This window comes from Leptidea sinapis, chromosome 2, assembly GCF_905404315.1.
Source record: "Leptidea sinapis chromosome 2, ilLepSina1.1, whole genome shotgun sequence".
NCBI lineage: Eukaryota > Metazoa > Arthropoda > Insecta > Lepidoptera > Pieridae > Leptidea > Leptidea sinapis.
Window position 1 is genome coordinate 20944142 of NC_066266.1, and position 144179 is coordinate 21088320.

General features: G+C 35.7%; 3 protein-coding genes across 3 annotated transcripts; 2 read left to right on the top strand and 1 right to left on the bottom strand.

The window, feature by feature from the left end:
* Window positions 1–37056: 37056 nt before the first annotated feature.
* LOC126974927 (monocarboxylate transporter 12-like) lies at window positions 37057–39427 on the top strand. Its single transcript, XM_050822675.1, has one exon. The coding sequence runs from the start codon at window positions 37092–37094 to the stop codon at window positions 38268–38270; it is 1179 nt and encodes a 392-aa protein (XP_050678632.1). The 5' UTR covers window positions 37057–37091; the 3' UTR covers window positions 38271–39427.
* A 12565-nt stretch (window positions 39428–51992) lies between these two features.
* On the bottom strand, window positions 51993–74866 carry LOC126973576 (uncharacterized). The gene is made up of 12 exons (XM_050820902.1): window positions 74751–74866; window positions 74155–74384; window positions 71901–72071; window positions 69954–70673; window positions 68644–69234; window positions 67500–67625; window positions 65540–65628; window positions 61254–61398; window positions 60590–60722; window positions 60004–60076; window positions 58310–58437; window positions 51993–56935 (listed from the first exon to the last, which is right to left on the bottom strand). Exons 1-12 carry the CDS (start codon window positions 74859–74861, stop codon window positions 56804–56806), a joined length of 2649 nt encoding a protein of 882 aa, XP_050676859.1. The 5' UTR covers window positions 74862–74866; the 3' UTR covers window positions 51993–56803.
* An 8336-nt stretch (window positions 74867–83202) lies between these two features.
* Window positions 83203–106062, top strand: LOC126973582 (ruvB-like 2). Its single transcript, XM_050820907.1, has 8 exons — window positions 83203–83208; window positions 83363–83549; window positions 84409–84525; window positions 87423–87504; window positions 88130–88242; window positions 101010–101058; window positions 102855–102993; window positions 105913–106062. Exons 1-8 carry the CDS (start codon window positions 83203–83205, stop codon window positions 106060–106062), a joined length of 843 nt encoding a protein of 280 aa, XP_050676864.1.
* The last annotated feature ends 38117 nt before the right edge of the window (window positions 106063–144179 follow it).

The window sequence follows — 144179 nt, forward strand, 5'->3', positions numbered from 1 at the left end:
CACGGAGAATGTTCAAAATACTATCTTCGCACATCAATAAGGCTACTGGAAACACAAGCGCTGGCAGCTATCTCGGTCAACGGATCAGCCTAGCTATCCAACATGGAAATGCTGCCAATATTCTTGGTACGCTTCCACGTAATGATAGTTTTAATTTTATGTAGTCATAGTATTGTAAATATAGTTATAAGATTTGTTTTGTTTCAATAAATAGCCAAATAGTTCAAAAATTGATGGCTACAATATCTATATTAATCATATAATTGTTTTATCCACCTACCGGGATTCTAATCCGGGTCCTCTAGGTCTGTAGGCAGGGCCACTAACCACTGGGCTATAGGGGTCGTCAAATACAGGTTGTGTTATATTATTGTGTATTGCGGTCAATTCTTTTTTAAGTCAACTTATTGGTAATACATTGCATACTCCATAAACGTTCATTTAAAATTAGTTTTATATAAAAAAACACATACAGAGCGTTGGAGTCTTGTACTTATTTTCAACGCAATTTACAAATCATTTCAATTAAGATAAGTGATGTAACAAAGATACTAAAACGCCATATAAGTACTAAATGCCTCACAGAATTTAAAAAAAAGTGAAATAATATTTCTTATTAAATATTTTCAATATTAACTGTTGGCAACCCTAACTAGAAAGAAAAAAATATTTAGTTTACTTTAAACTTATACTAGGTAGGTACCAGTGGGAGGCTCCTTTGCACAGGAAGCCGTAATGTGTAAGCATTACTGTGTTTCGGTCTGAACTCTGAAGGGCGCCGTAGCTAGTGAAATTACTGGGCAAATGAGACTTAACATCTTATGTCTCAAGGAGACGAGCGCAATCGTTGTGCCGCTCAGAATTTTTGGGTTTTTCAACAATCCTGAGCGGTACTGCATTGTAATGGGCAGGGCGTATCAATTACCATCAGCTGAACGTCCTGCTCGTATCGTCCCTTATTTTCATAACGAGAGCTATAGTACATACTTAATTAAATAATTTAGATATTTTTCACATACAGGAGAAAAGATATATCATGATTAGATGATGATCTCTCACTATATAGTTCATATAGGCGTTTTCTGCCCCTATATATACCAGCTTTTGCCCAGTCATTAAATGACAACAGACCACCTGAGATGGCTGTCTTTGAAGTTAATATAGAAGCAAACTCTGTCTAAATTATCTTAAACTAGCTGTCCCGACAGACGTTGTTCTGTATATAATAAATAAAATAATGTTTTTATATGAATTTGTCAATAATATATCATAACATCAAAAATTACTTCGTAAAATATGCACCCTGCTGTCATAATGACATTGTTTCACAGCAAAACTGTCAAACCGTGCGTCAATAAATTCTCTCATAGAAATGATGTATACACATCAAAGGAAAAACACTTTCTTGCTTTTATTTAATTCCGAGCATTTTCCAATTTATTCACCTTTTAAACCTCTCCTGTACATCCACATGTAATTCAAGATCAAAATTAGACAAATCGGTCCAGCCGTTCTCGAGTTTTAGCGAGACTAACGAACAGCATTTTTATATATATAGATAACATACCGTACATTTCATTTGGAGTACAGTTATAATTATAAACAAAGTTTTTCCCAAATATTATAAATCACAACATCAATAGGAACCCTAATTGTCCTACATAAGTAGATTAAAATATAATAATCGACGCTCACTAACGTACAGCCTGGCTGTATATCGTAGCGCCTTTGCCTCTATCGCCATCTTAAAAATAACAATCAATACATTAGCAAAGAGTATGTAAATACTACGTAATAAGTGCAGTGATTCGATATTAGTTTGAGATAATAATTCCAATATGGCGACGAAGTATAATCCGGCTAAGTTTGAAAGCGAACAGTTGCATAAAACGTAGTGTACTTCGGCTATCTCCGTTTTTTACAACATTATAGCCGTCATCTGTCAATCTGTCAATGAATCCACGTTTTATACAATCGAGTGAATCGCTTTTTAGAGTTTCGCTAGGCTAATACACTTGTAGGTAGTTTAAAATAACTGCGCTGCAAAAAGTTTTAATATTCATTCAGACGTTCAGCTGTGATTTTGCAAGTACTGTTACAGAAAGTAGGCTAAATATATTATATTAAATTTTAAGAAGATCGATATGGGAAATAAGTACAAAAGGATTAAAAGGGGTAAGTAATTGTTGAGTTAAAATAGAATTGTCTTTATTGGATCATGTACCTACATAGATTTTAACCTTAACCTTTACGTACCTAAAATACTTTTCGTTTGATGTTTGCTATCAGTTCGACAGTTTGAAAAGGTGATATTAATTTTACTTTTTATCTATATTTTAATATGTACCATTTCATGCCACCTACGCAGGACACGCCACAAGTTAGGTTATCATCCCCACCATGTGGATGTGTGGCGGTCCTCCACAGTGCGGTTTTCAAGGAGCTTTCATCCGCGTGCTACAAAACTGTGGAATGAGCTTCCTCGCGCGGTGTTTCCGGGACGATACGACGTGGGTACCTTCAAAATAAGCGCCTACACCTTCCTTAAAGGCCGACGACGCTCTTATGATTCCTCTGGTGTTGCAAGAGAATGTGGGCGGCGGTGATCACTTAACACCAGGTGACCCGTACGCTCGCTTGTCCTCCTATTCCATAAAAAGAAAAATGAACGCCCTGCTTGATAATTTGCATTTAACTTTAACCATTGCGTACATAAAATACATTAGATGTTTGATATCAGTTCGACAGTTTGAAAAGGAGCTATTTAATTTTGCTTTTAATACCTACGTTCGCTTTTATCTATGTCAGGCCTGCCTTACTCCACGTGTAGGTATCGAAATCGTAAGTACACGTGGCGGCCTCTATAGAGTGGTACATCCAGTAGGGACTCACGAGCGAGCTTTGTTTTAACCTACTCCACAGATCTAACCGATATTTAAAAAATAGAGAAATAAATGAAGCAAAGCCTGTTAATGGTCATTGCGATCCAAATTTAAATATTTTAAGCTTCTTAAAGTCGCTGAGACAATCTTATTTAAATTATTATTATAATGAAATTACCATTCATGATAGCTACCTATTTATTTCATATACTAAGTAGGTTTGACAACGAAAGAATATTGATTTAAAATTACGATTACATACCTATTTATATTATAGAAAAAGTTAAGCTATTTTTATAAGATGATCTTATACTAGGTAGGTACCTGCCTTTTATATAAAGACGTAAAAGTCACGCGATAGAAAGAGAGGCAAATTCTAGGTGAATAAAATTGTAGGTTAGATAATTAGGCCTTTTATATAAAGACGTAAAAGTCACGCGATAGAAAGAGAGGCAAATTCTAGGTGAATAAAATTGTAGGTTAGATAATTAGTTATTGATATATACCCCCTTATTCATAATAGTCTGCTAACTTAAAGCATTGCTAATTCTCACTCTTTCTTCTTCTATTGACTTAAGTCAGAATGAGAAAATACTCTCCTAAGCGGCTGTTTAAAGTTACCGGACCATTATGAATAAGGGGGTAAATGTATAACTTTATGATCAAACTAGCTGACCCGGCAAACGTTGTTTTGCCATATAAAGTATAATTCACGCGATAGTTTTATAAGTAATAAAATATTGCCTATATTATAGCCTGTACATCATTTTGTTCTATTGTCAATAGTTTTTGCAGCGCACGCAAAAATAGGTTTTCGATTTTACACCCTGTGTTACAAAATAGCAATTTTATTACGGGTCCCTAATTTTGAAAAAAAAAAAAAAACATAGCCTATAGCCTTCCTCGATAAATGGACTACCTAACACTGAAAGAATCATTCAAATCGGACCAGTAGTACCATAGATTAGCGCGTCCAAACAAACAAACACTGCAGCTTTATAATATTAGTATAGATTAACTTGTTTGAGCTGGAATGAATACGCAAAATTAAATTAAATATGTCTTTTCATTGTACTTTAACATATTTTTCCATTGAATGTTACGATGAAAAGTCACATTTGGTTAATTATGCCTTTTATACGTAATACGTAGCGTTTGTACTCATTTTTTTTTGTTATTATTCAATAAATGCTATTAAAATAAAAACTTTTAATTGTTAATTCTTATAAAAATCATGTAGTTGCTGATAGTTTCATTCAGATATCTTTGAAAAATAAAATATTATCGTTTTTATTCGCCAAAAACTAAGAAATATTTTAAACTCGATTTTCTCCAAATTAGCAAATTTTAGCTGTGCCCTTTTACGTTATGACGGCAGAGTAGCGCTGTGCGATCTGAATTACACCTTATTGTGTGAGCGCACGTTTTGCTTGTAAAATCGCACATATGACCGACAGACCAATGACGCCTAGGTAGTGTTTTGCTGTTAGACAACTGATGCAAAACAGGCCAGGAATATTAGTTTGACACACCAATGACGAAATAATATTTATTAATTATATAATTCATACGCCTAGGTAGTGTCTTGCTGTTAGACATCTGATGCAAAACAGGCCAGGAATATTAGTTTGACACACCAATGACGAAATAATATTTATTACTTATATAATTCATACGCCTAGGTAGTGTCTTGCTGTTAGACATCTGATGCAAAACAGGCCAGGAATATTAGTTTGACACACCAATGACGAAATAATATTTATTACTTATATAATTCATACGCCTAGGTAGTGTCTTGCTGTTAGACATCTGATGCAAAACAGGCCAGGAATATTAGTTTGACACACCAATGACGAAATAATATTTATTAATTATATAATTCATACGCCTAGGTAGTGTCTTCTGTTAGACAACTGATGCAAAACAGGCCAGGAATATTAGTTTGACACACCAATGACGAAATAATATTTATTACTTATATAATTCATACGCCTAGGTAGTGTCTTGCTGTTAGACATCTGATGCAAAACAGGCCAGGAATATTAGTTTGACACACCAATGACGAAATAATATTTATTACTTATATAATTCATACGCCTAGGTAGTGTCTTGCTGTTAGACAACTGATGCAAAACAGGCCAGGAATATTAGTTTAGTGTGCGTGACAATCTAAGTCTTACACGCCCGATTTGTATTTCATATTTTCGATGTTTTCGTAGCTCTCTTTGGCTATCTAGATTCTAAACGTATAACTGCTGTTCTCAATATTCAGTCTATCTCTTACTTGAGATAAAAATTGTAACTATCTTTGACTTTTCTGTCCCAATAAACTTATCGACGGTAACTCACCTTATCTGTACACGCTGTCTGACAATGGGACGACGTATAGCTTACCAGCTATAGAAGTTTGTATGGAAATTGCAATTCACGCGTCCCCAATATAAGGCGATAAGAATGACTTATCGGGTGTATTGGGACAGCTTCAGATTATTTACATCTAATTACTGACAGTAGAAGGTAGTTATTTATCTCTAGCTACAAGATAGTATATTGGGAATGTTAAGTTTATTGCTTAGATAATTTATACGTAAATAGCGGCGAAATGTTAACCTCTGTTTTCAGTAACGCACGCACACTAAACTACATTGATAAACCTCACCTGATTGCCGAATTCCATCTTCGCACGACACGCCACAAGTTAGGATATCATCCCCACCCTCTGGTTTGTGGCGGTCCTCCACAGTACGGTTTTCAAGGAGCTTTCTTCCACGTACTACAAAGCTGTGGAATGAGCTTCCTTGTGCGTTGTTTCCGGGACGATACGACATGGGTACCTTCAATAAAAGCGCGGACACCTTCCTTAAAGGCCGGCAACACTCTTGTGATTCCTCTGGTGTTGCAAGAGAATGTGGGCGCCGGTGATCACTTAACACCAGGTGACCCGAACGCTAGTTTATCCTCCTTTTCCATAAAATGGCTATGGTTAAGAGGTACCATTTAATTGATGTGAGGTGATTTTTGTGAGATTTTATAAAACTTTTCAAAAGCTGCACGTAGCCAATTTTCCGGTCTCAGTCATTTTCATATTCGCAGATCATTGAAGCTATTATTAATCTCGACTGAAAATGATTGATAATATTATTATTGGCCGATATCCAAATACTGGAAAATTGGACGCTCCCAAAATATGGCAAATTAATACGATTGGTATTATTATCTTATATCTCTAAACGAGCAATTCTTGTAATTATATATATATATATATAAATTACGTGACACGTTGTTTGTCCGCGATGGACTCCTAAACTAATGAACGAATTTTAATGGGGATTACTTCATGGAGTGCAGTTTAGCCCAACTTGAGAGATAGGATAGTTTTTATTTCGATTTGGGACCCATGATTATTTTTATTTTCAATATTTGTTTTGTATGGACATTTTATCTGTGAGAGAATTTAGTGACGCAAGGTTTGACAGTTCCGCTGTGAAACCATTTCATTATAACAGCAGGGAGCATTTTTTTACGAAATAATTCTTGATGTTTTGAAATATTATTAGCAAATTCCTATAAAACAGTTTTTTTTAATAATCTACAGAACAACGTCTGTCGGGTCAGCTAGTATATATATATAATCTGAATCTCGGAAACGGCTCCAACGATTTTCATAAAATTTAGTATACAGGGGATTTCGAGGGCGATAAATCGATCTAGCTATGTTACGATTAAATCAAATGTAGTTTTATCCATTTCGCTTGTATATACAAGACTACTGTTTAAAGAATTACGTATTCTTCCATTTCCCTGTATGTATATATACGAAATATGTATCTTTGTCAAACAACATAACCATTTATTTACAAAAGCAAGAGATATTTATCCGAGAAATACAAGAAACGGTGACAGACTGGTGATTGCACACAAATTTCATAATGCATCCTACGGAAAATGTAGCTATGTCATGTGTATAAAAATATTTAATAAACTCCCTCCAAGCTTACGCGTATTACCCGTCCAACGATTTGAAAAGGATCTTTTTACATGGCTTATAGATAAATGTTTTTATTCCATAAATGAAATGTTGACACATTAGGTTAAATTAAATTGATTTTAAAATATATATTAATTCTAGTCTTTAAATAATGACATTTAAAAATAATAATTATAATTTAAATTAACCTAAGTGCTTAAAATATAGAGTTTGTTAATGTTAAATCAATTATAATAATAACTAGAATTTTGTTAATAATAATTTTGCATGCCAGAAATGGCCGATAACATTGATACATTAAAACTATTTACACCCATTGTTACATGTTTTCTAGCAAAATAAAGAATTTATTTATTTATTTACAATAGCTCAGATGGGACATTGGGTGATCCGGAAAGCAGAAGACTCCGGTTCGATTCCAGATGTCCAATTATTTGTCTTTTTTGTTCAAATTTTGTACATTCTTAGAAATCCGAACAAGGCTAGGTCGTCTGGATATTGTATGTATAAAAGCCATCAAATTCAAATATTTTTATTCAAAATCACTTATTGAACGCCAAAAACTACCACCCATTCAAAAGGGCTTTGCCTCAGACCTGCGAAGAACGGGCGCAATAAAATTCGGCGGGCTTTTTTTTATATAAAAATATGGATAACAATGTGATATCGTACAATAAACATTTATAATTAAAGAGCCTGAGGGTGTTCGCTTTATTCCCAGTCCGTGGCGTCATTAAGAAAATCGTTTATGCTATAGTAACCTTTCCCACACAAACGCATTTTACAATTCTATTAAATTTCGTAACGCATTTGTTTTGTACATTTTCTGGGATCATATTGTAGAAGCATATACATAATATTGACACAATAATAATATTGATACACTTTTTACCCAAATTAAGCATATATAGCCTCTGTTACGGGTTGCAAGACAACGATATATTTAATACAATATACTTAAACATACATAAATACATTTAAACATCCATGACTCGGAAACAAACATCCATATTCATCATATAAATGCTTGCACCTACCGGGATTCGAACCCGGGACCTCTGGCTTAGTAAGTAGGATCGCTAACCACTCGGCTATACATCGCCCAACAAACGACTTACTAACTCGACCCAACCGAGTAGTAGGCATAACAAGTTTATGTTTGTTCCTCGTGTTAAAATTATGAATGTCACAGTTTCTAGAAAATTACTCAATGTGCTTATGAACATACAGCTCATTAACAATCTGTTATATTTTTAAAGTGATAAACCTCACTTCTAGGATTAATACACAAATAAAATTTGATGATGAAGAATATGAAGCCACAACCTGAGAGTTGAACAAAGCAAACAGAATTTTATAACGAGGCGGTACTCGAACGGTTAGCTCAGTGTTTATAGAATTTTGTTTATTGAATTAGGCGTAACTCCGCGGAAAACCATAATTATACAAATGATTTAAGTCTTCTTTAGTGTTAATTCCGCCAATATTTGTTTCCAAAACAATTCGACACGTGTTTCGCCTCTACACGAGGCATCCCCAGGACGTGTCGTCTCGCCAAAGTCTCGTGCCAGATTTTGGCGAGACGACACGTCCTGGGGATGCCTCAATTGTGAATCATTTGTATAAAATTTTGTTTTTCAAATTTTATTTGTGTATACAGATCATTATCAAAACGTAAACCTCAACCATTCAAAGTCGAGGTGTATAACCTAAAGTCTAATAATATATTTTTTTCTTGACAGTCAAACTTCCTGAAGATGAGGAGCCCAAAGTGGGGAAATTTACGATTGGCCCGGCGCCGGTACGAGACTGGGAAATGGTGCCGCCGGACGGCAAGTGGGGATGGTGTATCCTCGTAGGTAAATCTATGATCATTTTTCGCTTTCTTTCATTTTCGCGGGAACGAATTTGCTCTCGCTTTGAAACCAATCTGTCAAGCTCCTTTGCACAGAATGCCGGCTAGATTATGGGTACCACTACGGCGCCTATTTCTGCCGTGAAGCAGTAATGTGTAAACATTAATTATGGGATATAGACGAAAATTAACTATTGTATTTTTAACTGGCGGTACAACTATGCGTTCTAGCCTTTTTAATCTAAAAATTATTGTTGATGATGCCGGCTAGTCTGTCTCAGACTATTTTTACGTTTCATTTAACTGGTTTTCATTAACTATTAAACAGTTTTTAGCGTATTATTTACGTTATTTACTGTATGTGTTATGTGTTAAGTATTATTGTGTTTCGGTCTGAAGGGCGCCGATCTTATGTTTCAAGGTGACGAGCACAATTGTGGCGCCGCTCAGATATTTTTGGGTTTTTCAAGAATCCTGAGCGGCACTGCGTTGTAATCAGCATCAATTACCATAAGCTGAATGTCCTGCCCACATTATCTTGCCAAACCAGAGGAATCACAGGAGCGTTGCCGACCTTTAAGGAAGGTGTACACATTCAGATGGTGTGGGTTAACGTAATTTGTGGCGTGTCGGATACGGTGGACAACCCTATTTGAATATTATTAATATTACTATTTCAATGCGCTTTCACAGATGTAATACGGTAGTATATAGTATACTTATTCCCACGGCATGGGTGTTCTTTTTTTCATTACAATGTGTTGACAAACAAAGGAGTCAAGCCAATTGGTCTTAATTGGTTCTGGAATTTTCACTGACAATAGCTTGTGTTAGACTACTTATAACTCACTAGTGACGACTCTCGCGTCCCTCGCGTGTTTTATTGAAGTTTTTCTTTTTTGATTTAGGGGCTTTTATACGTATGTACATGTCAGCCCCATTATAATCTAAGTACATTAAAAAGACAAAAGAAAAACAAAATTCTTAGCTTAACAAACTAAAAAAAAAAGTTAGTAAACGAAAAGCAAGTTATATCTATAGTGTTCAACAAATAAGAGGTACTTATGGATTCAAACAGACTTATGGCATCCTTAGATGCAGGGCGGGCAAGTATATTTACAAACATGCCCGTATCAAATCTGTTCAAACCCATAAGTCCTACAATTTTGTCTCTACTAGACTGAAATCGGACACATTCCTTTAACAAGTGCTCGACATCCTCAATTGTTCCACATGACTCACATAGAGGTGATTCCGCAATTTTCATCAAAAATTTAAACTTATTCAAAGGCATGTGTCTTGATCTCAGTCTGTGAGCAAATAACAATCAACCTCCTTTTAATCTTTACTTTATTGAAGTTGAACTTATTTAGAATCGTTGTGATTTAAAACTCGATGAAACGAAATAGCGAGACGATTGAGACACAAACAGGTAAATGTATAGGATTCTGCCGGCGAGAGACTGAGATAGGAAGCATTTTATAGTGTTTTGGTACCAGGCGATCATAGTTGAAAAAGAGATTGTCTTATATAAGACGCCAGTATACCTTAATATATTCTGAGGTCATGATCACGACGTATTATTACGTCTTTCATAGCGGCTGAAATCATGTGTCATCCTAGCAACATGTACCAGGACTTCATATGCAGTTTAGAGGTTTAATGTACATTTAGCATCGGATACAGCGATTCCGTTGACTGAGTTATTGGACGTCAAATTAAAATAGAATGTCGATCCTTGTATTAAAATTGGGCTATTCTTGCGTCGACGTTAATTATCGATTATTAGAAATATTCGGAAGATTATGTAAAAAAAATCAGTCAGATATATACAGGGAATTTGTAGTAAATTGAAACTTGTTGTTAATTCTAACGAAGGATTTCTGGACTAACTAATCACCGGCCAGAAAAATAAGTTAATCCAATATATATCAAATGAAATTCTATTTTACAAATTTAACCATTTTAAACTTATGTCAAACTAGCTGACCCGGCAAACGTTGTTTTGCCATATGAATCATATTTAGAGTTAAACCTTTTCTTGAACATTGCAACATTACTATATTTTTCGAAAATAAACGCAGCCTTAGTTACTCCTTATTACATCAGGTACATGCCAATTAAAGTCCCGTCAAAACCGGTCTATACGAGATTAGCCGGAACAAACAGACAGTCAGACAAAAATTGTAAAAAATGTTATTTTTTTGTATGTACCGTATATATATTTATATACATGTAGTAAAAAATTATTATGATTATTTCAATATTACAAACAGACACTCCAATTTTATTTATATGTATAGACTAGCTGACCCGGCAAACGTTGTTTTGCCATATAAATTATTTTTAGAGTTAGACCGTTTCTTGGCAATTGCTTCATTTTTCTAAAATAAACGTAGCCTAAGTTACTCCTTATTACATCAGCTACCTGCCAATAAAAGTCGCCGGATTAGCCGGAACAAACAGACAGACAGACAAAAATTGTAAAAAATGTTATTTTGGTGTACGTACCATATATATATATATATACATATATATATATATATATATATATATATGTATATATGGTACGTAAATATATATATATATATATGCATAATATACATTTAGTAAAAAACGGTTATTTCAATATTACAAACAGACACTCCAATTTTATTTAAATGTATAGAAAATTCACACAATATTTTTATAAATTATAGCCTATATGTTATTCTGGTGTGTAAGCTATACTATTGCAATGTTTCATCAAAATCCATTCAGTAGTTCCATTATTAATAGGATGTATAGATGACTGCACGTTTCATACTAAACTTAATTTCATTATTTACTTAGGCACTCCCGCCTCTTACGACGTAGTGTTCATATCCTCTTTGCATTGCCGGGTTATGCTTCGTCAGCATATTGTAATTACTATTTCAAACTTAAGTTAAATCACTGCATGTTTCATACGACTACTAAATTTAAATTTTTACTACTACTTTTAACATCTTGACTGTTGCTTCTCAATATATTCTTGACTAGCTGACCCGCAGACGTTGTTCTGTTTTATAATTTAAAAAAAAAATCTTGCGGGTGGAATTAAAATAACCTCTACTCGGCGAAAGGAGTATTCCTACCAAATTTCAAGTTTCTACGGCTTATGGCTCCAGTGATATCGTGATGAGTGACTATATACGTGGAAATCTCTTATATATATAGATAATGTAATGTATGTTCATAGGCACATAAGTGAATTTGCTAGAAACTGTCATAACCATAATGCTAACACCAGGAACACACATAAGCTTATAATGCCTACTACTCGGCTAGGTCGAGTTAGTAAGTCTTTTGTGGGGCGATGTATATGCTTTTACAACATGATCCCAGAAAATGATCAAAACAAAAGTATTACGTTATTCAAAAGAATTGTTAAAAAACTTTTGTGTGGTAAAGGTTAGTATAACATAAATGACTTTCTTAATGATATTATAAATTGGGAATGGAGCGGCCGCCCTCAGGCTATTAAATAATAAGTTTAATTGTACAATGTTACTTTGTAAACATATTTTTTGATGAAAAAAAAAGCCCTCTGAGTTTGTTGCGCCCGTTCTTCTCAGGCATTCAGTTTGGAATGGGTGGTAGTTTTTTGACTTTCAATAAGTGATGTCACATCCTATTTTGAATAAAATTATTTGAATTTCAACGAAAGGCATGTATTCACTTTGATTAGTGCGAGTGCAAGTGTAGTAGGCTTCATAAGATACATAATAGCTTTAAGGGTAAATGTATACACTTCTATAATAAAGTCCCAGCCACTGTTCAGGCATTATCTAAAAATAACTTTATATGTTTTATAAAAAAAATGGCTCTGTCGTAAATCCTATTACTCCACAGCTGAATATCTAAATGATCGGACAGCCTGGGACTAGATTGTGATTATTTTATAGCGATAGAAATGACTGTACAATATTGTATATTTTTATTGAAAAGAGCGCAATAAAAGAATGCTGGGAGAGTTTCTTGCGCCGCTTCTTCTCTCTCAGAGCGCCATTTGTTTCCGAAGCGGTAGTAGTATCTTGTAGTTATTAGAAATGACATCAAAAAGAATTCTAAAGGAATCAATTTTGAGAAAATAAATGCCTTTTATGCCTTTTATTGAGGATGATTGGTGCAGGTGTATAGTGCAAGTAGTGTCCAATTATTGTTTAGTGGCTCTGTTTAATAAATACAGTTGTTAGGTGTCGATCAGCAAGTATGGACGAGCATACAGAAGCACGCTTGCAATTGCAAGAAGTACTTAAAGAAGTATTAAACGCGGTGGTATCTGAAACCGAAAAATATGGGTTCGAAAATGGATTAATAGAAGACCCATTCATGGCGCAAGCTACAAACTCTTTAGGGAATTGTCTGCTGAAGATACGACGGAATATTACTTTGCTCTCGTGTTTAGTGGCAGTCACGTTGCGAGTGAGGGCGAAGGGAGCACTCGCAAAAAAATAGAACACGTTTCTAATCACGTTACTACGCAGCCAACTAATCACGTGCACTAATCACTAATCAAAGTGAATCCAGGCCTTTAGGCAGTCCCGCTTCTTGCAACGCAGTATTCGCATCTTTTATGTATCTATCTATCTATATATATAAAAATGAATTGCTGTTCTTTAGTCTCGCTAAATCTCGAGAACGGCTGGACCGATTTGGCTAATTTTGGTCTTGAATTATTTGTGGAAATCCAGAGGTTTAAAAAAAATAGGAAAATGCTGCTAAATTAAATAAAAGCAACAAATTTGTTTTTCTATTGATGTGTCCATACATAATTTCTATGAGAGAATTTATTGACGCACGGTTTGACAGTTCTGCTGTGAAATAATTTCATTACGACAGCAGGGTGCATATTTTACGAAGTAATTTTTGATGTTATGATATATTATTGACAAATTCATATAAAAACATTATTTTATTTATTATATACAGAACAACGTCTGTCGGATCAGCTCGTAACTTATAAATAAATGCCTTATCTCTTTCATTAGTGTTTTAAACGTTTGTTTTCGTGGACAATTGGTTACAAACGAATGGCGTGACGTCATGCCAATTGAAGTAATAACGCTTGGCCTAAATAAGACGCACTCCGTCCAATTTACGAGATGACGAGTGACGTCATCGATACGAAAGAGTTCTTATAGCCGAAACACATGTTCGAATCAAATAAAGTTTGAAATGAAATGAAATTATTTATTTTGTGCTCTTTGTATTATGTGTCCTCAATTTTAATTTCTTGTAATTCCATAAATACAGTTCTTAAATATAACATTTGTAGTTAGTCAAAGTCAAAAAATCTTTATTCACTGTAAAACTGTATAAGTTATTTAGTGCAAGTCAAATGAGTATAACAATATTCATTAACAAAATTTAGAACATATTTAGATACATTTAAATTTTTTGATAGGTAATATTTTAATTTCATTTTGGAGTTTATTATAAAATATAACACAATCCACTTTAAAAGATTTAGCAATTTTACGGGGCCTAGTAAATGGAATTGCGAGTTTTATGTTTGTTTCGAGTATTGACACTGTGTACATCACTATTCTTTTTAAATTGGCTACTATTTTTATGAGCGTATAGGAGGTTCTCGTATATGTACTGGCAGTGTACTGTCATAATATTTATTTCACTAAACTTTTCTCTCAATGAATCCCTTGAACGCATTTTATAGACTGCTCGAATTGCTCTTTTCTGCAGCACAAATATGTTTTCAATATCTGCAGCCCTACCCCACAATATAATTCCGTAACACATGACACTATGAAAGTAGCTGAAATATACAAGTCTAGCCGTTTCAACATCTGTCAGCTGCCTAATTCTTTTTATCGCAAATACTGCAGAGTTAAGTCGATTATATAAGTTTTTTATATGAGCTCCCCATTGTAGCTTAAAGTCTAATGTAATGCCTAGGAATGTTGTCGTTTCTACTACATCAAGTTAATACTATAATTATTATACACGGCAGTATTATGGATACCCATTTTGGGTGTCGGTATGGTCTGAACAGCAGACCGTAGTAGGAAGACCCATATTTTTATTTATTTTAGTTTGGCTCGTTTAGGAAATCATTTACGGCATAGTAGCATTTTTCTAATAAAAAGTTTTCCAGTATTCTATTTTGGTTTTTGATTGGCAGATTATTATATATTTTTATAGACATTACATAAGAACTCGATGTATGTAGTACTAAATTTGATTGTGGGAGGTTTAATTTATTTATATATACCTTTCGGGAAATCGACGGGGCTTATTTTCTTTCTTTGTGCAGTTGTGTAGATTTCTTTTAACAAATTTGCATATTTCGAAGATATGGATTGTAGGGTGAGAATATTAAATTTTTTGAAATGGGGTAGACATGAGTCTGTTATTTTTATGTTGGCCAGTATTCGTATGCACTTTTTATTTGTTTATTTATTTATTTATTTATTAAGGAAACAAACAGATACATCACTATAGTATAAAATTAAGTTAAATAAATATACAAATTACATTATTGGATATATCCTAGAATAGTTTCACTGATAACACAAAAGAATAGAATTTTACAGACATGACAACAGAACGATAAGTAAACAATAGAATATTTAGGCGAATACACAGTATTATATAAATCAAGACACAGACAGGGATATAATAATGAATAAAGATACAAGGTTTAAGGTAAGAACAGTAATTGTTGTGTTAACTTAGTCTTAAATGCAGCAGTAGAGGAGTGCGAAAACAAGTCGACATTAATGTGAGAATCCAATGATGAACACATTCTGTGAAGAGGCACGCGAAACCCAATATTCGTTCTAGGAGTCGATAGGTTGAAAGTTCTGTGCGTGCGTAAAGATTTGGGGGCCTACTCTTAAAATCGATATTCGATAAATCGTGGCAGTAGTCGTGTCGAATCCTACTCTTAGTTACATCGTTATCAATGTCGAAACGATGATTGAACGAACAAAACATTATTCGATATTATCGGTCCTAACCCTACTCTTAGTTGAAAATGTCAGAGACGAATATTCGAATTTCACAAATAATTAAACGTCACTTTTACGATAATCTCAACGACACCATCTAGGCTGTCGATGCTATTATCGTTTCAAGTTGTATAGATATATTTGCCATACAATATACATACTTAATAAATATTATTGAAATAATTATATGTAATTTACTATTCTACAGGATTTTTTTACTACTAAGTCATTTTGTTGATCATTTATGCGTAGGTATGATAGATTGTTTATGCGTATGAAGTAATGCAAATGGCCGCCTGAGAAATAGGAAGTCGACGAGAAGGGTTGAGTTACTTTTTTTTACATTTTATTATCCGCAAGCTTTGTATTATTTATTCAATTTTAAATGGTCATATTATATTCATTATATATTTTTTTAACATTTACATTATGTGTTAATGATACCAAATTGGTGGTGCAGAGTCTGGCATGGTCCTTAGCGCCTAAACTATGTTTTGACTTTTGACACTTAACAGCGACATAGCACAGATAATGTTTAGGTTTGAACATATTTCATTCACACTAACATCGAAAAAAAAATCAAAATATTAGACTATTGTAACGATGAACGATAAGGAGTTCGAACATTTGTTAGAGTAAGATAGTTGCGATATATTCGGAGTATTATCGTATCGTTCCGAATGTATCTTTGTCGATTTTGCGAGTAGACCTCCTGGCAGGAACAGTGAATGGCAAAAGCTCTTTTTGTAATATAAAGAGATCCTTGGCATTTGTGCTGTTTCCCCAGAGAATAACTCCGTACCTCAAAAATGCTCCTGTATCCAGTTTAAATTAAAAGCATACAAAAACTTAACACCTATTTAAATATTCATTAATACTATAAAAAATATTTTCAACCAGCCATTTGAAAAGTCTTGGTATAAACATTTTTTTGACAGTATTTTCAATTGGAAATTCAAAGGAAATTTGTTATATAATTTTATACACATGTTATGGCTATTTTTAAAGAAATAGTGTTGTTTTAGGACAATGTTTCAAAACCAGTATATACGGCTGTCTTGTAACTCAATCATTCACCTCAACAGCTGACGTGAAAAGATATCTGTGGTTACGCACAAATTTGCAAGCATCGAAAATGTACACACATGGTGCATTTATTTTTATTCTTTTGAATTGTCACTATAAATATTTGTTTTAAATTACTGAACCTATGATAAGTCCGGAAAAAGTCGAGCTCGTGAGAAGAACATACAAGAGAAATTTCAATCAAATAGAGTATTTTACAATGGCTGTAATACACAATACCAATTAGTTTGTACGATGCTGCATCCGATATATTATGAATCATCTATTTATAGGGCTTCCAATCCCGCGGCCTGTATTCAATCTCGGCATTTGCGGGACTACGAATTTTCAATCCTGCGGGATCTCGGTATTTGCGGGATCCCGCATATTGAAAATATGCACATTTTAAAACAATTAATTTATCAACTCCACAGTTATTTACGTACATATTACTATTAAAATGAGATCAATCAAACTATACAGTTAACAATAACAAATTCTGAATAAAATGCAAAACAAAACAAATCGTTTTCAAAAAATACACAATGCAAAATTACAAAATCAACCAAAAAAAAAACACATCTTAAACTGATAAATTATTACTTAATTATTAAGTTTTTCAGCTTTTAATATTAACTGAAAATGTTTGCGAAGGAAATACAACATTTCCAAACTGTCTGCCAAACTAATGCGTATTTTACTCCATTGCCTGGCCAGAAAATGCCCTTTCTGCTTCCACACGGTAGTCCTTTTAAGGGCTTGTACGTGAATGAATCTTTCATTCATGTACACACCCTTAAACTTTTATTCTATTCTAAAAGGATGTATCAATAACCATCTGAAAATACGAAACAGTTAATAACTTGAGTTATTAAGAATAATCATTCACTATTATATATATATTATATTATATTCCTATTTTGCATCGCATGCACGTTTCTTTTCAGTCCCGCAAATCCCGCGGATCCCGCGCCCGTAATCACGCATCTCGCGGGATTGGAAAATAGTGCGGGATCCCGCGATACCGAGAGAATATATATATATATATATATATATATTATTTATTATTATAAGAGATTTCCACGTATATAGTCACTCATCATGATATCTCTGGAACCACTAGAGCTAAAGACTTGAAATTTGGTAGGAATATTCTTTTCACCGAGTAGATGTCAGCTAAGAAGGGATTTTCCAAAATTCCATCCGTAACAGTACAGTATTATGGACAGAACAACGTCTGTCGAGTCAGCTAGTGTTTAAATAAAGAATAAAGTATATACCTAAATATAAATTATCGTATATTGGATGCATCAACCTTTAGAGCTTGAATTCATTGTTTGTGTAAGCATGCTTCGTGAACATGATGGTAACTATATCAGGTCCACCTGGCGCCACTAGCAGCATACGTTCACGAGTTGACGTATCGGGTATGATCGGGTTTGGTGCGGCCAAACCATCGGACTTGGTCCGGTAGAGGACCGATGGTATGTAACATTGACCATGGTACAAAATTTATTCAAATTCAAAAACACTTTATTCATGGTAGGTCACGGAAATGACGCTGCTGAATTTGAATGTCAAAAAAATAAAATAAAAATATTGTTTCTTATTGAATTTACTGCTACTTCGTAAGGGTTACCAGTGGGAGGCTCCTTTGCACAGGATGCCGGCTAGATTATGGGTACCATAACGGCGCCTATTTCTGCCGTGAAGCAGTAATGTGTAAACATTACTGTGTTTCGGTCTGAAGGGCGCCGTAGCTATTGAAATTACTGGGCAAACGAGGCTTAATATCTTATGTCTCAAGGTGACGAGCGCAATTGTAGTGCCGCTCAAAATTTTTGAGCTTTCCAAGAATCCTGAGCGGCACTGCAATATAATGGGCAGGGCGTATCAATTACCATCATCTGAACGTCCTACGCGTCTAGTCCCGTATTTTCATAAAAAAAGGGGTTGAGCTAATGAGAAGAAGTAGCAAGAAACTCATTGCCACTCTTTTAAGTCAAGATTTACATTTTAATTGTTTTACAAATCATTTCAATTAAAATATATATGCAAAGTGACGCAACAAAAATACTCAAATGTCAAAAACTGAAAGGCTTACACGAGTAAGTCAAAAAAGTAAATTAATACTTATAAACACAAGAGTTATTGAGTATAGTAGATGCATCAATCCACACATACTGTAAATAAATAGAGTCATATAAATATAAATAGAGGCATATTATTATTATTACCTCCCGGACCGTACAGAGTACGACGCCGGACCAACTGCCCACCGGACCGTCCGATGATCCGGCCGTACCAAATCCGACCATGTGTTTAGGCTTTAAGAATTCTTGACGAGACTAGCAGGACGTTCAGCTGATGCTAATTGATATTCCCACTGGTAAGTCTTCAATTTTATCCGCAACGAAGTTATTGTGGTCACAAAATGGTCTGAACTGCTTCGAATTAAAAAACAAACCACTTGTTTGGGGACACTGCTGCGCTTTTTGTTATCTCTTTCTTTTTAACCGACTTAAAAAAAGGAGGAGGTTCTCAATTCGTCGGCATGTTTTGTTTAATGTGTGTTAAGATAAAATAAGATAATTTATTTGTAGTCATGGGTATACATAGATGTTACAAATCACAATAAAAGTTCTCCATTCCTTGCCCGCATGCTGTGGCGTACAAATAGTAATTAATAACAAAATATATATATATATATATATATATATATATATATATATATATATATATATATATATATATATACACACAATGACAGTTAATTGATATACATACCAATAATTGAATATTTTGAAATAACATATAATAATTGAAATTGGTAAAAAGTAATTAAATTAAGTAAAATGATATTTAAAAAAATGTTAACTGAGTGTTGTATCTGAAAAGAAGTCTTTTATTGAATAGTACGATTTTATCAGTAGGAGATTAAATAGTTTCTTTTTAAAACCCGTCAACTTAAGTTCTGTGATATGTGTAGGTATACCTCAGAACTTACGACTGGGTGAACCGATTATGATAATTCCTTTTTATTTGTTATCTGGGGTTTCCGGTGTGGTCCCTTTGCGATAGGCTATAGGTGAGATGTGCTTGAGTCGCACGCGTGACGCGAGGTTTCCAAAGGCGAGAGCGGTGCCGCTCGGGAGGACACCGATACCAAAAATAACAATTATCGTAACTAGAATTAGATTAATTAATAAGATTGTATCAAAATTCTTAGTGCATATTATATCTATGGTTTTTGAAGTCGGTTGTTTTTTTTTAAATTTTAACTTAATGATTAATTATTGCCTTTTTTCAGGGGCGACCTTGGTAAATATATTAATACCGGGCACCATCAAATCGTTTGGAGTACTCCTGGTCGAGTTCAACGATGTCTTTGAGTCCAGTGCCTCCGCATCTTCAGGGATAGTGGCCCTGTGCTACTTTCTGTACAGTAGTCTGGGTAAGTGCTCTAATAATCACTGGGATTTTTTTTTATGAAATAGGAGGACAAACGAGCGACAAACACCTGGTGTTAAGATCACTGCCACCCAAATTTCTCTTGCATCACCAGAGGAATCACAAGAGCGTTGCCGACCTTTAAGGAAAGTGTATCGTCCCGGAAACACCGCACAAGGAGGTTCATTCCACAGCTTTGTAGTACGTGGAAGAAAGCTCCTTGAATACCGCACTGTGGAGGACCGCCACACATGCAGATGGTGGGGATAGGGGTTCATAGTATCCAATCAAAATGAAGGAAGTTATCTTTGTGGCCTTGATAATTTTATGTACGTTGATAGGTATATTAGTAAGTTTTCTACAATCTGTGATAATCTTAGTCTTAAAGAAAAGTCCAGTGGGAGGCTGCTTTGCACAGGAAGCCGGCTAGATTATTGGTACTACAACGGCGCCTATTTCTACCGTGAAGCACTAATGTTCAAGCATTATTGTGTTTCGGTCTGAAGGGTGCCGTAGCTAGTGAAATTACTGGGCAAATGAGACTTAACATCTTATGTCTCAAGGTAATGAGCGCAGTAATTGTAGTGCCGCTCAGAATTTTTGGGTTTTTCATTAATCCTGAGTGGCACTGCATTGTAATGGGCAGGGCGTATCAATTACTATCAGCTGAACGTGCTGCTCGTCTCGCCCCTTATTAGCATTAAAAACCTGAGTCTTAACACCAGGAACAAATTATTGGGCGATCTGCACAACATGATCCCAGAAAATGTATAAAACAAAATTTAAAAGAATAGCCTGGAAACTTTTAATTTACTAGTATGAGGATCCTTTGCACAGGATTCCGGCTATAATATGGGGACCACAACGGCGCCATATATACCCAGAAATATACATGGCAGAAAAACTACTGAACCTATTATTGCATTCCTTTTTTTAATATCATTTAGGGACTTGACGAGCAGTACGTTCAGCTGATAGTAGTTGATACGCCCTGCCCATTGTAATGTAGTGCCGCTCAGGATTATTGAAAAACCCAGAAACTCTGAGCGGCACTACAATTGCGTTCGTCACCTTGAGACATAAGACGTTAAGTCTGATTTGCCCAGTAATTTCACTAGCTGCGGCGCCCTTTGGACCGAAACACAATAATGCTTGAACATTACTGCTTCACAGTAGAAAAAGGCGCCGTTGTGCTTCCCATAATCAATGTGCCAAGAAGACTCCCACTGGACTTCTCTTTTCATGCCCCTGGAAGCACAGGTTTTCATTTTTAAAATATCTTCCTTAAAAGCTTTTGAACTGGTTTTCCAGGACCGCTGTCGTCGATACTGTCCGTGAAGTGGTCATACCGTACGGTCACGCTTATTGGAGGTAGTTTCGCAGCGTTCGGTATGATCTTCAGCAGTTGGGCATTCTCGATAGGCTATTTGTACGTAAGGTAAGTCTTTAAAGCTAAACTTGTTACTTTATCATTGACTTTCTATAAGCAACTAGGCTCATTTCAGTCGGAAGACGTCCACTGCTGGACTAAGGCCTCCCCCAAAGATCGTCATGACCATCGGTCCTGCGCTGCCCTCATCCAACGTATTCCGGCAATCTTGACAAGATCGTCGGTCCTTCTTGTGGGGGCCTACTACGTCTTCCGGCACGTGGTCGTCATTCGAGGACCTTACTGCCCCAACGGCCATCTGTCCGTCATACTATGTGCCCTGCCCACTGTCACTTCAGTTTCGCAATCATTTGCGCTATGTCGGTGACTTTGGTTCTGCTACGGATCTCCTCATTTCTGATTTCATCTCTCAGGGAAACTCCGAGCATAGTCCTCTACATTGCTCTCTGAGCAACAATGTGTTTCCTCATTAGGCCCATAGATAGCGACCACGTCTGCATTCCGTACGTCATCACTGGCAACACACATTGGTTAAAAACCTTCGTCTTCAGACACTGTGGTATTTTTATACTTATACAGATAACATTACAATATTCATTCTAATTAACACCTTAATTCGTGTCAGTAAGAGACGGACATCTCTTTCGCACATTTCGTCGGTGATGCAATTTGTTTTAACAATTGAAATGTAATTATTTAGCAAAATGATTAAAAACGTTACTTACACAATTGTTAATTTAAAATTGCACTTACCTGCATCGTTTTTAAGCTTTGATAATATGGTGTTATTTGAACATTATTTCACTGAACTCTTTGTGATTGCGTGGCGTTGTATTCAAAGCGCGGTCGTTACACAACTGTATGAAAACTCTGCCTAATAGACGCGTACGCAATATTTTGATTCAGACAATTTTTGAGTGTGATTGTGAGTGTAGTTGTTTATTGTACGTCAGTGTTCTTTGTTGATATTTATTACACCTATGGATACACGCAAACGTGGTCGCTAACCATAGACAGTATGTAACCAGAGTAGAACGGCCCATAGGTCGAATGAAAAAGCTCAAGGTCTCTCAGGGGGCAATGAAGGGTTCAAGGCACGGAGTTTCGAATCAGAAATGACGAGATCCGTAGGAGAACCAAAGTCACCGATATAGCCCAAATGGTTGCGAAACTGAAGTGGCAGTGGGCAGGGAACTATTGACTGAGATATATATGCACTATATATGAGATATATAGGCTATGAGAGGACGATAGAAAGAAAATGTGTGCTCGCACCACTCTCTCTCTTGCCCTTACAGTAATAAACGAAACGTTACTCTCTCTTTTTCTCTCATCACTTACTTATATCTCCCTCTAAACTTCCGTTCGCCTCGCCATATCACACTTTTCGTAACTCTGTCGTCCCGCATTTGTCAGCTTTCTCCCCAAGTCAAGAGATCACCGTTCGCGTAACGCTAGCGTTAGTTCGTAACGCTCTCGTCACGCGTTCACCAGCTTACTCCTCGAGTCAATAAATCACCGTTCGCGTAACGCTAGCGTTGGTTCGTAACGCTCTCGTCCCGCATTCACCAGCCTACTCCCCAAATCAAGAGATCACCGTTCGCGTAACGCTAGCGTTAGTTCGTAACGCTCTCGTCCCGCATTCACCAGCTTACTCCCCAAGTCAAGAGATCACCGTTCGCGTAACGCTAGCGTTAGTTCGTAACGCTCTCGTCACGCATTCACCAGCTTACTCCCCGGGTCAATAAATCACCGTTCGCGTAACGCTAGCGTTACTTCGTAACGTTCTCGTCCCGCATTCACCAGCCTACTCCCCAAATCAAGAGATCACCGTTCGCGTAACGCTAGCGTTAGTTCGTAACGCTCTCGTCGCGCATTCACCACCACTGGGCAGTAACCCCAGTTCAAGAAATCATTGTATTGTTTTATTTGCCTTCCAGTTTCGGCGCTATGGTGGGCACAGGTGCGGGGTTGGCATTCCCCCCCACTGTGTACATAGTGACGTCATACTTTGTGCGGCTGCGCGGTCTCGCCAACGGGATATGTATGTCTGGATCAGCGTTCGGCAGCATTATACTACCACCCGTGTTGAGATACCTGCTGGAGACGTACGGCTACAAGTAAGTATGTCAGTACCAGTTATGGGTACCACAACGGCGCCTATTTCAGCCGTGAAGCAGTAATGTGTAAACATTACTGTGTTTCGGTCTGAAGGGCGCTGTTGCTAGTGAAATTATTAAGCAAATTTGACTTAATATCTTATGTCTCAGGGTGACGAGCGCAGTTGTGGTGCTGCTCAGAAGTTTTGGGTTGTTCAAGAATCCTGAGCGGCACCGCGTTGTAATGGGTAGGCCGTATCAATTACCATCAGCTTGAACGTCCTGCTCGTCTCGTCCCTTATTTCAATAAAAAATAAAATAATAAAAAAGTTTATTTGGGCACAGCAAAACTGGGGACTTGAGCTTTTTTTTGGAACGATACGACATGGGTTCCTTAAAACTCCACGTTTTTGTGCCAACGATATGTAAATGGCAGGATAATGCAATAAAAGCCTTCGACAATTCGAAAACAGGCGTTCCAATTAAAAAAAGGATTTAAAATGACCATTGAAAATCAAAAACCACCACCAGTTAATTCAGTTATAATATTTATTTTTCCTTTATTTTCAATTCTTTGAATATTTTTAGAGGCGCAGTCTTAATACTAGGCGGGATCATGCTGAATGTCTGGGCAGCGGCGTTGCTCTTCCAGCCGGTTGAGGAGCATATGGTGAAGAAATATAAGGAAGTCGAGGAAGATGAGGTGCCACAGGTGGGTCACCTGGTGTTTTACTTGCTTATTATACGTGTGTCACTATTTATTTCTGATAATTGTGTCATAAGGGGCCATCCATAAATTAGGTCACACCGCACACGTTTAGGGGGAGGAAGTGTGACATAGTGTGACAACCCTCCCCAGCGGGGAGGGTTCCCAAATTTTGCGATATCACATTTTTGTAAAATTTAATATGTAATTTATAATACTTGCAAACATACTATTCATGTTATGTGATTTATTTCTCATGGTTTTTTTTTTGTATTTAATGTTGATGTTATTGAAATATAATGGAAATAAAAATAATTACGAATTGTAGTCGCGGCGGAACTTCGGAGGCGGCAAAAATTCTTGACACATTGACACTTGACACTAATAGTACATCAATCTGTCTACTTCTTCTCTCTTCGATTCCCTAATTACCATCAGATGAACGACCTGCTCGTCTCGTCCCTTATTTTCATAAAAAAAAAATATTTAAAAACATACACTACATACTGTTTTTAATTTAATAAATTTCTAAATGTGATATTGCGAAATATATGACATCACACTAGGTAATGGTCTCACAAATTTGTGTGACCAGCTGTGACAAGGACGGAGGGGGGGTCACAAAACATAAAATTCGTGTGACGTAATTTGTGGATGGCCCCTAATGTTGCGTTTTACGATGAAAGTGTCAAAGGTGATGTTTTTGTCAGACTGACGGTTTCTATGGCGGTGTTTTGTCGTGTGTATTACATTTGATAGCGTGACAGTTGTAATTGGTTTTTTTCTCGGTAAATGTCAATTCGTCAAAATTTTTTGAAGATCAGTCATGACATACCTATCTATGTGGATTGGTTAAATAAAGAACGCATGCGTCTCGGGATGCCCGACAGAAGTCAAAACTTTAATATTGAAATTGTATAACTTGAAAGAAGCTTAGGTTATTACTTAAATTTTATGTATTACTAGCTAACCCGGCAAACGTTGTTCTGTTCATAATAAAAAAAATCTTGGAATTTCGTAAATTCCGTTCTTAGCTGACCTCTACTCGGTGAAAAGAATATTCCTACCAAATTTCAAGTCTTTAGCTCTAATGGTTCCAGAGATATCGTGATGAGTGACTATATACGTGGAAATCTCTTGAATATATATAGATTTTTAGAGTTGGGCCGTTTCTTGGACGTTGCAGCATTACTTTTAGGTAAAAGGTAAACAAATTAATCATAAAAATGACTTAACTTTGCACACTGTCACGCTATTAAATAATCATTCGTATTCGGATTGCTGTGTCACGCCATCATTACCTGACTTATGATGACGTTGTCACATTAGCCGTGACTGACACTGATGACAGATGTCATGGCCCGTCATCGGACAGTATTCGAATGTCCGATTTGTTTTTTCTTCTTGACTTCGGGGTATTTTTACAGATTTTTTAATCGATTGAGTGAAATATGATTTCTTTAAAGTGCGCTGTGTTTTTTTTGGTGCGATTTTGTGAGTGTTTTTGAAAATGAAACGTCGATTATGTTATTCAAAGTAAGATCGTTTTTCTTATACTTTTGATGGCATATATGAAGTTTATTTGTGAGCTGGTAGCGATACGTTTGGGGATAGATATTTGAGAATATTTACAGGATTTTTCATGGTTTTGGAGGATTTGGGACTTTAGTGTTTTGTTAGAACAATATTAGCCCTAATAATGTTTTTTATGAAAAAGGAGGACAAAAGAGCGTATGGGTCATCTGGTGTTAAGTGATCACTTCTGCCAGCATTCTCTTGCAACACCAGAGGAATCTTTGAAAGTGCCCATGACGTATCGTCCCGGTAACACCGCATAGGGAAGCTCATTCCACAGCTTTGTAGTACGTGGAAGGAAGCTCCTTGAAAACCGCACTGCGGAGGACCGCCACACATCCAGATAGTGGGGATGATATCCTAATTTGTGGCGTGTCGTGCAAAGGTGAAATTCGGCGGCAGGCATAAGTCTATGAGGTGCAAATATATAATATTTAAGTTAAAAAGCATTAGAGTTTCATAACTATATACATAGAAGTGATTCAATATTCATCCAATTAAAACTCAAAACTACACATGCTAAAAAGTAAAAAATGATAGCACTGTCAGTCATTTTGTCCATCACCTCCGAGGCAATAATAAATGGCGTTAAACTATGCAATAATAACAATGACAATTGCTTTTTTAACTCCTCATCGCTTTCCTGGGACGCCGTAGCTAGTGAAAATGAGACTTAACATCTTATGTCTCAAGGTCACGTGCGCAATTCTAGTGCCGCTTAGAATTTTTGGGCGTTTCAAGAATCCGGAGCGGCGCTGCATTGTAATGGGCATGGTGTATCAATTACCATCAGCTGAACGTCATGCTCGTCTCGTCCCAAATTGTCATAAAGACACGCTTCTGTGACTTAGGGTGTTCATAAGGTGACCATTCCGCTCGTTTGTCTACCGAAGAGGTAGAAAAACGTCACTTCTAGTCTTACTTAGGCGCCAATTAAGACGACGGTGATTATCTCGCTTTAGATACCTATTGCAACATATAGCAGAGTCAATCAGCTAACGGATGAGAAAACATGTTACAAATCCACAGTTTTATAAGTACCCTCAAACTTGACAAAAATGCCAGCACCACTTGAAGGTCCTGTGGTGTTGGAAACCCATTTTTACTTACCGCTAGATGACCCGTAAACTGCACATCCTCCTGTCATGAAAATTCCCTACTTTTTTAAAAGTACCCTCAAATTTAACAAACTTGTCAAACTTCCTATTTCGCGCTATTATCCTCGTGAATGAACTTCATATATATTTAAGTTTATGTGCTTTTTCGCTATGTTTGTGGTTGATTAGTTCCTGGTGGTAGTGTACTAACAAAAAGGGGGGAGGTCGTTGAATTGTCTGGTTTTATTGTGCTACTAACATTGACTACTAACAGTGCTGACTGAAAAATACTTCTGAAGCGTGTATCTACGTGACTTACAAATTCTGTAATGAGCTAATTCTTTGATACCTACAAAATAATCTTTTCCAGTAGAGCTAGTCTAAGCCTGGTGACGTCACACGTTCCTTTGTTTATAATATATCCGTCTTAAGACAGATCTCGAACACTCATCCATTGAACAGAATCATGTTGACAATATAGCTATATAAGAATAAACAATAAATCGAAGCTTCCATGTCACCGTTGCAATACAGTCCAGAACAGTCAGTGGAGAGAATTCTCTCGATCTTCCACATATGTTTATTGAATATTGTCTGACTATAAGTTATTAAACTGACGCACTTCAATAGCTGAATAAGAAAGAAAAAATTGTCAGCTTCAAATATTTGCTTGATATATATAGAATAACAGTTCACTAGATGTATTTTAGAGTGCAGATATGTGACAAACTCGTGTGTACAAAACATATACCTGTATTAAATAAATAATAATAAACCCTACGACTTAGGAACAATAGTAATTCATTTATTACGCAAATATAATATTAGAAATGACACACAATATTGGTTACTATTATCGACTTAGCAGACTTTTGTAGAATTCGACACTGACATATATTTAATTATTTACCTTGTTTATCAGAGCTTGGTAGCAGCATTGAAACCGGATATAATTTGATTATGACAGATATTTTTGATAATTTATGTCAGGGAATAGAAAATACAAGTACCCGCAGTTATCGCTCTTGTGTCACAGTTATGCGGTGTTCCGCAACATTGGCTCAGTCGCGATTAGCTACTCACTGTGAGATGACGTCCCGATTATAACTAAGAATATTATTATAATCGGAGATGTTATAAAACTCTCTAAAATCTGCTATATTTCTTGGCATTACACTGGATTCCAATTTACAACGGGGATATATTGAAGGATTGGCGAGCAGACTTACTTCTGCAGCATACGCGCTTAAAAAGATTAGATAATTAACTGACATAGATGCGGCGCGACTTGTTAACTTTTTTTATTTCCATAGTATTATTTTCTATGATATATTGCTATGGGGCAACGCTGCCGATATTAATACAATATTTGTGCTGCAGAAAAGGGCTATTCGCGCTATTTATAACCTAGGTCCTAAAGAATCATTGAGAGCAAAATTTAAAGAAATTACAATATTAAAAACATGTTGAATTTTGCTTCTCAATATATTCTTGATAATTTAATGTATGTACATATATATATATATGTTAGCACCAGGATCAGACATAAACTTATAATGCCTACTACTTGGCTAAGTCGAGTTAGTAAGTCTTTTCTGAGGCGATGCTTTGCGATTTGGCGATTGCTTTTACAACAAGAACCCAGAAAATATTCAAAACAAAAGTATTACGATATTCAATAGAATTGTCAAAAACTCTTGTGTGGTTAAGGTCATTATAAAATAAATGACTTTCTTAATGATACCACAGATTGGGAATGGAGCGACCGCTCTCAGGCTATTAAATCATAAGTTTCATTGTACGATATTATTTTGTAACAATATTTTTTATAAAAAAAATAAGCCCGCTAAGTTTGTTGCGCCCGTTCTTCTCAGGTCTGAGGCATTCTTTTTGAAATGGGTGATAGTTTTTGACTTTCAATAAATGATGTCACATCCTATTTTGAATAGTCAAATTAGTTGTCTACTGCTCGAGAAAGTGATAAGTATACAGTACCGCATCTAGTAAATAGGCAAATAAGTTGTTTACTGCTCAAGAAAGTGATAACAGTGGCATGCGAATGTGACATCTATTTCAAAGAAATAGGGTGCTAAATAAAGAATCAGTACTGAACTTGTTGCTTTGCGAATTTAATCATTGTTTACTCTGTATTGTAAATACATTTTAATTTGAAAATGTCTGATTTTGGTGGCACTTGTTTCGAATAGTAATAGGATTTAGGGGTACTTCCACTTGAATTTTCTATTCTGTGATTTACCGCGAAGTCTCAGACCTTGGTAGAATTTGTCGTCTTGTCTTGACATCTTGTCCACTAATTCGTGAAAGATAGTTATTTAAAAAAAAACAAATATAATATATACCTGGATTATTAGGGCTTGATAGAGTTTGACTATGACAAATGTATTAAATTATTTACCGTGATTTATCAGGATCTGACTGGCAGAAATATTTTTTATTTTTTTTTAATTTTTCCCAGTTATATCTGGTGTCATAAATTATTACACAATATGTCCGATATGTCCGCCTTTTTGACAAGGAGACACATGAATATTAACCTCGATTTAACAGACTTTACTAGAAAGTGAAATGTGATTATTTAACAGACGGAGCTCTTGCATGAGTTCCTTACAATATTGTTTACATATAGTACTAATTCCTGCAATTTATTTCTTCTTTAAATGCCTTGCGAGAAGCTCGCGGATCATGCTATTGCAATTTATTGCGGTTATGTTTACACATGAGAACTTACGTGTGTCGCGATATCGCAATTTATTCTATCCTATACTGCGAAATCATGCCGCCAAGACGCGCACGTGTAGCAGCTACAAGATGGAAGATGGTCAACAATATTCAATTTTATTCATATGACCGCCAATTTCATTCTCAGTTATAGATAATTCTTTTACGATGGAATTATGCACAGAGCTTTTTTTAATTCGGTTTTTATAATCCGCTTGCCTGTTATCCCACAAACAAAGATTGCAGTCATAAAATCCTATTAACTTGATAGTTTCTTCACGAGTTTTGAGACTTTGCCGTTGACTCTTGCTGCGAGATACACGAAACTAGACCGATAAGCAGCGAGATCTGTCGCGAGTCGATGCAGACATGTTTAGACATGCTTTCGCAACTACTTGCGGGAAGCGCTTGACAAACTGTCGCGACAACACTTGCAACTGTTGTTGTTCGGCTTTTCTCGCGGAAGTTGTCTTGCAGGTGCAAACTCTGTCTTACTGAATATGAAATCATCTATGACAAAGTCATTAATCATTATTGGAGTAATTTGGTTACCGCATCCATGAAATAGTCAAATTAGTTGTCTAGTACTCGAGAAAGTGATAATAGTTGCATGCGAATGTAACATCTATTTCAATGATAATATAGCGTTTATATGAATTAGTACTGAACTTGTTGCTTTGCGAATTTAATCATTGTTGTCACCGTATTGTAAGATATTTTAGATTTTGGTGGCACTTGTTTCGAATAGTAAGAGGGTTCAGGGTACTTCCACTTGTATTTTCTATTCTGTAATTTACCTCGATGTCTCAGGCCTTGGTAGAATTTGTCATCTTGTCCACAAAATTGTTAAAGATAATTTACTTTATTAGAAGGAGGCACATGAATATTTGCTTCAATTTAACAGACTTTGATAGAAGGCGATATATGAATATTTACCTCCATTTAACAGACTTTTATAGAAGGAGGCACATTAATATTGACGTCAATTTAACAGACTTTGATAGAAGGCGACATATTTACCTACATTTAACAGACTTTGATAGAAGGAGGCACATTAATATTGACGTCAATTTAACAAACTTTGATAGAAGGCGATATATGAATATTTACCTCCATTTAACAAACTTTTATAGAAGGACGCACATTAATATTGACGTCAATTTAACAGACTTTGATAGAAGGCGATATATGAATATTTACCTTCATTTAACAGACTTTTATAGAAGGAGGCACATTAATATTGACGTCAATTTAACAGACTTTGATAGAAGGCGATATATGAATATTTACCTTCATTTAACAGACTTTTATAGAAGGAGGCACATTAATATTGACGTCAATTTAACAGACTTTGATAGAAGGCGAAATATTTACCTACATTTAACAGACTTTAATAGAGGTAGGCACATTCATACTTACCTCCATTTAACAGACTAATAGAAGGAGGCACATGAATATTTGCTTCAATTTAACAGACATTGATAGAAGGCGATATATTTACCTACATTTAACAGACTTTAATAGAAGGAGGCACATTAATACTTACGTCAATTTAACAGAATTTGATAGAAGGCGATATATGAATATTTACCTCCATTTAACAGACTAATAGAAAGAGGCACATGAATATTAACGTCAATTTAACAGACTTTGACAGTAGTCGATATATTTACCTACATTTAACAGACTTTTATAGAAGGAGGGACATTAATACTTACGTCAATTTAACAGAATTTGATAGAAGGCGATATATGAATATTTACCTCCATTTAACAGACTTTGACAGAAGATGAGACGTGATTATTTACCCCGATTTGTTGGACTTTGATAGGTGACACATGAATATTTACCTCGATGTAACACGACTTTGATTTCTCTCAATTATTATACTCTCTGGTGACACATGATTATTACTCACTGCTAAGAAATGTTTTCATCAGAATGATTTACTTCTGAATACTTTTTGGGGATATTTTTAACACGGTATTGCCATATCTAAGCTTTGCACTCACAATAAAATAATCACTTTCCTTAATTGTATGTTTCATTTTCAAACAGCACTCTAGTTTTATGTAGATTGTTTTTATTATTTAAATATTTTTTTTATAATGAAAGTGATTATGTTGCGGTATTGCTTCTTTATCAGACGTACATTTGCTTTTTTAAATAGCTTATATGTTTTTTTCTTGGAGGGATATTATTGAATGGATATAATTAACCCATTTTACAAGTTATATCTTTTGATAATGCTAAAATTTGTTTTATTTAAGGCAAATTTCATATTTCAATAAAAATATGAACTTAAGTAAAACGAAACTTGTTAGAGGCGCAAAATAAAGTGATGGCTTAGTTGTCAGTTGAATAACTTTTAAATAATAATTTACGACAGGAAACGATCCACCGGTCATTGTTAGGTTATTGCATGAAAAATGTTAAAATGAAACCGACTGTACGTAACGGCCTATTTTTTTGAATCTACCCACATCCGGGACAGTTCTGACAATAAATATAGGGTTGAAAGGCATATTAGGCGTTCCATCTTTAAGTATTGGGAGTCGGATCGCGGTACGCTGCGCCGAAGTGGTTTTGTGATGCGTTAGGGCTCGAATCATAATGACACTGTTAGGCTTTCCTCACGAACAATCCCGATCTTCCAAGTAATTAAGGGCGCGCAGGCTTTATAAATGTGAAATTCAACAGAAAACCCCTCCACCGCTCGTGGCCTTTGACCCACTCCACTAAATGTCAAATTCAATATAAAACAGCACCGCCACTCGTGTCCTTGGCTCACTCAATTGTCATTTGTCAGTATTACAACGACGACAAATGAGTATCAATGTCAAATTCAGTATAAAACAGCTCCACCACTCGTGTTCTTGGGCCATCGAACTGTCATTTGTCAGTATTGAACAAAATCTGTGTTGGCATTTGTGACAAATGAGTATAAATGTCAAATTCAGTATAAAACAGCACCGCCACTCGTGGTCTTTGCTCACCCAATAGGTATTTGACAATATTAAACAAAAGCGGTGTTGACATTTGTGACAAATGAGTATAAATGTCAAATTCAGTATAAAACAGCACCGCCACTCGTGGTCTTTGCTCACCCAATAGGTATTTGACAGTATTAAACAAAAGCGGTGTTGACATTTGTGACAAATGAGTATAAATGTCAAATTCAGTATAAAACAGCACCGCCACTCGTGGTCTTTGCTCACCCAATAGGTATTTGACAGTATTAAACAAAAGCGGTGTTGACATTTGTGACAAATGAGTATAAATGTCAAATTCAGTATAAAACAGCACCGCCACTCGTGGTCTTTGCTCACCCAATAGGTATTTGACAGTATTAAACAAAAGCGGTGTTGACATTTGTGACAAATGAGTATAAATGTCAAATTCAGTATAAAACAGCACCGCCACTCGTGGTCTTTGCTCACCCAATAGGTATTTGACAATATTAAACAAAAGCGGTGTTGACATTTGTGACAAATGAGTATAAATGTCAAATTCAGTATAAAACAGCACCGCCACTCGTGGTCTTTGCTCACCTAATAGGTATTTGACAGTATTAAACAAAAGCGGTGTTGACATTTGTGACAAATGAGTATAAATGTCAAATTCAGTATAAAACAGCACCGCCACTCGTGGTCTTTGCTCACCCAATAGGTATTTGACAGTATTAAACAAAAGCGGTGTTGACATTTGTGACAAATGAGTATAAATGTCAAATTCAGTATAAAACAGCACCGCCACTCGTGGTCTTTGCTCACCCAATAGGTATTTGACAGTATTAAACAAAAGCGGTGTTGACATTTGTGACAAATGAGTATAAATGTCAAATTCAGTATAAAACAGCACCGCCACTCGTGGTCTTGGCTCACCCAATAGTCATTTGACAGTATTAAACAAAAGCGGTGTTGACATTTGTGACAAATGAGAATAAATGTCAAATTCAGTATAAAACAGCACCGCCACTCGTGGTCTTGGCTCACCCAATAGTCATTTGACAGTATTAAACAAAAGCGGTGTTGACATTTGTGACAAATGAGTATAAATGTCAAATTCAGTATAAAACAGCACCGCCACTCGTGGTCTTTGCTCACCCAATAGGTATTTGACAGTATTAAACAAAAGCGGTGTTGACATTTGTGACAAATGAGTATAAATGTCAAATTCAGTATAAAACAGCACCGCCACTCGTGGTCTTGGCTCACCCAATAGTCATTTGACAGTATTAAACAAAAGCGGTGTTGACATTTGTGACAAATGAGTATAAATGTCAAATTCAGTATAAAACAGCACCGCCACTCGTGGTCTTGGCTCACCCAATAGGTATTTGACAGTATTAAACAAAAGCGGTGTTGACATTTGTGACAAATGAGTATAAATGTCAAATTCAGTATAAAACAGCACCGCCACTCGTGGTCTTGGCTCACCCAATAGTCATTTGACAGTATTAAACAAAAGCGGTGTTGACATTTGTGACAAATGAGTATAAATGTCAAATTCAGTATAAAACAGCACCGCCACTCGTGGTCTTGGCTCACCCAATAGGTATTTGACAGTATTAAACAAAAGCGGTGTTGACATTTGTGACAAATGAGTATAAATGTCAAAAGCAATGTAAAATAGCTCCGCCTCTCGTGGCCTTGCCACACTCGACTGTCATTTGTCAGTTTTTTACAAAAGCTGTGTTGATTTTTGTGACAAATGAGTATAAATGTCAAAATCAATATAGAACCGCTCCGCCTCTCGTGGCCTTTGGCCATTTACCTTTTGTTTATTTAAATGACTGCCATATAATAAATATTAAAATGTCTCCTAAGCAACATTTTTTTAAATGTTTTTCAAGAAATTATATTTTCTTTTATTGTTGCAAAATACTACTAAAATAACACTGCATGAACATTGTTTAGTCCATTTTTTCTCAATGTCATCTATTCTACAAAAAGATAAAAATTATCGCGGTTTGATTGCGTATTGCAGCCAAAAAAGCGTATTATTCGGCCAGTAAAAATGAATAGTTATTAATTACAAAATCCAAAGGGGCTATAAACCATAGTTAACGTATAGGTAGAATACTACTGCCTTAAAGGCAGTGTAAAGTTAAAATAAAAATAATAAAAAAAGCCTTTAGTGCCTTCCGACAAAGGCCTCCTCTAAAGATCTCCATTGTGTCCTGTCTTTTGCTGTACGAGTCCATAGTTGCTCCGCGATTTTCTTGATGTCGTCCTCCCATCTCATAGGTAGCATAAAGTTACTCTAAGCTTAAAATTACTTCTCCCTGTCATGTAATTCTTTGTGACAAAGGTAAGATAAAGACGAAAAGTCTTAAACTTGGAGTAACATTACTTCGCGTTTATAAATAACATTGTCAGAGACTGGATATAGTTTAGGTTATGTCTTATTTTGCAATAAGTATCATATCGAAAGTGGCAACACTTTACTTTTGTTATTAGTTATCTAACATGGCGGTATTGGTTGGGATGAGAATGTAGAAACCATAGATCTTATAACCCAGTAGAGTCATGGCTACACACTGATTGTTCATTGGTCAGGCAACGATTGGAACAATTGCCCTATACAGGATGTAATCTTTAAGTGAGACCAGGCGATAATTCTAGTATAACGAAAGCCGGCCAAAAACGGATGTCCCAATATACTCTTACTGTCGGTAATTAGCTGTCAATAATCTGAAGCTGTTCCAATATACCCGATAAGTCATTATTATCGCCTTATATTGGGACGCGTGAATTGCAATTTCCATACAAACTTCTATCGCTGATAAGCTATACGTCTTCCCATTGGCAGACAGCGTGTACGCATAAGGTGATTATCGTCGATAAGTTTATTGGGACAGAAAAGTCAACCATAGTTATGATTTTTATCTCAAGTGGGCCACAATCGGAGATAGACTGAATATTGGGAACGGCCGTTAATCAGTTAAATAACATCAATAACTTTTTTTTAAATCTAACGAGAAGTATCCAAAATTTTTATATAAAACATCCATAGATTTAGTATGACATTAGTGGATAGGTTTTAGTTTTCTTATTTTAAGTTAGTACTTTATTTTAGGTTAGTGCTGATATTAAAGGAAACCGTTTATTAATCTATCAAATTTAATAAAACTATCTTTAAATTGAATAATATTAATTAGTGCGGTCTTCCCGAACAGATACGACTTAGGGACCTTCAAGAAAAAAGCATACTCCCATTTTAAAGGCCGGCAACGCATTTTTTGCACACCTGTTGATGTCCATGGGCAGTTGCCTCACCTTTCCCAATCCCGTGAGCCTCTTGCCCGTTTGCCCCCTCTCTAATAAAAAAATATATATTAATTTCTTAGTAAGTAAATAATTTTGTATTCAAAGCAGATGTTGGAAGTGACATCTCGTACTAAATGTATTGGAGTGTTTAATATCAAAGGAGGTGGAATGCATGTGTTTTGGGACCCACTGAAAGAAGTGGCGTACATCATGGAAACTTATTAATAATTGTAGAACTTAAAAAAACTAAGAAAAAAGCAAATCGTAAGTAAGTCTTTAAAAGTGGGAAAAAAAAGATACTTATACCTAAAAGTTAAATATGACCTAAAATTATTAATCAATATCTATTGTTCAATCAATAATTTGTATCTTATGTCTATGCCTAATTACTTACTGCTAAAAGATAATATAATTTAAATGTGGAAGGTTGGCCAGCATCTAATAATTTAAGATTCCTAATTCAAGCAGGTATCCAATCTTTTAAAGATACTTACCTACTGATTTTAGTATCAAAAACGATAATAATCTTATTGAATCTTATTGTGTATAAGTAATGAATTACTGATTTGAGTAGGTATATATAGTTTGATGGTGTCGGAACATCCATATTAAAATGACTGTCATGTCAAAAAAAGGTAGTATGTCAAAACGTTAGTGCAAGATGACTTATTTTTTAATAAAATATAATAATTTCTTTCTTTTGACTCCCATAACTTACCGCCTCAATATTTTTTGTATAAACATCGTATAAACTTATGTTTATAATTAATATAAACTTGTCCTTGTACGACGCTTCCTTAATTTTTTAATTATGTGGGTCCATTCTCGCCATCTTCCTTTTTTCGTTTATTCTCGTTTGTTTTTCAAAATGTTATTGATGTAATTTTATTGATTATGTAACGTACTTTCGACAGTAATTTAAAGTGTTTTGAAATCTCTAATATTAATCGCCTTAATGATCACACCCTGTATTGGGCGTTTATGGGTTATAGGATTGATATAGCAGTCTATTTTTTTAATTTATTATCTTTTGTTTTTTATTTACAGGATGATATTCTTTTCGAGGAAGAAGAACCCATAGAATCGTTCAACATGATAGAACCGGAGAAACAAAACGGCCAACCAGATGCCGGCAAGCAAATGTCTACGCGAAATCTGTCGCAAGCGCTCATACATAACAGCCAAAGTTGCATGCACTCATCGCAGAACTTGCGCCATAACGCATCTAAACGAAAACTGTCTACTGCTAGGCCGGTGACTAAAGCGACGCTTAGTTCTGCGTCAATGGCTTTGGATGGTATTCCGGATGGGCGGCGATTAGGGTCGCAGGAGACATTTGGGCGACGCCTGAGTACGACTAAGAGAAATCTTTCTACGACAAGTTTCGCTTACGTTTCGACGCCATTCCATGGATCAACTTTGTCAGCGTTCGAGCAGCCGAATGAATTCGCCTCGCAATTCTCATTGAAATCAATCACTGACAGCGTTGCCGACGTTGCTTATTGCTGCTTCTGCTGCAAGAAGAAGCAACGAAAACCTAATAAATTCTTCGATGTATCACTACTTACCGATCCGGCGTATTTAATTATAATGCTCGGTGGCAGTTCAGTTGCAATCTCTGTTACGAATTTTATTATATTACTACCCTCATTCGCGCAGAATATAGGCATCGATAAGTCGCAAGGCGCTCTGTTACTCAGTACAGTGTCAGCGCTCGACCTGGTCGGACGTATCGGCGGCTCGACGCTTTGCGATTTAAACATAATGCCGAAATCGTTTTATTTCGTTGGCGGTTTATTATTCTCTGGCATAATTCTAGCATTTATACCAACGATGCAAACTTATACAATGATAAGTATTGCTTGCGCACTATTTGGGCTGTTTTCGGGGATTAATAATGGCGTAACGACTTTAGTTTTGGCGGAAATTCTCGGTGTCGAACGACTTATGTCTACGTACGGCGTCAGTTTATTTGTGAACGGGTTTTTGCAGTTAATTGGGCCGCCGATCTGTGGATTTTGGTTTGAGCACGATAAGAATTATACAAATATGTTTGTCACATTCGGTTTTATTCTCATTGCTGGCGCTTCGTTGTGGCTTTTTATGCCCTTGATTCTGAGAAGAAAAAGAAAGAAGTTAACTGCCGGAGTGAGAATTTAGTATTTTATTATGTTTTGATCCGAATTTAAAGTATTTTTTGAAGCGATCGACAATTGTCACTTTTCGAATGTGGCTTGTTTGGGCGTACTTAAGACGCTTTATTAAAGAAAGGAATTGACTTAAGTCAAAATATATACAGTTATTTTTAATATTAGACGCGTATCCGTTATACCTATTTTTTATTTACTCAAATATACATTGATATATGATTTTTATTACTTCAGATGCACAAATTAAATATTTTTTTACGATAAATAGTTTTAATGTCGCCGATCATAGATTTTCGGTTCTTGTAAATGTGTGTGAGCTGAGACTTTTTTATCATAGTTGCTCGTAATGTTTTACTTATACCGGGTCTACATATAACGAATGATGCTAAACAATGTTAACGTGTGAAAATTAAGTGTCTGTGTTCATTTTTTTTTATGATTTTTATGAAAATAACGGACAAGACGAGCATAACGTTCAGCTGATGGTAATTGATACGCCCTGCCCATTACAATGCAGTGCCGCTCAGGATTCTTGAAAAACCAAAAAAATTCTGAGTGGCACTACAATTGCGCTCGTCACCTTGAGATATAAGATGTTAAGTCTCATTCGCCCGTTTTTATGTTATAACGAAGATACTATTAATTCCATCAAATTGTTCACATTACAAATAGCGTTATATGAAATTTGCGTATGTTGATCTTTACACTCTTGGCATACTTGTAGCGCTCGCTTGCGTCGCGTCTCATCTATAAACTCGCACATTTCATGTCACAATGACAACACCAGTTTTACCAGTGGGAGGATCCTTTGCATAGGATTCCGGCTAGATTATGGGTACCACGACGGCGTCTATCTCTGCCGTGAAGCAGTAATGCGTAAGCATTATTGTGTTTCGGTCAGAAGGCGCCGTAGCTTGTGGAATTACTGGGCAAATAAGGCTTAACATCGTATGTCTCAAGGTGACGAGCGCAATTGTAGTGCCGCTCAGAATTATTGGGGTTTTCAAGAATAAGGTGGTATCAATTACCATCAGCTAAACGTCCTGCTCGTCTCGTCCCTAAGTGTCGTAAAAAAACATTGAAATAGTAATTTTAAATTCTGGTTATCATGTTTACAGAATTTGAAACAAAACGCACAATATATGTCTATGTATCGCTGCATAAAAAGACAATTTACGCTAGTATATTAAAAAAAATATGTTTAAAATAGCCTGTCCTTTTGGCAAGCTTGGTTGTTTTGCATAATGAGTAATGACGTCATAGTTCATGTAAAAATGGCGGCGATTTTAAAATATTTAAACTTCCGAGAGTTATTATTACCCAGATGAAGATAAAAATAAATATATTTGACACTTTTTTTATAGTAGTTTATGTGACTGTACATAATGACGGGCATCAAACACGCGTGTGGGTTTAAAATAATAACATCACACGAGTGTTTTAATCTTATATCTTTAAAGGAGCAACTCTTGTATATAAATATATATATATATATGAAAATGGTCATTGTTTGAGGCTCTTTCACGCCTAAACCACTGATCGTATCGACATGAAACTACCACCATTCGATGCGAAATTTATCCTAGATGGTTTAATTTTCTGATTCCAAAGTTCCTTCATTAATTTATTTCCTTTTAAAATTCGTCCAGAGAAGCGGGAACGGCTAGTCTTTATATATATAATTCTTCTGTACGTGTCTTGCCAGTGAACTCCTCCTAAACGTCTTAACCGATTTGAATGAATTTTTCTGTGTGTATTCAAGTGGATTCGAGGATGGCTTAGATTCATAATTGAACTACCTCCTACATGGCTGGATCGATTTTAATTATTTTTAGATTCTCAATACAGTCCATACATAATTCCCCTGCGTATGTTAGTGATCTCCTAACGTCTGGTGCGATTTTTCAAATTTAACACGTATGTATAGGACAACGTCTGTTGGATCCTCTAGTATGTGTAAAAATTATTGTGTTTCAGTCTAAAGGGCGTCGTAGCTAGAGAAATTACTGGGCAAATGAGACTTAACATCTTATGTCTCAAGGTGACGATCGCAATTGTGGTGTTGATCAGAATTTTTTGAGTTTTTCAAGAATCCGGAGCGGCACTGCATTGTAATGGGTAGGGCGTATCAATTACCATCAGCTGAACGTCCTGCTCGTCTCGTCCCTTATTTTCATAAAGAAAAACATAGTATATATATCATCTGAATCTCGGAAACGGCTCCATACATTTTAATGAAATTTAGTATACAAAATTAGTTTCGGGGGCGTTTTATCCTTTTTTAATGAGAAACAGCTACAATAATATTAGAATACAAAGGTAAATTTCGCCACTATATACAAGACTACAATAGCTCAGATGGGATATTGGGATATCCGGAAAGCAAAACACCTCGGTTCGAATCCAGCTGTCCTATAAGTTTTTTTTTGTTCAAGATTTGTACATTCTTAAAATCCGAACAAGGCTCGGTCGTCTGGATATTGCCTAATTATGTACAGTTACATACACCATATATCTACCCACATATAACCCTCTATGTTGCATTCAGTAGCCGCATATTATGACTAACATACATATTAACCAGTTATGAAATGTTTTCTGGCAGCTGTCATAGTTTTTATTAATTCAGAGACTCATTGACCTCTACTATATATATCACTGGACTGGCGGCTGTCAAAGTGCTTTTGTGCCTGTTTGATATTCGCCATGTTGGAGCTGTTGGTCATGTAGCGAGAGTCTGCGGTACTCAAACTAAAACAACCTCAGCAAACATCGATAGATGGTGGGAAACTAATTACAAAAATAAATGTGTAATTTATAACGTTGATTCTTGAAGTATAAATGAAAACGAACGAAATTAATTAAATATGCAAAAATACTTCAGAGTATTGTACGTTCCTTTGCAGCCATTTGCATTATACGTCAAAATTAGTTCTCTGGACGCTCGCGGGTGGCGCTTCAAATAGGCACAAAAAATTTGCTGTCAAACATATGGAACAGCCTGTCCAGTGGTATTTATACAGTTCAGTGGACAGATTAGAGTCGACCCCAACTCTCATATCGTGCGAGATTTTTCAAATTTGTTAGCAAATTGACATTTCATTTCGAACTAAACGTAATCTCGACTGATATTAGAATAGAGGTTTGCAGAGATGTTCGAAATCGTGTTATTATTTAGCAAAATTAACATTTTGACTGGTTCTGATATTTAAGTATATCAATGATCTAAATTTATAAAATGTAACTATTTACTTCAACTGTTTTAAAAAAAGCCCGCTGAGTTTCTTGCGCCCATTCTTCTCAGGTCTGAGGCAGTCTCTTTTGAATGGGTGGTAGATTTTGACGTTCAATAAGTGATTATAAATCCTATTTTGAATGAAAATATTTGAATTTGAATTTCAAATCGCCATATACATATCGTTAGTGTGATATTAATAAAAAAAAAGTGTGTGTGTGTACTTATGTATGCACGCAAGAAGTTATACTTCTTTGGGCTAACAAAGCAAAAATCCTAAAAATTATTTATTCCTCGTGCTATTCTACGTTTGTAGAAATAACAATATTGTAAAAACCTTGCAACGAAAAAAAAGCGCGTACACCTTCCTTAAAGGCCGGCAACGCTCCTGTGATTCCTCTGGTGTTGCGGGAGATTGTGGGGGGCGGTGATCACTTAACAACAGGTGACCCGTACGCTCGTTTGTCCTCCTATTCCATAAAAAAAACGATGGTTTTGACAACTAATTATTTAATAACGATTACGGCTGTACGGGCTTGAACCTTTGCCTATCCTAATAATGGACGAAGAAACAAAAAAAAAATAACGAATATCGCAAACGTCAGAAAATTTTTAGGAACCAACTTCACCCTGTTACAGTATGTGATGCGCGCGCATCTTAAAATTTCATTTTCAAAATCATATTTTCATAACGCGCCTAAAGAAGTATAACTTCAAAATATAACGTTTATAGACAAATATACAAAGACGTGCTTTTAAAATGTCCCTCTATGTAGTTATGAAATAGTGAATTTTAAAATAAAATCCATCTTATAGTACATTCATTTAATTTATTAAAAGATTGAGTATAACTTAGAGATTTTTTTTATACACAGGTTATTAATTACCGAAAAAGAAATCGGGCAATTAAGATCGCAAATATAAGTTATTGTTTTGTACTGAAAAAAAAATATTCTAGTGTGTATAGTGATTCATTAATAGCATTGTGAATTGAGCGAACGTAAACAATAGTAATTAAATATTTTGTCAATGACTTGTAACTTTTTTGAGATAATTAATTATTAGATTTTTTATTTTATTTTTATATAATTTGTTTCATTATCTATATTGTACTTTTTCGTAAATGTGTTGATAATTTTGTATGACACAGCAATCGTAAATAACTATATTCTTTAGGGCCCATCCATAAATAACGTTATACGCTAAGGGGAAGTCAGGGAGTCGATGTGGTGTGGCATTTGTGAAATGGCCTCCCCATTTCACAAATTTTGTGACATGACATTTTTTTGAATATAAATTTTTATAACAAAATATTACAACACCATATTTAAACTACGTATCTGCTAAAACTGTAAAAATAGTATTTTTTTTGTGTTTTGTTAATTTTCATGCCTTGGGTTTAATGTTGATTTTATTGATAAATAATTTAAATGGAAATAAAAAATAATTTCGGTTCTAATTTCATAAATATACCAGCTGATCCAGTAAACGTTGTATTGTGTTGATATAAAGTAATAAAAAAAAATCAATAATTAAAATATTTGGGGTATGAAAAATTGATGACGACCGATTTTCAGACCTACCAAATATATCGTACATAAAAATTAATATGCTCGGTTGCCATCATCCTATTTCGGATCTGTGGATATAACAGAATAATATAAAAATCGCGATACAAAAATAGGTGTTGATCGTAGACGGGTGAAAATTTGAAGTTGTGTGTATTTTTTAATGCTGAATCATAAATTAAAAAACAATTGTCAAAAAATTATTTAAGGTGGGTCACCCTTAATTTAGGGATATGAAAAGTAGATGTTGGCCGATTCTCAGACCTGGCCGATATGCACATAATAAAAATCGGTTAGGCGGTTCGGAGGAGTTTGTTAACAAACACCGGGACACGGGAATTTTATATATAAGATAAATGTAAATTGCGAAATAATGTGTGATTTCACACTAGATAGGCTGTCTCTCAAATGAACAGCTGTGACTTGGATGGGGAGGGGTCACAAAATCATGAAAATTCGTTTGATGTAATTTATGGATGGAACCTGACTGTAGTTGTATATATAATTATTGTACCCTTATTTCAGACGATAATAACCAAACGTTTATATAACAAAAAAAACTGTTGTTAAGTTGCGTACCACGTATACCAGTGGGAAGCTCCTTTGCACAGGATGCTGGCGAGTTTATGGGTACCACAACTGTGCCTATTTCTGCCGCGAAGCAGTAATGTGAAAAGATTACTGTGTTTCGGTCTAAGGACGCCGTAGCTAGTGAAACTACTGGGCAAATGAGGCTTAACATCTTATGTCTCAAGGTGACTAGCCGTGAGTGCCGCTCAGAATTTTTGGGCTTTCCAAGAATCCTGAGCGTATCATAATTGATAGCAGCTCATGGTAGTCCACGAGCTGAACGTCCTGCTCGTCTCGTCCCTTATTTTCATAACAAAAAAAAAGACATAACATTAATGTTGTGGAAAAGAAAGTTTTGCAAAAGATATGTTTTTGTTTCACGCGTCGGCCATTTTGATTTTATTATTTCTCTTGGCTTTATTGTTGTCTATTTGAAAAGATCTATTGAATGGGGCGTTTTTTTTTCTAACATAAAAGTTTGAAGAAAGTATTATTTAGGTATCTATATGAACGTAACGGTGCCAAATTTTTTAGATTTTTATTTTATTTAACACTAGATTTAAAACGTATCTTAACATCTACCCTCATTTAAACGTATCAAGTCCGTTTAAATGAGGGTAGATGAAATTTTTTATATTTTTTTACAATTATGTCTTAGCATTGTAATGCTTTTATGTTTTTTTTATTCGTATTAATATAATGTTATTTTTATTACTTTTACTGACTTATGTTAAAAATTTAAACGGATATATACGAATTAAGTTGTATTTTATTTTGTAGTAAAATTTTTAGATTAAAATTATATTCACTGCAAATACTATGAGTTTAAATCCGATTTAAGTCCACTATTATTATTATTACTTATTTTTTTTTGGAGATATTTTGAAAAGAGGGAAGTTTGTCGATTTCTAGGAACGGTCACATTTTAAATCAAATTGCTTCAATCCTTTACGACATAAATAACACGTTCATACTTTCAAAGTTATAATACATTTAATCATCTAGGAACACTTAAAAAAAAATTAGGCTTCAATGAGAAAATCTGTCAATAAACTATTGCATATGTCTATAAGACAACGATATATTTAATATAATATACTTACTTAAACAAACATAAATACATATAAACATCCATGCCTGGGAAACAAACATCCATATCTATATATATAAAAATGAATTGCTGTTCGTTAGTCTCGCTAAAACTCGAACGGCTGGACCGATTTGGCTAATTTTGGTCTTGAATTATTTGTGGAAGTCCAGGGAAGGTTTAAAAGGTGAATAAATAGGAAAATGCTGCTAAATTAAATAAAAACAACAAATTTGTTTTTCCTTTGATGTGTCCATACATAATTTCTATGAGAGAATTTATTGACTCACGGTTTAACAGTTCTGCTGTGAAACAATTTCATTACGACAGCAGGGTGCATATTTTACGAAGTAATTTTTGATGTTATATTAAGTACATATGTATATGTACTTCCCAGTGGGAGGCTCCTTTGCACCGGATTCCGGCTATATTATGGGTACTACAACGGCGCCTATTTCTGCCGTGAACCAGTAATGTGTAAGCATTACTGTGTTTCGGTCTGAAGGGCGCCGTAGCCAGTGAAATTACTGGGCAAATGAGACTTGAAATCTTATGTCTCAATGTAACGAGTGCAGTTGTAGTTTCGAATTTTTGGGGTTTTCAAGAATCCTGAGCGGCACTGCATTGTAATGGGCAGGGCGTATCAATTACCATCAGCTGAACGTCTTGCTCGTCTCGTCCCTTATTGTCATTAAAAAAAAGACTGAATACTCTGGGAGAAACAAACACAGTTACCCTTCGATGGGTTCCAGGTAATGCAGGGATCTAGGCAATAAATGCGCTGACGAACTTGCAAGAATTGGACCTAAAAGCAATTTGGTCCTGAACCCTTCTGCGGTTTCCCAAGGAGTCTTGTTACATTAACCCTTGATACATCATGTTCACAAGAGTGTAATAATCTCTGGAGTAACACTCCAGGTTCCTCCATTCCAAAACCCTAATCCAAGCCTTCCAAAAGAAGACTGCGCACGAGGCACTAATTGCCTTTCCCAATATTAAGTCTATCTCTTACTTGAGATAAAAATCGTAACTATCGTTGACTTTTGTATCCCAATAATCTTATCAACGTTAACTCACCTTATCCGTACACGCTGTCTGTCAATGGGAGGACGTATAGCTTACCAGCGATAGAAGTTTGTATAGAACTTGCAATTCATGCGTCCCAATATAAGGCGATAAGAATGACTTATCGGGTATATTGGGACAGCTTCGGATTAATGACAGTAGAAGGTAGTTATTTAACTCTATCTGTTGTAGATAGTATATTGGGAACCGCCGTTAGTCTAAGTAGTGATAACTTACGCATTCTAACCACGACACTAACGGGGCACTGCAGATTAAACAAACATCTCTCAATCTTTGGGCTCAGAGATTACAGAGCGTGTAGATTCTGTAATAGTGCAGATAAATCCTCGGTACACATCCTCTCTGAATGTGGTCCTTGAATGTAGCATCTCTTTGCGAAGACCGATTCTTCAACCACTTGAGATACGTCAGCTCAATGCAAATGATATAATAAGATTCATAAAAGGATCAATCTTATCGTGAGCTTATAGTTAACACTGGCTACCACAATAGATCATATTGCTCGCAGTGAAAAAGGGCTGCAGTAAGCTTTTTCGTCTATCGTGTAAATACCGTAATATTTACACGATCGGCGAAACAGAGCTCGCACACTACAGCATGTCAGTTGAGACACCAACTATACTCGAGGAAAGAACTCGCCTTATCGCAACAACATGGCCGCAGGGTAATTAGTTAAAACTATTTATTTCGAATACAAAGCACTGTAGTACTCGCACATCTTGGTAACTATAGTTACTTGTTGTATATGAATAGTGTCACTTGCTAAATAAATAATTTATTTATTATGATTCCTGCCGCCGGATTTCCACCTTCGCACGACACGCCACATATTAGAATATCATCCCCACCATCTGGATAGAAGCGCGGTTTTTAAGGAATTTTCTTCCACGTGCAACAAAGCTGTGGAATGAGCTTCCTTGTGCGGTGTTTCCGGGACGATACGACATGGGTACCTTCAAAATAAGCGCGTACAAGGCCGGCAATGTGCCTGCGATTCCTCTGGCGTTGCAAGAGAATGTGTGCGGCGGTGAGCACTTATCATCAGCTGACAGCTGACCTCGTTTAACGTTGTAATATAAAACAGAAAGCTATTGAATAGATTTTATAGTTAGATCGAATACTATATAAAAATACAAGCTGACCCGACAGACGTTGTTCTGTAGATAATAAAAAATACTGTTTTAAAGGAATTTGCCAATAATATTTGAAAACATCAAGAACTATTTCGTAAAAAACGCTCCCTGCTGTTATAATGAAATTGTTTTACAGCGGTCAAACCGTGCGTCACTCAATTCTCTCATAGAAAATATGTCCATACAAAACAAGTATTGAACATAAAAATAATTATGGGTCCCAAATCGAAATAAAAACTATCCTATCTCTCAAGTTGGACCAAACTGCACTCCATGAAGTAATCTCCATTAAAATCCGTTCATTAGTTTAGCGAGTCCATCGCGGACATAAACGTGTCACGTAATTTATATATATTAAGAAGATGCGCACAATATGAATTTATTGTAAACTATTCAAATACAATGTTAAATATAAATAAATATTTTCATATGTTGTATGTTATTTTATTTATGACTAGTATCTCGCCCTGACTTCGTTCACGTTGTATTTTTTTATTGGGAATAGCAAAAAACTACAAATTGTGGTGTACAATATATTTTAATAAAGGGTTGAGTTACAAATGTAGTCAGTTACATTATCCACATTTTACTATGTAAAACGTTTAGGTATTTTTACCTGTTTAAGCATTGTAATGCTAATTAAATAAAAAAGATTCGTAACTAAAATTTATGAACAATGCGGGATTCGAACCCGCGACCTCTCGGATTCCGTCCGAGCGCTCTTTCCAACTGAGCCAACCGTTCGAATAACGCATGATTCGTAAATCTTGGTATGCCTTTTTAAACTCTGAGGTTGTGGCTTCATCTACAGGATCTACTTTACAATTGATAACCTGCTCAACCCCAATAATTGCATATTAGTAAATTGACTTGTGATGTCGCTCTTTCAAATTTTAACAATTTGTTATTTTTAAAAATGATAAGCCTCACTTCAAGAATTATCTATACAAATTAAGTTTGTAACAAAACATTTATGAACGATGCGGGACTCGAACTCGCGACCTCTTCGGTTTTGTCCGAGCTCTCTTTCCAACTGAGCCAAACGTTCAAATGACGCACGATTCGTAAATCTTGGTATGTCTTTTTCAACTCTCAGGTTGTGGCTCCATCTGCAGGATCTATCATTACAGTTGATAACCTGCTCAAACCCAATATTTAATAATAATATATTTAACAATATTAATATTTAAAGACTTTTTAAGAATTTTTTTTAACACTGGTTAAGTGAGCGATTATTTTATACGACTTATGAATTTCTGAATGCGAGTAATGTGAACCTTTTTATTAACTATTAAATAAACAATATTTATTAATTATTTTATTATTATGTTAATTAAAATTTATTGACCTACAGACATATCATTATCAAATTTTGTTGTGTTTGATTACTATTTTTTTTATGGAATAGGAGGACAATCGAGCGTACGGGTCACCTGCTGTTAAGTGATCACCGCCGCCCACATTCTCTTGCAACACCAGAGGAATCACATGAGCGTTTCCGGCCTTTAAGGAAGGTGTACGCGCTTTTTTTGAAGGTACCCATGTCGTATCGTCTCGAAAACACTACACAAGCAAGCTCATTTCACAGTTTTGTAGCACGTGGAAGAAAGCTCCTTGAAAACCGTATTGTGGCGGACCGCCACACATCCAGATGGTGGGGATGATGTCCTAACTAAACTATTTATTTTATTAAACTAATTTGCATGCCTAGTTAAACCTGGCGATATATGTGAAACTTAAAGATTGTACGATAGAAACATACCATGTTTGTACGCAAATAAAGAATTTGATTGATGGATTGATTGATTTATGGTGGTAGTATGCTCTTAGCTTTAAGGTTTCTAAGGCTAAGTCGAATTGTCAGAAAAAGAATACCTTTTTTATGATTTCCCTGACCCAGAATGTAACTTCATCACAATCATAACTAAATTGTCAATTTGTATTACAAGAACACAATATATTTATATTTTAATTAAGTCGTTATGGTCCTACTGTCGTTTTGCCAGCAGTCTAGGGCTATAAAGAGGCTTCGGAAACTGAAAAAAACATTCAATTGAATTTCAAAATATCTTTATTATCAAGTAAATTAAGTTATGTACAAAACCAGTGTAGGTAGATCCTAGTAGTACAGTATCGTGGTTTTAGGTATTGTTTTGTGGGTACTTAGGGCCTAATAAAAACATATAAAACGTATAGAATAAGTTCATAACATGGTAAACAAACGTTGTTAAGTATAATAATTATTAATTCAGCAAGGTTTTTTAAGTCTATGTAAGCCTTAGACACAGCATTACATTTTATATCACTGACAATTTATTGTAGTTGGAACTTCGTAATAAAAGCAATCGCGTTTTATTAGAGGATAGGAAAGTTACAGTACTTGGTATGATAACATATGAATGTGTTTCCAGCCAGTAAAAAACATTGGCACGTGGCGGGCGAGAGAGAGAGAGAGTCAAGGGTTCAACCTATTGCGCTTTCTAAGTTAATTTGAAGACATATTCACGTCAACAATTGACATGTTTGATCAGTTGTCTTTAAATACGCCACGTTTTTAATAGTTATTAAGGGATATTAAAACACGAATGTGAGCCGAGTGTGATAATAGATGAAAGAAATTCTCATGAAAGCTCAACTTATTCCGAAGTGGCGGTAGATGTGTCCTTTATACTATTAACTAAACTAATATATTTTGTTTCAGCTGGAATCATTTATAGAAGAGGAACCAAACGAATTGAACTTATCAAATCCAAAGTTGGTGTTAACATCGGATGACGAACAGACCGACAGCCGGTCGCCGTACAAGCGCGACAGAGATTTCGCGAGGTCGGCCAGTGCTGCGATGTTCACGAAGAATTTCGATGAAAGAACAAGAAAACTATCGACACCTTCGAAACACGGCATTCAGAACGCGTCAAGTAGAATATCGAATTATCTTCCCAGCAACCCGTCGCTGCTAGAATCCGTCCCGGAAAGCAGGACGAGCCGAGTAAATTCTCAGGAAGGTTTCGGTAAAAAGCTTCTGGCCCCGAAAACGCCAAAACGCAGTCCTTCAACTTCCAGTTTTCAGTACATGTCAACCCCGTTTCACGGATCAACATTGTCCGCTTTTGAAAAACCGAGCGAATTTGCATCACAATTCAGTCTCAAATCGATAACAGAAAGTCTCGCGCCCATCTCTTACTGTTGTGGATGTAAAAAACGTAAAGCAGACGACACCAATAAAGAACCAAATAAATATTTCGATATAGAACTGTTAAAAGATCCGATATATCTCGTTATTTTAATCTCAAACAGCACTTGCGCGATATCGTATACGAATTTTATAATATTAGTGCCGTCGTACGCGCAGGAATTAGGTTTCGATAAGACGCTAGGCGCGTACCTTTTATCGATAATTTCCGCGTTGGACTTAGTGGGGAGAATTGGAGGTTCGGCTTTATCCGACGTAGTTACAACTCCTAAGCGTTATTTCTTTATAACGGGTTTGTTATTATCAGGGATAAGTTTATCGTTAATGCCTTTAGTGAATAGTTATTCGGCGATAAGTGCGTTTTGTTGTGTTTTCGGTTTGGCTTCTGGGATTAATGTTGGTGTCACAGCACTAGTAATGACAGAAATGTTGGGAACTGAAAGATTAATGTCATCATATGGGATTAGTTTGTTTGTGAACGGCATATTGCAATTAATTGGGCCCCCCGTTTGCGGTATTTGGTACGAGAATACTAAATCGTATAAGTCGCTCTTTGTAACGTTGGGAATAATTTTAGTTTTCGGCGCGTCACTGTGGAGTGTCGTTCCGATGATATTGAGGAAGCGGAAACAGAAGGAGAACGCCGTGAGTGCGTAACGTTTTGCCAATTTTTGGGGAGAATTTTTATAATCATGAATTTATTATTGTCCGAATTGTGGATATTTATAGCGAATGTGTATAAAATATAATTAATTATTCATACATTTGTTGTTTTTTTTACCTATCCTGTACCTTGGTAAGGAGATTGATCAGCGAAGTATGGGGCTTTGGTTTCACATCGTATTCTGGTCCCGAAAACGCCAAAACGTAAATCGTACGCCAAATAGTAAATTAAAATAGATTTTTTTTATATTGGGGACGGATAGGACATATGTATAAAGCGCGTACACCTTCCGCAAAGGCAGGGAACGCTCCTGAGATTCCTCTGGTGTAGCAAGAGAATGTGCAAGCGGTAGAGATGTGGACACAATTGTTAGTTGTTGATAAAAAAGGTATTTATTTTCTCAATTTTTTTTCCTTTAGAATTATTTTTGATGTCAGTTCAAAGTTCAAACACTACCATCGCTTCGGAGACAAATGGCGCTCTGAGAGAGAATAAACGGCGCAAGAAACTCTCCCAAAATTCTTTTTCTGCGCTCTTTTTAATAAAATATACAATATTGTACTGTTGCCATTTTTTAATATAACATTTAGTTGCGGTGTTCATGTGAGTTGCAAACAACTGGTATTAGCGATATCCTTCTCGCTGGCAACTCTCCTTTAGTCGTTTCTTGCATGCGTGGGCGGTGAGGTCTGGCCAGCCCTTCCTAGACCGACAGAGACAAGTCATATAGAAAAAGGCATAGGTGTGAAAGGAATGGATATATAGGAACAAGGTTAATTATGGCGCGAACAATTACCATCAAACTATAAAACTCTCCGAATAAACTTTCTAAAAAAAATTAACATCTAGTACTACTGGTCATAAATTGGCCCTAAAATGTGCTATTCGCACTTCACGGCTCTAACATCTGCAAATGAAAACAATTTGGTACTATTTTAAAGTGATAACTGGGATTAATTACACAAGTAAAATTTATAAACAAACGATACGTCACTCGAACGGTTGGCTCGATGGAAGAGCACTCGCACAGAACGCGAGAGGTCGTGGGTTCGAGTCCCGCAATTTTGTTTATAAATTTTATTTGTATAATCTGCAAAAAGTTCGTTGCCCTTTGGAACTAATTTTTACTCGAATAAGGCATCACTGTATTTAAAAAAAAACAATTCATTAATTATCAGTCACTTTAATAAAACACATTTAAAATAAACGAATATACTTAGAACTAGTAAATAAAAATCTTTTATACACGAGCCAATTGGAGATCGTTTACATTAAGACAATTTAGCTTGATAATTAAATGTAATATTACATCGAACACGCTGTATAATTGCATTACTACAGTACCATCAAAATTATGACAAAATCCGTCAAATAAGGTTGTATACAGGGTGTCCCATCGCTATTCCACATTTTACTGAAAGAACAATTTATTGAAGTTATACTTCTTTAGGCGCGTTATGAAAAAATGATGAGAGTGACATTTTAAGATGCGCGCGCATCACTGTAACACAAAAGTAACAGGGTGAAGTTGTTTATTGAAAAGACTTTTAAACATTGACTATTGACACATTTCTGATAAATTACATTGTTTGTTTTATTTATTTATTATTATTTTTATTGGTATTTAAATCATATTTAAACAGCTTTATAACTGAAAAATTACATTGACATAAAAGCAAAACATAATGATGTTTATAACTTTTTGATGTTATTGAAGATAAATTTCTTTGACTATTACGTTGCGCGCGCACAACGACATCTAAAAAGAAAAGTTTTCAGAAATTTTCTGAAGTTTTCGAAATTAATTATTATTTTTTGGTTTCTTCGTCCATTATTAGGACAGGCAAAGGTTTCAAGCCAATACAGCCGTATTCGTTAATATTCAATAATAATTTATTTCACGATTTTTACAATATTGTTCTTTCTACAAACGTGGAATAGCACGACGAATAAATAATTTTAAGGATTTGTTTTGTTACGACAAAGAAGTATTAACTTCTTGCGTGCATACATAAGTATACACACACTTTATTTTATTTAAAAAAACAATTTAAGCTGCCTGATTGAACCGGGAATCGAAGATGATAATGTCAGTTATATATTACTTCATCATTTTTCTGAACAAAACTTCACATTAAACATTAAAATTCATGGTTTTCCTTTTATTTCTGATGCTATATGTAAAAAAAAATTATCCGGTACGATAAAACTACAGGGTGTTTTTTTTCGTGTAGCGGGTTCAATTTCCGGTTCAATCAATAAAGGACTACCTGTATATGCGTCTTATATAGTACAAAATACAACCAAAAATTTTCCTATATATATTATATAAATTTTAAACTATTTCAAAAACACTGTATATTTGACATGAAAAACTCATGCAGTATTTGGAGTTTATTGGAGTTTACTCCTTAAGAATCGATTTTCATATAAGGCGCCCGGTATGAGAAAAATATGGATAGTAAAACCTACTCATGAAATGGCATAGTAACGTTTTTGGTGCGCATCATTTGTCGTGCACCTTTCACTTTCTTGTATTTTGAAGCTTTGTATTGTTAAGTGAAAATTCTATAAATTATGGAAGAAAGTGGTGTAAATAATAGTACCGGAAAATCTGATAAGCACGTGGGTGCTAAGTTACAATTCATACATTAATATGACATGTATTGTATATATAAATATGTGTTTTGTATTTATTAAATATTGAATTATCAATTTAGTTCATACAAATTTATATGAGCTATGCACATAATTAAATGTTTAATTTAATATGGAGAGTATGTATAGCGCATTTCACGCCAAATAGACAATTTTAAACCTAAACTATTATTTTATTTTTTAATTAATACGCTTTTATTAGCTTCTGCTGTATGTCTGTTTGTAACTAAAACCGAATGGACTTGATTTTATTTAGTACCTGTTCAAAGACAATCGTTCTTGAGGAGTAAACTCCAGTCGTGCGTCGGAGCTGACACAATCACTTTTTTTGAATAATTAGGTACAATTTTGGAAATCCTGTATTTGTTTTTTGCTCATTTTAGTACCTATATAGAAACAATATAGTATTTGGTAAATACAAAAATATGATGATATTAAGATATTTATATCTGAGCATATACAGATCTTAATAATTTCGAGCAAATCTTAAAATTTATTTTGATTATATTTTCGATCACACTTAATTATGATATGAATTCGAACACTTATTCGATAATCGTAAACAATTTAACAAATTCCAATATGTTTAATATTAAAATAATATTTACTTTACATTATTTAGATATATCAGTCCATAAGTGCAGTCGTGCATTAGATATATTTTCGGTCATTGACCTCAGTGCGTATTATATCAATATTAAAGATGCCTTCGTTTTACAACCATTTTGCGATATATTTATAAAGGATGTCTTACTTTTTCAATAAAAAAAATAATTTAATATTACAATTTAATTTTTTTTTTTTAAGATTTGCTTTTTTCCTGGTCCCGAACCCAAACTATTCATTTATAGGGAATGTATACGAAATTTTATAGAACGTGAGTTTATTTTTTTTTAACCAATGAAAAAGTAAACTTGCCTTAAGAATATGTGCAGATACCAACTAGATTCATTTAATTGGTTAGAAGGATTTTTTAGTTGTTATTCTTTAGCAGAAAAGCGATACTTTGCATTTTGCTACCAGGCATTTTCCATGATTTTACTAATGTTTAAAATTCTTGGGACAAAAACCAAACTAAAAGACTGCCGATTTAATTCAATTCTCAACTATACAATTCGTTTTCTCACAATATTAAAGTTAAATAGGTTAAAAGTAACATAAATTTTTCTATAATCGCTTCCATCTAATGTAACGTTACAGTGTGAGCTACAAAATACGTTACAAAGAGATATCGTTATACAAGGGTTAATAAAGTTTATAAACGACTAAATATATCAAATAAGTACATGGTTTGAATATTATCAGCTGCCAACTTATTTTGTTAAAAATTCTAAGCTATTTTTCTTCCAAGTTATATATACAAGGGGGTATTTCAAAGTCACTATTTAAAAATTATCATTCATGTAAATTTAATTTTTTCCGTCTCTTTACGGCCGTTCTCAATATACTATCTACAGATAGAGATAAATTACTATTTTCTACTGTCAGTAATTAGCTGCCAATAATCTGAAGCTGTCCCAATATACCCGATAAGTCATACCCGACGCGTGAATTGCGATTTCCATACAAACTTTATGTCGCTGGTAAGCTATTCGTCGTCCCATTGACAGACAGCGTGCACGGATAAGGTGAGTTACCGTCGATAAGTCTATTGGGACAGAAAAGTCAACGATAGTTACGATTTTTATCTCAAGTAAGATAGAGACTGAATATTGGGAACGGCCGTTAGAAAATACAATACCAAAAGAGGTTTTAATCATTTGAGAATATTAGCACACCCAGGCGAATCCACGCTGTCATTTTAGCAAACGGGGGCCACACTCAAAATTAACTTTTACTTTTAATATTTATATTTAAAAAAAAACTTTAGTTTTTAACCTCTGTAGGTGTTTAGACTCTGGGATCATTTTTCATCAATTCCATCAAAATTAAATGGCAAAATTGACAGAAACTTTTTGTTTATTCATTCAAAGTATTATAATGATACAAGTTACTAAGTTAAGTGTTAAAATAACTTGAAGATGCCAGCGAAACAGGTTATTTGGCTACCTTAACTATTTACCAGATTTTTTGCAAAAAATTTTACTACATTTCCTTGACCACCCATATAGCCGAATGGTAAGTGACTACTAAGCTAGAGATCCGGGGTTCGAATCCCATTTATATGATGAATATGGATGTTTGTTTCCGAGTCATGGATGTTTAAATGTTTAAGTAAGTATATTGTATTAAATATATCGTTGTCTTGTACCCATAGTACAGACTATGCCTAGTTTGGGGCAAGATAATTTGTGTAAAAGTGTGTCAATATTATATTAATATTATTGAGATATACGTAGAGACAACAATATAAATAACTATCTATGCCCCGCGGTTATGGAAAGTCTACTAAGTCGGACTATAGAATTATTTTTGTTAACATAAAAGTTATATTTCGCTTAGTAATAATTTGATTACTGCATTATTTTCTCTAGATTGACATTGGAATATCTGATTTTAAAAATTTAAAAAGTATTTTACAGTTATTGAAATGGCCTTTAATAAAATATCGTTTAACGGGATAAGGTTTAATACAGGGGTACGAATACTATGGTTTGATTATTGTCGGCAAATATATCGACTTTTAAAATGTAAAAAAGTAGTTATAGTGACATATTCTATCGTGGACTTTTTTGTAGATATTTATACGTTCTATAATACTGTAGAATATTTTTTTGTTTTATCATCAATAGATTCCGCAGCGCATGCGATAATTTTATGACCAACTTTTTCACACCTTGGGTTATGTTTCGGCCGTTTTGTTAGAATAAAGAAGCCTTACGGCCGTTCCCAATATACTATCTACAGATAGAGATAAATTACTACCTAAATCTGAAGCTGTCCCAATATACCCGATAGGTCACTCTTATCGCCTTATATTGGGACGCGTGAATTTCAATTTACATACAAACTTCTATCGCTGGTAAGCTATACGTCGTCCCATTGCCAGACAGCGTGTGATTTCACGTCCTATTTTGAATAAAAATATTTGAATTTGAATCTGATAAGGTGAGTTACCGTCGATAAGTTTATCGGGACAGAAAAGTAAACAATAGTTGCGATTTTTATCTCAAGTAAGAGATAGACTGAATATTGGAAACGGCCGTTAGTGAAGATGCAGCATTCTAATGGTGAAAGTATTTCTGAAATCGTTCACAAACATACATACAAAAACACAAATATTTCCTCTTTATAATGTTAGTTCAGACGAATAAATCTATTAATTATCACAAACTATACTTTAAGACAACCAGAAGATTACAATATCGAAATATGTTTTGACACATTGGTGGGTATATACACCTTTTGATCACCTAATACCGAGCAAAGGGCGGTTGGATTTGACAGCTGCGCGAATTTTCTTCACCAGAGCACTCGGTTGGATTAATATGGACACCTCAGTACCTCGGGCACTGAGCCGGTTCATTTCTTCTTCACCACCCTGAAAGAGATTCATCATCAGAAAACTTATGCACACTAAAAATAACTGAACAGATTTGAAAGAGCGACATCTCAAGTCAATTTCCTAATATGCAATTATTGGGGTTGAGCAGATTATCAACTGTAAAGTAGATCCTCGTAGTATGAAACGTGCAGTTATTTGACATAAGTTTGAAATTGTAGTAATTACAGTATGGTGATTGGCGACGAAGTATAATTCGGCTAAGTTTGAAAGTGAACAGTTGCTTAAAGCCCAAAATCCACTACGATTTCGGCTATCTCCGTTCTTTACAAGATTATAGCCGACTGCCCGTTTCATACAATTGAGCGAATCACTTTTTTCTTAGAGTTTCGCTAGGCTCATACCAAGATTTACGGTTGATGCGTCACTCGGACGGTTGGATCAGATTAAAGAGCAATCGGACGGAACCCGAGAGGCGCGGGTCGAGTCCCGTATCGTACATGAATTTTTGTACAATTTAAATTCGTAAATTATTTCCCAGGATTGAGGGAAGTTAAATATAGCAAGCTGTCTAGATCACCAGATTAGTTTTCATTGTCAATCATCAACGAAAGAACTCACATTAATTTTATGACATAGAGATATCGCTGTCCTCTCCATGTCACACCCCACACAAGATGGACCAACGATCTGGTCAAGATCGCCGGAATACGTTGGATGAGGGCAGCGCAGGACCGATCGTAGTGGCGGTTTTTTATGAAAATAAGGGATGAGACAAACAGGACCTTGAGTTGATGGTAATTGATACGCCCTGCCGATTACAATGCAGTGCCACTCAGAATCGAGAAACCCAAAATTGCTTAACGACACTACAATTGCACTCGTCACCTTGAGACATAAGATTTGCATTTGCTCTGTAATTTCACTAGTTACGGCGCCCTTCAGACCGAAACACAACAATGCTTACACATTACTGCTTCACGGCAGAAATAGGAGCCGTTGTGGTATCCATAATCCAGCCGGCATCCTGTGCAAAGGAATATCCCACTGGCGTTCTTTGGGGGAGGCATTTGTCGTTTGAAGCCAGGAGGTCTATTACCAAAATGGAAAGCCGAAGTTTCGGTCCGAAACGAAAGAACGACGAACTTCGAATCAAATCCTATTACCGAAATTTTTCGGATCCGAATAGTGCGGACGGATTTCGTTTCGGAACCATACACATAACCATAAAAAGTGAGGTGAAACAGCGAAAAATTCAAGTGAATAAGGTAAACGAAAGAGAAAAGATCTTATCGCGAACTTCGCATCGATATTCGGATCCGAAACACTTTCGTAATAGGAAAACGATCGATTTTGGTAACAGGGCTCCAGCTACCTCTAATCTAGTACATATTTGATAGAAGTAATACTCACTTTCACCAGATTAATGGGTCGGTTGTTAACTTCCGTGACAGCCCATTTGCCTGGCGGAAACCCAACGCGCGATGCCGGACTATTAGCTTCTATGGACTGTATTGTGCATTCGTTGTCAAGCTTAATACCTGCAATAAATTTGTTGTTCATAGACCAGGTCGAAAGAGAGAGTGCATGGTTGGAGTCTCCCTGAGAGATCAGAAATGACGAGATCCAAGAACTATGAGCATGTAAAGATTAAAAGGAGGTTGATTGTTATTGCTCACAGACTGAGATCCGGACACATGCCTTTGAATAAGTTTATATTTTTGATGAAAATTGCGGAGTCACCTCTATGTGAGTCATGTGGAACAATTGAGGATGTCGAGCACTTGTTAAAGGAATGTGTCCGATTTCAGTCTAGTAGAGACAAAATTGTAGGACTTATGGGTTTGAACAGATTTGATACGGGCATGTTTGTAAATATACTTGCCCGCCCTGCATCTAAGGATGCCATAAGACTTATTTGTTGAACACTATAGATGTAACTTGCTTTTCGTTTTATTAACTTTTTTTTTTAGTTTGTTAAGTTAAGAATTTTGTTTTTCTTTTGTCTTTTTAATGTACTTAGATGATAATGGGGCTGACATGCACATACGTATAAAAGCCCCTAAATCAAAAAAGAAAAAAAAAACTATAAGCGATCGAAAACGTATGCTTCAAACCTGAGAAGAAATGACAAAAGAAACTCAGCGGGTTTTTTTTTGAAGATTTGAATAAGGCTAAAATTTTTACGGATGAACGCAATATATTATGTGACACGAAAATGTGGGACGTTTTTGTCTAAGAAGAGGGAGAGAGCGATTGAGAGAGAGTGAGAAAGGGCGAACGTAGCATGTAGCATATAGCCATGGAGCGAGAGTGGGAAAACAGCGAGAGAGTAAGTTTAAGCTCAGTATAATCTCAGCTGTCGAATGACTTAAAAAACGAAATCAAAGATTGCCAATACCGCGGCCATTTGGAGGGCAAAGCCAAATTGGCTTCGAAGAAGCTGGCCGTCATCAATAGAGCACGGCAATACTTCAAGCCGGCCCACATTCTAGCGCTGTACAAAGTGCAGGTCCGGCCACCTGTGGTCTGGCGCTCCCCAATATCAGCTCGAACCATTTGACCGCGTGCAACGCAGAGCAGCTCGGATTGTCGGGGACCCAGTGAACAGCTGGATCACTTGGCGTTGCGTAGAGACGTCACTTCATTGTGTGTCTCCTACCGCATTTATCACGGGGAGTGGTTCCAAAGAGCTATTTAACCTGATTGCTGCCGCCGAATTCCACCTTCGCACGGCACGCCACAAGTTAGGATATCATCCCCACCATCTGGATGTGTGGCGGTCCTCCACAGTGCGGTTTTCAAGGAGCTTTCTTCCTCGTACCTACTACAAAGCTGTGGAATGTTTCCGGGACAATACGACATGGGTACCTTCAAAGAAAGCGCGTACACCTTCCCTTAAAGGCCGGCAACGCTCTTGTGATTCCTCCGGTGTTGCAAGAGAATGTGGGCGGCGGTGATCACTTACACCAGGTGACCCGTACGCTAATCTAAGCTTACAATCAGCTTAGTTTAACATAAGTAGTCTGCGCAAAGTCTAAGTAGGCTCCATAGATCACAGCCTTAGTCATTTCTATCCTTCGAAAATCATAATAACAAAAACTCACCGACATGTTCGTTGTCCTTCTTCGTAATTACGAATATTTTCGCTAACGGCACACGGTAGAACAATACGTCGATCTGAAAATAAACAAATTAATATTACATTAAAAATTTCAAATTTTATTTTATTAAGAGATAAAATAAAACTAACAAAAATTAAGAGGACAACTAAATTCAAAGATGTGAAAACTGTGTGCAAAATATTAAAGAGGAAATGGGCGGGACATATGCTACAAGACAAAAGCGAAAAATGGACAAAAACCAAAACAGAGTGGTATCCACGAGAACTGCAAAAGAAGCAAAGGGCGACAAATAAAACGATGGGAGGATGACCTTAAGAGAGTGGCTGGCCCAGAATGGATGAAAATGGCGAGAGAGAGAGAGAGAGAGAGAAAGATGGAAGTCTTTGGAGGAGGCCTACGTCGAAGGACAAGCTGTTACAAAATCGTAAGCAATTAGTTAAGGATATATATTTTAAAAAAATGTTATTATTAGTAACAGCAATAAAGGCTTATTTATATATAGTGTATAATTTGTTGGTGAACCTCATAAATAAAAAAATAAAATATTGTTTTAAAGACACAGCCCTACCATATGCTTGCGGTGTCCGTGTATGATCTGTCGGGCGTGCGACTCGCTGATTGGCTGCAATGCGCCCAGGGCTGCCAACGCATCACCTGCGCGACCGGCGCATCTCGCGCCACCACAACCCCATCGCGCTATCCTACACCACATTACCACCAATGGAATTATGGCTAGTAAATAATTTATTAATGACTCACATTTAAAAAAAAACAAACAAACAAAAATACTTTTACTTCGTATGATAATTGCATTACACTTGAAATATTACTAGTGCGAGATAATGGGTACCGCCGCAACGGCGCCTATTTCTGCCGTGAAGCAGTCATGTGTAAGCATTACTGTATTTCGGTCCGAATCGCGCTGTAACTAGTGAACTTACTGGGAAATTAGACTTGACGTCTTGTGTCTCAAGGTGACGAGCGCAGTTGTAATGCCGCTCAGAATTCTTGGGTATTTCAAGAATCCTGAGCGGCACTGCATTGTAATGGGCAGGGCGTATCAATTACCATCAGCTGAACGTCCTGCTCGTCCCGTATTTTCATTAACGATTAAGAAGCTCTAAAGTTGCTCTTTTCAAAACAGAATGATATAACAGATTCTTATTTTCAAAAATTTTTACAAATCATTTCAATTACAATATATACAAAGTGATGTAACAGAAATAACATACCATATTCTGTTATCGTAATCGACGAACAATGGTGCGTCCCTCACAGGTACTGTAGTGACGCAGGCCCCTCTCCTCTGTTCAGCTCGGAGTGCCGCAGCCTGACGAGTCCGGAGGGGCACCAGAACTGAACTGGGAGCCACTTCACCTGAACAAACGAAGACCACAATTCGGCTTTTTTTTATGGAAAATGAGTCACGGAGTACGTGTCAACTGGTGTTAAGTGACCGCCAACATTCCCTTGCAACACCAGAGGGAACACAGGAGCGATGCCGGCCTTTAAGGAAAGTGTACGCGCTTTTTGTAAAGGCAACCATGTCGTATCGTCCCGGAAACACCGCACAAGGAAGCTCATTCCACAGCTTTGTAGTACGTGGAAGAAAGCTCCTTGAAAACCGCACTGTGGAGGAAACGCCACACATCCACCTGGATGTGTCCACATAAGTGTGTGTGTACTTATGTATGCACGCAATAAGTTATACTTCTTTGGCCGAACGAAGCATAAATTATTAAAATGATTTATTCGACGTTTTTAGAGAGAACAATATTGTAAAAATCTTGCAAAGATGGCTTTGACAATTAATTATTAAATAATGAATACGGCTGTACGGGCTCGAACCCTTTGCCTGTCCTAATAATGAACGAAGAAACCCAAAAAAAAACAATTGATGCAAATGTCAGAAAATTTTAGGAACCAACTTCACCCTGTTACTTTTGTGTAACAGTGATGCGCGCGCATTTTAAAATTTTAACTCTCATCATTTTTAATCGCGCCTAAAGAAGTATAACTTCAATATTTACATACTTTTACACAAATTATCTTGCCCCAAACTAGGCATAGCCTGTACTATGGGTACAAGACAACGATATATTTAATACAATATACTTACTTTAACATATATAAATACATATAAACATCGATGACTCGGAAAGAAACTTTCACATACATCATATAAATGTTTGCACCTACCGTGATTCGAACACAGGACCTCTAGCTCAGTAGTCAGGGTCCCTAACCATTCGGCTATAGAGAAAGCATATAATGAAACAGTGAACAGAATAGATATATACATATTTATTTAGCATAGAAAGTGACAATTATTGTAATGCCACACGTATGGTCACGGGTGAAACAACTGTTCTTCTGTGACAAGCACTACAAAGACATAAAAGGCATTTATTTTCTCAAAATTGATTCCTTTAGAATTCTTTTTGATGTCATTTCTAATAAACTAGATACTACTACCGCTTCGGAAACAAATGGCGCTCTGAGAGTGAAGAAGCGGCGCAAGAAACTCTCCTAGCATTCTTTTCGTGCGCTGATAAAAATATACAATATTATACTTTCATTGCTATTGCTACAAAATAATCATAATCTAGTCCCTGTCTGATCATTTAGATATTCAGCTGTGGAGTAATAGGATTTACGACAGAGCCATTTTTTTATAAAACATTTAAATTTATTTATAGATAATGCCTGAACAGTGGCTGTGACTTTATTATAAAAGTGTACACATTTACACTTAAAGCTATTATGTATCTTATGAAGCCTACTAGAATTAGTTACAAGCAGTCCCATATTTCTAGTGTTATAATAATGAAAATGAATAAATAAATAATAAAAGATGTGACGATTTTTGTGAACGTATATACAGCCGGGGACGTCCGATTCCAACCCATTTTAATATCGCAAGAATGCTGGGAGAGTTTCTTACGCCCCTTCTTCTCTCTCAGAGCGCCATTTGTTTCCGGAGCGGTAGTAGTATCTAGTATATTAGAAATGAAAAATAAAGAATTCTAAAGGAATCAATTTTGAGAAAATAAATGCCTTTTATGCCTTTTAAACGAGGGCCAGCCTAGCGAAACTCTCTAAGAAAAAATCGAATCACTCGATTGTATGAAACGTGCAGTCATTAACAGGATTGACAGATGACGGCTATAATCTTGTAAAAACGGAGATAGCCGAAATCCGCTACGTTCTAAGCAACTGTTCACTTTCAAACATAGTCGGACTATACTTTGTCGCCTTCACCATACTGTAATTACTACTATTTCAAACTTATGTCAAAATCACTGCGCGTTTCATACTAAACTAAATTTCAATTTTTACGTAGGCAGTCTCGCATCCTATTACGTAGTATTTACATCCTCTTTAAGTGGCGTTCCCGTTGTGTTGTAATTTTTTTATATAGCACTTAATGTCACACGTATAATGTTACTGTCGATGTTATGACATTGACAATAATTGTTAACACATAACTTTAATTCAGACTGTATAGCCGAGTGGTTAGCGATCCTACCTACTAAGCTAGAGGTCCCAGGTTCGAATCCCGGTAGGTGCAAGCATTTATATGATGAATATGGATGTTTGTTTCCGAGTCATGGATGTTTATATGAATTTATGTATATTTAAGTAAGTATATTGTATTAAATATATCATTGTCTTGTAACCCATAACACAGGCTATATATGCTTAACTTGGGGCAAGATAATTTGTGTAAAAATTGTGTCAATATTATATTAAAAAAGAAAAAAGACTAGATGTCAATACACTACAACAATAACCCAACTTTAAATGTCTCCTCTCCCAAGTTTTCACCCCTATTGTAAATATTTTGTGTAAATATATTTCAAATAAATAGCAGTCAATAAAAAAATTACTAAAAAACACTCTTTTTATAGAAAACCGAACTAAAATATCTGAAAATGTAATTTGAAATTTAAAATAAACATCAATTCCTGCCTTAAAGACGATCGAAGAAAATTATATAAATTAACAAAAATCTTATTTTGCAATTTGAACGATGGAATAATTTTATCATATTAATGTATTGTCATCGGTCCTCGATAAATCTACGAAGTTTAAACGAAATCTGGCCGTTTAAAGTGGGTCAACATCGCGCTCAAATGAGTCAATCAAATCAAATCAAAATCAGTTTATTCAAGTAGGTCACGGAAATGACACTTATGAATGTCAAAAAAATTTTTATCTTATTGAATCTACCGCTACTTCGTTAAGGGTTGAGCTAATGAGAAGAAGTAGCAAGAAACTCATTGGCACTCTTTTAAATCAAGATTTAAAGATCATTTCAATTACAATATAATATGTAAAATGTAAAATGATGCAACAAACACACTCAAAACGTCAAATAGTCAATGTCTTACACGAGTAAGTCAAAAAAGTAAATCTAAATTAATACAAAAGTTATTGAGTACAGTAGCTGCATCATCTACATACACCGTAAATCAATAAAGGTATTCTGTGAGCATTTTATAAGCGAGTCGGTTACAAACAAACATACATACAGGTGAAGCTAATAAAAAGCGGGTAAAATTAAAATTAATAATTATATTTCTTAGCTTGGTGGTTCACCTTAACGTGACATTGGCAAACTTGTGTCATTCCATGCACAAAAGCCTCGTAGGAAGAATAATATAATAGAACTAGCTGACCCAGCAAACGTTGTATTGCCGATATTAAAATCGCGATACAAAAGTAACTGTTGATCGTAGATGGGTGTAAATTTGAAGTTGTATGTATTTTTTAATGCTGAATCATAATCAATCAAATTTAAAAAAAAATCGTGTGGAACACCCCTAACATTTAGGGGGATTAAAAATAGATGTTGTCCGATTCTCAGACCTACCCAATATGCACTCAAAATTTCATGAGAATCGGTCAAGCCGTCTCGGAGGAGTTCGGTCCCGTACACCGTGACACGAGAATTTTATATATTAGAAGCTACATCAGTTCGTAAAGGTGCTTCGACATGAGGAGAAGAACTAATAAGAAACTCGCAACCCATCTTTTAAATCAGGGTTGTTCTACCTCAAAATTGTTAGACTACGAGCGATCGGCTCTGAGAGGCTTCAAGTATGTGTGATGAAGGATTGTCGCCTAGTAGATAAATATGCATTTTTTTAGTCAATATAAGTGTAGGTCTGCTCTTAAATATCAATGAAAACACTCATAATTATTATTCAAAATTGCGAGTTTATTGATTCTTACAAAACAAACGCGTTCTAAAGTTCTAAGCTTAACTAAATAGTGACTTTGGATGTTTAAACGTGACACTGCATGTCCTGAGCATACTTTTCATTTAATGGTACGTAATTACCGATTTTAGTTTATTATACCAGATTTTTTTCACGAGATCGACTCAAAAAGCACTCACGATCAAACGTTTGAGCACCCCTGTTTTAAATCATACAACAACTTAGCCGACTCGTCCCACGTCACTGCCACAAATGCGACAAAAAGGTTTTGGGGATTGTTTTAAAATACTCACCATTGCTAAGAGAGTTACTCCTTCTTCTGCTGCTGTCGACTCTGTTCTCTGTTCTTGCTCTTCTTACCACTTTCTGCGGTGAAGACACTCTGAAAGAGTTTTTTATGTATAAAAAACAAAAGACAATGAATCTTTTATATTTTGTAGGGTAGTTGGAAAAGTTAGTATCCCTTTACAATAATTATTTACTAGATTTAAGGTAAAACTTTAGAAACGGTTCTGTACTAAGAAAACAGTTGTTAACAAGTCGAAAACAACAGCGGCGAACTGTTAGCCTCTAAAACAAAGTGACATACTTTTCGCGAACTTTTTTTAACACCCTGGGTAAACAAATGGTATATTACCACTCGGCATTAACTCTTTTGATCTTCAAGTGGAATTGTGCAGATGGGACCCGTAGCAGAGAAAAAAAAAGCGATCATTTTTTTACCCACGTTTCTTGCCTGCCTCACTTTTGATGGCCTGTTCTCATTTTCAAAAACGATAAGATGGTTGCAACGTTTAAAAAAATCATAACAACGCTTCTTCACACACGGCCTACAAAACTAAGTCATATATAGCTTCCGAAAAAGTATAACTGCACTGCAAACGCACTCTGTGATTTCTGTATGTTTCCCAAAATCAAATATTTGATGAGAGGTTTCACTTTTACCAATTCCGAAGAGGCAGTGATACCGTTCAATCAGCACGTAGAAAACATGCCTTCAGATCTGTGGTCCTCGTGTTTTAGGAAATAGTTCGATCGCATGAAAAAACGTTTAAAATGCAAAGGAGTATATATCTTTTGTTATAGAATGTATTTTCCCTGAAAATCTTAGTTAAAATGTTAGTCTCGCTTAACTCGAGAACGGCTGGACCGATTTGGCTAATTTTGGTCTTGAATTATTTGTAGAAGTCCAGGGAAGGTTTAAAAGGTGAATAAATAGGAAAATGCTCAAAATTAAATAAAAACAACAATTTTGTTTTCCCTTTGATGTGTCCCTCGTCGTTCAGAAAGAAGAGTTTAAAATGAATAGCTAATAAGAATTATTATATCTTTCAAAATTTCTCAGGAGGTAAAAAATAAACTTAATTTTAGCTAACTATAGTTGGTAGATTAATAACAGTTGTTTAATATCTATCAGATTATTTTTATGTTGACTGATGTCCTAAGTTCGACAGTGACAATGAAGTACATAGGCTTAGAATCAAACGAGTTCGTGCACATCAGACAGCCATAATATTGTCATTCGAGCTGAAAAAACACCTGCCGGTGAACACACAAGGAGGTTTAATTCACCCACCATTGACGAAGTGGCTGTTGTCATTGTGACCTAAAATCATCATCAGGACCTAAATTTGCCAAATCGGTCTAGCCGTTCTCGAGTTTTAGCATTTATATATATATATACTAGCAGACCCGACAGACGTTGTTCTGTATATAATATATAAAATAATGTTTTTTATGAATTTTTCACTAATATAATATCATAACATCAAGAATTACTTCGTAAAATGTGCACCCTGCTGTCGTAATGAAATTGTTTCACAGCAGAACTGTCAAACCGTGCGTCAATAAATTCTCTCATAGGAATTATGTATTGACACATCAGATGAAAAACAAATTTGTTGTTTTTATTTAATTCCGAGCATTTTTTTATTTATTCACCTTTTAAACCTTCTCTGGACTTCCACAAATAATTCAAGACCTAAATTTGCCAAATCGGTCCAGCCGTTCTCGAGTTTTAGCGAGACTAACGAACAGCAATTCATTTATATAAGATATGGATGTTTGTTTCCCAGGCATGGATGTTTATATGTATTTATGTATGTTTAAGTAAGTATATTATATTAAATATATCGTTGTCTTATACCCATAGTACCTACAGGCTATGCCTAGTTTAGGGCAAGATAATTTGTGTAAAAGTGTGTCAATGTTATTATTAAAATGCAACAGTTTTAACAATATGTTGATAGCTACCTCTCTGTCCCATTATTTTCACATCGGGTGGGACTGTCTTGTCTTCTCCCTTGCTTTATGCTCTTGAGTCGTGTCAGCAGTGACAGTTCAGTGAGACCTCGCCGCCATATTGGTTTCTGGGCCGTGCTTTTATCTGAAATCATATTATTACCTTGAATCTCTATGACTAAAGCGATTCGTATGTCATTGATAGTACAAAAACAATACGAAATTAGTAAATTAAAACTCCATGAAATTATAAAAATTAAATGACATATTAAGTGAACAGAATTAATATTTTTTTTATGTAATATCTCATTAATTATTAATGTAATTTTGTAAATAACTTAGTTTTCGTCGTAGTAGACGTCTAATTTTGTATTTCTTTCCTCTTTTTGTATGTATGTACTTTAATGACTGTTAAACTTTGTTTCATTCATTATGTAAGATACTAGTAACTATAAAATTAAACTGTGGATAACGGTGTGGGTTCTCACTAAAATTAATTTAACTTGTACTGTACTTTGAAATTGTAAAACTTATTGTGTGAACTGTTTGTTGTCCCTAAGTAATGAAATAGAAAATACATTGCACAAATTAAATTTGTAACCAACATTTATGAACGATGCGGGACTCTAACCCGCGACATCTCGGGTCCGAGCGCTGTTACCAACTCACCCAACCCTTCGAGTACACATGGATCGTAAGGAGAGATGGAAACAGGCCAGGATTATTACTTTAGTGTGCGTGACAAGCTACGTCTTACACTCGCGATTTGTATGTCACTTTGTGTTAGTGTGCGTGCATTGCTCAAAATAGAGGTTTTCACAGCTGTCATAGTCCATCTAGACGATTAACTTCCATTCCCAATAAAGTTCCAGCCTACTTGAGATAAAAAATCGTAACTATCGCTGACTTTTCTGTCCCAATAAACTTATCGACGGTAACTCACCTTATCCGTACACGCTGTCTGTCAATTGGAGGACGCATAGCGTATGGAAAATGCAACAGTGAACTGGCGATAAGAATGACTTATCGGGTATATTGGGACAGCTTCAGATTATTTACAGCTAATTACTGACATTAGAAGGTAGTAATTTATCTCTATCTGTAGATAGTATATTGGGAACGGCCGTAAATGATCTAAGTTATTCCCATAAAATACTTACCACTCTTAATATCAGGTTTTGTATCATTCTGTACTCTTCTAGCGATATTCTCTCTTGCTCTAGGAGCTACGTCATAGGCATTCTGACTTTGAGACCGTTCAACGTTAGTCCTCCTTTCTAAAGTCGATACTTCAGTTGTATTAACACCATTCACTAGATTATTCTCACTCGAACTCGGAAACAAGCATTCATAGTCCGTTTCTAGGTTAGGCAGGGACGACTTACGATTTTTATCGCCATTCCTCAACCGTCTTATCGACAAAGGGGATGCGTTAGACGTAGACGCCATACAAAGTCGCTCATAAACGCTATCATTAGCCGTCGCGTCCGCCATCTTGTGTTCACCTGTCAAACTGACAGTTGTTGTCAAACTGATGTGTCCGTACTGCGGCTCTGGATCGAAAACCGTGCCGTAGCGATCGTTCGTGTTAATAATATTCACGATGTCCGGTTTTGTCTGGTTTATGGTGAGGTTTTGTTTGAAGTTAAAGTCGAACACGTCTGACGGCGGGCCTAAGACTGGAATAGCTGTGTGTGGTGCCGGCTTATTTGACACTTTAATGACAGTTACATTACTCTGGGGCGGGCTGAAAAGAATTCAAATAATTTAGAGTAGTTTAGTGTTATTTTATCATTTTTATGACAGTGAGGGAAGAGACGTTCTGCTGATGGTACTTGATACGCCCTACCCATTCTGTGCGGCACTACGATTCAGTCATGGCACTACAGTCACCTTAAGACATAAGATAATAATTTTCATTTGCCCAGTAATTTCACTAGCTACGGCACCCTTCAGACCGAAACACAATAATGCTTACATATACTGCTTCACGGCAGAAATAGGCGCCGTTATGGTACTCATAATACAACCGCCATCCTGTACATAGGCGCCTCCCACTGGTTTATCTTTTATCTGATTTTTAACATGAATAATTTTGGAAAGTTGAAATTATTATCAATATCGACGATACTGAGGTATACGGGTGTTAAGACAGTTTCAATTTTTTTAAGTATTGGACAAGCGAGCGTGCAGTTCACCTGGTGTTAAGTGATCACCACCGCCCACATTCTCTTGCAACACCAGAGGAATCACAGGAGCGTTGCCGTCCTTTTAGAAAAGTGTACACACTTTTTTTTAAATGTACCGTATCCATGTCCTATTATCCCGGAAACACCGCACGAGGAAGCTCATTTCACAGCTTGGTTGTACGTGGAAGAACGCACTGTGGAGGAACAGATGTTCAAGGTGGAATTCGGCAGCAGGAATCAGGTCGAAGTTTTAAGAGTGGAATAAATATCTTCTTACCTTTCTACACTATCCGAGTTTTCCTCATTCACTGATAGCATTTGAGTAAAATCCGTATCGCTTTCATTCGCATCGCTAGTACTGTCTTCATCACACGCTGTCCGTTTTAATATCGAATCGTCGAGACATATATTCTGCCCGCAGATCTTCGCTTTCGTTATTTTCTGATTAGCCATTGCAACGGGCGGTTCGTCCCAACTCGAAATATCAATTTCCGATCTTTGAATCTCATTGAGAGCCTTTTCCAATGAGAAATTTGTAAATGTGTCCGCGACTGTACTTATGGGCTTGCTTGTGTTCGCGAGGGAACATGTAAACGGTGTGTTAATACTCGTGACTGTACTGTGCGAGTTATATTTGTCTACGACTGTACTTGATTGACTTGTGCACGTGACTGTCACGTTTGTGTTACTATGTGAAGTGTTTGCCCCACAAGCTGCGGTAAACTTATTAATATTAAGTGTACTTAAATTCCTATTAGCTGCACTATTTGCACTTGTGCTCGCGACTGTACTAGCTGCATTATTATTCGCGATATTAGCGAGTGTTTTGTTTGTGTAGAAATTTGTGTTGGCGACTGTACCAACGGATCTCACATTTGTGTCTGTGACAGTACATGCGGCGCGATTACTCGCACCAGTACTATTGCTATTCACAGACTCTATATTAGTCTGCGTTTCTGTATTTGGACGGATTGGAGTTAGTTCTATGCCTGGCACCCTAAAAAAAATAAGATTTATTGTACGATATTACATTGTGAGCACTTTTTTATGAAAAAATAGTGTGTTTAAATAAAACACTTTTTTAGTATTAAAACGCGTGTTTTTGTAAATGTTTTTACATTAGATTTTTGCGTAAAAGTTAAAGATTTAATAAACGATACGTCACTCGAACGGTTGGCTCAATTAGAAAGAACGCTCGCAAGAAAAGCGTGAGGTCGCGGGTTCGAGCCCCGTATCGTTGATAAAATTTTGTTTTCAGTTTAATTTGTGTAATTAATCCCAGAAGTGAGGGCCACTTTAGTGAGTGACCACTTTAAAAACATACGTTGGTTAGTACCTATATGATTAATTTAATACAAATCATTCAACTAAAGGGAATTCCCTTAACACAAAATATATAGTCCCCCCGGACGCCCTGACGCCCTAAAAACTCGGACATATCCGGGGAAACCCGGACGCCCTAGAAACTCGGACAAATTTGCCCGGATTAACTAACATAACATAAAACGTACAAATATTGTTTTCTATTAACAATTTTAATATATTACTAGCTGACCCTGCAAACGTTGTTTTGCCATATAAATTGCAACATTACTTTATTTTTCTAAAATAAAAGATTTTCCAAAATAAACGTAGCCTAAGTTATTCCTTATTACATCAGCTACCTACCAATAAAAGTCCCGTCAAAATCGGTCTAGACAAACAGACACTCAAATTTTATTTATATTTTTTTATGAAAATAAGGGACTTGACGGGTAGGACGTTCATCTGATGGTAATTGATACGCCCTGCCCCTTACAATGCAGTGCCACTCAGGATTCTTGAAAAAACCCAAAAATTCTGAATGGCACTACAATTGTGCTCGTCACTTTGTGACATAATATGTAAAGTCTCATTTGCCCAATAATTTCACTTGCTACAGCGCCCTTCAGACCGAAACACAGTAATGCTTACACATTACTGCTTCACGGCAGTAATAGGCGCCGTTGTGGCACCCATAATCTAGCCGGCATCCTGAGCAAAGGAGCCTCCCACTGGTAGTTATATGTATAGAATAGAAACACTTTATTAACAATAAAAACACACACCTTAAATTTACATTATAAATCTTATAGTAATAAATTAAATGTAACAAAAATTATTAAAATATAAACAAAAAAATATATATATGTAATATAGACGTTAAGATTGAAATTCTTTAGGTACAGTCAACATCATAACTCACCTATCAGGCGGTACTGGCGGTGTGGGAGGGAGGGGGGAGGTGGGATCGCGAGCGGGGGCTCGGGGCGTGGCCACCACTGGCCCCGCCCCGTACACGTTCTCACCGCGTGTCAGTATACGTAACTCGTGCAGCTTGTTGCGTAGTGTTGCCACCCAGTCTTGCATAGACTCCCTGAAAAGTTTTCACCAAATTAGAATTATACTTTTCACACAGGTTGTCAACCTAAGCCAAGCTAAGAGGGAGCTTCTTATTTATTTAAGATTACATACAGAAACTACAACATACATTCCACTATAATTACAACATATTTAAAAAAAAATGATAATTGCGATTCTACTTACAGGCAATCAGACATGCATGAAACATAATTTTATGACGATTGTTTGTCGGCTATAAAATAATAACGAATTATATAAATCTAACAAATATTTTACAACTACTTCCACACATATAAGAAGAAAAATATATAAGAACAACTTTAAATTAAATCATTATTTAAAATTGTATTGCAATTTATTTATTATTATGGGCACCACAGCGGCGCCTATTTCTGCTGTGAAGCAGCGATGTGTAAATATTTTTGTGTATCGGAAATTACTGGGCAAATGAGAAGAAATGGTGCTGAGTGCAATTATTATAGTGCTTCTTAGAATTTTTGGATTTTTCAAGAATCCTTAGCGGCACTGCATTGTAATGGGCAGGGTGTATCAATTACCATCAGCTGAACATCCTGCTCGTCTCGTTCCTTATTCTTTCCTGCACAATGACAAGGGATATGCACAGTATTATAGAAGAGTGCTGCAAACGGAAAGTGCAGTTTGTATGTGTGTTCTTTGAAAAGTATCGTAAAAGATAAAAAACATTGCCTTTAGTAATTATTCAACGCGGACGAAGTCAAGAATAAAAGGTAGTGTAACCACAATGAAACCAGGAAACATACACTAACTTATTATATCTACCACTCAACTAAGTCGAGTTAGTAAGTCTTTTGTGGGGCGATGCATATCCTTTTATAACAAGATCCCAGAAAACGTTCAAAACACATGTATTACGATGTTACGTGTGGTAAAAGTTACTATAACATAAGTGACTTTCTTAATGATACCACAGATTGAGAATGGAGCGACTCACGCTATTAAATAATAAATTTGATTGTTGGATATTACATTGTAACGATATTGTTATAAAAAAAAGTAGCCTGATGAGTTTCTTGTGCCCGTTCTTCTCAAGTCTGAGAAGACTAGAACCTCCGTACACAATACAGAAAGAGAACACTTAAACTTCACACTAGAACGCCAGAATCGACGCACGCACACATACATACGATCTATACGGACGCTAAGTAATATTGAGACGACAAAACGGTAGGAAAATTGTCACTGTCCTAGTTAAATTATCTGCTCCGCGCCGCACACTGGTTCCATATCACGAAATCGTGGACTTAGTGTGAGGTCAATTTGAAGGTCAAGGAATCGAGCAGATTTCTTTTTTGATAGACTGCTGAAACTATTACAAACACCTTTTACTGACGTAGTTTTTCTGAGATATGCGTTAATTTAAGAGAAAGAAAACATTGAATTACTTTTTGTATTGAGAAATTATGTTTTTCGTCAATTGCTTGCGTGCTTCATATTTCTTTAAAATGAAACTTACTACAGATCTATATATATATAGCCTTCTACCGCATTTATCACGGGGAGTGTTCCGAAGAACTGTTTAACCTGATTCCTGCCGCCGAATTCCACCTTCGCACGACACGCCACAAGTTAGGATATCATCCCCACCATCTGGAGTTGTGGCGGTCCTCCACAGTGCGGTTTTCAAGGAGCTTTCTTCCTCGTACTACAACGCTGTGGAATGAGCTTCCTTGTGCGGTGTTTCCGGGACGATACGACATGGGTACCTTCAAAAAAAGCGCGTACACCTTCCTTAAAGGCCGGCAACGCTCTTGTGATTCCTCTGGTATTGCAAGAGAATGTGGGTGGCGGTGATCACTTAACACCAGGTGACCCGTACGCTCGTTTGTCCTCTTATTCCAGGTCCTATATAGGTTTATAAGTTAGACGATATGTATTGGTTAGTTCAGAAACATTGTTAATGCAAAACTTTTTTTGAATTTCAATTTTAGAACTCTTTGGTAGCCTAATGTAGTATATTGCATTAATTTGTCATTTGTTTTTGTGAATCACTACTGTTCTATTACGTGTACTGTGGTTTTCTCCTGTTTTCTTACTGTTTTTGGTAAAATACTCACCAATCAGGAGCAAGCATCCGAACAGGTCCGTTATCAGTGTCGATAAGGAAGTCGTACTCCTGCCCCGAATGTGGCTTGACACTAGCAGTAACATGTCTCGCTGTCTTTAGGCATGCCCTCCAAGTTGGACGATGAGTTAACGAGCTCTCCTGCTGTGGATACTGCTCCAGGTAAGGAGTCTTGCCGTTGTGGACACAGAAGAGAGTCCACATGGGCTTGAGTGGCGGTTTCTGAAACAGGGATTGATTGATTGGATTGGATGAGGGATGCCAGATTAACGGCCGTTCCCAATATTCAGTCAATCCCTTACTTGAGATAAAAATCGTAACTATCGTTGACTTTTCTGTCCCAATAAACTTATCGACGGTAACTCACTTTATCCGTACACGCTGTCTGTCAATGGGACGATGTATAGCTTACCAGCGATAGAAGTTTGTATGGAAATTGCAATTCACACGTCCCAATATAAGGCGATAAGAATGACTTATCGGGTATATTGGAACAGCTTCAGATTATTGACAGCTACTTACTGACAGTAGAATGTTATAATTATTATTAATAACTTATTGTATAAAATAAAAATCTTAGAAGCACACCTTCTGCACCAACGGCCGCAATTTGCTCGTGGTATCATCTGGTATTCTCTTGAGGAAAGCATTCTTCTGTATCTCCCTATAGTACACTGGCCCTTCATCTCTGTTGGGCATATTTCACAGCTAAAAATAAAAATGGTACTAAATAACAGTTGTATAAGAAAGATAAGTGTGTGTTTTGAGAAATATATATGGACAATATATTTTATCTATACTAATATATAAAGCTGCAGTGTTTGTTTGTTTGAACGCGCTTATCCTTGGTACTACTGGTCCGATTTGAATGATTCTTTCAGTGTTGGTCGGTCGTTCGGATATTGAATATTTAAGTGACAAAATTATTTGGTACACTAATTGTAATTTAGTGACAAAACAAAGTGAATAGGTGATACATAACAGCTATTTAATGTACAATACCATCGATAACATTTATATTTTTACTATTGATATTTATATTGTTACTAGCTGACCCGGCAAACGTTGTTTTGCCATATAAAGTATAATTCACGCAATAGTTTAATAAGTAATAAAATATTGCCTATATTATAGCCTGTACATCATTTTGTTCTATTGTCAATCATTTTTGCCGCGCACGCAAAAATAGGTTTTCGATTTTACACCTTGTGTTACAAAATAGCAATTTTATTACGGATCCCTAATTTAAAAAAAAAAACATAGCCTATAGCCTTCCTCGATAAATGGACTACCCAACACTGAAAGAATCATTCAAATCGGACCAGTAGTACCAGAGATTAGCGCGTTCAAACAAACAAACAAACAAACACTGCAGCTTTATAATATTAGTATAGATTATTGTTACATTTATGTTCTTACAATAATGTATTAAATTATTCTATTGTTAATATTTAAGACGTGGAAAATTGTATTGTATATACCTACTTTCAATAAATTGTTTTAATTTGATTTGATTTGAAAAAAATGTATCAGTTAAAGCTGCGGTTTACCCAAAACAATATGGTTTAGATACCTTAAAGGATGACCTCTCTTGGTCTCCTAGTGTTGTATTATTCCATGGGGGATCACCACTTTTTTCATATTTTTATGGAAAAGGAGGACAAATCTACCAATTGGTCCAGAGTGGAAGTAGTAATACAGTAATGTGTCAGCATTGCTGTGTTTTGGTCTGAAGGGCGCCATAGCTAGTGAAATTACTGGGCAAATGAGACCTAACATCTTATATCTCAAGGTGACGAGCACAATTGTAGTGCTGCTAAGAATTTTTGGGGTTTTTCAAGAATCCTGAGCGGCAATGCATTGTAACGGGCAGGGCCTATCAATTAACATCAGCTGACAGTCTAAATTTCCATTTCCAAACTGTAACCTCTATAGACTCGAAATTTGTTAGGGATCTTTTATTTGTCATGCGGAAATCATCTCGAATAGGATCAAGTTCGACTCATGCATTCTCCCTGGATGTACGGAAGCGAAACACGGGCCCTTACCAAATTGAACTTTAAGAAACTAAACATATGCCAGCACTCAATGGAGCGAAGCATGATGGGGATCAAGAAAAAAGACTAAGTTAGGTGAGAAGACATCAGGAAAATCACAAAGGTGCGAGACATAGGAACAAATATCAGGGAACTGACTGAATGGAAATGGGCTGGGCATATACGAACAGCCTGTGGGTCAGATATACTCAAATAACGCTTAGTGCCTTTCGCGTTCAGTACAACAATGGTTTCAGGTTTATGTTGGGGCTGCCCCGCTTTTGCAGTGCTTCGGCAATGTTCGCGGATGCGAGGGTGGAAGGCTTCCATGCCATCCAACGCAAAAGAACCGCGTCATTGCTAAGGAGGTTGCCGTTTGCCCTAATCATTCTGCAAACCATTGCTAGTCATTATGATGCGCCAATTATAAAGGCATTTATGCGGCTTCACGTGTCTGTTTAGTTATAATTATACTAACATAATTTAGGACAATTTACTAACAATTATTATGGATTTTTTTTCCGAATTTAAATTATTAATATTATTATTATTAATTATTTTCTTTTTAACTGTGATGTGTGTGAGATTAGAGATGTAAATGTCTATACAAAAAATAAAGTGATTTTATAGTTTTAAGAGTAAATAATTAATCTAGAAATTGTAAATTGACAGAATTTACAAAGCTTTATTATACTTTTAAGAAATACAAACTTAGATTTGAGCAAAAACAACAAGAACAAATGATGTGTTTGGTTAAACATATGAATCAATACCAGGAGTTTAAATTAAAAAGTAATTTTCTATTTATTGATTGTGATACTTGTATAAAACATAATAAATTTAATTTTAATACAACCCTGTGATGGGCTCACAAAAAATCGCAATGGAACAACTGAAATAAAGGACGAAGAAGTCACAGAAGGAAGAGTAGACGAGAAAGTCGATAAGGGATATGAAGGAATAAGGGAAAAAAGGAAACAAGGAGAAGATTGAAAACATGAAAGAAGAACAACAATAAAAAAAAAAGTGTGTGTGTACTTATGTATGCACGCAAGAAGTTATACTTCTTTGGCCTAACAAAGCAAAATCCTTAAAATTATTTATTTCGCGTGCTATTCTACGTTTGTAGAAAGAACAATGCTGTAAAAATCTTGCAACGATGTCTTTGACAATTGATTGTACAATAACGAATGTGGCTGTACGGGCTTGAACCCTTTGCCTGTACTAATAACGGACGAAGAAACCAAAAAAAAAAAGAATGTCGCAAACGTCAGAAAATTTTAGGAACCAACTTCACCCTGTTAATTTTGTGTTAAAGTGATGCGCGCGCATCTTAAAATATCACTCTCATAATTTTTTCAATATCGCCTAAAGAAGGATAACTTCAAAAAAAAAGAAGTAAGTAAGAAAATGCCCGGAAAATAGAATTATTCATCTATATTAAAACATTTAGCTCTAAATTTCGGTTTATTTTCAACTACCTTCACTATTTTCAAAATAATATTCATGTTTATTATTGCATTTGTATTGCATAAAATTTAATTTATTTCCTTTTAAAATTCGCCAAGCCAAGCAGAAGGGAACGGCTAGTTCCAATATAATATGTAAAGTGATGCAATAAACATACTAAAACATCAAATAGGCAATGGCATACACGAGTAAGTAAAAAAAGTCAGTGTTAATTAATACAAAACAAAAGTTATTGAGTACAGTAGCTGCATCATCGACACATACAGAAAATAAGTAAAGGTATTATTCTGTGAGCATTTTATAAGTAAATGAGGTTAAACAGCTCCTCGGAACTCTCTCTCTGTGTAATGATAAAGATACACAAGATAGTGATGTCTCTACTCGAGGGTACTTGAAGCTATTTAGATTAAAAAAAAGTTGCAGAGTTTCCCAAAAGCACATGACTTAGATTCAATTCAAAATAGAAAGAAAGAAATATATTTATTTGTAACAAACACAATTGACGACCTGTATAGCCGAGTGGTTAGCGATCCTACCTACTAAGCTAGAGGTCCCGGGTTCGAATCCCGGTAAGTGCAAGCATTTATATGATGAATATGAAGGTTTGTTTCCGAGTCATGGATGTTTAAGTAAGTATATTGTATTAAATATATCATTATCTTGTAACCTATAACACAGGCTATATATGCTTAACTTGGGCCAAGATAATTTGTGTGAAAAGTGTGTCAATTATTATTATTATAATTACATAATAGAATAGAAAGAACATATATACAAAACAAATTACAAATTGGAGTGTTTGTCACAAATTGGTCACACAACAGCATAATACTGATTACAGTCGCAACCAGCGCTGATCTTCCAGTGGGACCACTAAATGAAGCCACACACAAATGCCATAAGTAGCACACACCTTTCTAATTACACTTCTTACACATTATATCTTAGATAGCAGATAGGTACTATCTTTGTTAACCTTACCTCACATAACTATAGTTCAAGATATTACACATACAAAAATTTCAACAAGCAAACTAGATTACACTGGTGTCTATAGTTAAGTTTTTTTTTTTTTTTGAAGCTCAGTAATTAGAGCATACTCCCACCTTAAAAGCGACATCTCTTGATGTTCCCCTGGTGTTGCCCACTCTGGCCTCCTCTTATAAGTAGGTTAAAGACTAATTTTCTTCATTATATTGTTTTTCATTTTACAAATAACAAAAAATACTCCCACGGACGAGTAAAAAATAAAGCCGGTAAAAGTGTAAATACATAGCGCCATGCTTACACCAACACTAATACAAGCCGATCAGCCTCCATTATGAGATTTGGCATTGTCTGTGACAGATCAGTTTGTGTCGCAATAAAATATTTTAAAAATGCCGTCGTGCGTTGTGGAAAAGTGTAAAAACAATAATATAAAAGTATTTGTTGATATATGATTAATTAAAAGGGAAAAAATTGTGTAACTGGTATGCCCCCTAACCGCACACACACTAGCATAAAGGTACTTCACTTCCTAATATCATGGCGCAGAGTCCTTTTTTTACTAGTCCGTGTATACTCTATACAGTTTTAGCTCATTCTCTAGACAAACAGTATTTTTATCTTTGCAACATTCTAACTCTCAACTTACATGGCAAGACTATTTTTTATTGGTAGGTACATTAACTTATTTCATATATTGCCAATGATTTGTACATTAAAATGTACTTGAAACATAATATCTTGATCAGCATTGGTAATATAGTGCTTTAACTATAGAACAACAGACAGACAATGAGGGTAACATATCATTATACTAATAAATTAAAGATTTGTTCGTGTTTTAGGTAAGTAGGTATAAATTACTAGTAAAGTGCAACATACCAGCTAAGTCATGTAATTATAAGAATGTATAAATAAGCACGGCATTCCGTTGCAGTTATTAATTACAATGAAGCAATTGATTAGGCAATTTCGCGAACAACTAGTTTGAATTAGGAAACAATATGACTCAATACAATAAAATTTCACATTCCATAAATGGTAAACGAATATTAGTATTTGCATGTTCATAGAAAGTCGTCCAAATATAATCAAGCTTCCGGTCTTTAAAGCATACATAAATAATAGTTATTACCTGTGTCTAGGAAACAGCCACTTGGTTGAAACTAGAGTAAATGGTTAAAAACATTAACTAGGCTCGACCTTCAGTCTACACTTTTAACGAAACATATCCTTGTTTAGAATGGTGCCACACGTTCTATACAATAAAGATGCAGGTGCATTCAAACTGTTAGCATGCATTGAACAAACGTACAAACGACGATTTGTACACCAGAATATCTAACTATGAACTAACAAGTAACAAAATTAACAATAGGTACATTGAACATTCAAAAGCCTATTATAAAACTGAACGTAATGTTTTAAATTCTCTTTGATAAAACTGTAGGTAATTTAATTCTACAGTGACAGTTGACATTGGCATTAATCGTTGTATTACAATTACATTGACATTGACAAGTAAAAAATAAAATGACGTAAAAAACTCTCGATCAAAGAGCAGCAATCTGTCATTAATAATTAAAGATTTCCACGTATATAGTTCCTCATCACGATATCTCTGGAACAATTAGAGCTAAAGACTTGCAATTTGGTAGGAATATTCTTTTCACCGAGTGAGTAGAGATCAGTTAAGAACGTATTTTCCAAAATTCGATCCGCAAGAGTTTTTTTTTATTATGAACAGAACAACGTCTGTCGGGTCAGCTAGTAACAGAATAAAACTAAGCTGATGAGCCACATAGAATGACCATAAAGAGAAGTAAATAATCTCGGTAGGATTATTGTAATATATATAAGAGCTGCTCGAAATGTTGAGGAACCATGACTCTTTGATCGGCTAGATGCGTAGAGAAGTCGCATCATTGTGTGTCTTTTACCGTATTTACCACGGGGAGAGTTCCAAAGAACTGTTTGACCTGATTCTGGCTAAAAAATGATCAGCACCATCATCTGGATGTCCCGCGTTCATCCTTCGTCTACAGTGCGGCTTTTCAGGATTTTTCTTCCACGTTCAACAAGCTGATGAATGAACGTTCTTGTACTGTGTATTTAGGACAATACGAAATGACATCCTTCAAAAAAAAGTTTGTACACCTTTATGAAAGGCCAACAACGCTCCTGTGATTCCTCTTGTGTTACAAGATGTTTTTTTATAATAACTGACCGAAATCCAAAGCCAAGTCAAAACTATATTACAATCGCAGTGCACTCACAATTTGTACTTTTCGAAGCAACGTCGAAGTCGAAACTGCTTTGTTTTGCATTGAGCATTGACGCGAGTTTGTCGGAGGTTGTAGTTGTGCTGGCCAGCGATCCTATGTGAAGATCGTATTAGATTTCATTAATTAGAATCTTATAAAAATAAAAATAAATGTTGGCGGGACCCTAATATAGTTTAGAAATCAATGTAATAAATAAATTTTGTGTCCTAAAATTATACATTCGATAAATTTTTATGACTAACTGTACGTCACTATTGACAAAAAAGAACAGTAATTTGTTCCTTCAATGTAATTATTAATTAATACGAAACTTCATCAGTGGACAAACGTCCAAACGGACATCATAGGGAGCCGTACGTATAAATATAATGGACTTGTTTAGTGATGACAGTGCTAATGAAATTTATAAGGCCGGTATTTATTATTTGATACTGTGGCAAACACAGAATAGGTAAAAGACATCTTTTCTGTGTTGGAAATATAGCTCCTGAAGAATGCAGAGAGTATAACTGTATACATTATAACCCGTCGTTTACAAAACTTGTAGAATACTTGTCAAAATATTATTATTTGACAATACGACAAGTTTTATGTTTTTGTATTTTGAAAACATTGCATACAACTTGTTTTATTGTAATTTGCATGAAACTTGTCAAATACGTGTATATACGTGTAATACCTTGGTGTAAACGAGGGGTAAAAGTGAATTTTCTGACTCTGAATTTACGTTTACATTTAGATTTAAAAAAACAAATGTTAATGAATTATTTATAAAAATATTACATTAATTGTATAATATAAAATTAATTATTATTTACAATGACTGAAAGTGGCTTTGTTAATTTATATTTGATAATCCTCCAAAAATAGATGCGTTTATGATGCTGTTTGAAGACGTGTTTTTGTGTTTAGAAACCACATTTAATTTCTTCTGAATTTAAAAAAGTGAAAGTTACAAGTTGATTATGTGACAATTAATTTAATTTTTAAGATTTAGAATTAATATTTTCTCACATTAATTTCTAAAACTATACATAATATATAAATGCAGAAAATATAATTTAACTAATATGGTTATAACCATATGGTTATTCCAGTTAAATTATAAAACAATGGATATCCATTGTTTTTCCTGTTATTACAGATCATTAACATAAAATGATTCTCGTTGAGATCAATGCTATGTAATGAAATGTCATGGACTTAATTAGTTGTACTGTGAAAGTATAGGCATTTCTAGTTAAAAAAGTAGGTTCTAAATAAGTAATCACCAACATATCTTATACTAACATCATCTCCGAAAATCACTGCATCTAATTATCCTGATAGGTTCAGTAGTTTTTGCAGTATAACCGAAGGAAAATACGGGCCATACATTCATTCAGAAATCCCGCGCAAAATAGTGTGTTTGAATAGCTGAAATATATTGCTGGGAAAGAATTTTTATTTTTTAATTGAATAAGAATGTTTTTATCTATAATTTGATGTGTTTGATAATTCTTAGGACGTAAAAAATCAAATTTTAGTATTTTTATAATTCATGCATATACCCTATAGCTTCAGAGTATGATTGTTCTCGGCTTTAATATTTTTAAGATTGTCTAATAATTTATAAACTGTACCATTTTTATGTTTAAACTTTAAGTAGAACTTTAAAAAGAAACACCAAATAAAACCTACTTAAAATTACATTGCGAAAGTAAATCTAAACAACAACTTTGTTGTTTAGATTTACTTTCGATAAACAAGTTTGTCAACAAATAACTCAGCCATTTTGTTAAAATATAAAAACAGAACGTGCGAGAGGGAGACGTTTAACAAAGACCTATCTGTCTTTAACTGTTAGCCTTGCGAGAATTTTGTTATTGAGACGGCAGTATCAGATAGTTTGGAAGTTACCGATAAACTCTAGTAGCTAATCGAGTTTAACTGTAGGTAGAGTATTGAGACCGGTCGTTACGACTTGCCGCCTATGAACGAACGTTTCCTGAGGGGTAGAGGGGGATATGTTTCTTGTACTTATGCATTATTGGTACATCGGTATGATTTACTAAAATGTATTAGTTCCCAGGTCATAAGATTAAAAAAAAACTATTTTGGGTTGTCATTTGTGAACCGTGATTCCATTTTCAGAACTAATGTTGTCATAGTTTGTTTTTCGAAATTTGAATTTCAGAGCCGGTTTTATTTTTGTGCGTTACTGTGGATACTTCGTCTCCTCCATCACATCAAATATTTAATTCCGTATTATAAAATTCCAAGATGACTGTAAGTACTATTAATAAAACAGTATTTTGTATAATTTTTTATAACATACTTACTTATCGTGAAGTTATAACCTCTAAATTAACACTGTGACTGTGTTGTTTTTATGTTTTAAGTTGATAAGAAAGAGATCAAGTAGCTTTTTAATCAATTTTAGTCGTTAGCTGCTGCTCAAGTTCAGGAAGTTCGATCAATAACAAGGATTGAACGGATTGGAGCGCATTCTCATATACGAGGGCTTGGCTTAGATGATGCATTGGAACCCAGGGCTGTCTCTCAAGGCATGGTGGGCCAGAAGATGGCAAGGAAAGCTGCTGGAGTCATATTACAGATGATAAGGGAAGGTATAGATCAAATTTTGTAGTTGCCATGGTAACAAAATAATTGAAATTCTCAGATATTAAATTACCTAAATCAATATAAATTATACGAGATAATAATGATTATAACTGAATCAACAATTCTTAATTAGTTAGCTTTTACCATTTTATATGTCTATATAGAGTGAAAATGTAAAAAAAAAATTTAGAACTAACCACATTTTTGAGCAATTCACTCACACTAACACAGTGTCATACCAATAGCGGGTGTAAGATGTAGCTTGTCACACACACTGGCCTGTTTTTATCAGTTGTCTAACACCAAGGGACTCTATCTAGACATATTAATTATCTTAGGCACTTAGTTTACTTTTATTTAAAAGTAAAAAACCTTTGGCAATGGCTCTGCCTTTGCCTTTCCCATTTACGGGAAAAAGAAAATAAAATGTATCCCGTCGGGGTAGGCACACACAACAGCATACCACTTCATTCTATCCCAACAAACCTCATTCACAGTCTTTCTCCTATCATAAGTATTAGGATTGAAATTAGTAAACTGTTTTTTAGTAAGATGTATTTTTAATTATAACTTATATAACAAGAGTTTCGTGATCTTCGTGTAGCTTCCATTACGGTGAAGGGCAAAGAGAGAGCAGATTCTATAAAGGAATGACATAGATTGAACAGTATGCATACAGAGAACAAGTACTATTTTATAGACATATTTTAACAATTAGTCTTTTCATACACGCTTTGGATCTTTCCTTTTTTCAAGACATTACCAATTTGGTAGACAAACGTTCCACGAGATTCTCTAAGACTGTTTTGCCCTCATTGATTTGTTATTCTTTCTTTACTCATTTGCTCCATGTGTGTGTTGCAGGTAAAATAGCAGGCCGTGCTGTATTGTTGGCTGGACAACCAGGAACTGGCAAGACAGCTATCGCTATGGGACTTGCACAAGCCTTGGGACCAGATACACCTTTTACAAGCATGGCTGGTGTGTATTTTTTATATTTTACTCTAAGATCATTTTATATGTCTACATAGACTGTGACAACTGTGTGTTTAACTAGATGATCAAGATGTTCAGCTGATGGTAATTGCTACACCTTGCCCATTACAATGCAGTGCCCCTCAGGAAATCCAATGATTCTGAGTGGCACTACAATTGCACTCTTCACTTTGAGACATAAAATATTGTCTTATTTACCCAGTAATTTCACTAGCTGCAGCACCCTTAGACCAAAACACAGTAATGTTTATACAACTATGTTGTGGTACCCATAATCTAGCTGGCATCCTGTACAAACGAGCCTCCCACTGGTAAAAAGTCTGGAAATAAGGGGTAGAATGCTCCACAGTGTTCTCTTTGCATGTTAATTGACTTCCTTTTCCCGCGATAGTATCTTCTGTACAAAATCCAGATGGCAATTAATTGATCATGCACTAGCAAGAAAATAAAAACCCTAATGGAGACAAAATCGGCAGACAGTCTGCATCGGCTACCCGGCAACCGGGACATTTGAAAAGAGCCTGACCGTTGCTCAGCCTTGCCTTAAGTTTATTTGCATAAGTCATTCGAATCACGAATTTCTTCTTACATTTTATAATGTTTGTCTAGCAAGGGGTTGGAACTATCAAAAATGTCTGTCTAATGTCGAAATATCATCTGCTTATTAACCAAGTATTATATAAAAATCAGCTTTTATGCTATGACATAAGTAAAATTATAATTTCATGAACATTAAGTGTGTCTGGCAAGGGGTTGCCACAATGTTAAGTGTCTGGCAATGAATAACGTAATTTTTAATAATATTCTGAAGGGTAATACCGAAAAATCACACTTTATTATTTGATGTATTTAGATCTGTATTTTACACACCTTTAGTACCGGTTACCTGCCAAAGCCACTGTAAACCAAACTCCATAATGGTCCATCTTTCTTACCTGTGTGTGTGTTCTTAACTTTCAGCATTTATAAAATATTTAACGTTTATTTGACGTTGAATATGTGTGAAAATTATTTGAGGAAACTACTATGTATACTTCACAGCCATACATCTCTGGACCTCGCTGGAACGTGAAGTCTCCTGTCTCCTCCCGTTTAACCTATCACCCCCTTGCGCTCGTTTTGTTGCGTCAGTACAGTTTACAGTTTCATTACCTTCAGTTACATGTCTTGATATTTTCATGCTATCACTGCTTTATTTCGGAAGTATTCATTGTTAAGTTTTGACTTTTGTTGTTAATACTTCTGTTGTGTCTGTTTTGCTATAATAGTACTGTCAGTAAAATATATATTTTTTACTTAGCCCATTCTTTAATTGCATCATCATCATCATCACTACATATTATATAACAAAGTGCTTCACTGCGTCTCTGTCTGTATGTTCGTATAAACTCATAAACTACTGCACCTATCTTCACACTGTTCGATAGATTCAATCGATAGCATGGTTCTCAATGAAGATTTTAGTAAATGACCTCCTCCTAAACGGCTGGACCGATTTTAATGACACTTTCTTTGTGTCTCCAGGTCGATTCGAGAATGTTTTAGATTCACAATTAAACTACCACCTAAACGGCTGGACCGATTGTGATGATTTTTTGTGTGTTCCAGTGAATTTGAGAATTGTTTAGATTCTCAATTCCGTCCATATAATATAATTCTCCTGCTCATGTTAGTGAACTCCTCCTAACGACTGGACTGATTTTTCAAATTTAAGACGTGTGTACAGTACACCTAGTTTTTGTTTATATTATTGAAATTTGTTGAAGATGTCGTAAAAAATCAGCTGCCTGGGAGCTTTGAACGATAACGCTGTTTAAACCCTTTGAGACATAACAAATTGTAGCGGGAATGTAAATTCGTTTGCACAAATACGATATTAATCCTTATCATTTTCTAATGGCAGAACAGAGTGTGTCGGCTAGTAATAATATTAATAATCAGCATCACCACACAACAGTGGGAGGCTCCTTTGCACAGGATGCCGGCTAGATTATGGGTACCACAACGGCGCCTATTTCTGCCGTGAAGCAGTAAGCATTATTGTGTTTCGGTCTGAAGGGCGCCGTAGCTAGTGAAATTACTGGGCAAATGAGACTTGACATCCTGTCTCAAGGTGACGAGAGCAGTTGTAGTGCCGCTCAGAATTTTTGAGTTTTTTCAGAATCCAGAGCGGCACTGCATTGTAATGGGCAGAGCGTATCAATTGCCATCAGCTGAACGTCCTGCTCGTCTCGTCCCTTATTTTCATAAAAAAAAACAACACAACACCTTTACATCAATCTGTATTCTGTAATAGAGAATAAATAAATCGTAGTTTATTTATTAATAACTAGCTGACCCGGCAGACTTAGTACTGCCTCAATCGATAAATAAAATATCTAAATTTTTGTATAAAATGAAGTTAAAAGTGTTATTAACCGTGTTTTAAGGAAGTTTATTTTTTAAGTCCTGAGAAAGTTAGAAAGATATAAAAATTCTAATTACTTTTTCATTTTAAACTATTATTTTTATTTGAACGACGGAGGACACATCATAGTAAAATCATAATAGATGTTTCTATTCAATTCCGAGTATTTTCATATTTTTTCAACCTATTAAACCTTCTCTGGACTTCCACAATTAATTCAAGACCAAAATTAGCCAAATTGGTCTAGCCGTTCTTTAGTTTTAGCGAGACTAACGAACAGCAATTCATTTATATATATATATATATATATATATATATATAGATAATATCTTAGTGATGCTTGTTTTGCACACCGTACCAAAGAGACTATGTGACGTCATCGATGCTAGATCCAGAGATATTTAACCGGGTGGTAGAAGCCTTGGCCACACAATTATATTGTTGTAAGTTATAAACCACCCATTGTTATTTTCAGGGTCCGAGATATATTCGTTGGAAATGAGCAAGACGGAGGCATTGACGCAGGCAATTCGGAAGTCAATCGGTATTAGAATAAAGTAAGTTATTTTTTTTGTGTATACCCTCATATACTGTGTATCATTTGAATATACTGTGGATTAATCTCTAGGTTCGTGACGCGCCTGAGTAATGACGTCACGCACTACTCTCCCTTCCTGATGGTCGATCATCTTATCAATTCCTTATATGTTTTTGCTTTGCGAGCATTAATTTTGTTATTTTTAGTTATTATACGTAGGTATGCTATCTTCTTCCCTCAAATATATGCGAAGGGAACGATGGCTGGTCCATGCGTCAACTCTGGAACGGGTGCTGCTTGTGGTGCCAGGTCGACCTGTTGTAGTTAATGAATCATTGAAATTGAATAGGAGGAGAAACGAGCGTACGAGTCACATGTTGTTAAGTGATCTACGCCGCCAACAATCTCTTGCAACACCAGAGGAATCACAGGAGCGTTGCCGGCCTTTAAGGAAGGTGTACGCGATTTTTTTAAGGTACCCTTGTCGTATCGTCCCGGAAACACCGCACAAGGAAGCTCATTCCACAGCTTCGTAGTACGTGGAAGAAAGCTCCTTGAAAACCGCACTGTGGTAGACCGCCACACATCCAGATGGTGGTGATGATATCCTAACATTTGTAACGATATTGTAATATTTGTTTCAGAGAAGAGTCAGAGATCATAGAAGGAGAGGTGGTTGAAGTTGTGGTGGAGCGTGGTATCGGAGCAGGTGGTGCCAGGACCGGTCGGTTGACCTTGAAGACAACCGACATGGAGACAAACTACGACATGGGAACGAAGATGATTGACTCACTGCTCAAGGAGAAGGTGAGCTATCGGTTTATTGTAGAGATTCTCAAAAACACTAACACTAAACGCTAAATATATTTGTCATTAGATTAGTAATTCATAAAAAATGTAGATGGCTCTGTTAATGTTACCTAATATTATGAAACGCGCTTTTATTATTTTTCCGTCTCTCTGACTGTATAGGACATGTTTTGGTTTTGTCGTCATCAATAGGAGATTTGCAACTGGACAACATCCTCTCGTGCTCATCTCGCTCTGTTGCATTGGATACTTTTTCAAGTACCTTCACAGCGATCTAGATTGTTGGGTAGTTTTATTTTAAAACTATCCTCAACCAGCGTCCCCATCTGTGCCGTCAACGGACCGTGGATACCGCCACTCGCTTTGACTCCGCCTACGTTATCCAGTTCTGTCGGTTCCGTTCGTAACGCTCTCGTCACGTACTCACCAGCTTACTCCCCAAGTCAAGAAATCACCGTTCCCGTAACGCTGTCTTCACGCAATCACCAGCTTACTCCCCCAAATCAAGAATTAACCGTTCGCGTAACCGCAGCGTTCGTTCGCAACGCTCTCGTCACGCCATCACGAGCGTACTCCCCCAAATCAAGAATTAACCTTTCGCGTAACCGCTAGCGTTCGTTCGCAACGCTCTCGTTACGCAATCACCAACTTACTCCCCAAGTCAATAAATCACCGTTCGCGTAACGCTAGCGTTAGTTCGCAACGCTCTCGTCACGCCATCACGAGCCTACTCACCCAAATCACGAATTAACCGTTCGCGTAACCGCAGCGTTCGTTCGCAACGCTCTCGTTACGCAATCACCAACTTACTCCCCAAGTCAACAAATCACCGTTCGCGTAACGCTAGCGTTCGTTCGCAAACTCTCGTCACGCCATCACGAGCCTACTCACCCAAATCACGAATTAACCGTTCGCGTAACCGCAGCGTTCGTTCGCAACGCTCTCCTCACGCCATCACGAGCCTACTCCCCAAATCAAGAATTAACCGTTCGCGTAACCGCAGCGTTCGTTCGTAACGCTCTCGTCACGCCATCACGAGCCTACTCCCCAAATCAAGAATTAACCGTTCACGTAACCGCAGCGTTCGTTCGTAACGCTCTCGTCACGCCATCACGAGCCTACTCACCCAAATCACGAATTAACCGTTCGCGTAACCGCAGCGTTCGTTCGCAACGCTCTCGTCATTCCATCACGAGCCTACTCCCCAAATCAAGAATTAACCGTTCGCGTAACCGCAGCGTTCGTTCGTAACGCTGTCGTCACGCCATCACGAGCCTACTCCCCAAATCAAGAATTAACCGTTCGCGTAACCGCAGCGTTCGTTCGTAACGCTCTCGTCACGCATTCACCAACTTACTCCCCAAGTCAATAAATCACCATTTGTGTAACGGTACCGTTCGTTCGTAACGCTCTCGTCACGCATTCACCAACTTACTCCCCAAGTCAAATAAATCACCATTTGTGTAACGGTACCGTTCGTTCGTAACGCTCTCGTCACGCATTCACCAACTTACTCCCCAAGTCAAATAAATCACCATTTGTGTAACGGTACCGTTCGTTCGTAACGCTCTCGTCACGCATTCACCAACTTACTCCCCAAGTCAAATAAATCACCATTTGTGTAACGGTACCGTTCGTTCGTAACGCTCTCGTCACGCATTCACCAACTTACCGTTCGCGTAACGCTATCATAGACAAATGCTTACTGGAATGGGTTCGGACGTATAACGTTTCCCGCGTTTATTGCCAAGGCTGCCTGACATTCGGGAATCTTCAGAATTATCATTGTATTGACAGTGTTGTCAACGATATAGTCAACAATAAAATATGAAAACAAAATTTATGATTTTATGAAATATATATATATATATATATGTATGTATGTATGGATATATACATGTTTATTTATTTATAATCGCTTATAAAATGCTCACAGAATACCTTTATTCATTTATGGTGTATGTGGATGATGCAGCTACTGTACTCAATAACTTTTGTATTAATTTACATTTATTTTTTTGACTTAGTTACTCGTGTAAGACATTGACTATTTGACGTTTGAGTGTGTTTGTTGCATCATTTTACATTTTACATATTATATTGTAATTGAAATGATCTGTAAATCTTGATATAAAAGAGTGGCAATGAGTTTTTTTGCTACTTCTTCTCATTAGCTCAACCCTTCACGAAGTAGCGGTAGATTCAATAAGAAAATTTTTTTTTTGACACTCATAAGTGTCATTTCCGTGACCTACGTGAATAAACTGATTTTGATTTGATTTAAAATGATGCGGGACTTGAAACCGCGACCTCTCGCGTTCCGTGCGAGCAGTTTCCAACTGAGCCAACCGTTCGAGTGACGTATCGTTGATCTTGTTGAACAAAGCAAATCTTGAATGCTTTGTTCAACTTTCAGGTTGTGGCTTCATCTACAGGATCTACTTTACAGTTGATAACCTGCTCAACCCCAATAATTGCATATTAGGAAATTGACTTGAGATGTCTTGCAAATCTATTAGATAGAATTCAAATTTTATTTGTGAAGATTTTTTGATGTCATTTTTAATATACTAGATACTACTACCGCCTCGGAAACAAATGGCGCTCTGAGAGAGATGAAGCGGCGCAAGAAACTCTCTCAGCATTATTTTTTTGCGCTGTTTTCAATATTTGTGTATTTTATACAATAATGTACAGTCATTTCTATCGCTATAAAATAATCATAATCAAGTCCCAGACTGTCCGATCTCTTAGATATTCAGCTGTGGAGTGTAAGGATTTACGACAGAGCCATTTTATATAAAACATTTAAATTTATTTATAGATAATGCCTGAACAGTGGCTAACATACAAATTATTCTTGGTTTATTCTCAGTTATAACTTAAATCCAAGTTTATTTGCAAGGCCGTTAATAAGTTCTGTGTGTTACCTTCAGGTGCAAGCCGGTGACGTCATCACCATAGACAAAGCAACGGGGAAAATTAATAGACTGGGCAGAAGTTTCGCGCGTGCCAGAGACTATGACGCTACCGGTAAGTTATATTTAATTAAACTATAGCTACTGGAACAGGTGTAGAAGTTTACCAGTGGGAGGCTCCTTTGCACAGGATGCCGGCTAGATTATGGGTACCACAATGGCGCCTATTTCTGCCGTAAAATAGTAAAGTGTAAGCATTACTGTGTTTCGGCCTGAAGGGCGCCGTAGCTAATGAAATTACTTGGCCAAATGAGACTTAACATCTTGTCTCAAGGTGACGAGTGCAGTTGTAATGCCGCTCTGAATTTTTGGGGGTTTCAAGAATCCTGAGCGCCACTGCATTGTAATGGGCAGGGCGTATCAATTACCATCAGATGAACGTCCTGCTCGTCTTGTCCCTTATTTACATAAAAAAAGGGAGTGGTAATTTAAAAGCACACAATTCTTATAATCACCGTATTTGAGACAGAATTTTCAGGACAGACTGAGAATTATTCACAGTTCGATCAATACTCGAATTTTAAGTTTTTGCGCCCAAACAAAGGCCACCCTCCGGGATAACGATGGGAAGGTGGTGAATGCTCATGCATAAGTGCATGCATCACCAGTGGGAGTCTCCATTGCACAGGATGCCAGCTAGATTATGTGTAAGCATTGCTGTGTTTCGGTCTGAAGGGCGCCGTAGCTAGTGAAATTACTGGGCAAATGAGACTTAACATCTTATATCTCAAGGTGACGAGCGCAGTTGTAGTGCCGCTCATAATTTTTGTTGTTTTTCAATCCTGAGCGGCATTGTAATGGGCAGGGCGTATCAATTACCATCAGCTGAACGTCCTGCTCGTCTTGTCCCTTATTTTCATTAAAAAAAAACCAACACAGTCGACTGTGTTGTGTAAACATTAAACCGTTATTTATTAAGGTGTGATATATTTTGGTTGCCGTTTTGAAGATGTTTTATTTATTTTTAAAATGCTTAAGTGAATGTGCAAATGTTTAAATTAATTTCGGATAGATTAAATATCATTATTCTGTATCAAACTTTATTATTTTATGCAATAAGTCTTTCTTAATTGCATTTCGAATCTTGCTTGCAGCGCCATCATGAAAATTGAAAATGAAAAAATTATATCATTTATTTCAGTACCAAAAATGGTTCAAACATAATAGTGGATGTGACCTATTAAGTGAGTAACACCTGTGCCAAAAGGCCACGCTCTTCCATAAAAATTAAAATTAACAGCACCAAAAACCAGGGATCATAAATTAAGTCTAAAAATATAATGTAACAAAAGAAAAATATTATACAAACAGGATGTCTGTGTGTGTCTGTTTGTGTTTGTGTGTGTGTGGGTGTGTGTGTGTGTGTGTGTGTGTGTGTGTGTGTGTGTGTGGGTGTGTGTGTGTTTTTTTTCTGAGGGGAAAAATACTTTTACGTAGGCCAATACCGATAAAAAACCGCCTCTTCTTCTATCTCCTAAGCCCCCATGGAATCCTCGCAAGGCATTTCTTCACGGGGGGAGAATTTAGCTTTTGCTATTTCCAACTAAAAACTATAAATTTACTACAGTGGCTTTTCTTGCCCTCTCTAACCTTCGCAAGTATTTTAGTATTTCTGCCGCGTATGCACTAGTTGCATCCCATGCATTCGGATATCAGGCGGTAGGTCCAGCGTCCCTTACTTGAAGTACTCCAGCGTTCTTGCCTTGTGTGTGTGTGTGTGTGTGCGTGTGTGCGTGTGTTTGGTGTGTGTCATTGTTACTTTTCGTCAAATACTACTTATTGTACTTTCAAGAAGGTATACCTAAAATTTACTCCGTGTAGTTAAATAGCTCTTCCTATTCCATATTTATGATTTTATGTATTACAGCTTTCACATTACAATGACTAAATAAAATAATGGTCCCACAAAACCATCTTGATGGTTAGTCTGTGGGATCAGTGCAACCTTAATTATAACATTTAGCAACTTAAATAGATGTAAAGTTATGGAGTATTTTTTGTACACGTGGAGGTAAAAAATTCTATACAATATTATTTAACACTAGCTGACCCAGCAGCAAACGTTGTATTGCCATATAAAGTAATAAGAAAAAAAAAATGATTAAAAATTTGGGGAATAAAAATAGATGACGATCGATTCTCAGACCTACCAAATATATCGTACTACAATCTTAATATATATATTTCTTGTGTGCGTGTGTATGTCACTGAACTCCTCCTAGACGGCTGGACCGATTTTGATGAAAATTTTTGTGTGAGTTTAAGGGGATTCGAGGATGGTTTAGATTCACAATTGAACTACCTTCTAAACGGCTGGACCGATTTTGATGATTTTTTTGTGTGTTCCAGTTAATTTGAGATTGGTGTGTGTCTGCAGGTGGATTCGAGAATGGTTTAGATTCACAATTGAACTACTTCCTAAACGGCTGGACCGATTTTGATGATTTTTTTGTGTGTTCCAGTGAATTTGAAATTGGTTTAGATTCTCAATTCCGTCCATATAATATAATTCTCCTGCTCATGTGTATGTTAGTGAACTCCTCCTAACGGCTGGACCGATTTTTCAAATTTAAGACGTGTGTACAGGACAACGTCTGTCGGGCCCACTAGTTATTTTATAAGACTGCCATCTTGCAACTATAGAGAGAGGATTTGTGTATGGAACAGAAAAATATAAAAATCGCGATACAAAAATAATTGTAGATCGTAGAAGGGCGAAAATTTGAAGTTGTACGTATTTTGCAATGCTGAATTATAGTGAAAGAAAATTGATGTTTTTATTTCATTCCGAGCATTTTCAAATTTATTCACCTTTAAAACCTTCTCTGGACTTCCACAAATTATTCAAGAACAAAATTAGTCAATCGGTCCAGCCGTTCTCGAGTTTTAGCGAGAATTCAGCAAACAGCAATTCATTTTTATATATATAGATTACTAAGGTCTCTTATTATAACTCATAGATTTCAACCAAGTGGTTAAACTTCGTCTATATTCCATTTTGTTAAGTATTCATCTCGAGTTTAAAACCTTTGTATTATAAAAATCATTTGAAGTTATTTAAATTGCTGTATTTGGGAATTATTTAGCAGCTCGGACGAGTAAAAAAAGAAGGACTCCGCGCCGTGATATTAGCAAGTGAAGCACCTTTATGCTAGTGTGTGTGCGGTTACTGGGGATACCAGATACACAATTTTTTCTCCCTTAAATAATCATATATCCACAAATACTTTTATAGTATTGTTTTTACACTTTTTCACAACGCACGACGGCATTTTAAAAATATTTTATTGCAACGGAAACAGTTCTGTCACAGACGATGGCAAATCTCATAATGGCGAGCGATAGGCTTGTATGTGTGGGGCTATGTATTTATACGTTTACCGGCTTGTTTTGGTGCCTCACTGTTATGTAAGGTGACACGGAGTCCTTTTTATTTTACTCGTCCGTGTTTAGGAGTACCAAATTTTATTTGGTTGTTTTAAAAGAACTTATATATACTATATCTGTTATGTCTATTGTAAGGAAACTATAAAACTGTTCAGTTCTATACTAGAAATTATTGTGGTTGAGTAAATTGAGAAATTCTTAGTGTGTTATTTCAACGAGATATCCCTGGCTTAACGCCGACATATACAACGGCGCACGCACATTTTTTTCGACCTTTTAATAGGCGATTGCGAGCCTATACATGTCAATGCTAATGCAGGATATATAAATTTATTTATTTATTGAAAAGGCCAACAGTATAAATATTAGCACAAATTAGTCTTAAAAATAAGTGTACATATAAAAGCCAATTACAGGTCTCTCTATATAAACAAAAATCAACTAATGAGTTTTCAACTTAATCTTATCTTATATCTTTAAACGAGCAATTCTTGTATATATATATATATATATATAAACTGAATGTCGGAAACGGCTCCAACGATTTTCATAAAATTAAGTATGCAGGGGATTTCGAGGGTGATAAATCGATCTAGCTAGGTTTCAATTAAAAAAAAATGGGTTTTATCCATGTTTGAATGAGAAACAGTTAGAATAACATTAGAATACAAAGGTAAATTTCGCCACTATATACAAGACTATAATAGCTCAGATGGGACATTGGGTGATCCGGAAAGCAGAAGACCCCGGTTTGAATCCAGATGTCCTATTAGTTTTTTTTTTGTTCAAGTTTTGTACATTCTTAAAAATCCGAGCAAGGCTCGGTCGTCCGGATATTTTACTTTAACATAATAATATGTATAGTTTAAACATTAAAAGAATAATATTATGCGTATGAATGCGAATTTAATATATATATATCTATTATTATATTATATTATACATTATATGTTCAGGGCAACAGGCACGATTCGTGCAGTGTCCGGAAGGAGAACTGCAGAAGAGGAAAGAAGTGGTTCACACTGTGACCCTGCACGAGGTGGATGTTATTAACTCCAGGACTCATGGCTTCCTGGCACTCTTCTCTGGTGAGTTCACTTAGTTATTAATTGATTAAGGAATTGCCTCCGCTGAACTCCAACTAGATACGGCAGGCGTAGTCGCATAGTGCGGTAACTTATACTACGCCCAAGCGGGCGTACTCGAGCCGGACTCGAACTATGTGTGACATTAACGTGCCACACGTTCTGTAAAACTTTGTAAAAATAATACCAATACTTAATCTAAAGCATAAGTGTGATAAATATTGTTTCATTACCCATTCTCGGAAAGTAATGTTGTTTTATCTGATTATTGGGTGGAAAATGCTGCTTCCCTCCATAGAGATGGGAAAAACTCATACAAATTACTTCCCACCTCAGGGCCGGAATGAACTTTAAAAATAGAACTGCTGTCAGCTGTGAAGAGTTTTATGTAAAAAAAACTAATTAAAAAAAATGCTGCGGCCATGTGACTTTCTAAACAGCCAGTGTGAACTTAGCGCAAACTTCTTTGAGCGGAATAAGCCGCAAAAATTACGCGGTGAGTTCCATATTTAAAATTCAAAAAGTCGACATAAATTGTCCTAATTTGACAATTAATTTTAAATAGGTACTACTTATATTATAACATATTATCTATGAACAGTTTAGATAAACAAATAGTTTTTATTTTCCTCATATTTGAAATGAAAAGTAGTGTGTTTAACACGGGTAAAAGAATCAATTCCTACTCAGACTATAGCCGCCCTTGCTGCGCTCGGGTGTCTAAATACCTCGGGAATTGATTCTTTCGAGCCTCGGTTAACAATCTAATATTTCACCTCTCCAGCACGAAAAGAGAGCTATTGTTACGTGAAAACTCGCAGCAAAAACGCTTTTCGCTGCGAGCGTGAGGCAAAGTGATTTAAAAGGCATAAAGGCATTTATTTTCTCAAAATTGATTCCTTTAGAATTGTTTTTGATGTCAATTTTCTTATACTACTAGATACTACTACCGCTTCGGAAACAAATGGCGCTCTGAGAGAGAAGAAGCGGTGCAAGAAACTCTCCCAGCATTCTTTTTTTGCGCTATTTTCAATAAAAATATACAATATTGTACAGTCATTTCTATCGCTATAAAATAATCACAATCTAGTCCCAGGCTGTCCGATCATTTAGATATTCAGCAGTGGAGTAATAGGATTTACGACAGAGCCATATTTTTTATAAAACATTTAAATTTATTTATAGATAATGCCTGAACAGTGGCTGGGACTTTATTATAAAAGTGTATACATTTACCCTTAAAGCTATTATGTATCTTAAGCCTACTAGAGTTAGTTACAAGCAATCCCTTATTTCTAGTGTTATAATAATGAAAATCACTATTAAGAGCAAAAAGGTGACGATTTTTGTGAACGTTTATTAAATTTTCATAAATGTGCTGACAATGAACAGTCATAATATTAATTTCTTTAAATTTTTCTTTCTTTCTTGAGAGACTGTCTATAACCAAGCTGATATATAGCACGAACAGCTCTCTTTTGCAGTGCAAACACTGTATCAATGTCAGCAGCATGACCCCATAGTAATATACCGTACGTCATGATGCTGTGAAAATAACTGAAGTACACTAATCTAGCGGTCGCAACATTCGTGTACTCTCTAATCTTTCTAACTGCATATGCCGCAGAGCTGAGTCTATCTGCTAGATGGGTAATATGTGGACCCCACTGAAGCTTTTTTTTCTAACATGATAATATTTAAATTTCGAACCTCACGTGACCATACATCCGGGAATTACTCCGCGTTAAAAAAATAAACAATGCGATCCGGTGCGTTCCGAAACTCATGTCAGCCTAGCGTATTAGCTCATTGTCACAAAAATTAATATGTTACTTATCGAAATTTAGATTTATAATTTTTTGATTTTTTTTATGAGGCTTTGATATTTATAATAAACATTGTTAAATATTATCATAATTATTGTTTCTCTTACTTATAACCTGTAACACTTTTCTCGCTAGTCGTGGTGAAAAGTTGTATGTTTCAGACGAGAGCAATTTTTTTTTGTCTTGTGCCTTTAAATCACTCACTACCTCAGTAGTCTATATTAGAATCACTCGCTACGCCCGTGATTTAATTCTAGACTACTTCGCCAATTCGTGATTTAAAGTCAGCACTCGCAGCAAAATATAACTTTGCTCACTTGTTGAACAAATAAATTTTACGCTTTTTCGCTAGTTAGGTGATCATTTGTATGTGTCACAAAAAGGCTTACCCCCTTATTCATAATAGTCTGCTAACTTAAAGCATTGCTAATTCTCACTCTGTCTTCTTCTATTGACCTAAGTGAGAATGAGAAAAAACACTCCTAAGCGGCTGTTTAAAGTTAGCGGACCATTATGAATATGGGGGTTAGTATTATGTTTCTTTTGCATTTGAATCCCTCACTAAGCTCAGGATTCTTACTTAGAATCACACGCTGAACGCGTGATTCGATTATGAAAAAGCGCAGGTCCGGCCACACATGGAGTATTGCTGTCATCTCTGATCTGGCGCACCCCAGTATCAGCTCGATCCATTTGACCGCGTGCAACGTAGAGCAGCTCGAATTGTCGGGGACTCAGTGCTCTGTGAACGGCTGGATATCTTGGCGTTGCGTAGAGACGTCGCTTCATTGTGTGTCTTCTAACGCATCTATCACGGGGAGTGTTCCGAAGAGCTGTTTAACCTGATTCCTGCCGCCGAATTCCACCTTCGCACGACACGCCACAAGTTAGGATATCATCCCCACCATCTGGATGTGTCGGTCCTCTACAGTGCGGTTTTCAAGGAGCTTTCTCCCTCGTACTACAAAGCTATGGAATGAGCTTCCTTGTGCGGTGTTTCCGGGACAATACGACATGGGTACCTTCAAAAAAAGCGCGTACACCTTCCTTAAAGGCCGGCAACGCTCTTGTGATTCCTCTGGTGTTGCAAGAGAATGTGGGCGGCGGTGATCACTTAGCACCAGGTGACCCGTACGCTCGTTTGTCCTCCTATTCCATAAAAAAAAAAAAAATAGAATGCACCGCTTGCTCGGGATTCAGAACATACACTCGCAACAAAAACTGACTTTGCTCTCTTGTTGAACTAATAAATAATTAAAGTAAGTATTTTTTTTTTCATTTACCACTTGATCACATTTTCAGGGGATACGGGGGAGATTAAGTCTGAGATTCGAGAACAGATCAACTGCAAGGTGGCTGAGTGGCGGGAGGAGGGAAAAGCCGAGATGATACCCGGGGTCCTGTTCATTGACGAGGTGAGTTCCACTTAAGGCGAAGAGTAAGCGGAAAACACGCAAAGAAGGTGTTTTTAGACAAGTTTTGTGGTGAAAATATAGCATTTGGAGCAATGAACACTATCCTGTTACACATACCCTTAAGTCTTACTTGTAGGTTGCTAATGCTTGCTGTTAGTTAAACTTAACACTCCAGAGCTATTATGAACTACCAGTTTTGTTTGCAGTTAAACAAGTTTTTTCTCGGCATGATGCATTTGTTTAGTATACTGCTCTCATAAAAGTTGTTCTTATAGCTTTTACTTTTTTCTGTTGGTACATTTATTAAGATTAGTAATCAATAATGTGGATTAGCTATTAAACTGTTTGCGCCTGTTAAAATATTAAATTTTCGACGCAAGAATTTTGTATATATTGGTTTTGTTACATAGGAGCCGTGAACTCATATCGCTCAAGGTCGCCGGTTTTTACTTTAGTGTGAATGACAGCTGTCGGTTTTTGAGACCGCATCAATGGGGATTCTGTCGTTCACTCGCGGCAGGTGGTGTTTTAGCTTTGGTGAATCTACTCGCGTGGTGAATACGTAAAAATGGACAATTGACAATGAAATTAACTGTTTTAACTAATTCTGCCGTGAAGCAGTAATGTTTAAACATTAGTGTGTTACGGTCTGAATGGCGCCGTAGTTAGTGAAATCACTGGTCAAATGAGACTTAACATTTTATGTCTTAAGGACGCAGTTGTAGTGCCGCTCAGAGTTTTTGGGTCTTTCAAGCATCCTGATCGGCACTGCATTGTAATAGGCAAGGCGTATCAATTACCATCAGCTGAACGTCTTGCTCGTGTCGTCCCTTATTTTCATTAAAAAAAAAGTATAGGAGTATTCGACGGACAGATGGCCGTTGGTGCAGTAAAGTCCTCGAATAGCGACCACGTACCGGAAGACGCAGTGTTGGTAGGCCCTCACAAGATGGACCGACGATCTGGTCAAGATCGCTGGTATACGTTGGATGAGGGTAGCACACGATAGATTGTTGTTGTGGAGATCTTTGGGGGAGGCTATTGTCCAGCAATGGACGTCTTCCGGCTGATATGATGATGATGGTGACATTATACAGCAAGTTGTCCACATTTCAGGCCCACATGCTGGACATTGAGTGTTTCTCGTTCATGAACCGAGCCCTGGAGTCCGACACAGCGCCCATCGTGATAATGGCCACAAATCGAGGCATCACCAGGATCAGGGGCACCAACTACAAGAGCCCACATGGAATACCATTGGACTTGTTGGACAGGTGATATGCAATTTTGTATTGTTAGATTTTTTAAGTGAAATTTTTTTTTTGGTTGGGGATAATCTTATTGGTTCGCGTCACCGACATGCTCATGACTTGCGCTCCCGATAAATAAATAATTAAAGGAATAAACATAATACAGGTAGATAACTTTTGTGAATGGGTTCGACCTCTTATGATCGAAATCTCGCGAGTTCGCGTCACGGAAATGCTTATAGCAGTATACCTGTAGCTATACAGCTGACGTATTGTGAAATATTAGTGCTGTGTATATCAAGTGAAATTGAATGGATTTAGTGAAAATTTCAATGTGTATATATTGTGAATTGTTGTAATCTAATATATAAAATTCTCGTGTCATGGTGTTAAACTTTGAACTCCTCCGAAACGGCTTGACCGATTCTCATGAACTTTTGAGTGCATATTGGGTAGGTCTGAGAATCGGACATTTTTCATCCCCCTAAATGTTAAGGTCCACACAATTTTTTTTTTTTTACATTTTTTTTTAATTTGTTTGATTATGAGTCAGTATTAAAAAATACATACAACTTCAAATTTTCACCCATCTACGATCAACAGTTACTTTTGTATCGCGATTTTAATATCGGCAATACAACGTTCGCTGGGACAGCTAGTAATAATATAATTTTTCACTTAAGTCGCGTTATTTCAAGCATACAACATGTTTTAAATTGAAATTCGTATTATTAAATTGATAATTTTTTGATATTTCAGAATGATTATAGTACCGACTGCGCCCTACTCCCACCAAGAGCTGAGAGAGATATTGAACATTCGGTGAGAATTTTTTTATGATAATTTTAACTTAATTTAAATTAATAATTTGTTATTTTTTAAAGTGTTATAACTTCTGGGATTAATTGCATAACTTAAATTAGGAAAACAAAATAAACGATGCGGGACTCGAATTCGCGATCTCTCGTGTTCCGTGAGAGCAACTTCTTGCAATGAGCCAAAGTAACAAATTTTCAAACATTTTTCGCCATTTCTCGTGTTTGGTGATGAATAAAAACTATTTTTTTTCAAACGGATCCTGATGGATTCGGATTAGGCATTAACGCGACAACACGGTATTTACCAGTGGGAGGCTCCTTTGCACGGGAAGCCGGCTAAATTATGGGTACCACAACGGCGCCTATTTCTGCCGTGAAGCAGTTATGTTTAAACATTACTGTGTTTCACTCTGAAAGTTGCCGTAGCTAGTGAAATTACTGGGCAAATGAGACTTAACAACTGATGCCTCAAGGTGTCGAGCGCAATTGTAGTGCCTCTCAGAGTTTTTGTGTTTTTCAATAATCCCGAGCGGCACTGCATCGTAATGGGTAGAGCGTATTACCATCAGCTGAACGTCCTGCTCGTCTCGACCTTTATTTAATAATAAAAAATTAGCACGCCAGCAAGTAAAACACAGTGTTAACAAACACACGGTATTATATACATCAAGAAATGTTACAGTAATTATGTTTGAGTAATAATAACGTGGTGTTCCCGCAATGTGCGTGCGACACAACCGCCTCGCCCGATAGTTCGTCCCTGACTGACCGCTCGCTAGAGGTGGTCGTTAAAAGGCATAAAAGGCATTTATTTTCTCAAAATTGATTCCTTTAGAATTCTTTTTGATGTCATTTCTTATACTACTAGATACTACTACCGCTTCGGAAACAAATGGCGCTCTGAGAGAGAAGAAGCGGCGCAAGAAACTCTCCCAGCATTCTTTTTTTTGCGCTCTTTTCAATAAAAATATACAATATTGTACAGTCGCTATAAAATAATCACAATCTAGTCCCAGGCTGTCCGATCATTTAGATATTCAGCAGTGGAGTAATAGGATTTACGACAGAGCCATTTTTTTATAAAACATTTAAATTTATTTATAGATACTGCCTGAACAGTGGCTGGGATCAACTGTTTTGAATTAACCTGTTTAATTAAATGCCCCCCGCATTCAATTTTTTCATTAATTGCGAGTTACGGGCGAAGACGTTGATTGAATTTATTAGCTTATTATGTTCAACAGGCTTTCTCGTTGAAGAAAAACAGTTAATTCGTTAACGGATATAAAACTGTTAATAAAAACAGTTTATTGATTATTATAACACTAGAAATAAGGGATTACTTGTAACTAATTCTAGTAGGCTTCATAAGATACATAATAGCTTTAAAGGTAAATGTATACACTGCTATAATAAACTTCCAGCCATTGTCTATAAATAAATTTAAATGTTTTATAAAAAATGGCTCCGTCGTAAATTCTATTACTCCACTGCTGAATATCTAAGTGATCGGACAGCCTGGGACTAGATTTTGATTATTTTATAGCGATAGAAATGATTGTACGATATTGTATATTTTTATTGAAAAGAGCGCAAAAAAAGAATGCTGGGAGAGTTTCTTGCGCCGCTCCTTCTCTCTCAGAGCGCAAGTTGTTTCCGAAGCGGTAGTGGTATCTAGTATATTAGAAATGAGATCAAAAATAATTCTAAAGGAATCAATTTTGAGACCGAGAACCGACTGCGTTCAAGTCACGAGATAACTGTACAAAATACATTCATAATGGTGTTTTGTTGTGTCAGATGTGAGGAGGAAGACTGTCAGATGTCGGCAGACGCTCTGACGGTGTTGACGCGAGTGGCCACAGAGACATCACTTCGGTATGCCATCCAGCTGATCACGACGGCATCTCTGGTCGCCAGGAGACGAAAGGCCACCGAGGTACGTACCACCATAAGGCTTCAAATTCGAATTTTTCCAGCAGCTGTCATAGTTTTTATTTATTCAAATTCAAATATTTTTATTCAAAATAGGATGTGAAATCACTTATTGAAAGTCAAAAAAATCTACCACCCATTCCAAAATGAATGCCTCAGGCCTGAGAAGAATGGGCGCAACAAACTCAGCGGGCTTTTTTTTCCATCAAAAATATGTTTACAAATAAAGTAACATTTACAAAGTAACATTGTACAATTAAACTTATTATTTAATAGCCTGAGGGCGGTCACTCCATTCCCAATCTGTGGTATCATTAAGAAAGTCATTTATGTTATAGTAACCTTTACCACACAAACGTTTTTTAACAATTCTTTTGAATAACGTAATACTTTTGTTTTGAACATTTTCTGGGATCTTGTTGTAAAAGCATATACATCGCCCCACACTTACTAACTCGACTTAGCCGCGTAGTAGGCATCATCAGTTTATGTCTGTTCCTGGTGTTAACATTATGGTTATGACAGTTTCTGGCAAATTCACTTATGTGCCTATGAACATACATTACATTATCAATAATATATTGAGAAGCAACAGTCAAGATGTTAATTTCTTTGAATTTTGCTCTCAACAATTCTTTAGGACCTAGGTTATAAATAGCGCGAATAGCCCTCTTCTGTTGCACAAATATTGTATTAATATCGGCAGCGTTGCCCCATAGCAATATACCATAGGACATAATACATATTCAGACACAAACTAGAGTCGGCCGCAACTATCATGACGTTCGATTATCATAAATTTGTTTGCAAGTCATTTCGAAGCAAACGTCATCGCAACCGATATTAGAATAGAGTTCAAATGAAATTTCTTTGATTTCAGACATGTTCTAAATTCGAATGATAATATTATTATCGAAATCGATGTTATTATTTTACAATAATAACATTTTTACAAAGAAGATATTTGTTCTAACATAAGTCTATTTTATGGTGGTTGTAATGTGCGGTTCTTGAACATCATCAATATGATTTTTGGGTATGAAAAATAATAATATTCGTATTAGGATTGCGATTGTACATATATTATGAGGACTGCAGGGTTCCATAATACCAATTAAATTCCGCAGCTAATAATATAACATAATTCTGTCAGTAATATATGTTATCTAATATCCTCACTACTAAAAAGACTAATACCAATAACACTCGTAGTTGTATTGCAAACATAAGGATTATTCTCAAATGATATCGAACGATGTCACATGAACAAGAATAAGTTTGTTATTAGTTAGTAATTAATTAGTAGTTTACTAAATAACAACTTATGTCATAATTGACCTTAGTCTGTTAGTTATAAGGTCGAGATTCCTTTACGCTGTGGCTTTACAATGTTGTTGTATTTATATTGACGGCGATGTGTATACGTATAAATTAATTCATACATGTAACATTAAAACATTCATTCAAATTAACACCTTATATCGCGCCAGTAATGTTCAAAATCTTTTGTACACGCTCATAAGCTCATAAGAGATTTGCAGAAGAGACGGACGTCTTTTGGCACATTTCGTCGGCGATGTATTTCGCTTTAGCAGTTGAAATGTAACTATTTAGCAAAATGTATAAAATCGTCAAGTTAGTGACACAATTTTGTTAAATTAAAGTAGCACTTACCTGACATACGACACTCCATCGTTTTTAAGTTTGGATATGCTGTTATTTGGACAGTTTTTCACTGAACACTTTGTGTCATTGCGTGGCGTTGTATTCAAAGCGCGGTCGAAACACAACTGAAAAAAACGAAGAACTGAAAAAAAATCGATTGTGATTCTAGTTGTTTATTGTCATCTCATCATCAGCCGGTAGACGTCCACTGCTGGACAAAGGCCTCCCCTAAAGATCTCCACGACTATCGGTCTTGCGCTGCCTTCATCCAACCAATTCTGGCGATCTTGACCAGATCATCGGTCCATCTTGTGGGGGGCTTACTGACCCACCGGTCAACTGTTCGTAGAACTATGTGCCCTGCCCACTGCCATTACAGTTTCACAATGGGCTATCTCGGTGACTTTAGTTTTCCTACGGGTTTCCTCATTTCTTAGAATATATTACGGAGAACTTGTTTATAAAACCTGATATGTAATAGTTATTTATGCAACTGTTGTGTAATAAGGGGTATTAAAACACGAATGTGGGCTTATCACACGAGACGAAGCCGAGTGTGATAAGCGATATATAATAGTATCACATGAGTGTTTTAATACCTAATTATCAACAGTTGCATACAAGACTTTATCTACACCCAGAATATGAATCCTCTAAAAGCTTCTGAAACAGTTAGCTTACTGCTAACATTAAAACACCAGTCCTAGTAGTAACCTAATATCGTTCATTACTGATTATATACAAATAAACTAAGTATTAATGAAAGAATTATTAATTTTAGTAGTAATTTACATTTTGTATAGTACAATTATTAAAATTCACTTGAATATTAGGTTATTTGGCAGTATTTAAAATATCCGGCGGTGTGCTGTCAAAACTTGAATCGCTCAATTTTTCAAGAAAAATGTCGGGATTTTGAATAACCTTTTTTTTTTACGGCGCGCCATGTTCTCGGATTGTGGAACGCGCGTAAACGAAAATGTTCTTTTTTTGAAATCCATACAGATACCACGCATCGAGCAATAATAATGTGGCTGTTTGTTGAAACTCTTTATGCATGAAGAGATCGAAAAAAAAAACAAGAAGTGTTGTTATGAAATTCAGTACAACATTACAACACTCCTTTGGATGATGTAATGGTTATTACGACATTGGGTGTTTTAATGTTGGTAATAAGCTAACTGTTTCAGAATCTTTAATAGAGGATTTAAAGCATGGGTGTAGATAAAGTTGTTTAACGACTGGCACTGTTGTTCAGGTGAGCATGGAGGACGTTAAGAAGGTATACTCGTTGTTCCTGGACGAGCACAGATCTGAGCAGTTCCTCAAGGAATACCAGGACGAGTTCATGTTCAACGACGGATCGGGGGGTGAGTTGAAGACTACCAAATTTCGCAACTTGACTTGAATGTATCAAAAAAAAGTTACGGATTGCACTCGAGACCCGGCAATTGAATTGTTAGGGAATAATTTCGCACGAATTGCTTTATTTATCAGTATAAAAGTACTAGCATTCATGTGACTAAATACAATATTCATTTGTTGCGCTATCGTACACAAAAAATGACAATATATCTATATATATTAAAATATAATTGCTGTTCATTAGTCTCGCTAAAACTCGAGAACGGCTGGAATGATTTGGCAAATTTAGGTCTTGAATTATTTGTGGAAGTCCAGAGAAGGTTTAAAAGGTGAATAAATAGGAAAATGCTGCTAAATTAAATAAAAACAACAAATTTGTTTTTCCTTTGATGTGTCCATACATAATTCCTATGAGAGAATTTATTGACGCACGGTTTGACAGCTCTGCTGTGAAACTATTTCATTACGACAGCTGGGTGCATATTTTACGAAGTAATTTTTGATGTTATGATATATTATTGACAAATTCATATTAAAACATTATTTTATTTATTATATACAGAACAACGTCTGTCGGGTCTGCTAGTATTACATAAAAATTTAACGGTCTTACAAATATAAATGGCATAAAGTTATAACTAAGCATAAACCGAGAGTATGTAAAATGTTTACAAATAGACATTTTTTCTATTTCTATACGAATGGTTTGTTCGGACGTATAACGTTTCCCGCGTTTATTTGCAAGGCGGCTTGTCATTCGGAAAACTTCAGAATTATCATTATATCGACAGTGTTGTCAACGTTATTGTAAACATTTTACATTTTCTTTGTTTATCATCAGTTATAACTTTATACCAAGTTTATTTGTGAGGTAGTAATACTTCAGAACTATTATTATTTTACATTAAAGTCATCTCTCAGAAAAATCAACTTTCATCCATAATTTGAACGACTTAAGTTTCCCAACTTGCAATGAGGGATATGCTCGAAGTGCCTGAGTCGTAAAGTGGGCGTAGAATGGCAGGCGAGTACGTGATGCGGATGGAATAACGAACAATCTGCAATTATTTATTTTTGTTTATATAGTTACGTCGATTTTTTGAAGGGGAACATCTTTATCGGCGCATGAGAATAGCAATGTCGTCACGATTATCAGTTACACGCCATGTTGTTTTTTTTTATCAAAGTTCAGTATAGTGACGTAAGGAATAATTTACATACATACACACACTCACGCCTTGTTCCCGTCGGGGTAGGCAGAGACAATAGAATGCCATTTGCTTCTATCCTTACAAACATCACGCGCTTCCTCTACATTCATTACTCTTTTCATACATGCAACCGAAGCACCCGACGAGCGGTTGCGGGTGCTTCGGACCTCTCCTTTTCTCAAAACGTCCCCAATTTGGTCGACGAATGTTCTACGAGGTCTCCCGCGACCGACTTGCCCACACTTGCCTTATATATCTGATGCGTCATTCTTTCTTCACTCATTCGCTCCACGTGTCCAAACCAGTTCAGCATTCCTTTTTCAGTCCTTGTCACAACATCCTATTTCAAACCACAGCGCGCTCGTATTACCGCATTCGGAATTCTATCAGTCAGTCTTACCCCACACATACTACGCAGTGATCGCATCTCAACTGAGTTAATTCTGCTTTTATGCTTCTTCTGCCATACCCAACTCTCACTTCCATACATTAACGTATAATTTATATTAGTTAGAAAGTGATAAAATAAAAAGATTTATTTGAATGCATGTCTATAATAATAAAATAACTTTAATTTAATGCGGAATTTTTTTTCTTAAGCCTTTTCCACCCAATTTATGTGATGTTGTAAATAGCAGATAAAATATATGTCAAAAAGAAGTTTCACTTCTTACCTATTTACACTGGTACACACACATATTTTTGGAGTGAAAACTTGATGGGTATAAAATGTTAAACTCGCGTCAGGACACGTGACCTGACCGAAAACTCGTAAGACAGTCGTTGAAATTATGGATGAGTATTTTTATTTAATAAATCTATCAAAGCTTCTCTGCAATTCAGTCTTACAAGATTATCTGTCCATTTAAAATTGCCACACACGAAAATAGTAAATATCTATGCAAGATAAGAAAGATTAAAGTTAATAAGAATTTCTACTGTAGCAAAATATTAAATATTTTGCTACAAATAAATTAATACGAATAAAATAATCTCGCGTCAATCTATATGTATATACTAGCTGACCCAGCAAACGTTGTATTGCCGATATTAAAATCGCGATACAAAAGTAACTGTTGATCGTAGATGGGTGAAAATTTGAAGTTGTATGTATTTTTTTAATGCTGACTCATAATCAAAAAAATTTAAAAAAAAACGATAAAAAAATATTAAAATAAAAATACGTGTAATATTTAGGGGGATGAAAAATTGATATTGTCCGATTCTCAGACCTACCCAATATGCACTCAAAATTTCATGAGAATCAGTCAAGCCGTTTCGAAGGAGCTTAACTACAAACACCGCGACATGAGAATTTTATATATTAGATAAGAGATTTCCACGTATGTAGTCACTCATCACGATATCTCTGGAACCATTAGAGCTAAAGACTTGAAATTTGATAGGAATATTCTTTTCACCCAGTAGAGGTCAGGTAAGAACGGATTGGCCAAAATTCCATCCGCAAGAGTTTTTTTTAATTATGAAAAGAACAACGTCTGTCGGGTCAGCTATTATTATATGTTTCGCTTTAAAATTATTTGTGGTTTTTTAAAGTGATAAGCCTCACTTCTGGGATTTTGAAACAAAATTTATGAACGAAGCGGGATAGAACGGTTGGCTCAGTGGAAGAGAGCTTGCACGGAACGAGAAATGTCGCGGTTTAGAATCGCACATCGTTCATAAATTTTGTTTTCAAATTTAATTTGTATATTTCAAAAATTTCTTTATTTCAGATGGCCATCAGATGGATATAATGCATTAATTAACATTAAACTGATTTTGTGTTCTTGAGCAGTTGAAGAATATTTTTCGAAGAAGACTTTTATGTTGTTCGAATAAGTTTGAGTTTGTCGTATTTTTGTAAGAATAAATGTTAAGGTTAATTTGCGTTTTATTTTAAAGTTGGACCTTTAATGTTCTTGGCGTTAAAATTAGTATCATAATTATTAGATTCCTTCGTACATATAGTTATATTATTATTATTATTAAGTACAATACACCCTGCATTTGTAGGCACTAGGCGAATCTTTCGGCCCCAATTGGCCAGTTTCAAAGTTTAATGATTAAAGAAAGTAAATAAGTTATAAAAACATGAGAATTATTTATAAGTATTTTCAAAAATAAAATCATTGCTTTATTATCTGTATGTCACGTGACTGAAAACGCTGTCCACCATTTTGTGGCGTCACTATAGCAGAAACCACTGAAGCGCCACTCGCGAGCGTCCAGAGAACTAATTTTGACGTATAATACAAATGGCTGCGAAGGAACGTACAATACTCTGAAGTACTTTTGCATTTTGAATTAATTTAGTTCGTTTTAGTTTTTTAATACTTCAAGAATCAACGTAATAAAGTACACAATTTTTTTTTGTAAATATTTTCCCACCATCTATGGATGTTTGCTGAGGTTGTCATCACTAGTTTTTGTAACGCAGACTCTTGGCGCTGTTGGCCATGTAGCGACATGGCCAACAGCGCCAAAATGGCGAATATCAAACAGGCACAAAAGCACGTTGACAGCCGCCAGTCCGGTGGTATGTAATAGAGGTGTGCGACAAAAACATTTTGTTTTTAGAAACACAACATCCATACAGACACATGATTTTTATATTTATAAAAATCAATTGACGTTTGTTTGTCACACGATTACGGGGGCTCCCTTTTTGGCGCACTATTTATCGTTTAAATGTAAAAGAACTTTTCTTAGCATAAAGTGGAATTATTTTGAGAAATTAAAAGTACCACTTGGCTATCGAATTTTCTTAATCATTTTTCAAAAAATCAGCGAATAGCCTATTCACTCGAGTTGTAGAGTCGAAATTTCCCCGAGTGAGACATAGCATACAGATTGATACTCACAGACAATTCAAATTAAAAGACCTCGCTTTCATTCACTTCAGGACGAAAATAAAACGAATAAAACGTACTACCCGATTACATTTGCACCTGAAGTCGATGACGTCACATCGTCTCTTTGGTACGGTGTGCAAAACAAGCATCACTAAGATATTATTATTAATAAATAAACTACGATTTATTTTATCAGTATTATAGATTGATGAAAAGGTGTTGTGTTGTGGCGCTGATTATTATTATAATAATTATTTATTTTTCTGGTAGTACTATTATACCGATACAGAACAACAGAAACTGTAGAACTAGATAATAAAGTTCAAACGTAACAATGAAAATTTCAAAAACAAAGCAGTGATAGCACGAAAATATCACGACATGTACCTAACGGTAATGAATCTGCAAACCGTACTGACGCAACAGGACGAGCGCGAGGGGGTGAAAGAGGAACGGGATGGGGCTTCAAGTTCCAGCGAGGCCGTGTAATAGCTGGTTTTGGGGGAGGACTTGTCATAATTAGCAATATCACCCGACTTTTGATGAAATGTATAAATTTTAAAATATTTTTTTCTTATTGTTTTTGATTCGATGCTTTTTTTGTTGTCAAATGTAAAACAATATTTACCATCTGCACAAAAAAATATTAAACAAAAGTTATTATAAGCATTCAATTAATTAGAAACAATTGTCGTACGTATCAAAAAGTACAGGCAAGTAAAATAAAATGATTCTGTAACATTCACATTTGGGCTCTGGGTCACGACCTTATACGTCAGACACTAAAAAAATCAACTTGGATTTGAATATAAATGACCCGAACTTATACTAAAATACACTTACGTAGTTTCTGTGTAAAATTTTTTTGTAGATATAAAAAACTAATCGAGGCCATATTTGCAATGATTTAAATATAGCGTGAATATCACTGTTAGGTCTAACATTATTAAATATTTATTAGTATTAATTACGTAATATAATTCTTACATATCCATTTTAATTAAAACATATTATTACTTATAAAACGATTGCACACGAGTATATTATCTCTGACTAGCGGAAACATCAAAAGTTATTTCAATGACCAAATTTAAGTTTCAATGACGCTGCCACCGTCGTGTAGAGCACGCTTTATTACATAAACAATGAGTTCGCGCTTGTAGATCAAATTTTGTACGAATGACAATATCAGTTGATAGCAAAATTCCTCTGGTTAGTTTCTGAGATTAAACCGTTGCGTTAGGTTTTTAAAGACTAAACACTATCTGCCAGCCAACAGATAAGGCTAGGAGTCGATAAGCAAACGCTAGACATCATTATTTTAATATACCAAAAGTGATGATTGGAGTAAGACGAGAATTGGTAATAATATGCTCCAAATTAAAGTACTAGTGTTATTATTATAATAATACTAGTTGACCCCACAGATGTTCTGTACATAATAAATAAAATATTGTTTTTTTTTTTTTTATGAATTTGTCAATAATATTTCATGACATCAAGAATTATTTCGTAAAATATGCTCCCTGTTGTTATAATGAAATTGTTTCACAGCAAAACTGTCAAACCGTGCGTTAGTAACTTCTATCATAGAAAATATGTCCATACAAAACAGATATTGGAAATAAAAATAATTATGGGTCCCAAATCGAAATAAAAACTATCCTATCTCTCAAGTTGGATTAAACTGCACTCCTTGAAGTAATCCCCATAATTAAAATCCCATCATTAGTTTAGGAGTCCATCGCGGACAAACAACGTGTCACGTAATTTATGTATATTTAGATGTTATTTATTACTAAATATAGTTAATAATATTGAAACAACCATGAACCTCAAAACAAAAGAGAATTTAACCAATACGTTCCTTATCGTATACGTTATCGACCAGTCAATCTATCAATGTCTAATAATAGTTGTCAATGGCACTAGTGACAGCTGACAATATTGTCAACTGTCATTTGCTTTAGACGTTTTGCGTTCTCTTCAATTATTGAATTTTGAAGTTTTGCGCTCATCCACATCAAGTCATCAGTTTTTTGTAGTGTTTTGTTTTTCTTTTGTTAGAGGTCTGTTTTCTGTCCAGTTTTATCTGAACATACGTTCTGAGTACACGTATCATGTTAAATATGTAAGATGTAAACAATCTCTGTAGGAAATGATTAACGAAATGTTGAAAATGACCGTGATTGTATGTGTTTGTGCTGTTTTACTAGTGAATTGTGTTTATTCCCAAACGTTTGTAAATGAATTAGTGACAGATCATCAGCACACACACTGCACACATGAACATCCTAAGGAAGACCAAGTAAGATATTAGCATTTTCTTATTTTTGTGCTGTTACAAAAAAAAAATATGACTGTTCTAACACTGGCATTGTTCTTGCGACAAACATAGTAAACTTAAAAAAAAAATTGATTCTTAATTTGAATTTTTGGAATGGCTTATAAAATCAAAATTAAAATAGCTTTATTCATTTAAACAATTGCAAAAGTTAATCGTTTTGCCATTTACCACCACTTTGGAAAAAGTTGAGCTAGAATGAAACTAATTGCCACTATTTTTAAATAAGTATTTACAACTTCATCAGTGTACGAATTAATTAAATAACAAAATAATAATAATAAAGCCTTTTATTCTACTTAAAAAAAACAATAAATTTTTTTATATCTAAATTATATAAAATCCAGGTTGTCTTCAGCTGTTTGCCAATTGGCATATGCCTCCTCCAACCTTTTCCACTCCTGTCTATCCTTGACAACCCGGCTCCAGGTCACTCCTCCAAATTTGGCCAGGTTGTCCTCACATCTTTGGCAGGGTCTTCCCCTGTTTCTTATATTATACTAAGGGTACCATTCTGTGACCTTTTTGTTCCACTTCTCCTTCCCTCTACTCATATGCCCAGCCCAATTCCATTTCAGTTTCCTGATATTTGTTCCTATGTCTCAAACCTTTGTGCTTTTCCTTAGTCTAGCCTAACTCATGACTGACATTTGCCCAGTAATTTCACTAGCTACAGCGCGCTTCAGATCAAAACACAGTGATGCTTACACAATACTGCTTCACGGCAAAAGAAGGTGCCGTTGTGGTATAATCTAGCCGGCACCCTGTGTAAAGAAGTCCCACTGGTTAGTTATTTCTTTCGTGCTCCAATATCTTTTCCATATATAACAACACTAGCTGACCCGGCAAACGTTGTTTTGCCATATAAAGTATAATTCACGCGATAGTTTTATAAGTAATAATATATTGCCTATATTATAGCCTGTACATCATTTTGTTCTATTGTCAATAGTTTTTGCAGCGCACGCAAAAATAGGTTTTCGATTTTACACCTTGAGTTACAAAATAGCAATTTTATTACGGATCCCTAATTTTGAAAAAAAAAAACCTAGCCTTATAGCCTTCCTTAATAAATGGACTACCCAACACTGAAAGAATCTTTCAAATCGGACCGGTAGTACCAGAGATTAGCGCGTTCAAACAAACAAACAAACACTGCAGCTCTGTGTGAATTTGACTTACACCAAGTAAGTTACTAAAAATTGTAAATTAATGTGTTGACTACAGTTGATGTCATCAATCTGCAAACACTGTAAATATATAAAGGTATTGTTTGAACAGTTAGTTATATTTTATACGTATAGATCTGTGACAGATGTGAAAACAACGAAATAAAATAGCCACGAAATTAACCTCAGTATTCATGAAACACACCCACACTAAAACAAAGTGACAGAGTTATGACAAGTGTAAGACATATTCGAATTCAAATATTTTTATTCAAAATAGGATGTGACATTACTTATTGAAAGTCAAAAACTACCACCCATTACAAAACGAATGCCTCAGACCTGAGAAGAATGGGCGCAACAAACTCGGCGGGCTTTTGTTTTCCATTGAAAAAATATGTTTACAAAGTAATATTGTACAATTAAACTTATTATTTAATGGCCTGAAGGTAGTCACTCCATTCTCAATCTGTGGTATCATTAAGAAAGTCATTTATGTCATAGGAACCTCTACCACACAAACATTTTTTAACAATTCTTTTGAATAACGTAATACTTTTGTTTTGGAACATTTTCTGGGATCTTGTTGTAAAAGCATTTACATCGCCCCACACTTACTAACTCGACTTAGCCGAGTAGTAGGCATTGTTATATATATATAGCCATTAGGTCTCATGCACACTAAAGTAATAAACCTGGCCTGTTGTTATGTGATGCCTAACAGTGAATGGCTCTATCTAGACATATATTATTTATGATTGAATATCTTATCAACATTATAATAAAATATGCACACATATGTATAATTTTATTCAAACAAAAAAAACTTATAAGTATATTATTTACAATATTATGTTTACATAAAGTTTATACTATCATTATGGGGAAGTGTACCAAGAAAAATGGCAGCATTTAGGTTGATCCGTTGACCGAAATAGCTGCCAGAGCTAGGGTTGCCAGTAGCCCTATTGGGGCGAGTAGATAGTACTATGTACATTCTTAGCGTCTCTGGGCCCCACAAGACTGGGTGCCTCAACACCAAATGACAATATGTTGTAAGACTCACTGAGACCAACATATTTGCGACGTTTGCTGTCTTCGGCAGTCAAAGCAGCAGCCCCAGTACCAACTGATGTAACTATAACTCTCAAGATCATAGCCCATCCTTAATTAGTCATAATCATGGCATCTATTCAATGACATCAGGCAAACTTGAAGTACCTAGAGTAAACAATTACTTTGGCAAGAGAACTTTAAAGAAAAGAATACCATATCTGCTTAATTATAGTTTTCCAGAAGGCATCCAATCAAAACAAAAATAAATTAAAAAGGCTATTGAAGTATTATTTATTGATGCAGTAACATTTGTAAAATATGTTTTAGGATTTATTGTATGAGACTGTCTTGATCCTGTAGACAACTTTCTAAACAGTTTTACAGGACTTTGTATTAGTTTAAGAAGAAACTGTATGTTTATAATAAAAATAACTTGGACATGCGAAGGAACCAGAGTGTCAAAGCAAGTTGTGTCCCACACCGTCACCCTTCCCCATTCCCAAACTGCCTGGATATTTCCATCAGGATGCTTGCCATCATGATTTTGAGTTTTTGACAAGATCTACCACAAGTAGTACTTTTAGTTACCATTAGTTCAAAAGGATGAGCCAACAAAATTTTATAATTGATTCATTAACATCTGTGTAAGAATTTTTTCATCCTCATAAGATTGAAATAGATAGAATAGAAAATCATAAGGTATGAGCACTTAAACTAAAGATTTTTTTTACCAGTGGGAGGCTCCTTTGCACAGGATGCCGGTGAGATTATGGGTACCACAACAACGCCTATTTCTGCCTTGAAGCAGCAATGTGTAAGTATTAAGTTGCTTTCGGTCTGAAGGCTGCCGTAGCTAGTGAAATTACTGGGCAAATGAGACTTAACATCTTATGTCTCAAGGTGACAAGCGGAGTTATAGTGCCGCTCAGAATTTTTGAGGTTTTTCAAGCATCCTGAGCGGCACTGCATTGTAATGGACAGGGCGCATCAATTACCATCGGCTGAGAATGTCCTGCTTGTCTCTTCCCTTATTATCTTTAAATAAAAAAAGATTTTTAAGTGTAATAGAGGGTTTGACTTAGAATGCCATAGCACAAATTAGCAGAAAAATTTTTTAGTTGATAGAGCTTTTAGTCCATGAATATAATGATACCACTCTTATTACAGTGAAATATAATATTATAGGTGAACAACCTATGAAAGTCAATTTTGATCCCATAGGCTCAAGGGACTTGTCCTAAGAAGTACCGGCAAGAAACTCACAAACTTTTACCCTCCCTTTACAGTATCCACAGAATCTTATAGTATACTGGCTGACCGGACAGACATTGTTCTGTACATAATAAATAAAATACTGTTTTATTATGAATTTGTCCATAATATTTCATAACATCAAGAATTACTTCGTAAAATATGCTCCCTGTAAATGAAATTGTTTCACAGTAGAACTATTAAACCTAGTGTCAATAAATTCTCTCATAGAAAATATGTCCATACAAAACAAATATGTATTGAAAATAAAAAGAATTAAGGGTCACAATTCAAAATAATAATTATTCTATCAATTTTAACTTAACTGCACTCCATGAAGTCTTAGAGTTATTTTAGGTGTTAACTGAAAACAAAAATATTATTTATTTTTTAAGATTGAAATTGTATATATATATGTAAATTATTTTTAGAGTTAGACCGTTTCTTGGACATTGCAACAATACTTTATTTTATTTTAAATAAAATAATTTTTCTAAAATAAACTCCTTATTACATTAGCTACCTGCCAATAATAGTCCCGTCAAAATTGGTAAAAAATTTAAAAAAAATGTTATTTTGGTGTATATATAAAACCAGTTTTATTTATATATCTATATAGATTATATTCCTGAACTTTATAATACTCTTTAACAACTAGACTCATAACCACGTTTAAAATATTATCTGAAGCAAAACTCTGCCTACGCGTCTAATACGCAGAGTTTTTGTTCAGTTGTGTTTCGACCGCGCTTTGAATATAACGCCACGCAATGACAGTGTTCAGCGAAAAACTGTCTAAATAACAGCATATCCAAATTTAAAAAGTATGGAGTGTCGTATTTCAGGTAAGTGGTTTTAAATTACCAAATTATGTAACAAACTTGATGTTGTCAAACATTTTGCTAAATAATTACATTTCAATTGATAAAACAAAATGTTCTTGCCTCGTGTTCGCGTCCGAACTTTTAATGAGCTTATACAATAGACTTTGAACATTACAACCACGAAATAAGGTGTTAATTTGAATGAATGTTTTAATGTTATCTGTATAAGTTAATGTATACGTGTATACAACGCCGCTCGGACATTTTTTGACGACCTTTTAATTGGTATTCTAGTGTTTTATTGCACGTCAATATACTGTACATCCAAATCTTACACCTCGCTAAGAATCCAGTCGCTAGTAAAGTGTTAAAAAGTAATTAAAATCAATTATTTTTATCACATTAATGACGTGTTGTGTTCATTTTATGCTTTCTTTAACACAAATGCATGAAGGCATGTAGTTACCAGACCAGATATACAGTCTTACAAGCAAATAATGTACCATTAATAATTTCTCTTGAACTAACGATTGTTTTGACTGCTCATAGTGCATAAGTTTTGTTTATAAACCAATTTGAACGGCTTTTTCCATCACCGAGACATTCAAATCAAAATCGAAATATACCAGTGGGAGGCTGCTTTGCACAGGATGCCGGCTAGATTATGGGTACCAGTAATGTGCAAACATTATTGTGTTTCGGTCGCAGGACGCCGTAGCTAGTGAAATTTCTGGTAAAATGAGACTTAACATCTTATGTCTCAAGATGACGAGCGCAATTGTAGTGTCTCTCAGGATTTTTGGGTTTTTCAAGAATGCTGCACTGCATTGTAATGGGCAGGGCGTATCAATTACCATCAGCTGAACTTCCTACTCCTCTCTGTCACTTACTGTCATAAAAAAAAGGGAAAATTGTTTGTCAACCGTGTTAAAGCGATGATATGGATTTCAATGAAAAACCGACTAGCTCTTGAACGGTTTTTTCGTGTCGTTTAAATAAAAATCGACATTCTTTCGTGTACACAGGAGATGAAGAACACATTATCATGTTTAATGTTTTGACATTTCCAAACATATTGATGTTAACATAAATGTTTAAACATTGTTGCTTAGTAATGTTTATGTTTTAAATAAATATTTATATTGGCCTGATATATATCACTTTACAAACGCGTTACTTTTGTATTTCTATACAGGTGGCCGAGAAGTTGACGTCCAAAGCTAAAATTTGAGTTTGGCTCAGCGGAAAATGTAGAGAAGTATGTTGGGGATAAAAATTAAAGGTAGAATATCTTCCTCAGAGATCAGAGATTTTTTTGTGTGAAAATCTTAATGCGGTTCACAGAATACATCTAATTACCAAGTTTCAACAGTACAGTTCTTATAGTTTCGGAAAAAAGTGGCTGTGACATACACAGACAGACAGGCAGACATGACGTATCTATAAGGGAATTTTTTGCCATTTGGCTACGGAACCCTAAAAATTTTATAATAGTAACAAGCGGTTTTTATTTACTTTTTATGTATATATTTAAAATTTACGATTATATTTACGATGCTCCGTTCGATGGTAGGTGACATTAATAAAACAAGGCGGGAATGATGCAACCCGGAATTTTAATTTGATGGTACGGCACCGGCTCGCGACCCGGCAGATGGGAAGTCTATGCAGATACCAGTGGGAGGCTCCTTTTATGCCTTTTAACATTATGGTTATGACAGTTTCTAGCGAATTCGTTAATATTCATATTTCCTTTACATACATAACATTATCAAGAATATATTGTTATGTAATCATTATAATGTTTATTTCTTCAAATTTTTCCCTCAATGTTTTTTTAGGACATAAGTGTGCTTCCCCGGGGGGCCCAAGGGTGTTGAAAGAGGCGACTAAAGACATTTACCAGTGGGAGGCTCGTGTGCACCGGATTCCGGCTAGATTAAGGGTACCAAAACGATTTGTTTCTGTTTCGTCCCGGGTTTTTGTCCCACATTCCTGTTTCGTCTCACGTTGATTTTTATTCCTGTTTCGTCCCACTTTTTAAAATGTTACTTATGTACAGCCAGAATAAAAATGTGAATTACAAGAATATTCTAGAAATATATAAGTTTACCCAAGATCAAACGATGGCATGAAAGGTGTTCATAAACCTATTACAGGATATTATGTTCTTACAGATTGCGGCACAGCTGTCTTAGGTTGTCTCAAAAGTATAAGTATAACGATAAAACTTGGCACAAAAATATCATAAACGGACCAAGTACATAGTAAAATTATCTTGATTCCGAAGACCATGCATCAAGATGAAGGTGGAGAAAGCGGTAGATAAAAAAACACTTTGCAATCTCTTACTGACGACACACTTCCACAAACACTACTCGTAATGTTGTGCGTAATAATATCTTAAACTGGAAATTGCTCGTCACCCTTAGAAGTAATAATGAGCAATGACCTCTCATTGGCCAGCTCATTGGGCATGAACTAAATGGTTTATGACTTACCTGCTTGCAAAGGTAAAGCCATAAACTTGCTTGTTTAGCGGGCACACGTGTACACGTTTTTTTTAAAAATATTGAGTTTTTAAACCAATTTATATAACAACTAGTGGACCCAACAGACGTTGTCCTGTACACACGTCTTAAATTTGAAAAATTAAACATACACATGAGCAGGAGAATTATATTATATGGACGTAATTGAGAATCTAAACCAATCTCAAATTCACTGAAACAAACAAAAATTCATCAAAATCGGTCCAGCCGTTTAGGAGGTAGTTTAATTGGGAATCTAAACCATTCTTGAATCCACCCGAAGACACACATCAATCTCAAATTCACTGGAACACACAAAAATCTCATCAAAATCGGTCCAGCCGTCTAGGAGGAGTTCAGTGACATATACACGCACACAAGAATTATATATATAAAGATTTGAATAAGTAAAATTTGAATTAGTTAAAAGGCTCCTGTTTCCATTAATTGATTTCTGGTATTGAATACTAACTTGTTGAGTTCATTAATAATATTTATCGTTAAAAATATGATTTTTAAAATATTTTGTATGCTGTCCGTACAAAACATGTTGTAAAACACATAAATTACTACCCGGGGCGAATAAGGAACAAAAAGTGGGGCGAAACAAGAATAAAATAATAAATTGTTAATTTTTCTTATTTTCGGGACGAAACAGGAATAAAATAATCACCAAAACTGCGGCTTTTTCTGCCGTGAAGCAGTAACGTGTAAGCATTATTGTGTTTCGGTCTGAAAGGCGCCGTAGCTAGTGAAATTATTGGGCAAATGGGACTTAACATCTTATGTCTCAAGTTGACGTGCGCAAAGTGACGCTCAGAATTTTTGGTTTTTTCAATAATCCTGAGCTACACTGCATTGTAATGGCCAGGGCGTGTCAATTACCATCAGCTGAACGTCCTGCTCGTCTCGTATGATGTCAGGTATTAGTATCGGCTGCATTACCCCATAGCAATATGCATATTTTAATATTTCGTGTTATTTACTTCCGAATATATCGTGTATAATATATGTGAATATATGTGTTTGCCCTTCAGGTAATGAAGCAAGACGTAAAAAGTTATTTGCCATAGATAATTTATACGTCTAGATAGAGTCTCTTGCTGTTAGACAACCGATGAAAACAGGCCAGGTTTAATAATATTGATACACTTTTTTACACAAATTATCTTGCCCCAAATTAGGCATATATAGCCTGTGTTATGGGTTGCTAGACAACGATATATTTAAAAAGCATATTTTTTCAAAATTGATTCCTTTAGAATTCTTTTTGATGTCATTTCTAATATACTAGATACTACTACCGCTTCGGCAAATGGCGCTCTGAGAGAGAAGAAGCGGTGCAAGAAACTCTCCCAGCATTCTTTTTTTGCGCTCTCTTCAATAAAAATATACAATTTTGAACAGTCATTTCTATCGCTATAAAATAATCACAGTCTAGTGCCAGGCTGTCCGATCATTTAGATATTCAGCTGTGGAGTAATAGGATTTACGACAGAGCCATTTTTTTTATAAAACATTTAAATTTATTTATTGATAATGCCTTAATTAACAGTGGCTGGGACTTTATTATAGAAGTGTATACATTTACCCTTAAAGCTATTATGTATCTTATGAAGCCTACCAGAATAAGTTACAAGCAATCCCTTATTTCTAGTGATATATATATTTTTAATACAATATTCTTACTTAAACATACATAAATACATAAACATCCATGACTCGGTAACAAACATCTATATTCACCATATAAATGCTTGCATCTACCGGGATTCGAACCCGGGACCTCTAGCTTAATAGGCAGGATCGCTAACCACTCGGCTATACAGGTCGTCAATATTAGTTTAGTGTGCGTGACTTTGTAAGATACTTTGTGTTAGTGTGCATTGCTCAAAATAGAGGTTAACTCTAAACTCAATTTTTTCGTAGTTTTCACATCTGTCATAATCTATCTACAGGTATTCATGATCTAGGTTATTTGAATAAACATGTTTGCTGTTCGTGTTGAGGAAAATTCTTTATGTATGAGTTATTGTATGTACACCTGGCTGAGAATGTTGCTTGTGTTAGATTTTCCATGATAATTAGTTGTTTTATGGAGTTGCAGGAAAAATAAGTCACTCACAATGTCAGTTTTGTTGTTTCGTCGAGTTACCGTGGTAGGGTTTGTCATTATCGCTTGATTTTTTATAGTTCTTGTAGTTCGTTGTATCGATTTATTTCGTACTAGCTGACCCGGCAAACGTTGTTTTGCCATATAAAGTATAATTCACGCGATAGTTTTATAAGTAATAAAATATTGCCTATATTATAGCCTGTACATCATTTTGTTCTATTGTCAATAGTTTTTGCAGCGCACGCAAAAATAGGTTTTCGATTTTACACCTTGTGTTACAAAATAGCAATTTTATTACGGATCCCTAATTTTGAAAAAAAAAAAAAAAACATAGCCTATAGCCTTCCTCGATAAATGGACTACCCAACACTGAAATAATCATTCAAATCGGACCAGTGGTACCAGAGATTAGCGCGTTCAAACAATCACTGCAGCTATATAATATTAGTATAGATTAAAAAAAACAACTTACTAGATGTCGTTCAAACCAATTTTCCATGGTAGAAGTAAGTATGGTCGAAGTTTGCGTGGTTCATCATATTTTTTTTTCAGTTGTATCATTCTCTTATTTTAGATGTTGCAAGAGGGGGGGCACATTATACCACTTTTTGGAATATTCTCTCGCGCAAACTATTTAGTTCCGAAATAAATGATGTTTGAAACCTCAATATATCATTTTTGAGCCAATAGGCTTATCCATAGATACTCCACCCCACACGTATAGGATTGATGAAGTAAATTTTTTGAGTTTCAGTTACAAGTATGGGGAACCCCCAAAATTTATTGTTATTTTTTTTATTTTTGTGTGAAAATCTTAATGCGGTTCACAGAATACATCTACTTACCAAGTTGCAACATGTTTCAAGTATAGTTCTTATAGTTTCGGAAAAAAGTGGCCTTGACATACACGGACAGACAGACAGACATGACGTATATATCAATAAGGGTTCTGTTTTTTGCCATTTGGCTACGACACCCTCAAATAATTTTTTAATAAAAAATCAACCGACTTCATAAACAATAGATATAATATGCACTAAAAAGTATAAAAATAATTGCGTATTTTATACAATCTAATTAATTAATGTAATTCTAGTTACGATTATTGTTATTTTTGGAATCGGTGTCCTTCCGCCGCGACCCGCTCTCGCCTTCTCACGACTCAAGCACATCTCACCTATAACTATGCAACAAACCTATCTTGGATGACACCGACCAGCAATGAACGTAAGTGCTTTGCAATTTGATTACAGACAGTTAGAAATTCTGCCACAGATCGCACCCTTGACTGTAAGTCGTTAAGGAGTCCCATTGATCATCATATTCGACTACGACAATTACTTGACCATAACTATGTTATGGTAGATGACTTAAATATCCGTATAGCATAAAAAAGATTCGGCCGGGTATCGTTAATTTTCTCCTAAGAATTGAAGAGTTCCATTACTTTGTCATGGATTCCGTAATCAGAACCTAACCAAACTATCTTTGTAGTATATCCTTGTCAATAAAAAAAGAATCATCGAAATCGGTTCGCGCGATATTGCTTTGCTATACGTATGTATAGCAAACTTAAGACTTTTATGGTTTTCTCATGGATGCCATTGTCAGATCTGGACCAAATTACAATGGGACCACACCGGAAGCACCAGCTTTCAAATAAAAAAAAAGACTTATCAAAATCGGTACCCAGTCGAAAGTTTTGAGGTAAGAAATATAAATATGAAACCGACGAATTGAGAACCTCCTCCTTTTTTGAAGTCGGTTGAAAATATTATAATAGTAACAAGCGCTTTTTATTTACTTTTTATGTATTTACATATTTATAACTTACGAATATATTTACTATGCGCCGTTCCATGGTAGGTATACTTTTAAAGCAAGGCGAGAATTATGCGACCCGGTATTTTATTTTACAGATACCTGTGGGAGGCTCCTTTGCACACGATGCCGGCTAGATTATGGGTACCACAACGACACCTTTTTCTGCCGGGAAGCAGTAATGTGTAAACATTACTGTGTTTCGAAATTACTTGGCAAATGAGACTTAACATCTCATTTCTCAAGGTGATGAGCGCAATTGTATTTTTCGGTTTTTCAAGAATCTTGAGCGGCACTGCATTGTAACCATCAGCTGAACGTCCTGCTCGTCTCGTCCCTTATTTTCATTAAATAGACTTGAATTGTATTTAATAGACTATGACGTCATTAACACACGACGCATTTGCTATGACGCAATAGTCTACTAACGTCTATAGGTATTTCAATGCTCGAAAACCTGTTTCCACACTCCATTTTGTGTTACATAATAATTCTTGTCGTCCAATATTGTACAATGATTAAAAACGCGGGGTTTAATTTATTTACTTTCATGTCATAGGTCGAGATTTCCAATAATTTGTCGGTAAATTTATGTGTCTATGTGAATTTCTAATTTTTGCTTTTTGTCGCCGGTCTGAGGAAATCTTGGGTATTTTATTTAAATCAATCTTTTTATGTGATTTTTATCGGAGTCTGAGTGAAAATTACTTTAGCTGCGTTGGGCACTTTTGGTAGGGGAAATCTCACGTGTTCACGTCACCGACATGCTCACGATTGGCGCACGCGATAAATAAAAAAATAAAAAAACAATAAATATATCTTGTTAGACACTTTTTGGATGAGTGAAATATCGCGAGTTCGCGTCACCGACATGTACACGATTGGCGCACGCGATAAATAAATAATTGAAACAATAAATGAGTCGACTGCCTCGCCCGATAGTTCGTCCCTGACTGACCGCTCGGCGCCCGCTCTCGCCCGCGTTCGCACCGCGAATTATCGCGATTACATTCGAGCCAAGGCGAATACCGTATCATCTTCATACTCGCTTTTGATGTTCTTGTCTACGATATATATATGGTACTAGATATAAAAATACGTACGCGAACGACGTCGCGAGGCATCAGCTAGTAATAAATAAAATAATGTTTTTAATGAATTTGTCAATAATATATTATAACACCAAGAATTATTTCGTAAAATATGCTCCCTGTTGTTGTAATGAAATTGTTTTACAGTAGAACTGTCAAACCGTGCGTCAATAAATTCTCTCATGGAAAATATGTCCATACAGAACGAATATCGGACGACGGACACATCAAGGGAAAACAAAACTGTTGTTTTTATTTAATTCCGAACACTTTTATATTTATTCACCTATTAAAACTTCCCTGGACAAATAATTCAAGACCAAAATTAGCCAGATCGGTCCAGCCGTTCTCGAGTTTTAGCGAGACTAACGAACAGCAATTCATTTATATATATATATATATATATATATTAGACAATCAACAAATTCCAGAGTTTGTGGAATCCTAAGTTAAGGGCCTCAGCTATGTCACGGCTTAAACTTTACTGGCACGAAGGTTTGTGTGAAGGGCAAAGTATTCAAAGCTACACCAATCAAATTTGAAAAATAAAATTTTAAGAACGATGCGGGATTCGAACCCACGACCTCCGGCGTTCCGTGCCGGTGCTCTAACCAACTGTGCTAACCGTTTGAGTACCGCCTCGTTATAAAATTCTGTTTGCTTTGTTCAACTGTCAGGTTGTGGCTTCATCTACAGGATCTACTTTACAGTTGATAACCTGCTCAACCCCAATATTTGCATATTAAGGAAATTGACTTGAGATGTCGCTCGTGTAAATCTAAATAATTTGTTATGTTTTTAAAGTGATAACCCTCACTTCTAGGATTAATACACAAATAAAATTTGAAAAACAAAAAGATTTTATGACGATACGTCACTCGAACGGTTAGCTCAGTTGGTTAGAGCACCGGCACGGAACGCCGGAGGTCGTGGGTTCGAATCCCGCATCGTTCATAAAATATTATTTTTCAAATTTTATTTGTGTATTAATCCTAGAAGTAAGGGTTATCACTTTAAAAATATAACAAATTGTTTATATTCAAAGCTATTTTATAGTCACTTGATAAGAAAATTTTTGACTTAATAGTTTACTTACGGCCGTTCCCAATATTCAGTCTATCCCTTACTTGAGATAAAAATCGTAACTATCGTTGACCTTTCTGTCCCAATAAACTTATCGATGGTAACTCACCTTATCCGTACACGCTGTCTGTCAATGGGACGTCGTATAGCTTACCAGAGATAGAAGTTTGTATAGAAATTGTAATTCACGCGTCCCAATATAAGGCGATAAGAATGACTTATCGGATATATTGGGACAGCTAATTACTGACAGTAGAAGGTAGTAATTTGTCTGTATCTGTAGATAGTATATTGGTAACGGCCGATAGTGAAGTGCAGAAAACTTAACTAAAAATATTATCTATAATATCTATATTAATAAATGGAGTGCAGTCTTTTTCCTTTGGTTATACTGCGAAAACTACTGAACCGATCGTGATAATACTTATACGATTAAATACAACGTGTTGTGGAAAAGGTTTTACGGTTTTAGGTTTTAAGGTAAGTACGATATGTTGGTGATTACTTATCCGTAACTTTAGATTAAGTATTGGTCTCCGCTGCGCTCCAATTAGATAATATAAAGGCCGGCAACGCTCCTGTGATTCCTCTGGTGTTGCAAGAGATTGTGGGCGACGGTGATCACTTAACAACATGTGACCCGTACGCTCGTTTGCCCGCCTATTCGATAAAAAAAAATTGATACCGCAGGCGTAGTCGCAAAATGCGGCATCTAATACTGCGCCCAAGCGGGCGTACTGGAACAATGTGTGACGTTGACGTGCCACATGTTCTGTTAAACTAAAATGCCGGGTTGCGTTGTAAAACTTTGTTGAAAATAATACTACAAGAAATAAGAAAGACACTGGGATCACATATCATTAGTAAGTATTTTGTATTTTATTAATTACAATATAAAATAACACGAAGCGTATGTTACAAAATTTGAAAGATGCCATTGAGTGTCAAGATGCCACGCACACAAGCATCTAATAGTTGCCGTAATAAAAAATCTATTGTTCTTAGGTACGGCGGTATCTAATTGGAGCGCAGCGGAGACCAATCCTTAATCTAAGGTTCTGTGTACATAATAATTGTGTGATCTGTCAGAAAAATAAATACTTTCTTTACTCAACCCAGATTATTTTATTGTTTTCTCATAATAAGAATAATCACCATCCCAACACAACACCTACACATCAAAAAAACTTTTTTTTTAAATTTAAATCTTATACTTTTATATATAAAATTCTCTTATCCCGGTGTTTGCTAGAGAACTCCTCCGAAACGGCTAAACCAATTTGTTTGAAAATCGGCCTACATCTATTTTTCATATATCTATATATCAGCTTGGTTATAGACAGTCTCTCAAAGAAAAATTTAAAGAAATAAATATTATGACTGTTCATTGTCAGTACATTTATGAAAATTTAATATACGTTCGCAATAATCGTCACCTTTTTGCTCTTAATAGTGATTTTCATTATTATAACACTAGAAATAAGGGATTGCTTGTAACTTATTCTAGTAGGCTTCATAAGATACATAATAGCTAATAAGGGTAAATGTATACACTTCTACAAGTGTATACATTTACCCTGTAGAAGTGTATACATTTACCCTTACGAGGGTAAATGTATACACGTATGACTTACGAGTCCCAGCCACTGTTCAGGCATTATCTATAAATAAATTTAATGTTTTAAAAAAAAATGGCTCTGTTGTAAATCCTATTACTCCACTGCTGAATATCTAAGTGATCGGACAGCCTGGGACTAGATTGTGATTATTTTATAGCGATAGAAATGACTGTACACTACTGTATATTTTTATTGAAAAGAGCGCAAAAAAAAGAATGCTGGGAGAGTTTCTTGCGCCGCTTCTTCTCTCTCAGAGCGCCATTTGTTTCCGAAGCGGTAGTAGTATCTAGTAGTATAAGAAATGACATCAAAAAGAATTCTAAAGGAATCAATTTTGAGAAAATAAATGTATTTTATGCCATACCCCTAAATGTTAAGGGTTCCCAAGGGCACCCACCCCTAAATATATTTTTTATTTTTTGACAATATTATTTTTATTTTTTTTAATTATGATTCATCATTAAAAAATTCAATATACAACTTCAATTTGACTCCCGTCTACGATCAACACCTATTTTTGTATCGCAATTTCAATATTATTCTATTCCGTCCACAAATCCGCTATAGAGTTGTAAGATGGCAATCAAATACAATAATTATTATTGTAGTACGATATATTTGGTAATTTTTTTTTATTGAAAATAAGAGGCGAGACGAGAAGGACGTTCAGCTGATGGTAATTGATACGACCTGCCCATTACAATGTAGTGCCGCTCAGGATTCTAGAGAAATCTAAAATTTCTGAGCGGCACTACAATTGCGTTCGTCACCTTGAGACATAAGATGTTAAGTTTCAGACCGAAACACAGTAATGCTTATACATTACTGCTACACGGCAGCAATAGGCGCCGTTTTGGTACCCATAATCTAGCCGGCTTCCTGTACAAAGGAATCAGCCTCCTACTAGTAAAATGATATATTTTTTTTATGCTAATAACCGGGTATTTTCTTGTTATACTCATAGAACTAAAGTTCTGAGATAATCTAGCTGGCATCCTGTGCAGAGGAGCCTTCCACTCAAGGATAATATCCTAGTGATGCATGTTTTGCACACCGTACCAAAGTGCATGTTTTGCACACCGTACCAAAGTGCCTTAGTGACGTCATCGACGTCAGGTCCGCAGATAATTGAATCGTGTATTATGGATGATATCTTTAATTACAGAAGAATTGCAAAGTTGTGATCATGTTGTTTTCCGAATCATTGAGAACTATTTGTAGTAATATCTATATGTTACCGATAAATCGTGTGAATCAGTCACTCCTCGAAGCGTCTAGGTTATAGATACTTTATACGTCTAGATAGGGTCTCTTGCTGTTAAACAACCGATAAAACAGGCCCGGAATATTAGTTTAGTGTGCGTTATAAGCTATATTATTTTTATGAAAATAAGGGACGAGACGTGCAGGATGTTCAGCTGATGGTAAAAGATACGCCCTACCCATAACAATGCAGTTCTTTATAAAACCCTAAAATTCTGAGCGGCACTACAATTGTGCCCGTCACGTTGAGACATAAGATGTTAAGTCTCATTTGTCCAGTAATTTCAATAGCTACGGCGCCCTTCAGACCGAAATACAGTAATGCTTACACATTACTGCTTCACGGCAGAAATAGGCACCGTTGTGGTACTCATTTGTATGTCACTTTGTGTTAGTGTGCGTGCATTACTCAATATCATCAATCATAGAGGTTAGTTCTCACACTCTCAACTCAATTTTTTTTCGACGGTTTCAGAGCTCTCATAGTCTATCCAGACGTATAATTAATGATCCAAGCGTCTAGGTATTTGAAAAATCAGTTACTTAATGAAAATAAAAAGTGTATGTTGTAGAATCACATAAACTACGTTAATTACTCACAGATTATGATTATCATTTATGACGACCTGTATAGCCGAGTGGTTAGCGATCATAACTACTAAGCTAGAGGTCCCGGGTTTGAATCCTGGTAGGTGCAAACATTTATATGATGAATATGGATGTTTGTTTCCGAGTCATGGATGTTCAAATGTATTTATGTATGTTTATATGAATTTATGTATGTTTAAGTAAGTATATTGTATTAAATATATCATTGTCTTGTAATCCATAACACAGGCTATATATGCTTAACTTGGGGCAAGATAATTTGTGTAAAAAGTGTTGCAATATTATTATTATGATCATTTAGCAATTTGAAAGTCCTGACAAAAAGCCTAACATTTCGATAAAAGTCTAGACTTTCAGTTGATCTCGTATTTCGTTTCTCGTTAATACTAATGACTTATGTGATATTAGTTAATATAAATGTAGTTTTTACTATATTCGATATAAAGCCAGACAAGTTTTCCAAACTTTAGTCTCCATACTACATGTCTACAATCTATTTGTAAATGCGGACAGTCATGTATTTTTTTTTTATGGAATAGGAGGACAAACGAGCGTACGGGTCACCTGTTGTTAAGTGATTACCGCCGCCCACATTCTCTTGCAACACCAGAGGAATCACAAGAGCGTTGCCGGCCTTTAAGGAAGGTGTACGCGCTTTTTTTGAAGGTACCCATGTCGTATCGTCCCGGAAACACCGCACAAGGAAGCTCATTCCACAGCTTTTGTTTAATTTTAATTCCATTTTTTCTTTAATCAGACTAATAACAATTAGTTTGCCTACAACTTGGTTAAGTAACACACACAAACGTTTGTTAACCTTTCTTTTGAATGACGTAATACATTTGTATTGAACGTTTTTAGGATCTTACTGTAACAGCATATACATCGCCCCACAAAAGACTTACTAACTCGACTCAGTCAAGTACTGTAGGCGTCATAACTTTATTATGACTATGACAGTTTCTAGAAAATTTACTTATATCCGTGTGTACATCAATGATATTTAAAAGTATAGATAGGTTACGTATACATTACGATTACACGTCAAAAAAGGATAGTAAATGCAATTATCGCAAGCGAAAAAGAGATAAGTCTAATTTGCTAATTGCTTCGTATTTGTATAGAAAAAATACATTTAATTCATCAGATATGATTTTTTACCGTACACTGTGATTTATGCCTAAATAACGATTCATTCATGAGTTCATGTAGTAAAAGCTATAAAGTAGTAAAACTGCATTGAACTTAGGTACATACATAAAAGGATATACTGAGAGGCATGTTATTTCTTTGAATTTTACGGTTTAAGTATCTGTTGCTGAGTAGTATGCGTTTTGTCGTATTTCATAGTTGTGCTACAACATAACACTTTACGTAAGACATATTCCTGGAAGCAAACAATATTCGTAACGACTTTAATTGAAATCTATTTACTTGATTCGCTGGTAACTTTATAGCCTCTAATGATGAGTAGTATTGTTACATAGACGATCACTTTTAATTGTTATATTAGCAGCTTCCCAAGAGATGTGTGACCTTTAGGTTTAGGTACTTCTCTGTCACAACTAGTTGTATTTATAAGCGGATAAATCCAAGGAAAACAAATCTTTTAGTGACAATATATTTATTAATTAACAAATATCACCCTGGCCTTATACAGGCTGTCCCAAACTTATGGGTCATGAAGGGAAAGTACCTTAGATATCGAAGATAGGCTATTTTACTGAATGAAGACATTATGTTATTTTTAAAAGTTAGTACTTCTGCATTTAAAGATTTTCTAAAAATTACTTGCCTCGTCTGGAAATCGAACCGACTGAAATGTAAAAAAAAATACACCTCTACTTATATATAATGCCATTCGAAAGAATGGCCAAAAACTAATAACTCTTCTCAGGTAACATAGTATTTTAAAAGAAAAAACCGCCACGAGCTTTACCAGCGGAAGAATCCACAGAAAACAAATTATAACAATGTATTTTTTATCCAACTAATAACCCATCCTAGCCATATGTTAGAAAAGTGAACGACCTGCCCCACGACGTCGCCACGAGCACATTTACAAGCCGAAGATACCACCAAAAACCAATGTATTAGTAACGATGTATTTATTATCCACCTAATGTGCCACTATGGCCATATATTAGCAAAGGGAACGACTCGGCCGACGACGTCGCCACGAGCAGTGACATTTATCATCCAGTTGCGCAATTGTGGCGTCCGTAAGCTACCAAACAAGACACCAGAGTCATGACGCGTCCGAGCTGGTCGGCGTCACCAATATGGTTTCGCAACCGAACGGACACCAGATGATTAACTCTATAGAGCTGCGTTTGTTGGTGGCGGCGACTGGTTGCGCCGCCATGGTGTCCGAAGAATCCACCAAAAATAAATCTTATTAGTAACAATGTATTTATTATTCAATGAATGTCTCACGGCGTTCACACATTTGAGTTTAGATAATGATGTTAACTTTCACTTATGTAACGTTATGTAACTGTTCACTTGTGTCTTATGGTAGTATAAGGCTTGGCTGAATGGTTCCGCACATATTTATTTACTAGCCGACCCGGCGATCATTGCCATAGGTATAAATTAAGTACGGGAGGTACCCTTTAGTCCCCTTTAGTCCCTGGTACGAGGGATAAAAGTCGTCTAGCCGGCTGAGAATCGGCCACTTTTCCCCCTCGTACCAGGGACTAAAACACAGCTTTTCATCGAGGTTGGAAAAAATAATATTATGTTATTAATATTAAAGGTATTAATGTTATCATGAGAGATGTATTAAATTAAGTCTTTATTTAGTTATTTTATACTTTTTAGTGATTTTTTTATGGAAGTGAGGGCAAACGAGCGTACGTGTCACCTTGTTTTAAGTGATCACCGTCGCCTACATTCTCCTGCAATTACAAATACCTTTAAAGCTATTGCATAGCTTCTATCGCGGGCCTTGAGCGTGGAGACCGAATCCAGAAATTCCGTAACGAAAATAACCTAACACTTTCTTACTAGATGTATATAGATATTTCGCCACGGTCATTTCAGTTGCCGTGGAACAGCGGTTATCACGGATGCTTTTTGTGTAGAAGGTCCCAGGTTTTTTTATCACGTTTTTTTATTTTTTATTATTATGACAAGCATTTTTAACCTGTCCCGTTGTCCGTCTGTAATCAAATCTTGCAAGTTAAATTTTACTCACTTCCCGTTTGCTTTTTTTTTAAATTAATTTTATTAAAAAAAATACTGCATAAATAAAATAAATAAATAATTATAATTGTATAAGTTGATAAAAAATGCTATGCAATAGCTTTACCGCGGCAGTCCCCGAGTGCCACACGTCTTTTTTATTTCAAGGTAATACTATCCATGTCCTATCGTCCCGGAAACACCGCACGAGGAAGCTCATTCCACAGTTTTGTTGTGAGTAAAAGAAAGCTCTTTTGAAACCGTACTGTGGAGGAATGCTATACATCCAGATAGTGGGGATGATAATATCCTTGTTTGTGGCGTGTCGTGTGAAGGTTGTGAAGTATTTGAAGTGGATTTTTTAAAACCTAGTTTGTATTTTATACATTAAAATAATAATAATATTGACACACTTACACAAAATTATCTTGCCCCAAACGAAGCATAGCCTGTACTATGGGTACAAGACAACGATATAGTTTATATAATATACTTACTTAAACATACAGCATAAATACAAATAAACATCCAAGACTCGGAAACAAACATACATATTCATCATATTCATAATTGCACCTACCGAGATTCGAACCAGGCACCTGTAGCTATAGGCAGACTCACTAACCACTGGGCTATAGGGGTCGTAATAAAAATAAGTTTTACCCGTGCAAAGCAGGAGTGAATCTATATATTATATCAACGTAAAAGTCCTGACTGACTGACTGACTCACTCACTTAAATTGATTTAGCGCGTTGACGCCCAGCCCAAACCGTTGAACCTAGAAAGCTGATTTTTTCACAACAGGTAGTTACACTAAGAACGGATTTTAGAAAATTCCACCCTTAAGGGGGTATAAAGGGGGTTGAAAGTTTGTATGGGGATGGAGTAAAATTTTAAGTAAGAGACTTGAAACTTTGCGTATGGACTCCTTATTACTATATAAGAAAATGACTTTCAGCGTTTTGATAAACTCTTTTTTAGAGCTAAAAAAATTTAAATAGATCATTTTTCGACATTTGGTTACATGTAGGTATGAAGTGCCCCCTCAATTTTTTTTAGGGTGCCTTACCCAAAGGGTAAAAACGGGACACTATTACTAAGACTCCGCTGTCCGTCCAACTGCCTGTCTGTCTGTCTATCTGTCTATCCGTCACCAGGCTCGGTTAGTTTGCCATAGCCATTTTCCTCGAAATAAGATTAATATAATATGTTGGGAAAGGGAGCGAAAACGGGAACCGGAACTGGAATAGGACATGTGATAATTTTCAATTCTAAAGTTATTATTTCTAAAACTCTTTATCTACGCGGACGAAGTCGCGGGCATAAGTTAGTTACTAATAAGAAGCAATATCTTAAGTCTGTTTCAATTGTGCTTTTGACATTAGATTTATACATTCACCTTGAGGTCTTGTGTGAGTAAGCTGCGAACATTAACCAAGATATTGAATGCTACAACAAGTTTATTAATTAACTTTTTATAAATTGTACCTGTTATTGATCGTTGGATGTTTCTGTTGGTTGTTGATGATCATCATCAGGTACTGTATTATTAGTTAGTGCGACAAATTTTCCAGTGGGAGGCTTAGGAGGAGGTTAGTTATTTAAGTTCAGCATAGCTTAAATTTTAGTAATATCGTAAAATACCAAATAAAATTTGAAATACAAAACTTTATGAACGATGCGGGACTCGAACCCACGCACGACCTCCGGCGTTCCGTGCCGGAGCGTGCTGAGCCAACTGTTCGAGTACCGCCTCGTTATAAAATTCTGTTTGCTTTATTCAACTCTCAGGTTGTGGCTTCATCTACAGGATCTACTTTACAGTTGATAACCTGCTCAACCCCAATATTTGCATATTAGGTAATATACCAGTGGGAAGCTCCTTTGCGCAGGATGCCGGCTAGATTATGGGTACCACAACGGCGCCTATTGCTGCCGTGAAGCAGTAATGTGTAAAGATTATTGTGTTCCGGTAGCAGGACGCCGTAGCTAGTGAAATTACCGGGCAAAATGAGACTTATCATCTTATGTCTCAAGCTGACGAGCGCAATTGTAGTGCCGCTCAGAATTTTTGGATTTTTCAAGAATCCTGAGCGGCTCTGCATTGCCCCTAAATGTCACAAAAAAAGATGAAACCCACACATCCCCTTTGAATTTGGTACTTTAATGAAGCATCTCTTTGGAAAGATAAATTCTTCAACCACTTCAGATATGTCATGTTAAAGATATAATAAGATTCATGAAAAGAATCAATGTTTGCAGTGAGCTATAGTTAACAGTGGTTATCACAATAGATCACATTGATCGCAGTGAAACAGGGCTGCATTAAGGCGAAGGGTTAGCAGAAAGCACGCATACAAGGTGTTTTTAGACAAGTTTTGTGGTGAAAGTATAGCATTTCGAGCTATAAACACTACTTAATCCTGTTACACATATCCTTAAGTCTTATTCGTAGGTTGCTAATGTTTGCTGTTGGTTATAGTTAACACTTCACAGACTTTTTGAACTACCACTTTTCTTTGAAGTTAAACAAGTTTTTTGGCATGGCATTACGCATTTTTTTAGTACTACTCTCAGAAAAGTTATTCTAATAGCTTTTATTTTTTTGTGTAGGTGCATTTATTCAAATTAGTAATGAATAACGAGGATTTTAAGCATAGCACGCAAGAATTTTGATAATATTGGCTTTGTTACATAGATGGCGGGCCGGCAGCCGTGAACTCATATCCCTCAAGGTCGTTGGCATTTAGTGTCACCTTAAACTGTACTAAATCCGCTCTAAAAAGCATAAAAGTCATTTATTTTCTTAAAATAGATTCCTTTAGAATTATTTTCGATTTCATCTCTAACACCGCTTCGGAAATAAATTGCGCTCTGAGAGCGAAGAAGCGGCGCAGGAAACTCTCTCAGCATTATTTTTTGCGCTCATTATAATAAAATATACAATATTATACTGTTATTGCTATTACTATAAAATAATAATAATCTAGTCCCAGGCTGTCCGATCACTTAGATATTCAGCTGTGAAGTAATAGTAGGATTTACGACAGAGCAATTTTTTAATAAAACATTTAAACTTATTTATAGATAATGCCTGAACAGTGGCTAGGACTTTATTATAGAAGTGTATACATTTACCCTTAAAGATATTATGTATCTTATGAAGCCTACTAGAATTAGTTACAAGCAATCCCTCATTTCTAGTTTTATAATAATGAAAATCCAAGTGTGTGGGCAAGTCGGTCGCGGGAGACCTCGTAGAACATTCGTCGACCAAATTGGGGACGTTTTGAGAAAAGGAGAGGTCCGAAGCGACCGCAACCGGCGAGCATGTATGAAAAGAGTAATGATTGTAGAGGAAGCGCGTGAGGTGTGTAAGGATAGAGATATATAGTTTGTATGTATGTAATAATGAAAATCACTATTAATTAAAGATTATAACATCTAAAATTTTGAATAAGGCTACTGGTAACCCAAGCGCTGGCAGCTATTTCGGTCAACGGATCAGCCTTGCTATCCAACGCGGTAATGCTGCCAGTATTCTTGGTACGCTTCCACTTAATGATAGTTTTAATTTTATGTAGTCGTAGTATTGTAAATATTGTTATAAGATTTGTTTTGATTATATATTAAATTTAGATGTAACATGTAATTAATATTGCTGATTCATCGCCTGCGAACACCATAGAAATGTAGGCTATTTGAATCTAATCAAACAGTGCCTAGTTCCGTACTTTCACCGTAACTTACATAACTTAGGTTATGTGTATTTGCTTTGGCATAGCAAAGGTTGATAGGTCAACCGATAGAACGTTATTTCTATGAGTATAACAAGAAACCACCCGGTTTATTTCATTTTACCAGTGGGAGGCTGATTCCTTTGCACAGGAAGCCGGCTAGGTTATGGGTGGGCAATAGTGTGTAAGCATTATTGTGTTTCGAAGGGCGCCGCGCCATATCTAGTGAAATAACTGGGCAAATGCGACTTAACATCTTATGTCTTAAGGTGACGAGCGCAATTGTAGTGCCGCTCAGAATTATTAACTATAATCTTAATATATATAAATTAAGTGACACGTTGTTTGTCCGCAATGGACTCTTAAACTAATGAACGGATTTTAATGGGAATTACTTCATGGAGTGCAGTTGGGTCCAACTTGAGAGATAGGATAGTTTTTATTTCGTTTTGGGACCTATAATTATTTTTATTTCCAACATTTGTTTTGTATGGATATATTTTCTATGAGAGAATTTAGTGACGCACGATTTGACAGTTCCGCTGTGAAACAATTTCATTCTAACAACAGGGAGCATATTTACGAAATAATTTTTGATGTTTTGAAATATAAAACAGTTGTTTTTTACTATCTACAGAACAACGTCTGTCGGGGCAGCTAGTAGCATATAATATTGAGTTCTTTAGTTATCTTGATTCGTGTAAGTTAGTTGGCACTACAGCAGTTGGTAGTATCATCACGGTAGACGGTCGTGCCCTATATAAGCCAGAGCGCTCAGTTCGAGTCGGCATTCATACACACACACAGAGTTCTAGCTAAACTGAATAATTGTAAAACCAATTTTGTGAATTGGTGTAGTTATAAGTATTAAATATCGGCGAAAACTGGCCTCCTATTTCCTCTCCCTCCTTTCCTTATCCGAGACCTCCCCCTCAACCCCAAAACCCTCTCATTTTTATATATAGGTATAAATTACGTGATACGTTGTTTGTCCGCGATGGACTCCTAAACTAAAGAACGGATTTTAATGGGGATTACTTCATGGAGTGCATTTTAGTCCAACTTGAGTGATAGGATAGTTTTTATTTCGATTTGGTACCCATAATTAATTTTATTTGCAAGATTTGTTTTGTATGGACATATTTTCTATGAGAGAATTTAGTGGCGCACGGTTTGACAGTTCTGCTGTGAAACAATTTCATTTTAACAACAGGGAGCATTTTTACGAAATAATTCTTGATGTTTTGTAATATTGTTGGCAACTTCCTGTAATACAGTATTTTTAGTTTTAAGTTCTAGTCATTGGTCTCAAGTTAGGTTAAGTGATAGGAAATAGCCTGGTTTTCCCAGTTTCCTGGTTTTTCCCCCACAAACCTGTATCACTTTTAAGCATAATAAAGTTTTATCCCTCAACACGTAGATAGGGTTGTAGAAATAAGTTTTCTGATACCCACATATATAAGGCTTAATTGTAAATTACTCTAATAAGTAGATTATAAGTAATTTTGTATATAAACTAGCTGATCCAGCAAACGTTGTATTGCCGATATTAAAATCGCGATACAAAAGTAACTGTTGATCGTAGATGGGTGAAAATTTGAAGTTGTATGTATTTTTTAATGCTGACTCATAATCAAACAAATTAAAAAAAAATGTAAAAAATATTAAAATAAAAATACGTGTAATATTTAGGGGGATGAAAAATAGATGTTGTCCGATTCTCAGACCTACCCAATATGCACTCAAAATTTCATGAGAATCGTTCAAGCCGTTTCGGAGGAGTTCAAAGTTAAACACGATGACACGAGAATTTTATATATTAGATTTTACTATAAAAAAAATTTGGAAGTTATTTTTTTTTTCGTGTGGGCATTACTTTTCTTGAATTCTAAGGAATAACGCTGCCCAAACTGTGATTATTTGTGGAAACTGTAACATACAGATATTTAAATTTTAATATTACCAACTACACTTCAGACTATGTTATTTACGAATACTTAAATACATATATATTTTTTCTATTGACTATCTGCAGATAGTATATTGGGAACGGCCGTAATAATAATTCTTGCGTTATCCCATATATATTCAAGCCGCGTGCCCTGTCGTTTGAATAGCCTAGCTCTTGCAATATGTTGTATGACCTAAGAAATACGTTTCACCTAAATAACGTTACAGATTGCGTATTTTCGCAACATAATAAGAATCGAGACTGCCTAAGAAAAAAGAGAAATTTAGTTTAGTATGAAACGTGCAGTGGGTAATTTGACATAAGTTTTTTTTAATGAAAATAAGGGACGAGACGGGCAGGACGTTCAGCTGATGGTTATTGATACGCCCTACCAAATACAATGCAGTGTCTTCTACTACTACAATTGAGCTCGTCACCTTGAGACATAATACGTTAAGTCTTGCCAAGTAATTTCACTAGCTACGGCGCCCTTCAGACCGAAACACAACAATGCTTACACATTACATTGTTCCTGGGTCCATGTTCTGCGTTCTCTACATCATTCATCTCCACGAGTGCGATTCCCGTGACGTATCGGTGGGCACCGAATTGGGCTTCGAGCTCGTAGGCCGTACTCATGCAGTCGATTTCGCACAGTTTGGGGACTTACATCAACACCACTTGAATTTTGTAGCCTCAAACTTATCTCTCGAGCGGCATTAACATCGGCTGGCATCTTGCAGTCAGTTGTATGTACCGGTCTTGCCGAGTGGTTGTACTCCTTTTACGGCCTGAATGATGTTCAGCGGGTTCCCATGTATTATTGTAGCGCTGCCAAAGACGACAAGTAACACTTCTATGAATGCCAAAATGCCAAGATACCTGAGATTGATTACATCCCGCTTGCAACATCCCTACAGCTCTTTCCATTTCATTTGCCGTCAAATGACATCGCTCCATGACGTTAAGAATATGTAACAATTCAATTTTGTCGCTAACTTTATTTAAATGGTTGGTAAAATTATAAAATCCAGACTAAACGTAGCTATAGCTAAAAAAAAAACATAATCGATTTTTTTTTACTACCAGCCAGTATGTCATCAATAACAAAAAAGTAATAAAATACCTATGCTATTTGAGTGAATAAACACTTAGAAATTAATTAATATAAATGGTAAATTTGTAATATCATGCATGTTGCTTAGAGTTTTTGATGTGTGTATTTCGAATGGGTGGTAGTTTTTGACTTTCAATAACTGATATCATATTCTATTTTGAAGAAAAATATTTGACTTTGTATTATTTTATTAATTAAATTTAATATTTATTCAAGCAATATATTAAATAACATATTATAATCAACAAAAACAGAAGGTATCTTTTACATCATAAAAATTTAATGTTTCCTATTAAGTATATCAATATTTACTTGTAAAGTCAACCAGTTTGTACAGGAAATGATTTTATATGTAATTGATTAGAACGGATATAATGAAATAGGTTTGAAAGGTCAATAAAGTGTCAACAGTGGGAGGCTCCTTTGCACAGGATGTCGGCTACATTATGGGTACCACAACGGCGCCTATTTCTGCCGCGAAGCAGAAGATTATTACACTTGTAAAGTACTTGAATTTAGATTAGCAAGAGCGACATCTCAAGTCAATTTCCTAATATGCAAATATTGCGGTTGAGCAGGTTATCAACTGTAAAGTAGATCCTGTAGATGAAGCCACAACCTGAGAGTTGAACAAAGCATACAAGATTTTATAAACCATACGCCACTCAAACTGTTGGCTCAGTTGGAAAGAGCGCTCGCGCGGCACGCGAGACTTCGCGGGTTCGAGTCCCGCATCGTTCGTAAATTTTGTTTTCAAATGTCATTAATTTCAGAAGTGAGGGTTATCCCTTGAAAAAAATAACAATATATTCCCGTTGATATATATAATAAATTCCGGCTGGGTGAACTTAACCATAGCGTAGTAGCTCGTTTATCCCACGGTAAGTAAGTTTCTTAGTCCACTTATTTATATTATTATAAATAATTTAAATCTCAAGGTCAAAAATAATATTATTCGTATCGCGCTTGGTAATACTGTGTTTGTCTATTGCTAAAGATTAGGCGCAACACACACGGAGCGTTTTTCAAATAAAAAGATTAATATCAATTTTCAATTTCACAAGTTTGAGGGTGCTTTAGCACAGGATGCCATCTAGATTGTGGTGGTACCTATTTCTGCCGTGAAGCAGTAATGTGTAAGCATTATTGTGTTTCGCCCTGGAGGACGCCGTAGTTAGTGAAATTACTCGGCAAATGAGACTTAACGTCTTATGTCTCAAGGTGACGAGCGCAATTGAGGTGCCGCTCAGAATTTTTGGGATTTTTAAAGCGGCACTGTATTGTAATGGGCAGGGTATCAGTCAGCTGAGCGTCCTGCTCGTCTCGTCCCTTATTGACATAAAAAAAAATAGATCATAGTATTTTCTTTGCTTAACGCGAGTGTTACACATTTAAATAAAACACTTTTTACATCAAATTTTGCGTAAAAGTTACATTTTCATTATTATTTTAGTTAAACCCAACGTTTAAACTGTTTATGCGGTAATATATTATACTTTGTGTCAAAATTGCAACTTTCTTTTTATTGCGAGTTGTATGATGCAGCCCTGTGATAAACGAACAGATGTGCAGACATGGTCTTAGTAATAGTGTTAGGAATTTCCAACGTTACAGTAAGGCTTAGATAATTTATACTTTTAGATAGAACCTTTTGCTGTATGGGATAAGAGAACGCATGATAATAGGTCAGGTTTAATTACTTTAGTGTGCATGACAGCTACGTCTTACACTCGCGATACGTCAGTCACTGACTGTTCGCCGCAATATTTTTTCGACACACAGCTGTCACAACGTTTTATACATCTTTTATTTAAGTTGTAAGGCTTTAAAAGGTAAGGTCTGTCTTACGGTAAGGAAATGTCGATTTCTGTTTTCCGACACTTAATGAGCCTTAACAAGAAATGAAAATAAATATTTCATCGTTTGTGCAATATTCAGAGTTATACAAATGATTTGAGTTTTATTTAGTGTTAATTCCGCCAATATTTGTCTTTAAACAATTCGACACGTGTTTCGCCTCTATACGAGGCATCCTCAGGACGTGTTGTCTCGCCAAAATCTGGCACGAGACTCGTTTTTAAGACAAATATTGGCGGAATTAACACTAAATAAAACTCAAATCATTTATATAATTATGGATTTCCGCAAAGTAACGCCTACTTCAATAAATTTTCAATATTCAGAGAATCGACACTAATAAATTTAACAACGGTGAAGAAAACTTACGCCTAGTAAGTTACGAGAACAATTAATTTAAATTGTAATATACAATACTATCTATCACATAGATGTTATTTACAATACAGTAATATAAAAAAATATTTCAATTAATTGAAATTATATTTAATTTGTTTCTAGCCATAATTTTCATATTTCGTTTGTATTGCATTTGTTGTTGTGTGGCAAATAATTGTAAAAATCAGTTTGATACCGTCAGAAATACTAAATGCAGCAGAAACTGTCGAAATGTCATCAAAAACAAACCAACTTAGTTTTGTAAATTGTACCCTCACCAATTGTTTTAATAATTAAACTATTTATGCATATATGTATAATGTTTGCTTTTTCCTCGCAAGTGTGTTGTTAATGTGCGTATGGAACTCGTGAGCAACGTGCTCACTAGACACTGCACTGATTTACGATTAAAGCAACCCACAGCCTCGTGAATAATCCCAGAAAATATACAAAATACATGTGCTTAAGAGATGTTTTTTGTGGTAATTGATAATAATGCATAAACGAATTTCTAAATGACACCACAGCTTCGAAACAGAGCGACCAGCTTATTTAAACAAAACAAAATTGTAATACAATAATATAATAATTTCACTTAAAAAAAGTAGGGTGAGTTTCTTCTTCTTCACAGATCTGAGGTATATAATAATAATAATAATATTGACACACTTTTACACAAATTATCTTACCCCAAACTAGGCTTAGCCCATATATACAAGACAAAGATATATTTAATACAATATACTTACTTAAACATACATAAATACATACAAAAATCCATGAATCGGAAACAAAAATCCATATCTTAATATATTTAAATTACGTTACACGTTGTTTGTCCGCGATGGACTCCTAAACTAATGAACGGATTTTAATGGAGATTACTTCATGGAGTGCTGTTTTATCCAACTTGAGAGATAGGATAGTTTTTATTTTGATTTGGGACCCATAATTATTTTTATTTTCAATATTTGTTTTGTATGGACATATTTTCTATGAGAGAATTAAGTGACGCACGGTTTGACAGTTCCGCTGTGAAACAATTTCATTATAACAACAGGGAGCATTTTATACGAAATATTTCTTTATGTTTTGAAATATTATTTTCAAATTCCAATAAACAGTATTTTTTTATTATCTACAGAACTACGTCTGTCATGTCAGCTAGTGATAATATATATGATTATATTTCTAATGCGTGACCGATTTAGAGGTTTGAAATTTGATTTGTAAAATACTATTTTGAACTTTTTATCTAACAGCTCATATGACTAACGTTACAGTAACCAACGCTGCGTCAGCGCCGCCGCGTCTGTCGCGAGCCTAAAGTGTTTCACGATAATTTCGCACAATTGTTGTTAATTTCTTCTGATTTTCGTAACATTAACCTTCGCTGTAGCAAATTAGATTTCTGTCGCAATAACGAGGAAACTAGACCTTTTATGACTACTTCCTTCCTTCGGTGTTGCGTGCAATGACCGTACACCGGACGGGCATTGTATTTACCTGATTAACATACGTCTATTCAACGTATCATTCTTATGAGTGACCAACCCGTCATATTTTTAACCGACTTCAAAAAGGAGGAGGTTATCAATTCGATCGGTTTTTTTTTATATATATATGTACACCGATTACTCTGAGATTTATGATCCGATTTACGTAATTCTTGGTCCCATAAAATGTTTACATAGTTTGGCCCAGTAGTTTTCACTTTATGAACATTTATATGAAAATTTTTATGTACCTGGATGACAAAATTGTTTTCTGTGTATGACTTTTTTTGGAATTTTCATTCAGGTTGATTATATATTATTATTTACTAAAAAACCGACTTCAAAAACTGAAAAGTATCAAATAACTAAAAATTTTATTTAATACACCGCTTATGCAAACATTTACCTTTAATATTAATAAAATACTATTATTTGTATGTGCTACATATTGGTAGCTTTGAAGTCGGTGCCAAGCTAAATGTAATAAAGGTACCTACACTCGCCACGCGTGACTTTGAGCGGAATAGCTTCGTCTAGAACCAAGCGGACAGACACGCGTGGCCAGAAAACCTAAATAATTACAGTAAGTAAGCTGTTTTTAATATTAAGTTTTATTTTGCTTAAGGTTTGGTACTGACTTAAAACCTATCAATAGGTAGCACATATAAATAATAGTATTTTATTAATATTAAAGGTAAAGGTTTGCATAAGAGGTGTATTAAATTAAATTTTTAGTTATTTGATACTTATCAGTTTTTGAAGTCGGTTTTTTTTTCATACAAATACTTCTAGATGATTATAGCGTTTTAACATTCATGACGTACGGTGAATTTACTATGGGGTCATGCTGCTGACAATGATATAGTGTTTGCTCTGCAAAAGAGAGCTATTCGTGCTATATATCAGCTTGGTTATAAACAGTCTCTCAAATAAAAATTTAAAGAAATAAATATTATGACTGTTCATTGTCAGTACATTTATGAAAATTTAATATATGTTCACAAAAATCGCCACCTTTTTGCTCTTAATAGTGATTTTTATTATTATAACACTAGAACTAAGGGGTTGATTGTAAATAATTCTAGTAGGCTTCATAAGATACATAACAGCTTTAAGGGTAAATGTATACACTTCTATAATATAGTCCCAGCCACTGTTCAGGCATTATCTATAAATAAATTTAAATGTTTTATAAAAAAATGGCTCTGTCGTAAATCCTATTACTCCACAGCTGAATATCTAAGTGATCGGACAGCCTGAGACTAGATTATGAATATTTTATAGCAATAGAAATGACTGTACAATATTGTATATTTTTATTGAAAATAGCGCAAAAAATAACAATAATTGCCTTTTATGTTAGAAATGATTTAATTGACTAGCTAACGTCAGGGTGTCGAATTTGCGTGACGGTGTGCGCGCACATCTTAAAAAAGCACTCTGATAATTTTTCTCTATCGCGCCAAAATAATTATAACGTGAATAAACAAATTGAATTTTCATAAAACGCTAAAATTTATATTACTATACGGCGCCTATTTCTGCCGTGAAGCAGTAATGTGTAAGCATTACTGTGTTTCGGTCTAAAGGGTGC

Coding starts and splice junctions, on each gene's coding strand:
- LOC126974927 (XM_050822675.1), top strand. CDS start 37,092: ATGGGTTATAGGATTGATATAGCAGTCTATTTTTTTAATTTATTATCT.
- LOC126973576 (XM_050820902.1), bottom strand. CDS start 74,861: ATGCCCAACAGAGATGAAGGGCCAGTGTACTATAGGGAGATACAGAAG. Junction 72,072..74,154: donor CGGATGCTTGCTCCTGATTG/GTGAGTATTTTA, acceptor AAAACTTTTCAG/GGAGTCTATGCAAGACTGGG. Junction 65,629..67,499: donor GAAAATAATGGGACAGAGAG/GTAGCTATCAAC, acceptor AAACTCTTTCAG/AGTGTCTTCACCGCAGAAAG.
- LOC126973582 (XM_050820907.1), top strand. Junction 83,550..84,408: donor ATTACAGATGATAAGGGAAG/GTATAGATCAAA, acceptor TGTGTGTTGCAG/GTAAAATAGCAGGCCGTGCT. Junction 87,505..88,129: donor TCAATCGGTATTAGAATAAA/GTAAGTTATTTT, acceptor TATTTGTTTCAG/AGAAGAGTCAGAGATCATAG.